Source organism: Rhinolophus hipposideros (assembly GCF_964194185.1).
Source record: "Rhinolophus hipposideros genome assembly, chromosome: 16".
Classification (NCBI taxonomy): Eukaryota; Metazoa; Chordata; class Mammalia; order Chiroptera; family Rhinolophidae; genus Rhinolophus; species Rhinolophus hipposideros.
The window spans coordinates 40,737,659-40,881,837 of NC_138062.1; the positions used below are offsets into that span (position 1 = coordinate 40,737,659).

The window sequence follows — 144,179 nt, forward strand, 5'->3', positions numbered from 1 at the left end:
CCTAAAAAATAAATTAATTAAAAAAAGAAAATGTTGATAAAGGGGACTTCAGCACACGTCTGGTAAAAGCCCCTTGTATACAGATTATAGAAATTATCTGGCTAGAAATGTGAAAACACAGACTGGGTTACCATTTTTGACTCTTTCAAATTGACAAAGATAAAACATGAGTGTGAAGATATGGGTAATCCCATATACAGTAAGTCCTTACTTAATATTGATAGGTTCTTGGAACCGCGACAAAATGACATACAACGAAACCAATTTGACCATAGGCTAATTGATAACAAGCAAAAGTTCCTATGGCATCCATCAGTGTTATTTAACGAAACAACATTCAAATGTCGTGATGAAACTTCCACTTTTGGAAGGGAAATCTGATAATACGTATCAAATCTTAAATTTTTATGTCCATACCCTTTAACACAGTAATTATACTTTTAGAAATGTATCCTAAAAACCTTACACATGACTGGTATGTATGTTCACTATTCCAATACTTCTACTTGCAAAAATGGGAACAAGAATCAGTCTTGACAACAGGGACTGGTTAAATAATGGATCATCCATAAATGTGAGGCTATGCAGACAGGGAAACCTTGCTTAAAGAGAACATTTGATATGGGAAAATGCACAAAATAACCATGCTGTGGAGAAATAGGACATTGAACTGTAATTGAACTGTATATAGTTTCATTTTCTATAAAAAAAAAATGGATGCCTTCAAGAGAGAATAAAATAAAATGTGAATAGGAGTTTTCCCTGAATGATGAGATTACTGGTGGGGTAATTTTGTGTGTGTGTACTTTCTGAACATGTATTCAGAAGTTTAGAAGGGATTGTCATTCCAGAGTTAAATTAGCATAAAAGTGCAATATGAAATCCCTGGCCTCCTGGTGAAGAAGGCAGCTAATATGGCGCCTAAGGATCTGATTTTGCAAAGGGGTGGGCAGACTGAGGAACCTATGACTGAAAAGAAAGGGCAGCAGAGAACCCTTTCAACTTCATTTTCGCTGCTTCTCCAATAAGGTGCGACCATGACAGACATCATAGCTGATATTTGGGTCCCCCTCCAATACAGGGCCCTCAAGTTCTCACTGCAGTCATGATGAATGGTGGTTTTATTTGGACATAAATACATTTTGGATTTTCCCTTTGTTTGGTCCCCAATTTGGTTTTTAATTATGAAGCTCTTCCAGTAGAAACAGAAACCCTGTTTACTCTCAATACCCATAAAGGCTTGAATGTTGCCCTCTAGTGGGAAAGTCCTCAAATAACGCACCACCGTTCTCATATTGCTAATGAAGAGCATAGAACGTTAAACAGACAACTAGCTTTCCCCCTTAGGCCAGCTTATTTTTATTTGCCAAATTCTTCCTTTGGGGGGAAACTAATCTTTGTAGTGCCTTCTGCTCGATAGGGACTGTGTTCACGGAGGGCCTTTCACGTGTTATATTCACTTTAAGCCTGCAAGTGAGGGTTTCTTATATACAGCGTAGGCTCACATACCACCACCACGAGGCGAGGTGTCAAGGAGACGAAACTCAATTTATCATTGCCTTCAAAATATCTTCAGCATTTGAGAACTTTGTAAATTTACTAAGCATCTGAATAAATACTAAATTGAATTACGACACTTTGACCTCGTGCACAATTACAAAATGAAGCAAGGTCAGTTTCCAAAGTTTTTGGGGGAGGGTATATAAAAAACTTTCTTAAACCATGTCAAAACACAAACACACAAATGGTCAACCATCTGAACAGATAAATAAGATACCTAAAATAGGAGTGCTCTCAAAGACTAAATTGATTTGATTCTTGATGACCTTGCATACACCTTTTTTGGGGGGTGGGAGCTAGATTTTGTTCTTTCAGGAGTGCACATGACTATCTCCACTTGAATTTACATGTGGTAAAAAACAAAACAAAAAACCCCCACAATGAAGCAGTGTTCCCTAAGAGGTAATGCTTTATATTGCACTAAAAATACCAGTACTGTTCTAGCTTTTGCATATAATTTTCTACATTACTTGTATAAATACTGTTACACACTAAAAGATCTTGTTTTCATAATTCTAGTTTTCTCTAGAAATAACTGTAACCAGAATAATTCTCATATTTACGGTTTAGAAAATTCCTCACTTAATTTGAAAGGAAAAAAAGTGTATTTCTTTTATTCCAAGACTAATGGCTTCACAGAAGAAAGCTTAATATCCAGTAGTTGTCACACATATTTATATACAGAGATTTATAAAATAACTATTGCCCAGCCACTAAACAAAGATCAAAGGAGATTAACAGAATGGAAGTTCTATTTCCTATTGCAATTATTTTTAAAACGACAAAAGGGATAAAGTATGTGCATGATCGTAGGTGTTGAGAATAGGAAAATACAAGCAACTTGACAAGACTAAGTTTATTCTAAGTATAATTTTTATTAATAAAAAGATTAACCATGACCATATGAGTGGCTGGGCTTAGTCTGCTACACCAGAGAAATTAAAAATTGATACTCGAGAATATTGTTACAATAATTTATAATAGCATTCCTTTATAGAGGCATTTGAACTTTAGCAATGTTTCTCTTAAATATAAAAAAACTAACCCTTAGTGTCATGGATGAGAATTATCACAGTTACCGCTCAATCAAAAAAGAATTTCCAAGAGTTGTTGGTGTTATCTCAAGGCCTACACCCAAAGTTTAGGGAAACAATCTCCCAAAAGGATCTTCTGAAAAATTGCCTGATCAGAGACAGAGTATCGGTGGTTTGATACTTGTGGCAGGGGAATAGCCCACTTCCAAGTCAAGTGTGAAGAATAAATAACACAAATTACGAATGCACCCAAGGTCCCCAAATAAATTAGTAAAAGTGCCATTATTTGAAGGATTACCAAGACATATAATCAATGTGTTTAAACACAAATTCAAATTTTTTAAGTTCAAAAGATACAGTAATTTTATTACATAAAATTTCTCCTGTGTGCTAAAAATGTTAACTTACAAGACATAATATTTATATAAGTGTAGAGGGAATTACGGATGAATTGTTTAATCATTTTTCACTGATGAGAATAGAACAACAGGTAGTGGACATATAGGAAGCACTCAGAGTCCTCTAAAATTCAAGGTTGTTATATTACTGCTCAAGCAAAGCATACTACCATTCTCTAATAATATAAATGCCTGCTCAATTTATCTTTTAAAAATAAAGTCCATTTGTTCTCCATTAAAGCTTCTGCAAGACTGACAAAGGTACATTCTACCTATATAAAATAGGGGTACTCTTCTTCTTTGGATAAGGTATCACCATTTAGGGAAAGGTACTCATATACAGATTACTAAATTTTTATTTGAGGCAGCTGTTGGAGTCCATTAAGCACTTTTCGAACACTGTACCTTTAAAGTTTGTCTTTAATATTAATAGCTTTGGAAAACCAAAAATAGAGAAAAAACATCTATGGCAAAGTACATTTTCATTCAGATTTGATAGCAATAAAATACAAAAAAAAATATTTAGTGCAGTGTCAATTTTATCTACGCAAATCACTTGAGGATACTTTTATGATTTATGATTGAATGACAAAAAAAGTTTTAACTTGTTAAAAAAGTCTTTTGTAAGTCTTTGACTCAGTATTTAGTAAGGCAAAAATGAAATTAAGTACTGTAGAAAGTCTTTAAAAATGAAGCTCTACAAATTTGGTTCCCATGTACAACAATTTCATTAACAGATAATGAGAACTGTAGATACAATGTATCCAATACCCTTATAACTATAGTAAAAAAAAAAAACACCTCTAGTAGCATTTATAGATTGTGAAATCCTTAGCAATACCAATATATATTCAAAACATGTCCATACAGAACCCTTTCCTTCTCCATGTAAAAGAACACTTGTTAAAAATAATTAACAAAAATACCAATAAAACAATGGAAACTCATTTCATTTCATTACGCCCAAAGTTATGACACAAAATATTGGCTTTAAGAGGTAGATTAAAAAGAAAAAGAAAACCAGATTCTCCATTCTTTGTCACTTTTATTCAGTAGTAGTTTTCCTTATTTTCAGTGCCAGACACGGCAAGGAGTGATTACAGCCAACTGTTATTAAAACATTTGTTCTCAACATACACCCCCTTTACCACTGACCCCAAACTGACTCATTTTGTGTGCTTTCGTTCTTTCTTTTTTTAATATACCACCACCAAGACTGGGTGGAGGGGGCAAGGGTAAGAGAGATGAAGGGAAGAGTCCAGGCCAGAAGAGGAGGAATGCTACAAGCCACAGAAAGAATGAGCTGTATTTAATTTAAAAAAGGGGGGAGGGGTGTACCCCACAAATGATACAGTAATGAGGATACACAATTAAATCCCATTAAGCATGACTGAAGGCTTTCACTGTGTTTGACGTCATCACAATGGAAGGCATAAAAAGTGGAGTAAATCAATGTTGATACAGTCCAATCTAGTCCATTAGGCAAGATGGTGCAAGAAGTCATTTAAATTAAAAGTGCCCTACCCTTACCTAAATGGCTAGCAGACATGGAGAACACACGGTGATGAATCCACAGAGCTTTCTCCATGTAGCTATAAAAAATGTGTTGTCGAATGGCACATTGTCAAACACTGGAAAGGGGCGCCACAATGGACCTCTCTCTTTTTTTAGGTACGAATGCTAGATTCAACTATCTCAACTAAGCAGGAAGTGGGCTCTTCTGCTAGGAATGCCAACCCTAATTCACTTTGTCTTGAAATATATACAGATTGTTTGTAGTAGCTACAGCAATGATATTTTCCTTGGGGTGCCAGGCTGTATGAAGTATTTTCTTGTTGAAGTCTAGGCTGTCAACGCTTATTTCATCCTTCTTTCTCTTGCCACTTGCACAGACTTTGCGTGGCTTCAGAACTGTGCGAGGTTTATTGTTTTCCCGTGATGCTTCTAGGGTTATGTCTCGCTTTGTGTTCCTGTCAAACATTCTGAAGAAATTATTGTAAGATCCAGTCATGACAACACTGTAAAGGCAGACAGAGCACTCAGTCAAATAAGTGAACAAGAGTTTGTTTTCAGTAAAATGATTCAGTGATAAACCTAGTGAGGAAGAACGAGCTGTAGCAGTGCACCACATCTTTTCATATCAGTACCTTCTCTTCAAATTTGCCAATTTCTTCTTTCTAATGTCTATCCCCTTCTTTTTTTCCTTCTTAATGCCTTAGGTTTAGTAGTGACATTCAAAGGCAAAGCTTGCTTATTCCTCATCCAGGTTCATTGTGGCTAGCTTATTACTGGGCCTCACATTATAATCAGATAAAAATAATTTTACAAGTAATTTTAAAAAGATAAATAATCCAAGTTCTATTACCCCTTATAACATGTAACACACCACAAAACCTGAATCATACCAAGCTTCAGTGATGAAAGAAAGTACTGTTGAATGAAGTACCTCAAATGATCCTGAAGGCAAGTTTAAGTTATTCCAAAGTTACATTTTCTTTTACAATTTTCTGTTCTATTGGAATAAATATTGGCAACTAAAAATTGAAAGATTAAAGCTTATTTATGCTTGGAAATAATGGTACACATCTGATGATATAATAAAAAGGAATCATACTGTGGAAAAGTTGTAGATTACAAAAAGCCTTATTACTCAGGGTAACAGGGTTAAAATAATATATAGTGACTACCACTTCTACGAGGTATTAATATAATAGCTGGAAAAGCTGGTGTGTAACATTGCAAATAAATTATATACTGTCCAAATATTTCTAAAAACAGTTGAACAGTAGAGTTAACAACTAAACTGAAATTTCACCATTTTAATTGTTGGCATGTCTAACATGACTGATCTGGTTCATAAAAGGGAAACATTTAAAGATATTTAAATCATAATTTATGATATCTGGAATTTTTTGTGTATTTTCACATTTCCTAGTGAAACACAATGTTTACTTTTTATTTGCCAATACTGCTGTAAGATTACTAAATTTATTTCAAGAAAACCCTATGGGGGAGGGGGAGTGAAGTTAGGATTTATGACTTATGTCTATCTAAAAAAAGTTCGCCTTATTTTCAGTGAATATGGTAACCATACCAGGAGGAGTGACGACACAGTAAATTTCATTCCTCTAATAAAACATTTGAATGAGAAGTGGAAATTAAAATCAATTACCTATCAGATCCATTCCAACAACATTCAAATTTGTCAAATATGCAGTCATTTTCATACAGTGAACAAAGTTTACTTCTGAGGTATTCATGCACCTGGGGGAAAACATAACTATATTACGTATGTTCTTAGTTTACACTTCAAGAAAAACCAACTAAAATCAGGGAACTGATTTAACAAGTCCATATTTTAAAAGAAAAGGCAGATACAGACATACACATATACCTCTGACTCCTATTAAAACTTGATTCCCTTGGAAATAATAAAGGCATTTTATCCTTTTACAAACATGAGCCCCTCTTCCATGAACAAAGACTTTCCTATTTATTGTACAACAGAGAAAAGTACCATTCTGGGCATGGAACGTGTACTCTTTATAAGTTTGAGTAAAATATTTAGGCCACAAATGTTTGAAAATGGCACAGATAAGAAACTAAAGAATATTGTAGCAATATTTGAATATGCTGACACTTGGCTTTCAGTCCATAAATTGCGGATAGAAAATACTGTACTTCCTTCTTCAATACCATTTTCTGAGCATAAATCACTGAAGCCTACATTATCATTAAATGCATATTTTATACATAGCATGACCATGCCCTGGTTTGGTGATAAATTATATGGTTACCCTAGGTATGCGTCATTGAAAAATTTGATCATCATGTGATACTACTTATACAATACCAAAAACTAGTGAAAATGTACCTGTCTTTTTGAAATATAATTCTGTATTTGACCACTATTATTTCACAAAGGGATAAACTAGAACATAAATAAATCTGGTATTTAGGACATATCCTGAGAAATGATACATTTCATAATATTGTTCAATTACAAAGGAAAATTTCAAAGTATTTCTTGTGATCAGATGGGGAAAAAAGGAGTCTCTATCTCACTCTCCTTTTTTACTTAGAAGAGAATCTTTCTTAAAGAGAACCTTAAATAGTGGTGATAGAAAAGAGTAGGTACCTGCTAAATGCCTAGAATTCTCTATTCTTTATGAAGCAACCTAAAGTCATATAAGAGTCCATTTCAACTATAAGTATAGTGGAATGATTCAGACCACGTCTATGTGACAGTAAGTGAAAATTTGTTAACATGGAGGAATTGCAATTCATGTAGGAGCAGCATTGAAAGTGAGCATGGCAGACAAAACGTTAGTAAGATAAAAATTACCCTTCAATCACACAGAGTTTAGCAAGATGCTTATACAAACTCAACAGGAACAGCTGCATCTGCATACACTGTCTACGAGTATGACTCTATTCTCAATCATTAACCTAATTCAGCAAAGGCAGAAAAGTTGCCAATCAGTCAGGTCAAATTAGGTAAATCACAACAATTCAGCCAAGTTTTAGAATGCATGTACAGGGCTTCTCATCAAACAAGACTATGAAGTTACGGTTCAAATCAATTATTCTCAATGGGAATGGCAGGGGTGGTGAGAATCACAAGGACACAAATCAGCGTCTTGGCAGTTATACAAATTTAATTTGAAAACAGAGCAGTATTATCTCTGCATTTGCTTCAATGTAGCATGCATGTATTTGGACATTTCAAATACCATTAAGGAGAATCTTAAGTGGTTTATGTTTGTTAAAGAGGATTAAAAATTTGAGAAATACCGTTCTAATCTTACTGAGAACACACAACATAAAGGTACCATTTTTCAATTCTGTATGTCAAGCGTGTTCTACACTGTAACCACCTAGGGTCTAACAGGTTTCTGCGCCCCGCCTGTTCCCGACCGTGTGCATCTTCCTTCTCTTCTCTAGAAGAGGTTAGGGGGTCACTGGTAGTGGTTGGCTGACAGGACAATCAGAACTGACATCCTACAACGACAGGCAACTCCGTCCTAAAGCTGTCCACTGAGCTTTCAAACCCCTCCCCTTAGCTTAAGACAATAGTTATCAGTCAAAACGCAGAATGCCAGTCCCTTTAACTTTTTATGCCAAAGTTAAGTTCTAGTTCAACTACTGCTGCACATGCTCCGACCCGGATACGTCTACTGGGACTGGCTACTTTCTTCCCTACCTCTCCACCTCCCTCCCCCCAAGACCCTAATAGAGTGTGTTCTTCCCTCCTCACTTTAAATGTAAGTAGAAGGAGGGGGGAAAGTTGTCAATATTGAACCAAACTGGTAGCAAAATCACACTTTAACTGCAAAAGTGAATAGACAACACAGCTTATAAAGTCCACATGCATTTAACATAAGGAAAAACAACACATTCATGGACCTTTGCAAGAAAAAGCTTAATGGTGAACAAACACTGTATTATTACACATACGACAAAATCCTTCTCTATAAACACTTAAACAGGGTATGTGATCATTGAAAGAAAAAACTGTAAATACCTGGTATGTTTCGACAGGCCTGTTTTCCATATTTAAGTCCCAAATTTTGACTGACAAATAGTCTCTAGTCATCATATAGCGACCACTATGGCTGAATTTTACATCAGAAATAGAGGAGATGATTTCAGAAAAAAAAGACCTGTTACTGGGATCTTCAGGTTCTTCAAACACTAAAAAACAAGCAAAACACAAAAAACAGGAACAACAATTTGTGTGATATTGCGGCTGGCACAAAGCATTTGCTGGAACCGCTCACAAACCTCCTAAGAGGGAACTACATAGGAGAGCCTAATGCAGGACTCAGAACCATCTGTCTGGCTGTAAGATGATCTCCCTGAAAGTTTCTTCAGAGAATATCGTAAACACCAAAACTGAAGATGCAGAAGGACAGAGTACGCTTCCAGAGGCCCACAGCTCACTGAGCAGACCAGACTCACCCAGGACTTCTCTGGCTCCAGGACACCGGAGAGACACGTTCTACGTATACTGCCTGCCTGCACTGTCACCACAAGAAACACACTGTCTTCACCATTCAAATTCATACCTGCATTGTATTTTTTAGTGGCCCAGCTAAAATTAGTTTGGTAACAGGCAGGTGCCAATTTTCATGAGTTTGAAAAATATTCAGAAACAGGAAGACAAGAATAATGCACCCCCTTAATTTTTTAACCCAGTGCTTTTCAAACTTTTTTTAAAGCCAAGGAAGTCTCTTCTCAGAAGAAACCTTCCCAAGAAGCTCAAACCAGAAAAGAAGAAAGGGAGTGAGGGAGGGGAAAAAAAGAAAGTAACTGCTTTACTTGAATATATATACGGTTGGAGAGCCTCACCCCAAGTTCCCAATGTGTAACATTCCAGCAAAAATATATCCACTGGGATATCGACAGGCCCCTGAGAAAGCCTTCTATATTCTTCCAAATAACCTACAATGCCTCTCCGTAGTCAGCAGCTTACCAAAGGGTACAAGCAGCCCTGGGCACAAAGGTTTAAGACTTGTAAACCTATGTACATGTGGTCACCATGTCTCTGAGGCTAACTTCAGACAAACAGAAAATACTATAATTTGAAAAAAAAGACACACTGAACTTACATTTAGAATGCCTGTCACAGAGGGCAGATGCCCTCATGTCACATAACCGAATAGTCCCTTTACTGCTGCTGTATACAAACGTGTTACAGCTGTTTGGATGGAATTCTGCTGCTGTAATCACCTCTGTCAGCTCTTCCATATTGGCAGGCTTGATATCCACAATATCTGGACAGCATCTTATTAAGGAATTTCCACTTAGAAAAAAGGGCAAACACAATCTTACATTTCTCAAATCTAAAATTAATTCATAGGCTGAAGCACAAGTATTAATTCTGAATTGCAATCTAGTCCTTATGATTATAATCCCAGAGGGATCAAAACTTTTATTTTAACGCTTAAAAGAAAAATCTTAGAAGAAAATGTGGACAAATTTTAAAATTTAGAGGTCTGTTTTTCTGAGTACAACACAAATCCCAGAAGCCATTAAGAAAAGATTGATAAATTTATCTTCCTAAATAGTAAGAGAACTTAGTGTACACAAACAATGGAGCTAATTTACTTAACATAAAAAGTGCTTTAAAAACAAAGAAAAATAAAAACATGCAAATCTAATTTAAAAATTAGAAAAGAAAAAAATAAATGGTTGATAAATATGAAAAATGTTTACCTACTCATCATGAAATAAACACAAATCAAAACAACAAAAGAGTACTTTCACTAAGTAGAGTGGGAAAAGTATAGGAAAACAGGCTCTTTCATACATTGTTAAGTATGAATTATAGTAAAGTATTAATTTTTCAAATGATATGTATGTGGAAAAACTAACAGTAGTAGTAATAGCTGCTAACATTTATCAAGAACTTTAAAAACATACTTAAGAACATATAGATTTGTATACATCTACATATATGTATATGTTTATATATCACATACTTGCATATGCACAGAAAATTTTCAGGAGGATAATATAAACAATAAAAATGGGGTTTGAAGAAATATTGCTATTGACTTTATAGAACCCAAAAATGAAACCAAATGGATACTAAAACTCCTGTCTGTAATTTCCAGATGCCAAAGATTAATCCGCAAATCATCTGCAGACAAATATGTTTCATAATCACTATTAATAGAAATTGAGTTGATGTGATATGTATGAGCATTGGCAAATATTCTCCGTGGACTGGCCTCAACCATTAGATCCATGGGCCTAAAGACTGGCACCTGTCAATAAGCACATGAAAAACAGTCAGTTCAAAACGTTCATTGTTTACAACAGCGCGGAGGGTTCAGAACACTTCATTTTTACAGTTTTTGAGGGAATATAAAACAGTATAATATTACACAGATTTAATTTTAAAAAGCAACTGATGTTGATCCTTTAAAGTGTTGAAATGAGAAAAAGAAAAATAAACAGCCTGGACAATTAATCTTCTTTTACAAATAGCAGTAGTATTAGAATTTGCAGTTCTTCCCAGCTCCACCATTTTGCTTGAAAGACTTGCAAATCTAGTAAATGTTCACAGTTTACATTAAAGTAGCTAAAAAGGAAATTAGCCCAGAGTGTCTAATTCTTGATATTTTTTAAGCTGTATTGGAAGATTTGATCCATTTCACCTTTTTTGATCTCCAAAGAAAATTAATCTAGAAACTTAATTTTGTAGTAGCTGATATTCAAACCAAGAGAACAAGAGAGTGTGGTACACTATATACCGTGTTTCCCCGAATATAAGACCTAGCTGGACAATCAGCTCTAATGCATCTTTTGGAGTAAAAATTAATATAAGACCGGGCCTTATATAACGTAACGCTGGGTATAGTATAATATGATATAACATAACATAACATAACATAACATAACATAACATAACATAACATAACATAACATAACATAACACCGGGTAGAATAGAATAGAATAGAATAGAATAGAATAGAATAGAATAGAATAGAATAGAATAGAATAGAATAGAATAGAATAGAATACCGGGTCTTATAGTAATTTTTGCTCCAAAAGACACATTAGGGCTGATGGTCTGGCGAGGTCTTATTTTTGGGGAAACATGGTGGCAGTCTTGTGTTGTCTTGGTTCTGCCCATGGCCACAGAGAGATCTCTGTGTGGGTCAGGGTCTGTTAAAAATGGAAGTTTTCAGTATTCTATCTAGTTACAGAACTGTTGGGAGGGATTGGATTGTATAGGTTGGTTCAAAAGTCATTGTGGTTTTTGCAATTATTTTTAACCTCTTAAACTGCAATTACGTTTCCACCAATGTAATTATTCCTCGTCAAGTGCTGCTCAAGATACAGACTATGTAGTACGTACTTACCCGTAGTGTAGTAACTGTAGTAGGGTCTCTAAACCTTCCATCTTCCTCTTTCAAGTTATACCCTTCTGGTCTTTTGTCCCTTTCACTGATTTTCCATAATTTTATTGTTTTATCTGGGGAACAATGAAGAAAGCCCTCAAAAGATGAGTAATACTGACAGAAGAAAAACATTTTAAGGTATATTTAAATATGCAATTCCATATTTCACCTAAAAAAATATCCCAAGAATAAAAATCCCTTATCTGACTTAACAAATTTCCTATCACCAGGTAAATAAAAATACCTAATACATGGACATACAGGGCAGAAACTGCAAATTTATGTTAATGAAACTCATAAAATTCCATTTGATATTAAAATCTAGTTACAGCCAGGCGCTTATCTTTTTAAAACTAAAGCTAAAGGGAAAAAATTTATGTGTATGCAGACAATAGTTTAGTGGTTAGGGGGGTGGGGGGAGGGAGATGAGGGTCAGGGGGATAGGGGGAGGGAGATGCGGGTAAGGGGGATCAAATATATGGTGATGGAAGGAGAACTGACTCTGGGTGGTGAACACACAATGGGATTTATAGATGATGTAATACAGAATTGTACACCTGAAATTATGTAATTTCATTAACAACTGTCACCCCAATAAATAAATTAAAAAAAAATTTATGTGTACGAAAACACATATGACTAAGTCTATATACAAACATACACATATACAGAGGGTGCCAAAAAAAGTACACACATTTTAAGAAAGGAAAAAATTATTAAAATTGTAATAATATACACCAGTAACAAAAGATGAATACAAGTCACATTTGACTTCTGCAATCACAAGAGGTGCTCAAAGTGGTTACCATCAGTTTCCAGACATTTCTGATTACGACAAACTACTGCTTGAGCAACATTGACCAAAGTGTCCACTTACAGACATTTTTTGGCACCCTGCCGATATACGCTCAATATTTAATTTTTAAAAGAGAACAAACAACAAAGTCAGTTAAGATATCCTAACTTATGGTAAAGAATATCTCACTTGGTCTCACACTTCCTAGCCTGGATGCCCGTTTAAATCTATTTTTCCCCACTGCATTAGGGATAAGCAGGTTAACAGGGCCCGAAAAAAACTGACCGATTAAAAGCATACATTTCCAAGTCCCTCAATACAAAATTCTTAGGTATTAAGAATATATAAAACAGTATTTTTTAAAAATAAATTTCATTTTGGGTTAAGTTAAAAACATAGCACTGTTTCCATAAGCCCTTCACCCAAATTTCTTCTGATGTCAACATATCATGCAACCTGGTACATTTGTAAAACTAAGAAAATGACACTGTACATTAGTATTAACTAAACTGCAGACTGCACACAGATTTCACCAGGTTTTCTACTTAACTTCCCTTTCTCTGTTTCAGGATCCCAACCAGAATCCAAATAACACTGCATTTAGTTGTCAAGTCTCAGTCTAACCTTAACAATTTCTCAGATTGCCTTACTTTTCACCATCCTGATAGTACTGTGAAGCAGTGGTGAGGCATTTTATAAAATGTCCCTCGACTGGGTACATCTGCTGTTTTCTCGACCTGACTGGGATCTTGGGATTTTAGGAAGAGCACCGGAGGTGAAGTGAGGGTATACATGTTATCAACAGGACGCTTCCTTCTGCTGGTGACATTAGCTTTGATCACGTGGCTAAGACAGCTTACGCTAGTATCTCCACTGCAGTTACTATTTCCCCACCTGCCATCCTCTATCCTTTGGAAGTAAGTAACTCAGTCCACACTTAAAGGGAGAATTAAGTTATCCTCACTGCAGGGAGTACTATCCATCCACATAGTATTTGGAATTCTCCTATAAAAAGCATCACTTCTTCCCACTTATTTTGTTCATTTATTTATATTGCTATGGATTCATGCATGTTATTTTAATACTTTGTTATAATCCTAAAATTGCACTCATAGAAATATTGTATTCTTAATGGTCTTTCACAAGCAAATGGGCACCATACAATTTAAAAAACTAATGTACGAAGTCACTTTAAAAACTGTCATACAGAGCGGTAGCAGTGACTGACTCCTCTAATCTGGCCACCCCTGTAGATGCCCTCGGCAAAGATGAAGTGTAAACAGAGAAAAATGGCTAACTCTGCTAATCTGTAATTTAGTATTTCACTTAAACCCTATGCAATCATGTTTCTAGTTATCTTGCAGTGCAGTTACATGTGTGTTCTATGCTCAATTTAATTTACATATATTTACATAAGTTAAAGTTATATATATTTAGAATATTTTACTTGTCCCTAAATCTGTAATAGAAATGAATCAAGTCTAAAATCTGTATTTTGGGAGAAATTATCATCTAAAGATTATGAGGATGACAAGCTCCCAACCCCACCCTCACCCGCCACCCAACCCCCATAACTGTCTCATGGCCTGTTCAAATTCATCAACTTTATTAAAGATCCAGATAAAGAAATCACAATATACTTACTAAACTTTCACATGAGATGAAATCAGTTTATGGTTCCTAATAGTGTTATTGAAAGAAAATTCTTTAAAAATGCATGAAAAGTTGGGTAAATATTTTTCAAAACAAATTAAACTTTAAAAATTTTAAAGTGATACTATTTGTGACTTAAAGAGGATAAAAAAATTTTATCCTGAAAAAAATTTTAATAGCATAAACACAGGACAGGACATAGAAGTACTACACAATTTCAGCACTGCTTGAGGACAAAGCAAGTTGAAAATAAAATAATTTTAATACCTATTACATCAAATTTTTTAAAAATTTAAATTCATGTGCTCTATGATAGTGACTTTTAAATCTGGAATTTTTGGCCCATCAGTGGACGGACAATGAGAATACGAGAATAATCAAACTCCCTAAGACTGCATGCACGATTATATGAGTATAATACACTTTTCTGTGAACGGGATTATCGTTACTTCTAACAGGTAAAGAACTACTGCTCTATGATGATTCCTTAAATCATCAGCACTAATAACTAAAAAAGTATCGCAGAAGCCCAGAAGTCCCTGTGTTTCTCTCGCCATAGCAGAAAGTTGGGATAGGGAAGATCATGCTACCATGTTTCCTCTGTGAGAACGCAGCCTTATGTAAGATCTCAAAAGCTTCTGTGACAAGCTGTTAAAACAACCCATTTGTGAGTGAACTTTGTATTACCCATATTCAAGACCCATGGTCAGCAGATTAGAGTTGGACGTTTTTGTAATGTGGAGGAATCAAGGAGAATTCAGAGAAAGGCAAAAAAAGACTGAAGAGAAAGAAAACAAAATCACTTGAAGAAACATTAAATGAAATAGTTATAAAAAGTGACTATAAAATTGTTTAAGTAAAAGTGATCTGGGAAACACTGAACAGTTTATGATGATCATGGAAAGCCAATGTAAGGATAAAAGTAAGATTAATTTTGCTGAATCAGATTTGGTCATCTTTTCTACCATTCTCCCACAGTAGTTTCTAATCTTTTTATGAGTATAAAGACCCATTACACATTTGGGGAGAGGAGGTATTATTATGCTATATCTCATAGAGAAAAACTATATAAAGTAATATAAAGATATTACTCAGATTTAACAGATGTTGACATTTTCCCATAATTGCTTTCTCTCTTTTAAAAAAATAAAGCTTTTCAAATATACCTGAAGTCCTATTCCTCCTATCCTTTTTCCTATCCCACCATATCCAGACACAGCGGTTTATAAAATTCCCATACCCGTTCTAGTCTTCTACATTGGACTCTATTTTTAGCACACACACAAAAATGCAACCCTCAAATACTTGTATTTTATTTAGTATTGATTGACAACAACAAATAGACCAAAACCTACAATGCACTTTGTAGTGTCCTTTAAAATAACTTTAATTATTAATCAATGATTTTTCAAATTTACATTAACCTATTTGGGAGACACTGCTGAGTCTACAGAAAAGTATTACATAGATTCACAACCCCTGACCCAATCACTGGAATCCCCAGTGTCTCTTCCTGTACGAGCCTTTGGAGAGTTTAGTGTCTAGAAAGGCTCATCTGGTTTTATGTTGCCTTGCTTATTTCAAACCAAAGGAGCACAAGAAAGCCTGCAAGGAAGACACATGGATATAAACTGGGAATTGAAAGATATTTAAGATTTAGTCCATAAATAAGTTGAAATGGAATTTGCTTTTAAATAATACTGAGAAGGAGGGTGAGAAGAAGTATTTGAGAAACAAAAATGGCTAAGAACTGAGAATTGTTGAAGCTGGGTGATGGGTATGTAGGGCTTCACACTATTCTCTTTCAGTCGGTATTTTAAATATTTCCCTTTATAACAAGTAAAATGATTCAGCCTGTAAGTAATGAAACTGCCAAATTATTAAGAACAAATACTCCAATACATGTAATGTAACAGCACACTTCCCTGGGACGTTTACTTCCAAAAGTAGAAACTATATAAATGGTATAATTACGTATTATTTGATGTCAAAGAAAAAAGCAGTATCTAAAGTGCTATTTGAAATAACTTAGCTTGTTACACAAATTAAAACTGAACCAAGATTAGAAGCCAATATATGACATGAGTAAATATAGTACTTCCATCTATAATGTTGTAAGTTATAAGCTTTAAATTGCTATTTCTATTTATTTTTCATTTACTAAGAAGAGAAGCAAATGCAGTTTATGTGAAAAAGAGGGGGTAGAGGGTACAAGTTTCAGTGGGTTGGTTCGGGAGAGCTTTGCTGATCAGGAAAATGGGCTACAGGAGGCAGACACCTACGGTGTCTGGGTGGCATCATGTGTGGAATGTATTTCCAAGAAGTCAAGACCGAGGGTGATGACGCCTAAACTGGATGAAAGGGGCACTCCACATTTCCCACCATGTCAACCCAGAAGTACACTGAGTTTCCATTTTGCAAGTGGGAAAGAATGGTTAAGGTCTAGATGCTAAAATCTGTTTTTATGAATAGTGAAGGGATGAGAAAGTATGAAAGGTTTTTCCAACCCTTGTGCCAGTCTCAAAACAGTTGTAATCTAAATTTTTACAGACTATGGCTACCCAGAACCTGGAAGTATCGTTTAATCACTCTAAGGACTCTCTTCAGACTCCTTCCCCCAAAGGATAAACCAAGTCACAATAACTCGTGAAAAAAAAATTAGAAAAACAAAAATAAGAAAGACCCACTTCTTGTCATAAAGGAGTTTAAATTACGATAGAGTCAACACACAGTTCTAACTCTCACACTTACTGACTTTTCTTGAGCAAGCAAACTAGTGTAAGAGGAATCTTCTTCCAGACACGAGGCTTGTTGGGAAGAAGCAAGTATGTCAATTCCAGTTTGTGTCCCCAGTGGACAAGGATCAAGTAGGAAGAGTGCTCTCCTCAAGAGTATCCTTACATGGAGACCATACTTTAACAGAGCATTTTGAATTTACAGTTTGAACTACTCTTTGAAGAGTTTTGGCACACTTAAAAAAGGAGGCAGAAAGGAAATTAACATTAACTGAGCACGTATTATGAATTAAAACATTAGGAATTATCACATTTATTACTCATAACAATACTACTATAGATATTACTATCTCCAGTCTGCAGATGAGGAAATTTGACTCAGTGTTAGACTAAGCCAACAAGTGGTAGAAACAGAATCTGATCTAAACCCAATGGTAAAAGCCCATTCTTTTCACTACAAACTGGTATGTGCTAGAAGAAAACTGACACCCGAGAATCTCTTTCACAGAATTTAAAAACTAAACGAAAATTTAAAAAGGGAAGACAAAAAAGGGAAGAGTATACGTTCTATGTGGGGAAGAAATATTTCCAAATGCCTATTTGCAGAGATCTTTTAACAAGTGTTCCTCTTTGAAAAGGGAAAAGTATCCAACAGAATATGTATACATAGAGGGCACGTGAAAAGAAAAAATTTACACTTACCATTGGTAGACAATAAAAACTGAGCAGCATTTTTCTGGGGTAACCACCTAATTTTGTTGATCTTTTCTTCTATTTCTAAACTTTTCAAGTAGTCAAACTCTGGTTCATGGCTCTGAAAGGTGCTGTAAACATTATATTCTCCTCTGCTATGAGACTGGATTTTGTTCTAAAATGGAAACAAAAATATTTGGACCACTGTTAAGAAATATTTCAAAATAATCAAACATAATCAATTCCAACTGATCTTGCAAATTCTGGTTAATTCATTACCTGTATCTTATATACAATTATATTGTTTTTGGTTTTGTTTTTTTGTATTTAAAGTCTTTCAAGGAATAAGGAAGCTTAAAAGAAAAAAAGGGAAAAGCTAAATAAAGTCTAATGATTTAGCCCAATTCACTAGGAAAAGTGACACTGAAACACAGATCAATTCAATTACTAATTTATCATTATATTTTAAATCGTCTAGATACAAACTGATAAGAAACAAAAAAATAAAAAACAAAACCCTGGGCATCCTTAACTAAAGGTGCTCATCTAAAAAGTAAAGATTAAATGAGAAAAGCTTGCCAGAAACAGCTGGCTGAGGCACATCTGCTTTCCCCTCCCACACTAGGGTCAATTCTCAGGTAGTTATTGAATAAGATATAGTCTTTCTCTTTTCCCCTTTTTTTGCCTGCCTTTAGGTCATTTCACTGCTGAAAATCTCTTTAAGAGATCTCAATAAAGGTAATGGCACCATCTGACCCTACCTCCCATCCCAACTCCATAGTTACAGAGCTCTATGACTCATTAAGTCCACATTCAGCATTATCCAGCAAACCTCACCCCACTGCCCCATCAACAACTGCTTACACTCCTGAAATTAGCCTTCTTATATTATGAGCTTAGTGCACAGGGATTACTTATTTCATTTAGTGCCACTGTGAGTGAATATAGTTTAATCTATTGGGTATAGAGACGACTTGTGAACTTCTTCAGGTAACACTAGTAATACCTTAGCAAAAGTGAGAATTCTAACCATGTTCAGAATTTCATCTTTTAACCTATCATCACATGATTAAAAATCTTTCCATTCAAAATATTCAAAGTCCAGTTCAAAGAAGAACATATTAGAAAAGTTTTAAGATATTGATAGTCAACTCTTCTAAACAAAAATGATCAAATGAAATGTTTAACATTACTTGTTACTAAGAATAACCCATTAGTTATTACTATTCTCCACATAAACAGAAAACCTTATTGAATCATCCTCTTGAAAGCATATGTTTTGGTTGTTTGTTCCAGTAGCTTGATTATCTGGATTGATCATTCATGGTTACAGTTATATTTGACCTTCAGATAGCACTATCAATTATTATTGAGTGGGTTTGCCAATATCAAGAATGCAGAGCATACCACAGAACATAATCTACACTGGGGATACAAAAAGGGTAAACATCAGAACTTTTGTCTCATTACTGCACTCATACCAAATTAGATAACCCAGTTAATTAAATATGTATACACTGATACCACTTTACAAGACATTCATAAATCTCCCACTAAAAATTACTCAGTCTCAAAAGGTTTATGTTACTGTGCAAGAAAACTGTAACAAATAGCAATTCAGTGTTTAATATGGATGCCGAGTTTTAAACTTAAGTAAGACTATAAGTATTATGCACAAGGGGTCCTAGAGGTACAGATTTAATGACACAGAATCTCTACCTTCAAGTAACTTAAAACGTATGTGAAACTTGAGTCAAAAGTAGAAATTAAGGTCCACATAATTCAGGGAAGCAAAACAAAGAACCAAGGATGAGATAAACTGCCGCTACACTCAGGTCAGAATGGTAAAAGCTATGGGCAGGGTATCAGGACACATGGGTTCTAGAGGAAGGGTTCACCTCTGTCAACTGTACGACTCTGGATGAGCTAACCTGTTGTCTGGGCTCCCAGTTTCTTTACTGGTAAAAGGAGACTGCATTACCAAGGGTTGTAAATTTGGGGCCCACAGACTACCCAACCCTCATGGGCCCATGGATAGAGATGGATAGAACCCAGGGACTTTGTGAACTTGGATATGGTGGAAATTTACCTATTTATTCTCACTCTTCTGTAGCAGAAATTCGGCACTTGTTTTAATTATGGATGTAGGCAACAAAGCATAGTATTATCAATACCCGTGTCTTTGTCACTATAGAAATGACATGTTTTACAAATCAGGTCCACGCACAAAAACACATCACTCAATGTTTTTTAACATACCTTGAAAAACATATTTCAATGTTATTTCTTTAATAAGCCCATGTATTTTATGCAACTAAAACATTCTGAGAAGTCCACAGAATTTACCAGGCTACTGAAGGTATCAATAGCATGAAAAAGGTTAAGAACCCTGTAAATTTTCCCTCAATTTCTACGAATGTACCATATACACATAAAGTTCAATACAAGCCAAACAAACACAGTTAGCTTTGGGAAAGGAGGGTGATAGCAACGAGAGAGGTCAGAGAAGGCTTCAGGCGTGCCAACAATATCCCATTTCCTGATCCGGGGAGAGTGAGCTACACAAGTGTGTTTATTTTGTGAAAATTCATGGAACTGTACACTTAGGATTCTGTGCATTTTTCTATATGCATAATCTACCTTGGGAAAACTGTTTAAAAGTATTTTTAGATAATATAAACCTGAAATTATATTTTGGAGTTTTTGTCATTATCCGAGTATTGGAATGCAGACAATTTTAATTTTCCATTTTCTATCAGGTGAAGCCCTCAAAGGACTCTTTTTAAAAAAGCAAGCGTCAAGATTCTTGGGCCTCCAGAAATTCTGATTTAGTGGTTTTGAGGTGCACTCTAGGAATCTGCATTTATAAAACATGCCCCAGGTGATTTTAACATTTTGTACTCTGAAAAACACAACCTTAGATCAGAGAGTGAATGTAGGATGAAGACAGTTAAGGGATGGTAGCTTAGAAAAGGAACCTTATTTTATAGATCTCTGATTTGGAAGAAACCACAGTGGTATTTTCTTAAACTTCTTGTGTGCTCTTTTTTCAGTATTCCTGACAGATGGCCATTCAACTCTTGTGTATTTATTTCCATACACAAAATAATCTCTTCTTCCACACGAATCCCTAAATATCAAGACGCTTCGTAGTCTCTTCTTCTGGCTACACAGCCTCGATCCCTTCGACCGTTCCCCACGACATGTTTAAATTGCTGTTCTGATTGGCACACAGTTAAGTATCATGTTAAGTGAATGCTGCCACATCACCCTGTTCTTCCCCTTAAATAAACATCAATCCCTTTGTATAAATGAAATTGAACACTGTTAAACTGCATCTTGTTGATTTTGAGCCCCATTCTAGTCTTTTAAAATAATTTAGAAAGAGAATGTAATCATATCAACAGTACCATCTGTCTTTTGTAGTAAGCATGTTCTCTAAGGTTTCTTCTATATCCTGTTAAGGAATTTTAGGAGTATCACATTAAGAACAAAAAAATATACAAAAGAAATCCTAGCAAGTTACCATCATCAGTCCTCAAATACAGAAAATAAAGGCAGCATAACAATCTAGAAAGAATACAGGAAGAAATGAAAAAAAGGAATACCTTCCCTTCACCCCACCTTTCTCACTGTCCATTAAAAAAAAAAAATCACATATCTACTTTGTTATCAAAACCTATTATATATAAACTATGAAAACAAGTTAGTAAGATGGGTCACCTATTTCAAGACATGGATTAGATATCAAAACTATGGACCTCTTACTGGTATGATCACTTTGGAAGGTATACAAATGTCTAATCACTATATGCTGTACACCTGAAACTAATGTAATATTGTATGCCAACTGTAATTGGGAAATAAACTAGTAAAGACAAATGGAACCCTTACTGACCACACGGTGGGTTATGATACCTCATGCAAATCACTTTACCCTTGTGCCTTCATTTCCCTACATGATCTACTTCTGTCACAGAGATTCTGCCAAACAAAAAAAAACCATTCAAATATAGTAGTTATAAAAATACTATTAAATGACAGCAAAATAATGTTACCGGATCACCAGGCTGAAATATACTCAAACTGAATAAAGACCCTCTAAATGAATACTCGATTTCTTTGGGGGATAGATGGACAAGCAGCAAGAGATACCCAAAAAAATGACGGCAAGGGGACCTGCCATGTCTGAAGGGTAAAAGTGAGACAGAAAGGTGGGCTAAAGATGTGAAAGTTGGACATGCAGGTTCACTGCTGCTACTGTATGACCTTTTTTCTTAAGTAAGGACAACAAAAAGATTGGGTGAAAATATTCTGGTCTCCAGGCAAGTGAAGTTTTGCCAGGAACGCTTGCCAAACGTGAAGCCGAAGGTGAGAGGATAAAGCTCCAACAGTGCAAATGCCACTGTGTTTTGCAAACAGCGCTAGCCTGGCATCATCAGAGACTCTGAAGTGCTCACTGCATAGGCACCAGTGGACCCTGGAATGTATTAGAATAGCTGTGGTTGTTAAAAGAAGCTGGACTGAAATTTAAAGATCCAAGTTCTAATAACAGAGCTTTGCTATGAAACCAAGTACTATAATCCTGTTATATTACATTTTCCCCCAAAATTTATCTAAAAATTAGGAAAAGACCATCTCTAAGTTCTCTTCCACTTTTCAAAATGTAACACTATTTTACAGATGTATACATACGAAAAACCTACATATGTTAGGTACTGAAATGAAGGTGCCTCTAGAAGTGTAAGGTACATACATTTATAATCAGTAACGCACACATAGATTGTCCTGAAGACAGTACTGTATTAGAAGCTCCAGTACAGAGAGGGCTTTAAAATGGAGAAAATAAGTTAGGTGTAAAATGCACCATATTAATAATAGGAAGATCAAGTTGCAGGGAGGAAAACTCAATTATTACTATCACCGTGTTTTAACCTATCACTTAAAAAACATACTGATTGTTACACTAAGTAATTCTCAAAAGACATGATACTAACCTGAGGTTCTAGATAATGAATCTTGTCTTAAATCCTTAAATACAGTTAAGAATGATAGATGAAAAAAAGGAAGTCCTTCTTTTCTATCAGTGGCCCTTCTCAAAGAATCGGTCATTTATTTGCTCATTCCTTCTTATGAGAGTATATATTTTAGATATTAGAGCTTTAGAATTTGCAGTGAAGTTTCAGAAGAGAATCACAGGAAATGATTATTGTTTCAATTTTTTGGCCTTATTTTCTGATACAAGAAAATGCTTAACAGTTTCAGTAACTCCATGTTAGACCTTAAATTCCAATTCAGTATATCACTGACAGCCTTTAGGAAGATACTAAGCTATCACTCTGACTACCTTTCTCAAACCCCTATTAAAGCACACATCTCTATTAAATTTGAGTCATTTTTCTTCACATTTAATTTCGACTTTAGTAACAAACCACTGTCTAGAGGAGGTGAAAATGACCTCATTCTCAAGCAAAATATTTCTCAGTTAGCTTTTAATTAACAACCTAGATTTTAAAGTAACATAAAGCCCTCATTAAAAACGTAGACTCTTTCAGAATCCTTCAATGTTAAGCCTGCGTATTATCCTTCAAGATGAAACTGCTTAGGAAACAAAATTAATTTAAAATGTTTTTCTCCAAACACGTTTCTTTAAAACAAAACCAAAGTGAAGAAAGCCACTGACTTTCATTAAAAATAAATGCATTCTAGGGCAGAAAATGTCTATGGGCAAGCCAGCTCCAAATTCCGATTAGCAAAATTAACACCCACATTTTGGTTATGTAACATGAAAGGCATCCAAGACACTGAAAAAATGACATGTCAGAAGTTCTGGGTTCTAGTTCTTTGTTCTGCCACTAAGTAATCAAGTGATCCCCTAACGTTTGGGCTTTCTCACTTGTACATACAGGAAAATTGTAATGATCTGTAAGGTTCCATTTCAACTTTCCAAGTATTTCAAGATTCTTATAGTCAAGTTTCTAGCTGCTTGAAAACGGGAACAGAAAACTGATTTTGCATCCCCCTTCCCAAAAGAACATTCTCTGTCAAGAAAAACTTGAGTCTTATTTTCGTATTTTCTTCCAACCAAGTATAATAATAAAAGGAGACACATTTAGTGTATGTGCATCTTCTAAGCAGACACTATGAATCATTTCTTTTAAAATTAAATTACCTACCTCACGGGGGTGTTTGAGGATTAATTCATTAGTGTTTGTAAAGCACTTTGAGGTCCTCAGGTCAGAGGCGCTATAGAAGTGCAAAGTAGTAGTATTATTACTAGAGTCTTTGCTTATTGCAGGAACTTCACAATCCTTTAAAACCTAACTCTGTGTTATGACTGAGACATCCATCTAGTTGTAAACCCTTACAATTATCCACATTACTTTGAACTCTTTCTGAATATATTATAGATAGAGAGGGGCCAGGACGTTTCAAAAATGATTTTAAAGAGTTAACTTTGATCTACAAATGGAGGGGGAGAGTAAGGGAAAACACTAGTGTGACAAATTTTCTTTAGCATAAAATTTTAGTGAGAAATCCTGTCAATCAGATTTACAAGTGTGCCTAACTCTTGCACCTAAAACAAAACAAAACCCACTTTAATGGCAGATTCTGCAATGAGAAATTCCTTTCTTCAAAAAGAAAAGGAAACAATTTTCAAATCAACGTCACCTTGAAAGGGGTACTGAACTTATACATTACGTTACATACATATATATCCAACTCATTTAAACCCTTTAAATTTAAATCAGAAAAACAGTATTACTATGAATTGACATCAAAATAATCGAGTGGCTTTTTCTTTAAGCTAGCCTCCTAGCCTCCCTCTCCCAGTTACACAAAAACACAGCAAACTCAGCATTGAGAAGAGAGCAAAGCAATTTTGCTTTATGAAGTTTTCAGAGGAAAACAATGAGGGCCAAGGCTTTAAAACCGGTTAATCGCTAGCATTATTCCATCACTTCCCATCCCTTTCTCTAACCAAATCTTTTTACAGTTAAAGCATTATGCTTTAAATTTTAAAACAACACATACACAAGTGCATACACACAGAAACACAAAACTAAGAGAAACAAGGCTATCTATACCTTGGATATTCTGCTCAATAAACAGACACTTCTTTTAAAAACTGCCAATTTATCTTCTGATGGTATTCTCCAGTGCAACACAAGCTCTAGTCCCAACAGCAAACTGAAATTTAGATATTAAACTTTAAACACTTACCTCCTGCTCCTGTTGAAAGATGACAACTCTACCACCTTTATCTCCTGTTGCTAGTAATTCTCCAGAATGATTAAATTCTACTGTCGAAATTATATCTGCTGTATAATCAAAACAAACAAAAAGATATTAGCTTTTATCCCCCAATTCACTAGGTTTGTAGAACTTAGCATGTTTTTCCTAACATATCCCAAATCTATCAACCTCTCATCAGAAATAAAGTAAATCTAAAGTTCTTTATAAATACTTTGGTTCACCTCAACAACAAAAAAAACATTTCCCCAGAATAAACCAATATGACACCAGTTTAACAAACAGGAACACAACAAAAATAAATACTAGTGGTTTATTAATATTACATTAAATTCACGAATGTAAAGAAATCAACAACTTGTGAAACATTCTATAATGTCATTAAACATTAATAATTATCTTGACAATTTTCTTTCTTATATATTTTTCATAAGCTCCTTTATGCCAACCCAAAGATGGCCTCTAAAATTAAGGCAGATATAACTAAGATGGGGGAAAACGTAAACATAAAAATACTTTTAGATGGAATTTGAAGTCATGAATTAATACATTCAAATTATGGCCTCTTAAACAAATGTTTGCAAAAGAACACACTGATACCAGAAACGCTTTGCGCTGTGCACCTTCAGGCTGCACAACTCTTCCTACGGCTCCCAAACATTGTGGGGTTTACTAGAATCAGTAACATTGCACCCAAAGTTGGTGCTAACTTCACACAAGTTCAAATAAAATTATCGGGGTTATTTTTCCTTGCTTTTGGATACCAGAGCCATTTTGCTAAGAACAAAAATATAAGTTACAGAATTGGGCATTAAAATAAAGCAATTACACTGGACAAGTCACCATTGTTGCTAATGAATTCTTCACTATAAAGCATTATGCCAAATTAGGAAAGATTATCATATGCATTTTTAAATAAATAAGTCAACTTTTTCTACAAGAGAAGGTTGTTTTCTGGTCTACAGTAGCACCCTCTAAGAATTTAACAACATGACTTTAGATAATAAAGAACACTATATACCTTAAGTTTAAAAACTTACTGACCAATATAGCTTATCAATAATCTGTCCATCACCTGTATTTTACAATTTTCTTTTTAGTGATATTTTCCAAGTCCCATTTGGTTTTGGAAACCTTTCTTTGCATCTGCCATTATCTACAACCCAGGCATTTTACCTTTTTGAAACTCTGTGAGACCCTTCTCAAAGTTACACATGCTTTCCCAAGATATTGCACACAGTTAAGTGCACACAAAAATTAGCACACAATTTCAGAGGGTGTGGACAGCATCTCACCTCCAGGTTAAAAATCTGAGCCCGAGAGCCCACCACAGTCAGTAGTATGGGGAAGAAAGAATCAACGCACTGTTCACACTGCATGCGTACATAACACAGAGGTGTAAGACAATGAACGGACTACTCTGCAGGCCGCAGCAGTAGGTACTTAAAAGCCATTGCATGAGGTGCTCTGTACCGTACTGATTTCTGTAGTGAACAAAAGGATTAAAAACATACTTCATCTCTGACTTAAAGCTCAGCAGAGTATAGCTGAAGAGAGAAAATTAGTAGAAACGACAACATTACACAAAATACAGGGAATCACATCTTATTTGAAGGTTAGGTTCTAAAAATTAGGGAATGAGGTAAAAATCATACGCAGTAAGTTATCTTTAAATTCAATCCTTCAGACACCATCACTGTGGAGACACAAATTCCTTCTCTTGTAAATCCAAGTCAGCCAATTTTCCCCACGCCATTGATAAGTTTGTGGCTTCTGTGGCTACCCATCAAATGAAGCAACTAATTTGAATATAAAAATCATGCTGCAGCAAAAATACCTATCCTTGAACTCTAGAATATGCTCCTGGCTTGGTGAAATGCTCATAGGTGACACCAACACCAGATTTATTCTCCTCTTCACCCAATGGAATGAATAATAGGGAGATTTGGCTCAGTATTTAAATTATTTCATCTTTTTCCTAGGTCCAGACTTGGCATTCACCTGAATTAAAGAAATTACAACTCCTTGTTATGTAGATGAGCTGTTATAGCTAAAACTCAATAAAGGATGTGTGAATGATCCTGGAGCGATTAGCCTCTCTGCGGAGCAGGAATGAAAAACGGGGGGGGCAGGTGTACTGCACGATGGGCTCCATTTCTAACAGGGGGTCATCCTGATCATCCTGTGAGGTGGACAGGAGCAAATCTAAAGGTGATTAAGTCAGTACGGAGATCATTATAATAAAAGGATGGAGGAGATTTGGGGTGAGGGTGGTGGTGGCGCTTCCACACTTACATTACTCCTACAAGACAGAGCAAGCATCGGGTAATAAAGCAGCAGGCACAATACCCCAAAGTACTGAAGCTAGTACTGACTTCATAGCTAGCTATAGCGCAGTCACTGAACGTGGCCAGGAGGGGAAGAAGAGGAAGAGAGAGAGAACGCACTCGTGCGTGCCTCAGGGACGAGGGGAGTGGGGACAGAGAAGGAAGAAGAAGAAAAAAGACCAGTCATTTACTGCAACTTGCCAACAGGAATAATAAGACATTTGCTCTTATATTGTGTCACCACTTATCCCCGGAATGGTTATTTTACAATGAGAATTCCAGAGTAAAGCGAGATGTGTTCAGGACTGATCCAGCTTTGTAGCAAGAATGCCTGCAATAGGCTGAGGAAGCCCAGAGACAACTGGCCTACAGTATCCAGAGAGGCTGATCAGGAAAGGACAAGAACCAAAGCTTACAGCATAAACGCCTGAGGAAGAGAAATATTGGGTGAAAGGCATCCCATTTTCTCAATTTGTAGATTTTCTTAAAACACTAGTAGTTGTTACTATTTATCTTGCCAAAAGCCAATGAACAAAAAGAAAATTTTAGAAATAGCCAACTGAGCCACTACTTAAATAGTGTAGAGACATTTTATATATGGGCGGGGTAGGTGTCAGGACTCGTGACCTTCTTGCTGTGATTTTATACTGTATGCATTTAAGATAGCCGTAGTTCAGAGAGGTGAGTTATTTTCCTGGTTTGTATGATAGAATTTACACAGGCACTATGTCATGGTGTTCCTTCATCCCTTCCCCCAGAAAAAGAAAAAAGAAAAGAAACACCGTAACTTCTGGATGTGTGAGCCACCATGCACATAAGCACCTATTAAATCTCTAAGTTTCATGGATGATGCTTTTAAAGATTATCTGAGTCGTAAAATGCCAAGACCTCACAAGATCTCACTGGGAATATGACATGTAAAATGCATGAATAAAAAGGAGAACGAAACAAAATTATGCTTATAGACCATAACAAACATCCAGGAATGACTTACGGAGAACACTGTGAAACTGAGCTTTGAGCCCTATGTGCCACTGCACAGTGGTGAGTCTAGAAGGGGTTACAGTTTGCCGGGATTCTGCAGAGCACCCAAATCGGAAACCTCCCACGGTGAGCAGCTTGTGTATCTCAGTGTGCCATACCGATGTGCAAAAGGTGAGGAATCATTGCTCTAAAAATCATGCTCCCACATCGTGCTATACCCCGACAACCAAGGCTGGCCAAATACTGGTTATCTACGTTTTTGAACACAACAATAAATCTATTCCTAGAAAATATTCTTGTAATGCTGATTCCTATGCTATTTTAAAAAATTACATAGTAATGACTGCAGAAAGTCTACAATAGTGGTGTTCAACAGCATTTTCTGTTATAATAGAAGAGCCCTGCCTATATCTGTAGTGTCCGATACAGTCATCACTTGCCATCTGGGGCTTCTGAATTTTTAATTTTAGCACTATATGCCTAGTGGCCACCATACCAGGCGGCCTAGGTCTAAAACATTTATTTCAGAGTGAACACTAACTTTTATTGCAAAGCCAAGAATGCTAGAACAAAGAGAATTTTGAACCTTTCAACGATGCACTCTGAGTAAAATAAAGCTACCTTATTTACACGATGGTTGCCCCAGGAGGATCAGGCTGAAAATACAAATGCATTTCATGAGAATTTAGAATCCTGTATACTAGAATTTTAAAACAAACTATTAATGAAAGCTATGACTACTTGAGAACACTTTACTCTTGAGATGAAAGTAACGATAACATGCTTTAAAAAGGCAAAGACATTAACCTCCGTCAGAGCCAGAATAGGGAACTCGAAGCAGGACCCAGTGTAATACATCAACAGGGTCATGTTCTCCAAACCACCAACACAAGGCACCAAAACCAAAGCACAAAAGACTCCCTCCTTTAAAGAGAAAAGTAAGACTCTTCTCTTGGCCAATGAAAATGTTATTTTAAAATGAAAAAGTGCCTGCATTAAGATTCTACAAGAACCTTTTAATATAATGAAAGGAAGGGCTCCCCTTCAGAACATGAGTCAACGGCTCTCCTGTGCATGAAGCCAACACAAGGCACACGCCAACCTCCAAGAGCGCTCCAGAAAGGCAGCATTTAACAGGCACACTCACATTTTTGGTAAGAAAACGTAATGCTTTTATCCTTTGTTGTTAAATTCTACATACTGTTAGTAAAAACCAAGGAATTTATAGTGTGTTATATAAAATGGAATTCTTTTTTCTACACCATCAGCATTTGGGTTTCGTCCTAAGAAGGTGAAATAACTTTTTCTTTTGGGGGTGGAACGGTAACTGGTGGTGGTGGTGGGAACAACGACAACAGTATGTACTGCTGGTCAGTTTTTACTTCATCGGGCACACCACACTGTTCCCTTCTTATTACCTGCCTTCTCCATTTCTTATGGGCTATAATACTACAGATAGAATAGGACACAACCAGATAGTCAAGGGTTCAAAAATGATAATCTCAGTATAAAAATCAGATGAGACAAAATTAATAAACAGTATATACAAATGGTAGTAATTAACAATAATTACTACATATTGAGTAACCAAATCATTATTAGCTCCGAAGTTCTCTCAATACTTCATCTCTTGCATGGTGAGGTACTTAAATGGGTTACTCATTGATTTTATAATTCCATTTCAGAACTATGGCCCAAATAAATCATTTGAAAGAAACCAATTAAAATTAGTACAGAAATGGTTATAACTGTATTACCCATATAATAGTCAAACACACTTCCATATATAATAAAGAGTCAAACATACTTCAAACATCCAATAATCAGCAATATAAAAGTAACCTCTACTACATGGGTTATAAATAATGTTCTATTGGAACCCAGACATGCCCATTTGTTTATATACTGTCTTTGGCTGCAGGGTCGAATAGCTGGGACAGGCTGTACACATTTACTCTCTGGCCCTTTCCAGAAAATGCCTTTCAACAGCTGCTCTTGTATGTTAATATAATTGTATATTAACATTAAAATAACAAATACGGTTTATGTAGATACAAAGACATAACCAGTGTGTCGAAGCACACGTGTGTACAAACATAATGTGCCAGGCACTGTGCTGAGTGAACACTTACCAACATTCTCATTTAATCGTTATAATACCACTATGATATACCACTTTTAATTTATACAAGAAAACAGTGGAGCACTGAAAGATCAACTTGCCTATCACACCTCTACCCAGTGTGAGAGCAGGATTCAAATTTAGCAGGTGTGAACAATCATATGGATAGGGTGGCAGCACAGAATTCCGTAAGTCACTGAATGATGAATAAAGGAATAATGTGTAAGGGTCTGCCTCTTTACTGCCTCTTTTTCACTGCGAAGATGCCTGTGTTCAATAAAACACAAACTACATTGATTTTATACTATTTACTAATGACCACATTACAACTACTGTCTCTCCCTCTAAGTATTTTCAGCACCTGCTACATCCAAGACACTTAATGATCCACATTCTAAATTCTACCCCTGAAAGAGGCTCATAAGAAAGTGGAATGTAACCACAACAGATGAACAGTTAACTAAGGAAAGAATTTAGTAAATGTTTAAGAAAACCAAAGACAGAATGTCATAAGGCAAAAGAAACAATTACAAAACGAATTCTAAGACATCAAGACTGAGTAACTATGTAAAGATGCTCCCTCCTTTTTAAAATAAAAAAGGGAGACAGCAACGGAGAGGAATTGCTTATGCTTTTTTAACCATCTTGACTGTTGATTCCTGAAAGTTCCATTTGAAACAGCAGAACATCCATTGGATGCCGACAAACCTGATTCTTTTATTTTTCTGGCTATGATTAGGTTCTACAGCTAAATAACAGAAGAAAATTTTAAAGGTTGAAACTCGTAAAATACTATCAACATTGCTGCAGCAAATAAACCGAAAATTCACATATATGTGCCTTATGTGACATAAGACAGTAAATCTTAAGATAATCATGAGGTTCACAAAAATTCTATGAATAACCATTGTTTCTTAAAATTCTGTGTTCTGAAAATTATCTCAAAGGGACTAGTCTGGTGAAAAGAGTGTCTGCAGACTTGCTATGAGTACAGTTGCCAGTGTGGTATTCTAGATATGAAATAAACCTTTCATACCTAGAAAAAATGAACTTAACAAGTTAGCTATAGTTAATATTTTTACCAATGATATTTGCTTTCCCACAACTCTGTCTTCTCTCTCTTTGTTCCACTTCAGTAAAACCAAAGATTAACAAAGAACACGAAAACTAAGTGCATGAACAAAGGTATCCAAAGAAATAGTACCCAATGAAAATGTGCAATAATTTAGCAACTTCCTCTTTCAAAAGGTTGAAGTGAAAGACAATAGTAAAAATTAAAAATCTGTAACTGGCCTTCTGCTTCTGGCCATAAGTAAGACAATCTGGACTCATCTTCTTGCTGTTAACGACTAGAAAACAAACAAAATATAGGAAACAATTGTTTTTAGACAGTGGACAACATGGAGTGTAGGACTATGAACCCCTTAGAGAAGAGAAAAAGCGAGCCCTGTATGTGCCCCAACTTGCTGTCTGGGCAGTGTGGTGAGCCAGGAAGAATCCAAACCCTGACCAGCAATCTCAATGAGTTGTGGAAACAGAAATGGGGGCTCAGGGAAAGCTGAAGCAGCTAGAATTTGTGGGCAGAGTACAGAGAAAGAGCTCAAGGGATCTAAGCAGGGATCGTTTAGAATCTTTGGTTGATGGAGCTGAGGACATGTGGCTGACACTCTGCACTGCCCAGGAAAAGAACCAGCAGAAAAGCTTATGAGGACTTAGAATAGTTAGGGTTCGCACCAGCCAGAATTGAGAAACCTCGTAATTACTGAGGCATCAGGTAGAGTCCTCAGAAGAGTATCATCTTAGTGATGGGACTAAGTCAGCAATAAAGACTGAATTTGTCCTAACAAAGCTTAACAGCAAACTTTAAAAAGACCAAATTAACCTCAAGTTACTTAATTAAGTGCTAGAACAAAAGCCAACACTCAACAACATTAATTCACAATGTCTGGTATCCAACATAGAATCACCAGAAATGTAAAGCAGACAAATATTGACTCATAACCAGGAGAAAAACATTACCAATAGAAGCAGAAAAAGAAATGACAAAAATGACAGAATTAAGGTCCTAGCAGACAACATTAAAATAGCTGTTGTAAATATGCTCTATATGCTCAAGAACATAGAATCATGAACATGACGAGAAATGGAAGACAAAAGATAAAAAAAGGAACATCTAAAAACGAAAGATACACTGGATAGGATTAATTGATCAGACACTGCAGTAAAACCTGAAGGCCTACCAATCGAATCAAGACAAAAGGAAGAGGGGAAAAAAGAACAAAACCTGATTTGCAGGTTAGTATCAAGTATTCTAACATATGAGGTCTGATAATTAAGTTCACAAACTCATCCTAGAAAAAGTGCTACATCTCATTGCTGAATGTCACTACGGTCACCTTTGAAATACTCCCCTTGGGAAGCTATGCACCGACGCCAGTGCCTAGCCCACCCTTCAAAGCAATTTTGGAACTCTTTTTCTGGAATGGCCATCAGAGCTGTCGTCACATTACCCTTCATGTCCTGAATGTCATCAAAATATCATCCTTTCAATATTTCCTGTATCTTTGGGTAAAGAAAAGTCACTGGGGGCCAGATGAGGCGAGGACGGAGGGTGTTCCAATACAGTTATTTGTTTACTGGTTAAAACCTCCCTCGCAGACAGTGCTGTGTGAGCTGGTGCATTGTCGTGATGCAAGAGCTCCTTCGGGAACAGTTTTGCACACACCTTTCTCAAGTCAAGATTTACAGTTAAGATTTTCCGGTTTCTCTATTGATGTTTACTTGGTCTGTTATGCTTCTCAGTCAGGCGATGATTTTGACACAAAGTTTGACAACTTTTTGCAATTTTTTTTGTCAGTTCTGCTCATTACTGGCCGCCCTGACCTTTCTTTATCAGTGACGTGTTCTCTCCCCTCAGAAAAAGGTTTAATCCATTTGTGCACTGACGTTTTACTTCACGACATTATCCCCACAAACTTGGACTACCATGTCCGATTTCACTTCCACTCTTGCCAAGTTTAACAAGAAATTTAATGTTTGTTCATTGCTCTAATTCAAGCTCAGACATTCTTGCGATGGCACACAAAACCACGCAACAATTATTAACACCACTGAGCAAGACACCACCACACATCAACACAAACACAGCTGTGAGACACTGATATACCAAGATCACGAAACCTTACTGAGCTGCTTGTACAGTGCTGCCAATGAAAGCGCATTGTGGCAAGTTCGCTAATTGTCAGACCTTCTACATATCACTGCAGTCTCCCAAAAAGGTGGGGATATTTGAAAAAACTGAATAGTATGTAAATGTTCAAACATGATGACACTATAAGTAGAAGAATTGAACCAAGTATATATAAGAGTAGCAATCCAAAAACCACCAACAGCCTTGCACTGGTGATGTGACTTTGCAAAATCAGGGAAATTCTTTATAAAAGCCTCTAATCACTGGCAAAATTAAGTAAAAAAGAGTTTAACAGGACAACAGTTCATTATATATACCAGGGCTGCCAAAAAAGTGTATACACATTTTAAGAGATGTTATCTATGCCCAAGCAGTAGTTCGCCATAATCAGAAGAGTCTGGACTCTGATGGTAACCACTTTGAGCACCTCTTGCAATTGCAGAAGTCAGACGTGACTTGTATTCATCTTTTGTGATCAGTATATATTGAGTATTACAATTTTAAGTTTTCCTTTATTAAAATGGGTATACATTCTTTGGGCACCGTGTGTGTGTGTGTGTGTGTGTGTGTGTGTGTGTGTAAAATAAAAGGTATGGTGAAGATATAACAGCTAAATCTTTACGTTCAAAGAAGATTTATATACTTCGCTATATATAAATCGCTGCATATACTTCAGGGTTATTAGGAATAGAGGAGCTGACAAAAATCATAATTATAGTAGAAAGTTGACATATTCTTCTCCACACCTGGCAAATTTTTTATAAAAAGTGGGGGGCAGGGATGGGGGCAATTTGGGGTGGAGAAAGGATACTTGACAAACATAACTGACAAACAGAGTTTATTACACATATAAAAATATATATTGCCTCCAAAGACCTATGCAGTTTTTAAGAAACTCATAGTGAGCCAGAGAATCCCTTAAAGAAGAATTGTCTAATTATAAGTGTAAAGACCATACTCTAACCATAATTAAATAAGCTAAAGAATAATAACCATTGGTTCTAAAACCACTTGGTAATCTTAGAATGCTAAAGGCAAAGAAAAAAATCAGTATTGCAATAAAAATACTTTAAAAAGATTTATAGGAACCTAAGTATATAAATATTTGAGAGCATTGTTTTTGTAAAAAACTATAACCAATTTATAAAAACTAGAAGACTAAGAAAACCTGAAATACCAGCACCAAGAGATAAGATAACCATAGGCAATAACTGAGTTTTAGCAAACTCACGTAAACTGCAAAATATATCAGATGTATTATTTATATATGATTTCTGTAAAATCACTTAACCCCGGATTAAAATTTCTCTTTTTTAATTTGACAAAGAAACTACTTTGTAAAAAACATACAATCATAACTCTAAAAGTGAGACCCACTTCTGAGAAAACCACTATGGTCATTTTAGTAGATACCTTTCCCAAGTTCGTCCACGTGTACTTCACATGCTCAGTACAAAACTAACAGATCTATTTAAGTTGAGAAAAAAATGTTGTCTACAATTTATTACTGAGTTTTTAAAAAATGTTACAAAGCATGTTTGAACCTTTTTGTATAACATTAATAAAACAATCAGAGCTTTATGGAATTAGAGCTTAGCTATAAGGAGACCAAGGAAGAGATGCTTGATAACTGTTAGTATAACAGTAACATGAAAACGGACAATAAATGAATGTCTACAAGGTAAATAAAGTAATGAGATACCACTACACACCATTCAAATGACTGAAATAAAAAAATAAAGAATCCTTAGTGCTGGTATCAAGCAACTGGAACTCTCACATACAGCTGGCAGGAATGCAATGAGGCATACCCACGTTGGGGAAAAAACAAACTTTGGCAGTTTCTTATAAAGTTAAACACCATGTAACCCAACAATCTCATTACTGCATATTTACCCAAGTAAAATAAAAACTTAAGTTCACACAAAAACCTGATGTACATGTTCACAGCAGCCTTATTTATAACTGCCCCAAACTGGCACAACCCAAGCGATCCTCCCCTGGGGTCTGAGTAAACACAATGTGGGACATCCATACAATGAAATACCACTCAACAATAAAAAGGACAAACTGCTGATACCAGCAATAACATAAATAAAACTCAAAATACATCATGTTAAGCAAAAGCAGCCAGATTCAAAAGGCTACGTATGATTCCATTTATATGACATTCAGGAAAAGTCACAGCTAGAGGGACGTATCGGTGGCTGTTAGGGACTAGGGGTGGGGTAGAGGTTGACCTCAAAGGGACATGGAACTTTCTGGAGTAATGGAACTACTTTTTATCTTAAGTGACTATACGAGGTCTGACAATTGAGTTCCCGAACTTCTTGCAATGATGTTGCTAACCTTTTTAGATATCAGAGAGATTATTCATTATAAGTTTGTAGCAACTGGACAATTAACCAAGTTTACTATTTGGAAGTCCTGAAACGGCCGCATGAAAAAGTTGGACGACCTGAACTTTTTGTCAACAATTCATGGCTCTTGCATCACGACAATGCACCAGCTCACACAGCACTGTCTGTGAGGGAGTTTTTAGCCAGTAAACAAATAACTGTTTTGGAACACCCTCCCTACTCACCTGACCTGGCCCCAGTGACTTCTTTCTTTACCCAAAGATAAAGGAAATACTGAAAGGAAGACATTTTGATGACACTCAGGACATCAAGGGTAATATGACGACAGCTCTGATGGCCATTCCAGAAAAAGAGTTCCAAAATTGCTTTGAAGGGTGGACTAGGCTCTGGCGTTGGTGCATAGCTTCCCAAGGGAGAACTTCGAAGGTGACCATAGTGATATTCAATGAGGTATGGAGCACTTTTTCTAGGATAAGTTCATGAACTTAACTGTCAGATCGTGTATGACTGTATGTTGTTGTTTTTTTTTTAAATCAAAGCTCGAAGAACTATGCTAAAAGAGATGACTTTCAATATATGTAAATTATACCGTAAGAAAACAACAATAAAATCCAGATACTGGAATCTCATCGAAAATACTAACCTGATGTTTTACCTACTGGTTATATAATGCTTTTCCTGCTCTATAACCATCAAGGTTCTCTAAGGAGTACCTTAAATTTTCGGGTAATCCTGACATTCAATTTACTCCATAGTATGAATACTGAAGTACGTACACCATCTTACTTTCTAGTACCATAGCATTCACAAATTCTCTAGGAAGGTTGTTTTATACCTGCAACATACGATATACTTATGCCCACCTTCATGCCTCCTTTAGCTTGGATATAGTGTCTACCTTGCCTAAAATACCTCTTTTCCTCTCCCCATTCCTTTATTCCTTCTGTATGCGGCACATAACCAAGAAACAAAAGAGAGAAAAAGGAACTGAATTCATATTGTATCTCTAGAGATGTAGCAGCACACCGGAAGGCTAATGTCTATAAGATACAATAAAAGAAAAACATGATTTTTACACAGTAACTAAATAAGACAAGTGGACTAGGAAAAAATATTTGTATTTCTAAAAACAGTTCATACAACATATGAAGACAAGTCACAGAATAATAATACTGGTAAAATATAAAGAAATATCCAGTCAAATCAAATTAAAAATTTTTTTTTATTACGATATCATCTTCTATCTCTTAAACTACAGGAAACACACAAACTGTTCAAAAGACTGATCTTTACCTACACTGGAGATAGTATATATTACTTTAGACAATTATTTCATAATTTATACCAAAAAGCCATAGAGTATTCATTCCCTTAGAACTATATGTCAGCTCCAGAAGTCATCCTACTGAAACAATCACCCCCCAAATTTTTCATGCATAAAGATGCTCACTAATGTCTTTAAATTATCTGAAGTGTTAGAGAATATAAGAGAAACATCAAATGTACTTATCCTGCCAATAACCTTTCACATTTTGCTCCAGTTTTTCCTGCAATCCTCCTCCCTTTTCACCCCTTCCTCTTCATTAACCATCAGGCAAGAACAAGATCCCTGGGGACGTAGTCTCAGCTCTATTTAAGTAATAATCTGACCATGAGTTAGTCAATTAATCTTTATGAACTTCAAATTTCTCATCTGCAAAGCAACACGGATAGATGATCTCTCTCTTCAGAGAATATCTCTTTCACAGAACACATACAACATGTACTCAGACACTTAAACTCCACACATCTTGGGGAAGAAAACAGAATAATGACTAGAGAAAAAGAACATGCTTTTTAAAGAAAACTTCCAGTATGGAATATTGAAGACCCGAAAGGACAACACATTGCAAAAGCTGTGGAACTCGACCCATGACCATGGATCTCCACTAGACATCTCACTCTTGACAAAAAATGGATCTCAGGCTTATTTCTTTTAAACCTGTAATTCATCAACAGTGATTTTAATGAAAAGTTACTTTCAGTAAATTACAAGCCAATTAATGGTGAGATCAGAATGGAAGAGGGACAAGAAAGCATGACCATCCGTGTTCTGCTCATCTCCCACAGTGCTGCCGCAGCAGACCACAGTACTGGAGAGCCTCACGTCCTGTCATTCTTCACTACATGTTTGAGATGGGATGTCCCTCACTTCTACACAGAAAGATTAGAAACGACTTAACTGCAAACGATAATGTACATACACACAACAGAAAAGTTCCCCACTTTTCAAGCATCACTGAACAAAACCTGTATAGAAGAGTTGAGCTGAATCTTTCTGTTTTCCATAAATTTATTTTAGCATAATTTTCGACTTACAGAAAAGTGCAAAGATATTACAGACTTCCTATATAACCTTCACCTAGTTTCTCCTACTGTTTACATCTTACATTACTATGGTACATTTGTCACAACTAAGGAACCAAGACTGGAATATTATTAACTAAACTCCATACTTTATTCAGATTTCACTAGTTTTCCCCTAGTGTCCTTTATAAACCGTTCCAGGATCCCTTCCAGGAACCCAAATTATTCAACAATCATGTCTCTTTAGTTTCCTCTGGTCTGTGAGAGTTTCTCAGACCTTTCTTGTTTTTCACGACTTTGACAGTTTTGAAGGGCACCGGTCAGGTACTTTGCGGTATGTCCCTCAATTTGAGATGGTCAGGTGTTTTTCTCATGACCACACTACAATTATGGGTTACTGGCAGGAAGACCAAGGTGAAATGTCATTCTTATCACATCATATCAAGGACATATCCTATCAATATAACATACTGATGATAACCTAGATTATCTGACCAAGGTAACATTTCTGCCAGGTTCCTCCACTATAAAGTGACCTGCCCACCCTCACCCCCCCATACAAAGTACTCTGGAAAGAAGACACTAAGTACAGGCCACATTCCAGGGATGAGGGGTGTTAAACTCTACCCATTTGAGGGGGAGGGAATATCTATAAATTATTTAGAGTTCTTCTGTATGGGAAATTTGTCTCTTCTGCCCCATTTATTTATTCAATCATGTATCAGTATGAACTCACGGACATTTACTTCATACAAATACTATGTAAGTTCTCGTGTTGCTCAAATTGTTCCAGATTTGGCCACTGAGAGCTCTTTCAGATTGGTTCCTGGGTCCTTTTGACATGTTCCTATCCTTCCGTTTGAGCACTTCTGGAAGTTTTTAAAAAATGCGTTAATTTTCATATATTCTTAATTAAATATGACTTCTTTTATTCCACAGTTATATACTAAGTTTTAAGAACTGAACTCTCTCAGTGAGTTCTGAATGAAAAGTATAAACATATTGAGAACAAAAGAAATAATCAGAGTAAATGTCAGCACTATCACTCTCATCCTTGCAGTGTTCTGACCATGACTAAGATTTCTGTCCTGGAATAGATTTCTCATCTGGTCAGCTGAGGTTCTAAAAGTTAAGAAACAGAACGTGTTAACTTTCTTAGAAGTTGTAACATGCCTACAAGTTGGAGTTCACAATAGTAACCTTCCGGTACTCACCATGCTTTTCTTTTCAGATGTTGGGGAGGTGGGGTGAGAAAGCAGGTATACTGACCCCCTTTATGTCTGTTAAAGGCAAGGGCCTACTGTCAAAACATTCTGGCACATAAACTGAATTCTTATTTTAACGTGGTTTGTTTCAACACTTAAGAGCTCCCATTAAGAAGCATACTATTTTCTTTGGACACATGATCCGTTTTCATGATCTTTTTTCCTTTATTAGTTCACTATATGCCCTATATGGCAAACTTTAGGATTGGCCCAACTCAGCTAATGAGAATATGACTAACTCAACTTTCTCCTCAAAGGTAAGTAATCACTCCCCAATATAAGAATATACTTTACAAGATCATGCATCTATAAAATGCTAGTTTTTTGTTAAAGGCGGCAGCAGGCTAGCTTTAGGTATAGTTATACTTTCTCTATAGACCACGATGATACTTTTATCACTTAGTCATGTTGACCTCTAGAGGGAGCTCAAAGTTCTTGTTACTTTTTCCCAAAGGTCAGGACACTCCACAAATGCAGTATATTCAAAATCCAAGAATATTTTATTATGGCACCCTAAAGAGCAAGTTAAATGTATGCCATCCCTGTAGGAATGTACTGCTCGCTCCTCAGAAGTGAATAAGGCTTCACTTGCCCCAGGGGGAGCAGGCCTCAACTATTTGTTCTCTCCCCTCCAGACTCCTGTGACTCCAAACATTCTTTCTCACTTGGCATCGACTAGGGATAGTACCTCTTGTAGCCAGAGAGGCTGAAAGGAGAGCAGCTATAGGCACTGAGGGCACATGCTTCCTCTTGCTGGCTCTTGGACTCAGTGCAGCAGGCCAGCACACTTCTGTCTTCCTCATGTCATGCCACACACACAATACAGTATTTGTGTGGCACACTAATATAAGAGTAAGATGAGGCTGCCCATGTATGCCCAGGAACTCGTCAGCTAAGCCCCCCACCCCACCTAGGCACCCACACCCAAAGATGGAGGGATCATTATCTTAGTAGACTTGTAACACATTCTTGGGGCCACACCTGTAGGGAACTTGTGCAGGAAATGACCAGAAGTCAAACTGCCAAATCCCCACTTCAACTGTCTATATACGACCTTGCTCGAGGAAGTAACTCAGTCTCTTAAAGACTGTTTCCTCATCTTTAAATTCCGACCTCATGGACTTACTTTGAGAGCTAAATAGGCCATAAATACAAAGAAATGAGCCTCATACGAGGCATGCTGGTAATCAGAAGATGTTGGCTGGGGTTTGTTGCACAAAGTAGAAACAAGCATTTAACCTTATTTGTTTCTAGGCTATGCAAGTCAATCTAGCCCAGGTAACAAGTTCTCCAAATGTCCAGCTTAGCTCCCTGAAGCCTGAGGCTAAAGCCCAAATTAGTCAAGTGTTACAGAGACCTTGTTTCGATGCTTCTTTGCATAGACACAAAAGAGGCCTCAGGTTGGAGCCTGACTGGTCAGGGATAGGATCTCTACTCCTGTGTCTCTTAGCAAACTATCGCCTCGATTACACCATGATTTTCAACACTTAAGTAAGTACTAACTTACTTTATAAGTTAGTATAAGAACTTTTCTGAACCTCTGACTCTGAACAGGAACATGTTATGTGATAAGCTCAATAAAGACCACTCACTGGCTATCGATGCTCATACAAAACCTACATTGGAATGTTGTCATGGGAGTCAAGGTCCATAGGGTAATTTCCAGAGATGTGTTCTGGAACCAGTCTCCCTTCTTTTTAACTTGTTCCTGGATAATCTGATACCATGTTTGGATAAAATGGAATGGAACCATACCCTCCTGCAACAAAGAACAAAAAGATAAACAGTTGCTAATAAATTTAGTCTACAGGAGTGATCTTAACAAACAAGCCTTGGTGTATTGTTATATATAATGTTAGAAAAGAGAGCTCTAAATGAACCATTCTAAACCTAAAGTTACCATCTTCGTTAGATGTTCACCAACTTATATCTGGCTCATAATTAATTCCACAAAGCAAATCACCTCATTAAGTTGCCTTATCAAATACAATGCAAACAGTTTCTCATGGAGACTATACAAAAAAGTAGCACTGCACAAAGCTCCTGCACATCTATCTACGCATGCGTTCAGATATTTTTATAACCAGAATGGGTATCTGGTTATTATTAGGTTGGTGCGAGAGTAACTGTGGTTTAAAAAGGTTAATAATTGCGAAAACCGCAATAACTTCTGCACCAACCTAATAACATCTGCCTAAAATCTTTACAAACTGCGACTGTTTTAGCCATGCTATAAGAACCAGAAAGCACCTCGTTTTCTATTTGTCTTGGCAGAGTCACACCCAATTCAAGTTTGTTTTGACAGGATTCCTCCAGCTTATCAATAAACTGGGCACAAAGGGACAGAATATTTAGAGAAAGAAGCTAGAGATCTCTAAGGTATACTAAAGAAAATCTTATAGACTTTATTCCAATGGCAAAATGGAGCCCACTGGGGAGTTTTAAAAGCAGTAATCCAATTAGACATGCCCTCAGATGACTGAAACTGAGGTAATCTGGGAGAACTGGAAACAGGGAGCGCAATAAGAAGGAAATCTGGAGACCAGCCTGGAGTCACTCCAGAAATCCTGGTGTATAATGATCATGATCTAATCCAGTGCAGTACAGCAACATTACCACAAGTAGCCAACATTTAAAATGCACTTACAGTGTGTTAGGTATTTAATTCTCACAAGAAACCTATAAAGTTGGTTGTATTAATATATCCATTTAACAGAGGAAGAAACTAAAGCATAAAGGCAAAAGAGGGGACAGAAGTATACAGATTTTAAATTTCATTTATGAAGTATATAAAGCAAGATTTGATAACTGATTAGGTGTGGAGAGCTAAAAATGAAAGAATAATATCCAGGTCCTCGATGCTGGCTGAATGTATCTGATACCATTAATGAACATTTACCTTACGTTAAATATTATTTAACAGCCATCTAAATGTCAGGTACAACTTCAGGTTATAGAAAAAACCTAATATCCATTGGCTAAATAATACAAAAGATTTTATCATCAATGATTTCACCAAAACTCTTAAAAGAAATACATTATGTACTATTACAAAAAAAACCCAAAAAACAGTTAAATAATTGTTTTTGTTCATCTTTTCCTTTTTTCACCCTTTTCCTCTTGGTTCTGGTAGATTAGTTTGCTCAAGGTGATAATTTCCTGATCTTGTTTTCAATTGTATTTACACTGCAATTCACGTTTCCGTTTTAAACAATTGTAATCGTATTTTTTGAAATGACTTGAAGTTATTTTCACATGATTCCATTTTCAAAGATGCAATTTCTTTCATGCATCTCACTGAAAAAGAGAATTAAACATTAAAAAGGTTTTCTCCACTTACTTGAACTAAAAGTTTATTCCTCTAATTCCAAGAACTGGTCTTATTTTTTATAAATCTTGTGGATTTTTTGTTGTTTTGTTCATTCCTTATAGAGTCATTTCCTCAACAAATATTTTGCTGAGTATTCATTATATGCTAGGTACTCTAGCTCAGCTCGTATTTCTATTAATAGGTGCTAGGGATACAAGACTAAATAAGAGACAAAAAAAAAACCCTGCCCTCCTGAATCTTGTATTCCAGTGATGGGATACACTGGATAATCCAGTAATGAGATACAGTAGAACAAATTAATAATAAATATACAATGTATCAGGTAGTGCTAAATAATACTATAAAAATACACAGACCAATAGGAGAATAGAAAGTAATGGTAGGGGAGCATTTCAGGTAGGGTCGTCAGAGAAAGCCTCTCTGGGGAGGTGATTAGGCAAAGACCAAAATAAAGAGGGATTTAATTAGTCATCTAAACTTGTAAAAGCAAGTAATCCAAACAGAGCACCTAAGTAGAAATGAGTTTGCCAAGGTTGGTAAGACTAGCGCAGAATAAAGTGGTGGAGAAGATGCAGCATTTAGCAGACACCAGATCATATACATAGCCTTGTAGGCAGACTGCGGATTGGTTGTATGACTGGCAATAAGCCACTGGAGAGTCTCGAATTTATGTTTTAAAGTGATCATCTGTTGTGCAAATATAGTGCAAAATTGGAAGAAAGAAGAATTTTCCTAAATTACTGCAATAGCCTAAGCAAAAGATGGTAATGGTCTGAATTCAGGTGGCAGCCACAGATAAATCAATGAATTCAGAATATATTCTGAAGATAGAACTACTACAACTAGCTGAAGAGAGGATGACTCCAAATTTTCAGAATCCAGCCCTATAGAGCAAAGCAGTGCCTCTTACTGGGGAGAAACATACTAGAAAGGAGCAGGTTTATGGTCAAAAAGCAGCCTAAAATTCCGTATTTACATCTTTGGTGTTGATTTCAACCAGGCATGCAAGTAGAAATGTCATGTAAGCAGCAAGACAGATTTCACAGCAGTTTAGGGAAGGAAAAGGAGGAAAAATAGGGTATCATCAGCTAATACAAGGTATTCGAAGGCTAAATGTGATTTCCTAGGGAGTACAAATTTTAAAAAAAGAGGTCTGGTCTGAGGACTGAGCCTTGATGCTCTCCCACATTTAGCACTGAAGAGGAGGAACAAGCTTTTGCAAAAAAACCCCCAGGTTTTTGCAATTATTTTTAACCTTTTAAACCACAATTATTTTTGCACCAACCTAATCGAAAAAGGGATTGTGCAGGAGCTACTGGGAAGGTAGGAAGGTTTTCTGGAAGCCAGACAAAGGCAGTGTTTCTAAAAGCATGCTGTGATGAACTGTGTCAAAAACTTGTCAGAGATCAAGGAAAGTGAGGGCTGAGAATTGATTTCAACAAAAGCGGTTTCAGTGGATTACTATCCTTAAAATAAAAGCTGTTTTCTGTGGTTTTATTTTATGGTTGTGAAAAGCAGCAGCTCTGGAGTTGAGTTATATAGGTTGAAATCAGACTGTTCCAGCAGTCTGAAATTTGGCTTACATATAGGGCATCCTCTTTAGACCTGCCATCGATGAAGACTTTCCCTTACTTTTATGTATCTTTGTTTATTCTGGAACACAAAGGGTTAAACAAAACAGGACTGTGAAGCTGACTGACTCATCATGCTTCTGAGTTGCAGGCTTTCTCAGTTGGCTGAGTGTACTAAGAGCAGTATTTTTTTCAAGAAAAGTTCTTGAGTGACATACTTTGAGTCATTGTAAGCCTGAAAAATTTTGTTGCCTTGCCTACGGGAAGGACAGTTTCAGTCAATTTAAAATTCTTAGGTTATATAAGTTTTTCCTCAGTTTTCCAGGTGCCACTCCACTATCTTTTAGCATAGCACTGTCCAACGAAACTTTCTGTGAGAACCGAAACGTTCTATCCTACACATGGTAGCCACTGGCCAGCCACATAGTAAGTAGCACTTAAACTAGCAGCAGTGAAACGGAAGAAATGCATTTAATTAATTGCAGTGAAATTTAATAACCATATGTGGAGAGTGGTTACCACTAGCTGGACAGCAGAGTTGTAGCATACAGAAGACAAAGGCAATGCCTAAGTGAGAGACCTTCCTTTGCACTAACGTGTTTCTTGTCTGGATAATTGTACTATTTATTTCTATACCCTAAAATTTAAAATTCCACTAGGCTATCCTTAGGTATGGATCTCACTCATTTTGCTTGGTATGTAGTTTAGTTATCTGTAAGAAAATAATATTAATGGGTCTTACCATGTGGGGGTTATGGAGAATTTTAAATGAGCTTCAACTTGACAAATACTTGGCACATATTAAGTGTTCAATAAATGTTAGCTACATTCCCCAAGCACTTCTGATCAGTTCTCTTGGGCTCAGGAAAAGTTTTACTGTTTCTCCGACTTTATCTTTTATCTGTTTCCTCTGACCCTTTACTCTGAAGTTTTATTACACACTGGATCTATTCTTTGTGTTGCTTATATTTTTGCCTATAATTTTTTCATCTTATTTTTCCTCTGAATTGTGGGAATATTTCTAAAGCCCTGCTGCTACCTGCCTCCAAAGAGTCAACAGTTAAGAATTACAAATTTCACTTAAGAACTCCTTTCTGCTCCGATTCTTATCCTTCAAACACTCATGAGTCTCCTTGAGAATACTAATGAGTTGTTCTTTAAATTTCAACATTTTCTCGTGTTTCTGGCAGTCAGTCTGTTTCACAGAAAATCACCCGACCACCTTCTTTCAGATTACGGAGTCCATATGTGTCTTGTCTATCTTTTTGTACATTCAGCTTTAAAGAGAAAGGTCTATGTTTATATAATATTGGAGATTGTGCTGGGTTCAAGCAGAAAACATTTAGAACCAAGTTCAAATCTGTTTTTGGGAGGAGGGATGCTTCCACTGTTACTTTTCTGTATTAGTTCTCAATTGATACCTAACAAATAACCCCAAATTTAGCACCTTTAAATAACAAACTGTATTATCTCACAGTGTCTGTGGATCAGGAATCCGAGTGTGGCTTAGCTGAGGGCATCTAGCTCAGGGTCACTCACAAGGCTGCAGTCAATTTATCAGCCAAGGCCTCTGTCATCTGAAAACCTAATGGTGAAAGAGTCTGCTTGCGATCCAAGCTCATGCACACGGCTATTGGCAGGTATCAGGTCTTCTCTGGCTGTTGGCTTCCCTTCCCTGTGGAGCTCCTTGCCATGTGGGCTCCTCAGGGAAGCTCACAAAATGGGAGATGATTTCCCTCGGAGCAAATGAGAGCTGGCAGCCCAAAAAAGAAGCCAAAGCCTTTTTGTAACCTAACCTTGAAAGTGACATCCCATCACATTTACCATACTTTGAGAAGCAAGCCACTAGATACAGCGACACATTAAGGGGAGGGAATTACACCCAAGGACATGAATACTAGGAGGCAGGGAGTATGGGAGGCCACTTTAGAGACTGCCTGCCACACTTCCTTGGTCAGCAAAGAGTCAGCAATATGTAGTCAGGTGCAGGGTTGCAGACCCAAGAAGGGCTGTAGCTTTAGAGCAGGAAAGTTTCAACTTTGTGCTCCATGATGAGTCTCTTTCCTGCAACCATGGGTAGCTAGCCTCTCTCCACTGGTCATACTCCCCTTGGTAAGACCATTCTGAGCCATTTGGTTTCGAATCTCTGCTTCAAAGTACAATATATGGACCACCCTTCAATCGTAGCTCTGGCTGCTCAAAGTTCCTTTACTCATACCCCATGAGGGATTTCCACCACACAAATGAACACCAAGTCAGCTAGTAAGGACTTCCCTCACTGTTTTTCATTTATGCCATTTCTTGCTAAAATTCCTTTCAGTTTAGTTATGGCACCCTTCCAGGGTTTCTAGGAGGAGACGGAACTCTCCCCATTATGCTAGTTGGTCATTTCAGTGTGTATTTGTCTATTTGTTTTAACACATGGGCTTATTTATTAGATCACCGTTCTATACCACAAGTCAACATATAGCTATTTAAGTAAAGCACTTTATACATTCTTTAAAAGACTCTGTTTTCACAAATGTGACAGGAAATGCTTGTTGGTTTTCCTAGCCATATAATTCAATTCTATTAGTGGATAAAACATAGATGCTTTAATCCACATCATCAATTCCCAGGATATATTCTACTATGATAATCTAAGTAACTGAATTTTGCTGATTTCTAAAAAATACCACGTCACCAAACTTTGTTCAGTTTGAGATATGACTAATTACAAAACTTAGTAAGCACAGAAACACTTTAACAATATACCTACAATCTTAAAAGGAGCTCAGAAGAACATACCACAGGGTTGTAAAGATGTCCCGACAACTATGTACCCAGCAGTGGCCACATTGTGGAATGGAAATAATATTTAATCAAAGACAAATCTTTAGTCAGAATATCAACAGCATTCTAACTCACAAACCAAAGTATCCATTTTTGGTTTAACAATGAAAAAAAAATTTCCCTGTATCATATTACTCTACCCCATCCTCATTCCACTGCAGGTAATTTATTCACCCTATTTCCTTAGAACAGTCATAAAGAGGGTAGGAGGAGAATCAATAAAAACTAAGTCAGATGTCAACAAATGTTCTGATCTGATACTCTGGTAGAGAGAACGTCTAGTCTACTGGATAGTCAGAATTCAGGCTCTTTGTCCCCTGCTGATGAATACACGGGGAACAGAAATAAGAAGGGAATTAACACAAATGTGTTACCCGTGGCCACCCCATACTGCTACATGGGACCTAACCTGCACAAGCAGTCATCCTGTACAAACAAAGAGTGCCTAAGGATTAAACCCTGCATCTCATCTAATCAGATTTCTAGGTAGTATGTTCTTAGTCAAAGACAAAGGACTTCCGAACATTTTAGCACTTCACTTAAGGAATAAAATTACTTAGTATCTCAGCAAAGTTGCAGGATACAAAATCAACATAGAAATATCAGTTGCACTTCCATACACTAGCAATGAACAATCCCCAAAGGAAATCATATAAAAAATTCCTTTTACAACAGCATCAAAAGGAATACAATATTTAGGAATAAACCTAATCAATGAGGTGAAAGACTTATACACTGAGAACTACAAAACATTGCTGAAAGAAATTAAAGACAGACATATAGTTCAAGGAAGAGTCCAGAAATAAACTCTATTCTGTACTCCACATATTGTCACATGTGACCCTTGCACATATGATCAAATGTTTTTTGACAAGGTCTTTTCAACACACAGTGCTGGGAAAACTGGATATCCACATACAAAAAAGAATGAAGTTGGACCCGTACCATACACCACTTAAAAAAAATTAACTTTAAATGGATCAAAGGCCTAAACATAAGACCTAAAACCATAACTCTTGGAAGGGCGTCCGGTTCGCTCAGTGGTTAGAGCGCCAATCCTCATAAAACGAAGGTCGCTGGTTGGATTCCCACATGGGCCAGTGAGTTGCACCCCCCCACACACTACGTGTTTCCCCAAAAATAAGATCTAGCCAGACAATCAGTTCTAACTGTGTCTTTTGGAGCAAAACTTAGCATAAGACCCGGTCTTATTTTACTGTAATATAAGACCTGGTCTTTAATATAATATATAATATAACATAATATAATACCGGGTCTTGTTTTGTTCCAAAAGACACATTAGAGCTGATTGTCCGGCTAAGTCTTATTTTCAGGGAAACAAGGTAGATTGGAAAAACAACTCTTGGAAGATCACATAAGGAAAAAGCTTCATGACACTAGGTTTGGCAATGACTTCTTGACTATGACTAAAAAAACAAGCAACAAAAGAAAAAAAATAGATAAACTTAACTTTATCAAAATAAAAAAACTTTTGCGCATCCAAGGACACAGTTAACAGTAAAAAGGCAACCCATGGAATGAAAAAAATATGTGCAAATCATGTATCTGATACCAGATTAATATCCAGAATATATGAAGAAAACTCCTACAATCATACAAAAGAATTTTAAAACAGGCAAAGAACTTGAAAAGACATTCTCTAAAGATATAAAAATGGCCGAAAAAAACCAGGAAAAGATGCTCAACCTAACTAATCATCTGGGAAAGATAAAACCACAATGAGAAACCACTTCACATCTATTAGGATTGCTAGTATCAAAAGACAAAAACAAAATAACTAGCGTCAATGAGAATGTGGAGAAATTAGAATCCTAGTACACTGCTAGTGCAAAAGTAAATGGTGTAGCCACCGTGGAAAAGGATGACAGTTCCTCAAAGAGTTAAACACAGAATTTACCTTATCATCCAACAATTGCACTTCTGGGTATACACCCAAATTAATTCAAAGCATGGACTCAAACAGAAACTCAGAAGCTAATGATTCACAATAGCGAAAAGGTGGAAGCAGCCCAAATGTGCATCAACAGATGAATGGATAAACAAAATGGTATATAGGTACATACAATGGATTACTCAGCCTTAAAAACGAGAAGTCCAACCCGTGCTCTAACACTGATGAGGTCTGTTATGGACTGACTGTTTGTATCCCCCTCGATTCACATTGGGGTTGAAATCTACCCCTCAGTGTGATGACATTAGGAGGTGGGGCCTTTGGGAAATGTCTAGGTCATGAGGATGGAGCCCTCCTGAATGGGATTAGTGTCCTTACAAAAGAGACCCTGGAGAGCTCTCACCCGTTCTGCCTTGTGAGGACACAGAGAGAAGACAGTTCTCTGTGAATCAAGGAGCAGGCCCCCACCAGACATAAAATCTGCCAGTGCCTTGATCCTGGACTTCCCAGAACTGTGAGAAATAAATTATTTAAGCCATTTCGTCTATGGTAGTTTGTTATGGAAGACTAAATGGTCTAAGACAAGAACATTATGCCAAATGAAATAAACCAGTTACAAAAGCACAAATACTATGAAATTCCATTTTTAAGAGGTACTTAGAGTAGTCAGATTCATAGAGATAGAAAGTAGAATGGGAGTTGCCAGGGACTGGGAAAGAAGAGAATGGCAGTTACTGTTTAATGGGTATGAAGTTTCAGTTTGGACTGGAGCTGGATGGTGGTAATGATTGCACGACGTGTATGTACTTAAAGCCACTAACTGTACACTGAAAAATAGTTAAAACAATCTCAGGTTATGTATATTTTATCACAATAAAAAATTATCTGTTATCTCCCATAACAAAAATTATTAAGTTAACTCCCATAGTCCCAAAAGTAGGGCAATTAAACCCAGGGTAAATTAATTCACTGGTTCATTTCATCAAAGATCCAAGATTCTTTTCATCTTCATCTGACAAAAACTAACTACAGGATTGGGAACTAAGGTTCTCATTGTGGGAGGAAAAAAATATACAAATATAAAATAGGAGAAGGTAAGGAAGAAATCTGTAGTATTCAATCCAAATTGGCGGATCAGTATAAACTGATACTTAAAATTCTTTATTACAGAGTATTTCAATCATATACAAAAATACGTAGAAGAGCACAGTACACAATGAATTCCTATGTACCCTTACCCAGTTTCAGAAATTACAAACTCATGGACAATCTTGTTTCATCTATAAAGCCATCTCATATTATTTTATGCACATCCCATATATCCAATTATTTCACCCATAAATATTTCAGAAGGAAAATCAATAGTACTTTCTTAATATCAAACACCCAGTATATGTTCAAATTTACAATTGTCTTATGTCCAAAAATTTTTTAATTGTTTGAATTACGATCCACTGTTTTCAGATTATAATTGACTGATATTATCTTTTAAGTCTTTTTTATCTATACGCCTTTTTCTTGCAATTTGTCTTTTGAAGAGATCATACATTTTTTGTAGTTCACCCTATATGAACTCGTGATTTAAAAACAAAACCAAACCCACATATCCTTATTTCCTACCTCTGTCTAGAAAAAAAGAACAGGACCTAGACATAATGACATTCCAGTAGTTAAAGAACACAGTACATAAAATGGCTTCTAAATACCCTTCCCTACTAATAGAACCCAAGGCTCCTTAGAAAACTATGATTCCAGGTCTGGGCAGAAAAAACACACAATGTGAATCATCTTGTGTCAGAAAAACAAGGAGTGATCAGACTGACTGGGACATGTAAAGGGGATTTGATGGGTCTCTCATTTGGCCAAATTTAGGATAATCTGAGCATCAGATGGAACCGTGGCATTAATAGACTCTTAATATATGGAATAAAAAAACCCCCAAACCTACGAATCCATAGTAATACTAAAAAGGAGAGGAAAGGGTGCGAGACTTAAAAAATCACCCTTCTGCATCCACCAATGCAGAATGCCTTAGGCAAAACCCATCAATGAATGCTTATTAACTACAAAGGGAAAAAAGGTTATTTTTTAAAGAGATCTGGCAGACAATACATGACCAAGTGATCAAACTAAGAATCACCAATAATCAGACAAATTTACATGATTTGATGCACTAGGAAGTACATATTATGTTCACTTATGTAATATGTCTTGCCAAAAATACTTAACTTGGATTGAATTCAAATAAAATAGATGGTGGAATCCAGAAAGCGATATTTTTATAAGGTAACAATCCTTGACTCTTCAAAATTAATCAAATGCTTTGACTGGATTCTGGATTGAAAAGAAAATTTTAAGGACAGTTTTTGAGCTAGTTGAGGAAGTTTAAATATGGACTGTGTAATAGAGAACATTTCTGAATTAATGCTACATGTCCTGGGTATTATAATGGTATTGTGGTTGTGTAAGAGAATATTCTTGTTCTTAAGAGATAAATGCTGAGCTATTTAAGGGTAAAGCACCATATGCTGTTTCCAACTTACTTTCAAAAGACCTGGGGGCAGGAGTGCAGGTCTGTGTATAGGAGGAGAGAGAAAGCAAACGTGGCAAAATGTTTACAAATGGCAAATACAAATAGCTACAGTTGTATTTATTATTTTTCAACTTCTTTATGAGTTTTAAATTTTTCAAAATAATTTGTAAAAGAGAGGAAGGAGGGAATGTAGCAGCTCCAGATACATTCTCATACACTGTAGCAAAAAAAAAAAAAGGAAAGAAAGAGATGGTTTCTTTCTTTTTTTTTTGTTTTTGAGATGGTTTCTTTTTAAAGGGCTGAGAAGCCTTTCACAGAACCACCCCCAGCTCCTGCCCCCAGCAGACACAACTCTTAGTATTTCATTGTCCAGATGTGGCCGTATTTCACATTTAGCTTAGTCCTTAACCAGGAATCCACCTATAATGAAAAAAATGCCAGAATGGCCTTTTCTCACCTAGCAAGTATGAAAACCAAGATCTAAAATGGCATGGTTTCCCGAAACCATCACCCAGCCTAATAATCTCCCCTATTCTAACTAGGCTACATACTCCTCATTGGAGGGGGACTCATGCCTCTTAAAAGGGAAATGTAGGTAGGCTCTTTGTGTGCCCCATCAAACAAGGTAACAACCAAACCAAAGTTGAACATTTTTCATTGTTACTATTCTGTTACTACTCTAGAACCTATCCCATTCTGCACTAACCAACATTTCTGACAATGAAAGTTAGTTATGGTGACATTTTTCTTTTTTAATTTCCTGAAGAAAATACCTAACGTTAGGTGCTGATGAAGGAAGTTTAAGAGCACTGAACTAAGGAGTCAATACTCCTGAGTAAAAGTTCTAAGAATCACCAGCTATAGCAGAGATTAACTTCCTACAGTAAGTGGCCATTTCTCCCTTTCACCTTTTTGTACTAGAACACCCTGGCACCCACTTCCCCGACCCCAGCAAAACTAAACAGTTTTAACAGGAAATAAGACTTTACATTTCTTAGGTTCTCCAAAGGCCAGTGACCAAGTTCTGAATAATGGAATGTGAGTGTAAAATTTCCATATCACATCCTTAAAAAAAAATTATATTACTTGCCCTACTCTCTGTGGTGGGGGGGGAGGGTGTTGGAAGGGGGTAACAGAGATATGACCATGCAGACAACAGTAATACACCACAGAAAGGTGAACAGCGAAACAGAAGAAACCTGTGATGCTGGATAGTCTCGGCCAAAAAAGCAGTTTATCCATTTCATACTCCTCTCTACCACTGCTGGGTTACATGACAGAGAAATAAGCTTCTAATTGTGGGCACCACTATATATTTGGATCTTTCACAGCAGCTTGGCCTATATAATAGCTTATGTGACTCTAGCTACTTCTCTGGGCCTCCTTTTATTGGTTCACAAAACTGGGCAGAATTAACTTCTTTAGTTTACCGTAGTTCCTATTTTTAAAAAAAGTACGCACATTTAGTAAAATAAAAAATTGAAATTTCAAATATTTTAAAATGGGATGGCGTGTGAAAACACCTCGCACAATTTATCTACCCACTGGACAAATAATTACAAAAAGCCCACGAAGTGCCAGATACTATTACATGGCAGAAACTATTAATGCTAAGAATAAAGAGGTAGGACAAAATAATCTCCCTCGTTATGAAATAATAGTTATTATGAAATAATAGTTCATGCCCTCGTGCATGAAATTTAAAATTTGGGAGAAAGCCTACAATAAACAAGCAAAAAAAATGAACAAGGTGATTTCAAATAATAATAAAGGTATTTGAAAAAGAAAAAAGGAGGTAACTGAGTATACTTTAGGATTGGGAGGTGAATCAGTTAGTTTACACAGATTAGTCAAGAGCATACAAAACTCTGGGTAAGGTATATTCCAGGTTAAGAAGGGCAAGTTCAAAGCCTTCAGCAAGATTACGATGTTGTATGTTCCCAACCACCAAGAAAGCCCTTGTGGCTTGAGCTCCTAGCGACCAAGGGAGAGAATGACAGAAAAGATCTGAGAGGTAGGAAGAGACAGCCTTGTATTAGGCGTACAAACACTGTATTACTAATATCAGGAGGTGAGTGCTTCTGGATGAAAAACAGAAAAACTATTAGTCCCTTAATTCTACATGTTGGTTTCAGGAACAAATGATATTCCCAAAAGAAAATTATGGTCTTAGCTGCCCTGAAATCAGTAACTCACTATAGTCTTACGTTTTACCTATAAATGTCTTTACTCTGGGACCAATGTTTTAATTAAAAGTGATTTTAAGAATAGAAACAAACTTGAATTCATTCTACCTAATAAAGCTAAAGCTTTCTCTGACATTTTAAATATGAACAAATTTCACATATGCATTCAGTCAACAAATACTTCATGAACGCCTACTACGTGTGTCATACGTACACGGCTGCAGGTGCTGAAGACAGCACAGTAAATAAAGACCCAGTCCCTGGAGCGTTTAATACTTCAGAGTACATTTCAAAGTTTAAAAATGGTAATAACAAATTTTGTAAAACCTCACTGCTTTTGGCTAACTCCTTAAAGCCTAAAATTTAGGTTTGAAAATACAAGTTAGTGTCTTTTATTTTAACTTGTCTCATTTTTTGCTGTAATTGAGGAAAAGAATTCCACCTTACAAGGCTTAACGTATTAAAAACATTATATAATTTAGAGCTAAGAAAACAATTAAATCTACTTTGATATAAAAAAATTACAAATATAAATTCTACAGATTCTCCTTTTCCATTGCAGAGAAAGTGATTACCAAGTGTTCTGAGATATAAAGGAAATGAAACGATAAACATTTTAATGATACACTTGTTAAACACAGAGATTTAAAACACACTCATTTATCTCTACTCTCTAGAACCCACTAAAATGACAATAAGTGAACAAAACCAGTTTAAGACAGTAAGAACAAAAGGCACATGCAGGGAAGCAGCAGAAGGAACATGATGACAAATGTGCTGGAAAATAGAAAGCAGATAGCAGCAGAATAAAGGAAACTGAAACCCTCTGAAGAGCACAAGGAAGGAGCTGCCAAGGAGAGGCAAACCGATTCATCCAACAGAAGGTCAGGAAAGGACCACCGTGAGGTCTGGGGCTCAAAACAGGACTACTGGATGAAACATCTACTTTAAGATGCAAAGAAGCCCCACTCTGAGGGAGAAAACTACTTTACTTTCTGAAGAAACTGAACCAGAAGACATTGGTGAAATACCAAACTGAAAACAATATTAAGTAAAAGGATGCATACTAAACTAAAATGAAACGTTCGCCTATCTTGCTGGCTCACAGAATGTCAACAGCCAGGCCTGAGTGTGACATTTCCCACGCTGACATCCCTCCAAGACAGGACACTGGAAGTTCCTTCTCACACAGAGACACTGGAAGTCCCTGGCTCATCACCTCACAGTGAAGCTCACAGCTAATTAGCTCGCATTTCCAATCTACTTTTTTAGCACCTCATTCTTAAATGCTCATAGACAACCAGGGGTCACCAGATACTGCAGTCTAATAACACAAATAAGAAAAAAGAAATTCAAAGGAAAACCAATGCCAAGATTAGAAAATTTTTTTATAAAATTAATCTTCTCAAATATACTCCATTTACAACACAGGTTGCTGAAAGAGGAATGGGGAGGGGGAGCTTTTAAAAATGTAATAATTGCAATTGTAAAAATCAATGAAAAGAATTGGAAACAAAATGGAGGAACTCTCCCAGAAAGTAGAACAAAACGTACAGATGATGGAAACTAGAAGGAAAACAGAAACAAAAATCTAGAGGATCAGAAAGTCCAAACACGTAACAGGAGTTCCAGCAAGAATAAAACAGAAAAAAAACTGAAGGAAATGACTCTACAAGTCGAAAGGGCCCAAAGAGTACTGATCCAGTTAACGAAAAAGACCCCACACCAAGGCCCGTCATCTAGAGAGGAAAAAAGAAGAGCGGACAGAATGGCATCATCAGGCTTCTCAAATGCAACACTGGACACCAGCAGACAAAAAGAAATGCTTCCCACATTCTGAGGAAAGATGGTCTCCAATATCCAGCCAAACATGGAAGTGTGAAAACAAAGACATCTTTTCCAGACAAGCAAGATCTCAAAAACTGTACTACCCATGCACTCTTATGAAATACTGGAAGCTGTGCACCAATAAAATGAGGGAGTAAACCAAGTAAGGAAAAGACATGGGATCCCAGAACAGAGATCCAACAGAGGAGAGGCAAAAGGAATCCTCACAATAGCAACATGAAAGGGGTAAGAACAAAGGAAAATCCAAGGACAACAGCTATGCTGCAACAAAACGCAGGCCAGACCGAGGGAGTATGGGAGGGATAGAGCTCAAGGCAGAAGTAAAACTGATGGAATATCTGATATACTTCAATATTCTGACAGATTTGAGGATGATCGATAGATTGACAGAAAATGAAGCAAATCACTCCAGACTGAAACAACACATGGAGAACTTGGGTGGGAGTAAAGGGAAATAATAAACTGGTAAGGATTATCTGATTCTTCTAACCATGGAGAAAATTATATTGAAAGTTGAAGAAAGAAAACAGTGAAGGTAGGTCAAACAAACAAACAAATGGAAAAACAAGGTAATTATTAACTCTCGAGAAAACAATGTTACAGCAGAAAGGATATAATCATAATTCACTATCTGACAGCAGTGACCAGTATTTATATGGACATAATGTATCTACTACTGTATTAGTTTCCTATGGCTACTGTAACAATTTACCACAGATTTGGTGGTTTAACACAAGGCAAATTTATTCTCCTACAGTTCTAGAAGCCAGAAATCCAAAATTTGTTTTATTGGTGTCAGCTAGGCTAGCTCCTTCTAGAAGCTCTATGGGAGAATCTGTTTCCTCGCCTTTTTTGGCTTCTGGAGGCCACCTGCATTCCTTGACTTGTGTGAAGACCCTTTCCTTACATCACTCCAACCTCTTGCTTCTGGTGTCACACCTCTTATCTCCCCCTTAGACCTTCTTATCTCCCCCTTTTCCTTATTAGGACCCTTGTGATTCCATTTAGGGCCTAGGAGGATAATCCACAATAATCTTCCTATCTCAAAATCCTTCATTTACTCACATCTCAAATCCCTTTGCCATATTAGGTAATATTCACTAGTTCCCAGGATTACAGGATGTAGCATTATTCAGCTTGCTACAACTGTGAACATTGGTTTAAACAATAATAAAGGTATACAAATATTGAGAAAACAGGGGAGTGGTAGGAGGGGCAGAATAAAACTGAACATCTGAAGATGTTTAAAATTGATAAGGAAACAGATGTATAAGTATAATGTTTAGAAATAGGAGAATAAATACCAGAAGAAACAGCTAAAAAGAGTTTGGGGAGGGGAGTCAAGATGAGGATAGGTAAGAGGGACAGAAAACTGTTAAATTTTAAAACTACTGACTTGTTAAACTATGTGCAATGAGCTTACAGATAAAATCAAAACCAACCTAAAGCAAAACTAAGATTAGGTAGCTGGGGAGGGAAGAGAAATCCTGATTGGAGACTGAAAAGGTACCTCAAGGCTAATGAAGCAAAGAAAATCACAAACATAAAAATTAAAAGGTTACTCATTTATACATATTAAAAATCTGTGTTAGAGGTTATAAACAATCAATTAAAAAGTTAAGATTTTATTTCCTAAATTCATCCTTTCACAGCACTGGGGGACAATCTACTAACAGGCAGATTACTAGCAAGAGAAAACCTTTTGGTAAAATCTGACCTAAACTTGGAATACAAACACAAATTTAATCCAACAACCAGGGAAGTACTCCGATGCAAGCTGCTCTTTTAACAGCTAGTACAAAGCTCCGCAGGAGGTGTTTATTCATTTACTGAACAAATGTTAACTGATGTGAGAATAGCACAATGGATCTATCCAGTCTGCCAGAAATGCTGAGTAAAAGAATTAAGATACTGCCTTACCTGTTCTCCCTTCCCCTAAAAACAGGCTATACACTGCCTGGTCACTCCGAGTGTGGACCGCAGACCACCAGAGCAGCCGCAGAGACATGGCCATCACTGAGCTAGTTAGAAATGCAAAATCATAGGCTCCACCCCAGATCTACACACAGAATAATAATCTGCATTTTAACAAGATCCCCAGGAAATTCGTAAGCTTGAGAAGTACTTGTATTGGGCTAATACAATTCTTCTTAACAAAACAAAACTGCACATATCTGAATAAGGAATCAAGGGGAGAAATAAAGGTATTCATTGGTACAATAAAATTGCCTTTCTCTTCAGACTCCTGTAGAAATGTTTACAGGCTCTACATAATATTCTTCAGCCTATTCAAGATCTGGTAAAGGATTCAGATCATCATAAAAGCAGCTGAGGAGCGGAGGAAAGAGTAATGAGAAAATATTTATAATATAAAAGAATATCGCACTTACAATGTTGCCTTAGGCAACAAACGGGAGGGGGAGGAGACATAGCAGTTTAAGGGTCAATACTTCTAAAAGGATTTTCTTCAGATCACACCTTCAGGTTCTCTCAAACTCCACTCCTACCTTCTAAGGGAAAATGAAACTAATAGCGAAGGATGCTTTGGGCTCTAGTGCATGTTCAAAGTCCCCCCTCGCTCCCCAATTACATTATTCTTGAGAGCAGATGTAGAGTATACAATCACAGGAAAAAACATAACACTGGAGGAACTTGAGAAAAATGGGAAAACGAGACCAAAAAAATTAAAAAGGAACAAGCTTGAACTTTTGCTGCCACACATTAAAATTAGTCAAATAAGTAGTCAGCATGCGAGACCCCAGCCTAATACCAATTCTGATGAAACTAAACGTCCTACTTCTCTTTGGATTCCCAAACTCCTAACCCAACCGAGCTCAAGTTGTTTTCATTAATGCAACATATACTTATTGCAAGTGCCTATAACCATCCCCAGATCTCAAAAACAAATAGTGGATCTTGATTTGTGGACTTGAAAAAGGTTTTATTCTTCTGTTAATCTGTTATTTCTGTTAATCATGCATTAAAAAACGAAATATCTGCACCAGTTAAATTTCCTGAGTGATTAGTATGTGCCAAAACTAAACTCATGTACATTTAATCCCCAATAACAGTACTATTAATTATCCTCATTTACAGGCAAGGTATCAAGTAGTTTTCAAATGTTTTTCCTTATCTTCTGCTTTCCTTAGCCTAACAAAAACAAACGAAAACCAAAAAAACCCCACTTCATTAGAAAGTCTTTCCCATCTACTTTAGCTTCCAACTCATTTCTTTGAGTTTCCATGCAACTTTCTTCAGCTATATATGACTCAAAGAAGGAAAAGGTCTATGCTATTACAAATGAATAATGAAGATGAGCATCCCCAAAGCACACAAAACATGAACAGAATCTACACACTTAAACACACTCAAACAAGTAAGTGGGAAACATTTTTCTGAATGGTAATATCGTGCCAGACATTGTCAACAAGTCAGGAAATGGGCACTCCCAATCACTGCTGGAGGAAGTGAAAGCCAACACCAGCTTTCTAAGGGAATGTGGTAATACACACTATAAGCCATTAAAAAAGATCACACCTCTGACTAGCAATTCCATCTCCAGAAATATACCCTAGAGTAATAAGATTCTCACAAGGATGTTCATCATAAATTTGTAACAGCAAAAATCAAACCTAAATGTTCAAATTACACTAGAAATCCAATTAAATATCATACAACCATTTATCTTCTTAGATGTTACTGGGGGGAAAGCACAATACAAAACGATTCATGTAATTACAGCTTTGAAAATATATATTCACAGAAGAAAAATAAATGTAAACTAAAAAGATCTATGCCAAAATTTTAACAGATATTACCTAAAAAATGCTGAGATTATATGTGATTTTATTTTTTTCATTTACTTATGGTGGTTTTGAAGTCAGAGGAACAAAGGTCCAGCCCCTGGCTTCCTCCATTTACCAACTGTGTGCCCTTAGTCAAGTTCCTTTACTTAATCCTTGATTTTTTCATCTTTAAAATGAAAATAATAGTAACACCTATCCTGAGGAGCTGGTTAAGATTAAATGAGATAATCCATGGAAAGCACTTACACTGATAAGCAGTTAGCTAAGTTTTTTGAACACTTATTTTTAAAATACATCAGACGTCTTTTGTTTATATTCAGAAAATTATTTTTTCTTTAAATAAAAATTCTTAATGTTAACGAACTATTGCAGAGCAGGAATTTAATTAAGCTGTATTCATCAATTTGAGTAGACAAATCACAACATTTTGGCATTTTAGACAATGTTAACAAAATTCCCAAAAAATTCAGTTGAGAATTAGAGCTGGTGGATATGTGAACAAAAGGACCTATACATGTTTACTGAACAGTCAAAAAGATACATTAGAAGGAAAAAAACAGACGCATCAGGTCTTTAAGATCTATCCTACTCTATAATGGCTATTACAGTCCCAACTAAATAATTATCAGAAAGACCTGGTCATCTCAGGCACTATCAGGAACAGTAATATCCAACAGGAGAAAGCTCAAGGTTGAATTTAATAAAGGGTAAGACAGATTTCAGACATCAATGAACCCAAATTGTTCTTTTTACAGACTTGGATATCTTACAAATTATAAAATTTACTTAGTTGTGTTTCGAGTCCACTAATTGGATGCACATCCCAAACCTGTACAATCTTCCCAGCAACTATCGGACTGAAAATACAGAAATCACAGACCAGTTCAAAGAAAATGGCAGCTACTTGGGCAATTCATCGCCTCACGTATACGACAAGCCTACAGGCCCGATCACGTTTCTCAGCTTTCAAACGTGAAATGATGAGCACGCTCGGGTTCAGTAAAAACATGCAAATGTGAAAAAGCTCTGCAATAAGGAGCACGGGACTGGAACCCGCGGGACTGGGTAACAGGGAGATGTATTGTCACTGTACAGAGCTTATATTGTTTCGATTTACCCTTTTGTATGTATTTAATCCTAGTTAGTAAAACATGAAAATAATGGCCATATATTTGGTTTGTAGCAAAGATGTGCAAACTAGATTTGGTTAATTAATACAGTGGAGAAAGTCAGATGGAAATGCAGTCTACGCATGAGATGGAAGTACTGAAAAATGGAAGCTTATTCTTTTGTAAATGCATGTTTTTTAATTGGCTCTAACATGTTTGAGAAGTCTACCTTACCTCTCGCCTGTTTTTTAATTTATGATTTTTTTCAAATTCAGTATATAATTCAATGATTTTTACTACATTCACAGAATTGTGGAACCATCATCCCTATCTAATTCCGTAACATTTTCACCACCACTCAAGAGAAATGCTTACCCACTGGCCGTCACTCCCCTTCCTCCTGACCCCCACCAGCCTTAGCAACCACTAATCTACTTTCTGTCTCCATTGATTTACCTGTTTTGGACATTTCAAAAAAAAATGGAATCATGTAACACGCAGTGTTTTGTGACTGGCTTCTTCACCTAGCGTAATGTTTTCAAAGTTTGCCCATGCTGCCTGTACCAGTAGTTCGTTCATTCCTTTCTATGGCTGCATAATATTCCACTGTATGGATACATCAGCTTTCCTTTATAACATCATCAGTTGACAAACATTTGCTTTGTTTCCACTTTTTGGCTATTAAGAATAATATTGCTATAAACATTCGTGTACACTCATGTATAACCCACGAACTGATGGCTTATACGGTAAATTTATGTTTCACTTTGTAAGAAAGTGCCAAACTATTAAAAGGTTTTGAAACATAGCCTACAGAGGAAAGAAAGGAAAGGCTTGTCAACTACCACATTTTACCTGGAGAAATCTCCAGTAATATTCATCAGTAAATTCAACTTACAATCATTTGAAACCACAGAAAGACATTTGCATCTCAGAAGGATTTGAGCTATATCTGATTCTTTCATTTAACCCCAGGAACAACGAAGTATTTGTACGACACCATCTCAATATCAACCAGCAGAATGTCAACTAGGAAAAGAGAAAATCATTAACTACTCACATTCTGGCATCACTTGTAAAATTTCTGCATGGTAAGATTAACTACAGATCTCCTAGTAACACGAACAGATTAATACCAAAAGCTACAAAGTTAAAGAAAATGCTTATTGCAATAAAAATTGACCTTCTTAAGAACATCTAAAGTGAAGGAACCATGTCTTCTATTTCTTTCTCCACAGTGAGGGGCACTCAACATACACTTGTTAACATGGGGATGAGTAACTGAGCCCTCACCTTATCTCCACCCTCTCCCTATGAGAAACAGAGATTTATATTTAATGAAATAGTATTTTTAAATATTGAACCACATAGAAGCAACATGGGAACCTAAAGAGCAAACTAAAGAGCAGACAAAATAGTTTTACTGACTCAGAATCTTAGGTTAACATTGTCCAACTTCTTTGAGCCTCCGTATCCTCATTTACAAAACGACAATAATGCCTGCCTCAAAGGCTACTGTAAAAAACGCAACCTTGATCACTCCTTATCTACAATTTCATTACAAAGAAATGTGATGCAGTTATCAAATTTTCCCATTATGCTGAAGACTGCTTCACTAAAACATACCTGAAACAACGTACTGCTTGTCTTTATTGTTAACATAGTTTTACAGTAAGGAAAAGTGATTTATAAAATCTATGGGATTTTCTATTTTTAAATCAGAAACTGCAAAACAAATGAGGTGAAACTTTGATCAAAAATTTGGATTTTGCCTTATCCTATCCTGAAATAGTCTATAAAATAAAGTAATCCAGTTCTAGTTTTCAAATTATTACCCTAGGATAATAGATGTGTCTCTTCGCAGTACCAATCCGTACTCTCTCGCCTCCTCCACTGTGATACTTCCAGGTTCCACATTGGATGTGGTCTTTCCGTCCACCTCCAATCACCGATAGGAAGTACAATGTTCCTTCCCACAGAGCCCCAGCTATATATAAAAACACCAGGAGTGCACAATAGCTAAGAGGTGGAAGCAACCCAAATGTCCACCAACAGATGAATGGATAGATAAAATGCAGTATATACATAATATTATTCAATCTTAAAAAGGAAGTTCTGTCACATGCTGCAACAGGGATGAACCTTGAGGACAGGAAATCCAGTCACAAAAAGACAAATACTGTAAGATTCCACTTGCACGCGGTATCTAAATTAGTCAAATTCAGAGAAAAAGAAAGCAGGAGCTGAGGGGAGGGTAGAATGGGGAATTGTTTAATGGGCTCAGTTTCAGTTTTACAAGATGAGAAAGTTCTACTAGAGATGTTTTACAATAGTGTGAATAGTTAACACTATTGAGCCGTACATTTAAAAATGGTTAAGATGGTAAATTTTATATCAAGGTTTTTTTTACAATAAAAGTGCATTAAAATATTAGGGAGCTAAAAATTCTTCACTTGAAGAACTGGTTCTGCTGCTAGAAAAAAATAAATCTCTTTTTATGTCAAGGAAAAAAACAACCTACGTACAATCTCATCTCTACAACCAATTTCTATAATAACCATTTTCGCATGTTGCAGCCCTAAATAGGAATTTGACAAGAATCATTTATTGCCTACAACAGGCTGTTTGTCTTGACATAGAGCCTTCCCAATCTATAAGCCAACAGAAAATATTAAAAATTCCTCTTATGCTATTTTAGAAACATGTCTACTCCAAGCCCATAAAACTTACCTCATGGTAAGCTGGAAAAAAGAGAGATACGGGGTTAATAGAACTACAAAGGTTCCACTTCTACTTTCACGAAGAGTAGACTTGAAACTGTACAATGGCAGTTCCAAGTCTTTAGGAAAATTTTTAAAATTTCCCACCAATCCACCACTTTATCTACTTTGGTTTCTCTCTTAATACAGACAACTGAAGAATTTAGAGTCCTTCCAAATGAAATATAAAACAAGCAATTGGTTCAAAATCAAATATATTCCAATATTTTTACCTATGGTTAAAGTGATAGCTTTTAATTTTAAAAAAAATTAAAGGAATACACTAAAGCTGTCAAGTCTAACATCTTAGAGAAGATTCATCCCTCTGTATTACATCAGGAACAATAAGTACTAAGAGCATTCCTAAGAGAGAATGCCTTCTTAATAGGCTAAAAATTATCACTTCCATGTAAAATATCCTTGACTCCTCCAAATTTCAGTAAGCGTATCACCATAGGCAAAACTTGAGATTAAAGCAGAGATTCCTACACAGGGTCACTGGTCCATGAACCCCCGGAACTGGATAACAGAGATCACTCAAAAAGTTCCAAAGAGAAAAAACATCATTTGACATTTGAACATTCAAGGAAGTCAACAAACAGAAACTAAAATTACAAAATATATAACCCTTGGTATAGTGGCATATAGAAGCACTCAATAATGATTTGCCAAAGTTTCCACATATGCCATGGGCAAAGATCTAGATGACAGCTTAATCAACTACTGTTAATACTAACTAAAAAATTCATATTAATAAAAAATTAGCTTTCTTTTTAAATGAAAAATCCAATGTTTAAACATGGATGGAAAATTGGTACAGCTAGTTTTAAATGCCCCACATACTTTGACAGTGTTTTTTTAAAGGGTAGAAAAACAGCCACGAAAATACTGAAAATGCTAAGCAATGTAGTTGATACTGCATTCATAGGATGGAAAATTCAGCAACTATTTTTAAGTAGAATTTAAAGAAAAATACTGTTCCTTCTCCTTTCCCTCTCTTTAAATAAAAGAGTTGGGAAATAAAAAGTTACCATGCCAATTTTATGCCTTTCTTTCAGGAAAAACATGAAAATTGTACATGTTGGGCTCAAAATAAAATACACTGTCAAGGGCATCAACTAATTTCTAATGACTACGCAGCCAACCCAGAAATGCCACTAGACTAGGCTCTGAGGATGTCAGTAATCCTACATTAAAGTATTAATGATAGCTGGACCTGAGCAGAGTGGGAAATGCCATAAAAAACTTTTAGAGGCAAAGGATTTTGGCAAATACATACTGGTATTTAATCTAAGGAACAGCTAAGTTTAAAAATACATATTTTAAAGTCGTAAAGGTATCCTTTCTTCATCAAGATCATCAGATGAAAAAGTTGAAGGCAGATCATAATTTGATATCTAAAGAACAAAAAGGAAATAGGCTAAAGTCATAGGAAAGCTTTAAGACACTCATGCACAAAAGCAGCACGCTATTCTGATCCCTTATCTTGTGGTTCATGAGACTCTCTTAATGCATTAGGACAATGAAATCTATTAACAGGCCAAAGTGACGGTTGTCGGATATTTCTGGATAGGATTTCCCTTACAAGGACCTCAAAAACCTTTCAATTTTAAAGTATTTATTCATTTAAAAATAATAAGAATAAGCTTTATTAACAAAAATTTATGAAAATAACTATTGCCCCTCCCAAAAAAATTAGTGAAAAGAATGGCATTGTTTCACATTGCTGCAAGTCTGTCTAATGTCTGATTTAACAGAAGACGCCTAGATTCTCTTAGGTTCTGCATTCAACTACCCTAGTTGTGTTGGTTAAATATATGAAGAAAATTCAGCCTCACTCGGGGATATAGTTGGAAAGACAGGAGTATTTTAATAAGCTTTGCAGACAGTTATGAGTATCTCTGACACTACACAAAAAGTTGGCAAGTGGTAGTTTCTTCAAGGTTTGTGGAATCTGAAACCCTATCGGTTATCTGTTACATTAAAATCCAATGTTCTATCTTGCACTTTTACTTATGCATGATTCTTAACATCACAAGCACTGGTCATTTGTAAAATACTGTTATGCAGATCTTCCAAATGCTGACACATTTCATTACACAGCTAGCAAAAACCGGTCACTAATAAGCTAATATTACTATTGATCTGGTATGAAAAATCTTTTTTTAAGTATTGGAAAGTTATCAAGTTCAGGACGGCAGATATGCATTTTCCAAAATTCTAATTTTTGCTTGAAAGCTCAAAATTTATCATGGGCAACAAATATTATCCATTGAGGCAACAGATTCACTGTTCATTTGAGAATGACTGCCAAACATCCAAGTCTGAATAACCATAGTTTCTCAGTAGTTCTATTAGGTTGGTGCAAAAGTAACTGCAGTTTAGAAGGTTAAAAACAATCGCAAAAACCACAATTACTTTTGCACCAATCTAACAGTAAAAATGCTCCCTGAAAAGAGCAGCTAGTTCAGCCTGAAACAAATCATTACACTAACGTTTTTCCTCCAGACAATCACTGTACTCTGGTCTGTAGCAGAAGTGCTTTAGGAGTACTTCTCATTTTGTCACACAGAAAGACATGTACCCAAATGTCAAGATTTAACAAAACTAGTATTAATTTTATGAAGTCCTGCTTCATGAAGAACATCCTTAAGCAAAGTGGGCCTTTTTTCACTGCTGGTACATGGTGATGGAAGACGACCATGACTACTTCCTGGGACTGCCTGGTGCCAAGGCCGTGACTCATGTTAAGGCGCCAGATGTACCCACTTTGCTTTGGTACCACTGGGGCAATTCGTCTTAGTGTTATTGTGAAAATAGGTTCAACTTCATAAGCCTTTTGAAAGAGTTGAAGGGTCGTCCACACTACACTTTGAAATGCAATAAATGATGGCTGTTTTAATAATGGTTATGGACCCTCTCTGACCAGAAAAATGCAAGTGTACAAGCACACACAATACAACTTTACAAACAACTCCAGAACGTTCACAAAACCCTCACAGCCCATTTATAATATATTCTAACTTAAGAATTTCATTATCAGAAAATTCAGTAAGTCTCCAAATTGTATTTAATTACTTCAAAACAGTAATCTACTAGGCATTACAAATAAACTGTTATAAACAAGTCACATCCCAAGAACTTTAAACACCTTCACATGAACTAAAAGAAGTAGCTCAAGTTTTGAAAAAAAAAAAAAAAAGAATTAAAGATCTAAGAAAGTAAAAGGGAAAGCAAAAGATCTGAAGTAAGAATCCAGGTTCCACCACCTGCTCAAGGGTCAAGTTCATAAATTAACCTTCCCAGCCTAGTTTCTCATCTGTAACGTAGAAAAACAACAGTGTCCACGTATTTCATGGAGTTTTTTGAAGATTAATTAATATATACAAAACACCTAAAACAATACCTGGCACATAGTAAGTACTCAATAAATGTTGGCTGCTGTGATTATTGAAGATGGCCATGCCATCTCTTCCTTATATACTGACTATATAGTGTAATAATTAAATTCAATTATCTATAAGAAGTCTAATTTATATATTACAAGGCTGTTACTTGTCTTTCCTTCTACTAAGAAAGCAACTTGAATACCCTTGATTACTCAATTATAATTTCCATTACCACCTAAGAGAAGGGAAAAGAGATTACAGTTGAGAATATTAGTCAAAACATCTATTTCCTACCTTTCAATTTTCCTATTTAATAGCATAAGAAACTTAAAACATAGTTTACCTTCCTGCAACTTTCTTCCTGCAACTAAACTAGGCAATATATGTGTACAAATACGTAATACATGGGAATCTTTTTACTAATAAAATTATTTGCTTCAAACAACCTCTCATCATTCTGTTTATTCCACAATTTTCAAGGATTTTATGATTTAGTTCACTAAAAGATAGTATTAAGAAATACCTGAGCCGGCCCGGTGGCTCAGGTGGTTGGAGCTCCATGCTCCTAACTCCGAAGGCTGCCGGTTCGATTCTCACATGGGCCAGTGGGCTCTCAACCACAAGGTTGCCAATTCAATTCCTCGAGTCTCACCAGGGATGGGAGGCTCTGCCCCCTGCAACTAAGATTGAACACGGCACCTTGAGCTGAGCTACCGTCGAGCTCCCAGATGGCTCAGTTGCCAGTTTGACTCCCGCAAAGGATGGTGGGCTGCGCCCCCTGCAACTAGCAACGGCAACTGGACCTGGAGCTGAGCTGCAGCCTCCACAACTAAGACTGAAAGGACAACAACTTGAAGCTAAATGGCACCCTCCACAACTAAAATTGAAAGGACAACAACTTGACTTGGAAAAAAAAGTCCTGTTCCCCTTCCCCAATAAAATCTTTAAAAAAAAAAAAAGAAAAGAAAAAGAAATACCTAAGTTTAATTTTGGATTTTTGTTTATTTTAATAACCTGAGACAAAATGTCAACTAATACTCTTCCAATTACCTCTTATAATTTTTTTATCAATAAGAAAAAAATTGATATGTTAAATAAAAACGAGGATACTGCCTAATACCAGATAATCATAGTCATTCATGATATTTAATGGGCAAACTTTCACTACGTAAGTGATTGTACTGCCTAAGTACTAGACTTTCATCAGTAGTAATGCTAGTGTTAACGGAAAGGAGCAATTTCACATGGGATACAAGGTAAAAATGTTAAATAAGACCTTTGTTATGGGTCATTAGGTTTTGGAATATAGCTAATGTGCTAATATTTGAAATCTGCAAACACGATTCTTCCATTTTTTCTACTAATTGACCCTCGTGCCTAAATCTAACATGCATACTACTCTAAGAAACACAGAACACAAATGATCTTAAATTGTTTGTATTGTAGCATTACATATGGATTTAAAAGCATTAGATATGTGATACCCCAAAGATTATGTTTCTCAAAGTTTTATTTATTCCCTTATTTGGGGAGTATTTAGATTCTACCATTAAAAGTTTTTTCCCCAAGTACCAGTCCACAAGTCTAAATCCTACCAAAAATAAACAGGAAGTGAAGTGTTGAAAAGCTGTAATGCATTTAGATCCAAGTTTCATAAAAACAGCCTTCATGTAATAAAATCATAATCCAAAATAATTTCCTATGAAAGTTTAAGATTATCAAATATAAAGATAAGGAAAATTATACTTACATTAAAATAATGAAAATCATAAAAAATTACTTAACATTAAATGAAAAGTCTTACCTTTGAGTAACAGTGAAGACTTATTTTTTAACTAAGGCTCCCAGAGTGTCCAACATCTCAAACAGTTTAATTTAATATAGAAATAATGTTGGGCTGTTTCTTTCTAAAATATCTTTAAGAATTAACAAGATTAGAACAATAGAAACCACCCAATCCAATCCTGTCATCTTAAGGCTAAACATACTGGAACCCAGAGGAGTACTTAGCCAAAGTGATTATACATGAGTTTGTCATTAGGATAAAAACTCAAGGTCTCCTCATTTTTTTCTATTACACAGCTGTAATCTCATTAATCCAGTTATAAAGCTTGTCAAGTAAATAAATTCATGATTGCCAGAAGTATATCTCCATCAGCCTTTCTTTGGCCTGTTCTCTTTCCCATTCATAACATTGTAATAGTAACATTTACATTCCTTTATTCAACAAATACTGAATGCCTACTGTGTGCCAGGCATTGTTCTAACACAGCATTTTATACAGAATGTTGGCATAGAGCTTCCAGTATCACAGTAGAGGTTTGGGATACTAAATATAGATACAAAGTGCTATGAAGGAATATTTTTAAAATATTTCCCCAAAATGGGAGATAAGTAAAAGGGTTACAAGCATGAGTTCAAGGATAAATAGGACTCTGATAAGAAAAGATCTGTGGGAGGAGTGTCAGGCATTCCAAGGTGGGAACAGCAAAACATAAAAACCCAAGAGTACGAGTGTGCAGGACTTGTTTGAAGAAGAACAATATCCATTTAGCTGGATCTTAAGCCATACTAGTAAATAAACATAAAGAAGTAGGGGCCATAGTGGGGAAAGGTCTCATATTCTAGGCTGAGATAGATGAAAGCAATTCATAATCGTGTGGATACAGTGACCACTGAAGATTTACGAGAAAAATAGCACTGGGACTGCATTTAAGGTTAACTTAGAAGAAAATATAAGACAAGAAGCAGGGAACCATTTTGGAAGTTACTGCAATCCTGATGAGAGATACTGAGAACCTGAACTAAGGTAAAAGTGGATATGTGGAAAGATTAAAACACTACAGAAATAAAAATGGCATGCCATGACAGCCAACTACATGTAGGAGGGGAAAGACAATTTGAAGCCTTTAATGGGAAAGGACTTGGGATGTATCATTTACAGAAAACAGACAAGCTAAGCTAAAGGTTGAGCTAGATGCCACCTGCTTAGAGTTAGTCTAAACCAAGGGGGAAAACTATTAATCTTATTTTATTTCAGAAAAGCAAATTTTCCCTTAGTAAAATAAAGATGATAGACTCTGATAGGCAAAGTATAATATGCAAAAATACCCAAATCAAACCAGTGTAAGTTGAAAATTGGGTGCTTTTCATACTCAATACATTTGTATAAACATAGGTACTATAAGTCATATTTTTATTAAAATATACATACCACGCTTCAGCATGTTAAGATGCTAAAAATGCACTGTATGTTAAAAATATTTATCAACTTCAAAAGAAAACTAATGAAATCAGCAGCAAATGCAGCTACTAAATATTAGCAGAAGAGAACTACCAATTGATCCATGATACGTGTCACAGTCATTTGGGTTCAGTTCGGTAAATTTGGAATCATCAATGTCTTCTGATGAAATCAAATCCAGGTACCTAATTTGGGAGCTCATCTGCACCATGGTTTCACTGAAATGACTATTCTCAGGACTGAATGGTTGACTCAATGAAAAAGGAGCAACCTACCAACTTAGCTTCTGGAACGTGCAACTTTTTAGTCCAACTTTCAAAGGCAGGACTGAAGGGGACCAAAGTTTTGCCACTCCAAAATCCGCCTTTCGGGATATTGACTTTGGGTTGGTTGTTAGAAAACACTCAGAGAGAACCTTTGATCCTCTCCCTCTTGACTTGCCTAAGGGAAGTCAGCTTCCAGGAAGGGAGCAAGCATCACCTTCACATCCTAATATTAACATAAACTAAATGCAGCAGACAGAGAAATCTAGCAAAGCCTGTTTGTTGAACTTGACTGTATACCATTGCTTCTGAGAGGCTCAGCAAGAATTGTTTACCACATGTTCACTCTCTCTCATCTACCTGTAAATTACCTACTTTCTCTTTGAAATCCCAGACCCCGTCTTCTTTGTCCAAAATGGCATGCAAATCTCAACTGCCCAATGCATCTCATTTTCTTATGGCACCCCCTCATAAACATCTGTAATAAATTTTGGACATTTTCTCCCATTAAAACAAAACAAAACAAAACAATAAAAACACCCATGTGGTCTTTCCGCCGACTGTTTAACAAGTAAACTATGAACTCCTTCAAAGCACCGTTTATGTTCTAGACACCTCACAGCCTGTGCTCAAAGTTTAGGAGGCCCCCAACAGATCTCTGATAAAAAGGAGTAAATGGAAATCAACCAACGAATGTTTTTCAAGTATATAGCACTTTCATAACGTGGTATTACACGACAGCAGAGCTAAGGATCCAATATTTGAGCGCCTACTATTCAATAGGTAAAGGAGTCAGAAAGTGAACAACGTATGACTCCTCCCTTGAACTTAGGATTTATTTCTCTAAACAAATCAAACACCATAGTCTTCACCAGAAAACCTTGATTTGCTATTTCTGTGACCATCACTGAGTCTCTTAACTTCTTTCAAGCTTCCAGTTTCTCATCTGAAAAAACAGATGAGGATTCAAAAGAAAAGAAACATGAGTGCTCTGTAAAGTATGATGCATGCCAGTTGGCTGGCTCCCTGCAGGACTCACGAAAGTCCGATCAGACATTTCATTAAAAATGACACTGACACAAGCAAATTCAAGCATTTGACTGGCTTATTAACACAAGGCCATCATCCCATCATCACCTGGACAAATTCTCAAAAAAAAAACACCAAACAAACAAAAAAAACACAAAACCTACTTACAAGGTCAGAAATAGGGCCTTAATATGAAGATAATACAATTTAGAGAAAGATGATTTATCAACTTGCACACTAGACAATTTTAAAAGATTAAAAGGACATGTTTTGATTTATCTGAGTTTTGCTGGAAAATTCCTACTGTAATTCAAGACACAGAATACTGAAGTTCAAACCTTAAGTAATATTTCTGAATGATGAAATAGTGCAACTACTTTTTGGGAAATAATACCTCTTCCATCTAAGACCATTTCAGATGAGTGCAAAACCCTAAAGTTTCAAAACTTTAAACTTCTAAAATACACTAATAAACAATTTTGGGGGAAAATTAAGAATTAAGTATTTCAACTGATCGAATCCAGCTTCTAAATGCACAAGAATAAGCAAGCCCCTCAGAAGACGTGCAATATATCCACAGTACTGTTTTCTTACCCACGTAAATTAATCCTTACAAGACGATAAAATGCATCACTTGAACCAGCATTTCTTCACAGAATATGCCAATCAACACCACAATCTCAAAATAGCAAGTTCAAAAAAAACTAAAAATCTTCCTTCAAAAATAAAAGATGCTGTCAAGATGCTTCTGAGCTCAATGCTGATGCACCTATTTCAGCTTAATTATCTAAAATTATACGCAAACGTCAAAATGCATCACCATTTATTTGTGAGTGAAATTTATATAGCAAGGAAACCTTTATCATACAGACCTCAGACTTTTCTTTTCATGGGTTTTATATTTATAATCTACTGTTCCTTTCATTTAATTCAGGAAAAAAAAATAATAAAATGAGGCATAAAGAATGAAGAATTTAAGACTATTTTCCAGAAAGGTTAACTTTTAAAATTGTTCTTCCGTTGCTTGGACAATACAAAATGTTCTTAAACTATTAACAGACTCATCTGCGAGGAAAATTTTCAGTAATCAAGATTTTGAACATTCTATACTCAAATTTTGCATTATTAAATGCTTTCTTACCTTCTGCTACATCATCATCTACTGCTCCTTTCACCTGAGAAAAACACCACTGAATATCATTCCCTCCTCCAGCTCCTAGAAAAAAGAAAACATACCAATTAAAACTGAGCTCTGTTCATGTTTACTCCGGTCAACACTGAGATGATATCCATAGTTGGCATGATACTAATAGCCTCATACTGCCCACATACATCACCACCACCCCAGAGCACTAATTTGGAAAAAGGCTAGTCCCCAATAGTTGGTATTGCTTTAGAAAAAAAGAGATTTGGGATATAAAATATTTAAAGGCCATGTACTGGCATTAACACTATACATGCGTTTAAAACATCCTTTTCCCTCAAATACAGTAAAAGCCTTACATTCAAGCACGACCTACCAGGAAAAAGCAAATACCAAAAGTTAGAGAGTTTTCCTTTAAAGAGTGTTTTCCTTTAAAAAGCCTGCAGAAAAGTCAATAAGGTTCAACTACCATAAAACATGGCACGAGGAGAAAACTTCAGGAACATTACTGCCTGCCTGAGGAGCAATGATTCATAGGAACCCTATCACCAAAGCGCACATACAGCAAACACAACACTCACCACCCATTTCTTGCATTTCATTCCCAGCAAATCACTAGCTCCAGAGAGGAAAAGCAGAAACAAATACTGGTGGAGAGACTGTCAAAAGGAAGCTTGTTTTGCCTCCCTTCACCTTATCCGTCAGATTCCAGAGGACCTTGCAGAGAATTAATTTTGCTAATTTGTCCTCTTGTGTGAAACAATATTAATTTCACTTAATTATTCAACAAGGCCAAAGAGCAAAACTTGTTTATAGCAAACCACAAGTCAACCCAACATGTTAACTTTTCAAAGATTTAATCATCTATCTAAATATTGAAAGAAGCCCGGAAAATTGGTTTAGTCGCTGAATGTTTCTATTTCACTTCTAAGCACTTGAGGAGGAAATGTCCTGAATCAATGGATAAAGAAACTGAATCCAGACCTAGAATTGATTCTACTACATGAAGGATACTCAGCAACAGCAAAATGTACAAAAGTAATCCTCAAAGCAATTATCTTGCTCTTCCTCCACTTCCGTTCCTTGCTAAATATTCCAACCTGGTTTTCTCTACGTATCCCCTCTCCATCCCAAGCTTTTCCCTAAATCTCTCTCCCCATGGCTATTTATATCACTGAACTCAACTATTTTAACGAACTCGACTGAATGCCTTTTGGGAAAAGGACATCTGCACAAAAGCTAACATGCACAACGGAAAGTTGAAATCACATTTTTCATGCAACTTGCTGTATTCAAGACCTTGTACTCTTTGGACGTAAAGGGTAAGCAACGAAAGGGAGACGGTTTGAGACAAAACGAATCAGGTTTATAGTCTCAAAAATACACGTACCCACAGTGGGGGGAAAAAAAATACACATAGGTACCGATTGCATTTTAAACTTGTAAAGCACTCTTGCTTCTCAGTGCAAAATATATTTGTATAAACACTCAAGGAGGCTTGCAGCAGGGGAAAAAAATAGTAATTAAATGAAGGAAGATCCGCCAAAAAGCCCGGGGCGGGGGAAGTGGGGGGAGCAGAGGTTACACCAGGCTCCCCAGCTGCGGGGACAAATCTGCACTCGCCCCCACCCCGCCCCACCCACGCCTTCACCCCCCGGCTCGCCGGCACACACCCCACCCCCATCCATGCCAAGGTTCCAGCCCTCATTTGAAAAGCCCTTTCGGTATCACAGCGACCACTCGCCTCACCGGAACCCTCCCCACCCGCACCCACCCCACCCGACCAATTCCCCGAAATCCAAGGGGCGCCCCGTGGCTCTATGCGAGGCAGAGGCGGTCGCTAGGGGGTGATGGAGGGAGGAGGAAGGAAGCGGTGCCTTGTCAGTGGCCGAGGGTGATTTCTCCTTTACCTGCCATGTTGCGCTGCAAATGGTGACCCTGCTGGGTTCCTCGGGGTCTCTGCTTCCTGAACTCACCCCCCTCACCTGGGGATGGGGGGGTAGAGAGGGCGGATGGCGGCGGATGGCACCTGTGGGGGGAGGGGGCGGGGGTCGGGGAAGAAGGAAGGAGGGGCGGGCAGACCAGCCAGCAGGATGGTGGATTTCACTCTTGTGCTTCCCCGCTCTTGCTCTTTCTTTAGCAGCGGCGGCGGCAGCTACGACAGCGACGGCGGCGGCGGCGGCAGGGGCTCCACTTTCAAAATGGCGCCGGCTGGCCTGGCCGGTGACGTCATCGGGGGCGGAGCCGCCGGGCTGGGCCAGAAGGGCGGGGCGGGGCAAGAGCTGGGACGGAGAGCCGAGGGGAAGGGGCGGGGGAGCTGCCGGGCAGGCTTCTGGCTCCGCCCCTTCCTCCCCCTCCCGGCTGCTGGGTCCTAGGTGGCTAGCCCGTGCCGCGCCCGGGAACGCACGCTGCTGATCTGGTCCCTGTACCGGCTCTCCCCGTCTAAGCCGCGGCCCTGCTGCACATCACGCTGTCCCAAGCCTTCGTGACAGTGTCCTTACCCTGGGACGCGCTCAGCTGTGCAGTTCAAGTGCTCACTGAGGGAGTCGTGCAGACCTGTGTCTTTTTAGAGAATACCAGTATTGCTACTTACAATAGTGACCCTGTGGGTTAGCCTTAGGCCACTGAAGAAAAGGGACAGTGGTGCAAACTCGCTGCTTAGCCAAGGTGAAAGGTCACAGAACTTAAAAGGACGTAGCTGGAATGGTTCCATCTGGGTGACCCGGGAACCGAGGCGAGAGTCCTTGACGACTGAAAGCAGTTAAGAGTGGTTACTGAACAGAACACTGAGTTTGCTAGTAGCAGAATATGGCTGGAAAACTGGCCCAGTTCTGTCCAGCTGAAAGTGTAGAAACGGTGTTTAAGAGCTGGGCTCTGAAACCTGGCTGCCAAATGCTGAGTCCACACATGAGCTAATGGTAACAATTCTACCTTCTAGGGTTGTTTCGAAGATTAAATGACTTAATGTGAGTGCATGATAACTGTTAGCTGTGGTTATCATTAAATTGGTATTGAAAGCATCTTCAATAGATTGAAGAGGTATAAGGAAAAAAATAAACAGAAAACACTAGTTGTCAGTCAAGAGGGCATGTGCACTTCATTGAAAGGTGAATTAATGATGCAGTCACAGTATACTACTGTACACTCTACATGTCACTTAATCTCCACAATAATCCCATGAGATAGATATCCAAATTTTCGGCATAAAAAACACTGCAAAGGATTTAGAATTTGACCTTAAGGCTGAAAAGAGTGATAAGGCATTTGGAGACCAAGGGGAAGTTTACAATATTTACCTCCTGTCCATCATTTCCACTTTCTACCTTAGTCTTGCTCTCCAGAAGAGTTCAATTACAACACAAGATACAGAATTCTTCCACATGGAACAACTGCACCACTGTGTTATTACTCCTCCATTTCTACATTAATATTTCTCACTTTGCCAATAAACAAATCTAAACTAAATATCCACCCTGTATCTGCCATCTTTCAGCTACCTGTACAAACAGGTACAACACTTCACTTCTCTATTTGCTGTATTTACTTCTATTTTGGTTGATTCCATAAATTTATTTCTCTGCATGTGCCTTTACTATTCATTTTCCTTTTCACTAGTGATGGCTCTCCACCTTAACCAGAACTCAGAGGGAGGGAGGGAGGGAAGGAAGGAGGGAGGGAGAGCAAGAGGGAGGGAGGAAGAGAGAGAGAGAGAGAGAGACAACACAGATCGTTCAGCTGAAAACTGGCATCCCTATATGCAAATCATTTTTCTTTTTTATGCTTCAATTTTGCCACGTGTAAGATTTGAATCTTCACACATCCTGAAAAATGATTTGGTCTATATAAATGATGTGTTCTTAGAAGACAAGAAAGCTTGCCTAGAAACTGGGATAATTATAACAAAAGTTCATAGAGCACTGACAATGTCCTGGGCGCTGTTCTAAGAGCATTGTATACAGTCTAGAGGGCACTACATGTCATGAAGTGAGCTAAGGTGTAATAATCGAAGATCTGTGCATCCTGGTGCCCAGGTACACGCGACCTGGCACGTTTTGACCCTGAGCAGTCATATCAGTGGACCACAAGCCACCTCCCTTTCTTCTGAATGGCTCTTAAGAAGAGAGGCCAGAATACCCCCCCAGCATAAAGGCAAGGGTTGCTCTTGTCTATCTCCCCTTCCTTATCTTGCATTCTAGCCTCCATCCTCTGTACTAGGGCTTCTGTCCCTACCACTTCACTGAAATGGTTTCTGTCAAGGTCTTCGATGATCTTCATGTTACCAAATCCAGCAGTCATTTCTTTGGTTTTGTCTGCTTCCCAAAAGCATTTGAAATGACTAATCAGTCCATCCTTACTGAGACCTTTTTTCCTTGACACACGATTGGTTTCCTTCCAACCTTTCTAGCCACCCCTTTCAGTTTTCTTTGCTGACTCCTTCTCCCAGACTATCCTCTAAATATTAGGGTGATCTGTCTCCCTGGCCTCTGTCCTGGGTCCCCTTCTCTGATCACATACTCTTTTGGGCAACCTCTTATAGTATTTCCAGATATTTACAGATGTAAATACCATGAATTTATTAGTGAAAATTCTAGATCTCTAGCTCTGTCCTTACCCCCAAATTGCAGACACACACACACCTCTACCTGCCTACTTGACATTTTTACAAATGTCCAATAAGCTTGTTTGAACAAGCACTGCCAGAACACGAGTCTCCATTGTGTGTTCCCTCCACTTGGGTTGATGCTTTCTCTCTGCCTGGAAAATCACTATCCAGTTACCACTCCGCTCCAACATTCCCACATGCCCATCCCTCTTTCCTTCCTCAGCCAGTAAAAGGTTCTTTAAAAAACAATTCAGATGTAACTTCCTCCAGGAAGGCTTTGCTCATTCCGCCCCCCCCCCATTCCTTACTCACCTTAAAATGGACTGGGTGCCCTTCCTAAATAGTCTCGTACAATCTGATGCACTTCTCTCTTACTAGGTTATGTTTAAATTATTTAAATATGTGTCTGTTATTAGACTGAATTCTTTGAGAGTAGGAAATATTCTTATTCATCCCTGTATCACCAGCCCATAATTTTTTGGATTAATGGATGAATGAATAAATCTCTGGCGTGGGAAGAAAACCAGTGGAATGTTGGCTTCTTAAAGCTTGCCATATCATAAATGTTTTCACTCACCCTTCTTATGCCTAGAAGAAGGAGACGTTTTGCAAATTATCTAGGTCATCCTGATGTACATTTGTTAGACAATAGTTGGTTAAAGATGTAAGTTGCTTATAGATAGATTCATCTCAACTACTTGCATCCAACTGGTCCTTTATTCCTGAATACATATTATCCAAGGGAATTCCATGGGACACCATTCCCTCATCCACATTCTACCATGAAAGCATTTTTTCAAGGGAGCCCCTAGTCAGCACTTCAACACCTGACCACTTGTGAGATGAACAAATAGCTCCCTGCAGAACTGAGATCAGCTTAGACACCCAAGAGGAAACTCACTGTGGGTTTTCCTGGTGAACTCCTGCAGAGCCTATAAGTCCTGCAGGTGTTCTACTTACAAGCTGAGCTGCGAAGTACCAAGAACACCCACAATCTTACCAGCAGAATGGAGCTAATGGGACTCACCCTTGGGTTTTTTGCAAGACAGCTTTTTAAAGTATATTATACAATGAGAGAAGAATTACTTGCAAGTTGTTCTTTTCCTTGGAGTTAAGATGAAAACAACCCTCTTCTACACTAAATGAGAAATGGCACTCTTTAGATGCTTCTTTCCTCTAGACAAATTAGAACTAGGGGTGTCTAAGAAAGACTGTGAACTCCAGGTTAAAAGGAGAAGTTCCTAATTAGAAACCGATACAGTTTACAATATTGGTAAACCCACCACAGCCATGCCTTCTGATATGGAGCAGATTCAAGGGCTTTACAGGGGAAAATTTCAAGTATATTTTTATATACTTCCTTCATATCTACAAATTTAGCCTGAAGGCAGCTTCCCAAAACTCTGTAAAATCTAGACTATAATGACAATTCACACAACAACATTCAAAGTGTAGAACTCATCAAATCACCAAAAATCCTACATTACCAGGTGTTTAAGAAAAACGACAGTGAATCCACCAGGTGGATTATTAGTCAAACTTTTGTAAAAACAGAGGAAATTGCTTGTGCTTCAGGAGCAGGATACAAAAATGCAGATGCAATATGATCACAAGTACATACAAAAACAAACACAATATATGTAGAGTCAAAAAAGACAGGAAGGAAATGTACCAAGGTGTTCCCAGAAATGTCCCTGAGCAGTGACACAACAGCTAATTTTTTCTCCTTTGACATTTGAGCTTCTCCAAATATTCTATAATCAACATATATGAAGGGAAAGAATAAGCTTAATATTAATATTCCATCCTTATACTTGTATTACAGCATGATGATAAAATCTATGTTATAGATTTTCCACATTGAAGTAAAAGTTGTAGCCAATTATAACTGTATACACAGATGTGATTTAATCCATGGTTTGACCATAAAACAGAGAAACATTTTGTTTTGGCCTTTTAACAGTGTGTATATTTAAAGAAGAAGGAAAGATTAATAAATTCGTGCCCTTACCTTCTGTTTGTAAATTGCAACAAAAAATCACGTTTTATGCTTTCATGGGAGGGATAGTCAGTCTATAAATATATAATCTAAATAACTCTTTGATATAAAATGCAAACTTTATGAAATTAAACATTATCTCTGAATTCTGTTTTCAGTATTCTTAGTAAGTGACCATAAATGACCTGTAAGGTAGACAAACTATTATCCAAATAGCCTATTTGTTTAAAGCATGAGTCTACTTCCACACTGCATATTTTTTAGGTGGCATTTGAGTTTAGCTATGACACAGGTTTGTGTCTTATGCCTAAATAACAGAAATATATAGGTTCTAGGTTGCAAGGAACTTGAGACACTAACTAGACCAATTCTCACAAAGAATACTTAAATTCCCTATTCAACATGCCCTCCAGTGTTCAAACTTCCATTCTATATTGAAGTATTAACTTAAATGAAGAAAGATCTAAACCCACATTTCTCCATATCATATTCACAAATAAAAACATATTTCACTGCTATTACTTTCTCATTTTATCTTTCCCTAAAGATGCTCTGTTTTCATTCATAGGCAGTGGAGTGCTGGAGCCAGCTCATATTGGCTCTCAAGAGCCAATTGTGAGGTTTTCAGGAATTTTGTCAGCTGGTTGTTAAAAAATAACCATTATTAAAAATTAAATATCTAAATTTATAACTAAATTATTTCTGTTACGAACAAAGCTAATAAATACTCAAATATCAATTGCAAATTGATGCAGCCACAATGGAAAACAGTATGGAAGGTCCTCAAAAAAATTAAAAATAGAACTATCTTATGACCCAGCAATTCCACTCCTGGATTTTTATCCAAAGAAATCCAAAACACTAATTCAAAAAAGTATGTGCACCCCTATGTTCACTGCAGAGCTATTCACAATAGCCGAGGTACGGAAACAACTGAAATGCCCATTAATAGACGATTGGATAATGAAATTGTGGTATAATACATTTTCACAATGGAGTATAACATAAAAAATATTTATAAAAATAATATGAAATATTTATAAAAATATATAATAATAAAAAATATAAAATACTTATTTAAAAATAATATAAAAAAGAATGAAATCTTACCATTTGCAACAATATGGATGGACCTAGAGAATATTATGCTAAGTGAAATAAGTAAGACTGAGAAAGACAAATACCATGTGACCTCACTTAAATGTGGAATCTAAAGAACAGAATAAATGAGCAAATAAAACAGAAAGACTCAGAGATACAGACAAAAAAACTAATGGTTGCCAGATGGAGGGGGGTTGGGGATGGGTGAGAAGGTGGAGGGATTAGAAAGTACAAATTTGTAGTCACAAAATAGTCACGGAGATGTGAAATACAGTATGGGGATTATAATCAATAATGTTGCAAAGATTATATAAGGTGTCCAATGGGTACTGGACTTATCAGGGGGATGGATCACTTCATAGATTGTGTAGATGCCTGATTACTGCTGTACACTTGAAGCTGATGTAGAATAATATTAAATGTCAACTATAATCATGTATAATTGTATCTATATATATATATATATATATATACACAGAAACATACTATACATAATATATAGTACTGAACATACTATGTTTAGTATACATACTAAACATACTATATATAATATATATATACTATATATGTATGTATATATATATATATATAATCATGGGATGTAAAGTACAGCATAGGGAATATAGTCAATGGTATTGTAATAATTATGTACGATGTCAGATGGGTAGTAGACTTGGGGGGCCTTATCACTTTGTGAGGGGTGTAAATGTCTAATTATTATGTTGCTTTGTATACCTGAAACTAATACAAAAACAAAAAGGAAAAAAAATACTCAAATCTCATCACTCATAACTATTTTACTACATTTTCCTATTTTCTATGTTCTTGGGGTTCTTTACATGTGTTGCATCTGTGTGGTGGAAATTGGTCATGATGGGAATATTTACACCTTAGTAATCATCAAATGTTAGAAATCAGGGCTCCCCACCACCCCGCTAAAAAGCTGGTTGTTAAACATTTGCCAGCACGTCACTGCCCATGAATTCATTGACGTCCACTAAGTAAACCTCCGTCCTATGGTTACACTCTGCTTCCTTTCCTAATCAATATATTTTTACCCTAAAGTATGTTTTCCCATTGACACATTCCAGTTGTGATGACCCTCATTTCCATGAGTCTGAACTTTTCATTTTAAAATTCCAATTTCAGAATGCTTGCGAACATATGCCTGCACATTGGATGTGAACCTTTTTTTCTACTGAGATGACAAAATAGTGATATTAGAATACGTGTAGTCATGAATGAAGACCAACCAACCAACATCAAAAGAAATCTATACTTGCAAAGTAAGGTTGTTTTTGAGTTGCAATAAAGATTGACCTGGACGTGCTTAAAGCTGTTACTTATTCATTTCTGACCATACTGCCAGCTAGTATTGCTCCCATATTTCCCCCAGCAGTTGGTCCACAACTCTGCCCCAATATTTGATAATGGAGGTTAGGACTTACTTAAGCTTTTGTGCTTTTACCTCCTTTTGGACGTCCATTACATTGGGCTTATTGTATCTTGCCATTATCCACTCCCTGTCCATATCTAGCTTAGGACATTCTGTAGCAAGTCATGAGAAACTCTTTAGTGCTAATGGTCCTTCCAAGCCCCTTGGCTGGAGATTCTGCACTGTCCTACACTATTTCAATGAACTCTTTGACAACTCGTTGACAACACTGATAAAACAGTACTTCCATGAGCCCTTACTTACACACATTTCCCTCCCTACACACAATCTTAGCCATGGACCCCCAACCCTAACACTAGGTCTTTTGACGTGCCTCCACCGGACCTTCTATTTATCAGTTTTGCACTAGCTATCGGGTCGGATACATTCAAGAACCTAGGGGTCCTCTAATATTACAGTAGTTACTGAATCCTATTGTATTAGGTTGGTGCAAAGGTGATTGTGGTTTTTACAATGATTTTCAACCTTTTAAACTGCAATGACTTTTGCACCAACCTAATACTATATCCAAGTCCAGTCCATGTTGCTTTTAAGCTCCTCAGAGCAACAGTTTGTCACTTAATGACCTGAAAATAACTTTTCATATTGACACACACTTCATTCACAATGTCCTATCTCAACCGTAGCACTTCTGAATTCGAACCCCGATCCAACATTGAGTTTGCCTTAAGCACTGAGACCCTCTGAAGTGTATGGGGCAAAGGGGTGCCAATGCAGTTCTTTTTGTGTTTCACCCTCCAAATTTTTGAGTGAGTCATTGACTTGTTCACTTTAGTTTTTACCATATTTCAGGTTTCAAATCTCAAATGGCAAAATATTGTTATTCATGACAACAAAATAAACAATAATATTCCGCATTGGGACAGTACATTAGCTTTGTGTATCGTGTATATTATCTCAAAGATGTTCATAAGATAAGTGAAAACACTGGGGTTCTAAGAGGTTAAGGCATTTGTTATTAAATGCTGGTAGCTTGCTTGAGGTCACCCAGTTAGTTAGTGGAGAAACTGGGAGCTAGTGCTGGGAGCCACTTTTTTTGGCTCTCAATTTAATGTTCTTTCCATTATGCCACCAAGCTGATTATTTCTCTACTGTTTATCTTTACTGTACTGTGATCCAGAGTATTTGCAGAAGAGATGTCCTCAAACACACACACTTTAAAAATAATCAAACTATAACTGTCCGAGTAAAAATTCCTTGGGTATAAAATATGTACACTCACCTACAAGGTCCTGGTATAACTGAACCCCTCATCTTTAGAAAAGATTCCCCATTCCCCCCCCTAAAAAAAAAGGTTATGGAAGCTTCCACAAACACTTGAAGATGGCTTCAGAGAAAATTGAAAACAATGAATCAAATGTGGCTTACACTTAATAGACATGCAAAAACCTCTCTGACATGGTATGTTAGTAGCTTTGCAATACAAATTTAAATTTAATAACTTAATCTGGAAGGCAATAAGGCTACAACAAAAGTTTAACTTCAAAATTGCTTTCAGGAAGGGAAATTAGACGAGACACCACTCTGCAAATGCTATTTGAAGCACCTACCTCCACCATCCAACCTCCACCCCAGCAAAGTTCACAACCCCCACCAAGTGGCAAAATGAAAAAAATGTGTGATTCTTTTGAAAGTCACATGAGCATGCTATTGACTGTCCCACCTGTGTTACCTGCAGAGTCATTTCCAACCTAAGGATTTCCGTCCAGCACTGGTACCCACCTCCGCAATCTAACCTCTTTATTCACTCTGGGCTCCATGGCCCTGAGTAACTCATCCACGAGAAAATACTGCTTTGTGCCTGGAGAGAGAGGCTAATAAAAACCAATGCAACATGATAAGGCAGTGCGAGCTCCAACAAAGTTTGAAGACTGTGCCACAGCTAAAGTCTTGCCACATCCAAGAATACATGGGCTGAAGTGTCTTCCATACAGCAAAAGTCTACATAACAGCAGACTGACTGAAGGGTACCTATTGTTGGTAAGCCACTAAATTAAGATAATTGAACTAACCAGCTGCTATGTTAGGTGAAACTGATGCAGCAACAGTTGGGTGGACACTGAAGTACTGATAACTGAAATCTGCAGATTTTAGAGGGATTGTGTAACGTCGACTGATTCTAGCTCCTGATGGGTCCCAATCTTGATTAAAAAGGAGTCCAAGAAAGCCAATCTCAAGAGTTTTTAACAGGAATTCATTGCATATCAGTGCAGAGAGATCATAAAGAGCTTACCAAGAATCTCCTAGTCTGGTAACTACCTTAGACTTCTTTGGGAAAAAAACCTGCAGGAGAGACATGTAATTAGTCCATTTGGAGGCAGCGTTCCACTCCTGTAAGGAAATGACACTCTGTTCTTGGAAGATTCCAAAAGAATACATTTTGAACATAGGAACATGAGAGCAGCACCTGCAGTAGACTGACGAAAGGTGCCATTGTCGTCGCTGAGCAATATTTGGCAGATATTTAAATCCAGCCCTAAGAGGACCTAATCTGGAAAGAGGGAAGATCTGTCTTTTAACAAGCAAGAAAGTCACAGAAAAATCAAAGCATTGCCTTCTCAAAAAGGAAACCTACTGAAAGGAGAAATAGTGCACTGGCCTGGAAAGCAACACTACATCTCTGGGAAAGAAAGAAGTCAGAGAGGCTCCCTACAGAGTGTAGGTTTCATACACAGTAACTCCATAAGAAAGGAAGTGGAGAGCGACGTGTAGGACACACATCTGAGGCCTTACTACCATGGCAGGCGTGTTTGTGAAATGTTCTCTCAAGAGCCCGTGTTACCCTGGGGGAACGGTAGGATCCAGATGACAGATAGGAAAAAGAGAAGTGACAGAGTTAGAATGGACAACTTTTCTTTTGATTGACAACTCGGCATTTTCAACTGGAAGGGCTGGCAGATGAGTTGAAAAGCTTCTAAAAACCACGGACCACATAGAACTATTATTGATGGTAGAATTATTGATAACGTGATACAAAGAAGATAGCAAATGGGTTTTAGAGGGAAATAAGTCCAGGTTTGCCTGTTGTCCCCTTGTACTCTGAGAAGTGTCTAAGTTTAAACGAGCAAGTATGTGGTCACTTTATCAATGAGTTACATTAGCTTCCTCTGCTCACCTGGTTTCTCTTGGCCAGAGTTGCCCCAGTCAGCCTGGCATGACGAAGGATGAGGGAACAGGGACTTGGGCCCATTCCTGACCTTGCCACTACCAGCTGAGACGTCAGGGTGGGACATCATCAACCTGGTTGTTTTCTCCTCTATAAAATGAAAGAAATAGGTGGCTGAGACATGGAAACCACTGAAGTGTCCTTTGATAGATGATTGGATAAAGAAGATGTGATATATATATACATACACAATGGAATACTCCTCAGCCGTAAGAAAAGATGAAATGCTGTCATTTGCGACAACATGGATAGATCTTGAGAATGTCATGCTAAGTAAAATAAGTTAGAAAGAAAAAATCAAGAACCATATGATTTCACTCATATATGGGATATAAAACTGAAAGCAACAAAGGAACAAGACAAAGAAACAAACAAAAACTCATAGACACAGACAACAGTATGGTGGTTACCAGAGGGGGAGGGAGTGGGAAGAAGACGAAGAGGGTAAAGAGGGTCAAATATATGGTGACAGAAGGAGATATGACTTCAGGTGGTAAACACACAAGGCAATATGCAGCTGATATATTATAGAGTTGTCCACTTGAAACCTATATAATTTTATTAACTAATGTCACCCCAATAAATTTAATACAACTAAAAATATATATCATATACATATATATAATATATATATATATATACACATATATATATATATACATAAAATGTATATTAAAGTGGGTGACACTGGAGAGAGAAAATAGAAGTAAAGACCAGGGCAAAAGGAAAACTAATGCAAGACAACAATATACCACAGTACAATACAAAGAGAAATACAACAGGAAAGATTCTTTAGATAACCTGCAAAAAAAAAGAGAAAGAACTAGCACTCACGTCCCTCAGTGGTCTCTTCTAGCTCTAAAATTATACTCTATAGAAAAATAACGTTTTTTTTTCTCTCTCTCTACTCAATCTCACCTACTCAGTCTTCACCTTACCCTTCACTTCCTACAATGAAAGAAACGTCGCTCTTCATATATTTCTGCCTCATCTGTGGACTTCTTCACTCATGCAGATTTCACTGAGTCATCTACCTCTTTAAAATCAGCTTTTAAAAAAAATTTTTTGGTCATCACCTCCTCTTTGTCTTCTGCATTTTCGGTAAAGCATACTCAGGAGATTAGATGGCATTTAATAATCCAGAGAAGCTTTGTTTTTACTTTTGCTTCTTTTCCTCCCCATCAGAACCTCTGAGTTAAATGAAGTCTTTAAGTGGTAATTGAACAATACATTTCTTAGTGACATACTGCATGACATGAGGTGAAAGCCAACTATCAGCTTAAAGGGGAAAATGTTATACCCCACACAGAAAAGACAGAGAAGGGAAAATACAAGGTTTGTAAGGGGCTGGAATGCCCAGATTAACTGAATTATTCTCTTGATTATGGAGAGCCAGTAGAGAGAGCAGTGCTGCTCAACCTTGAACCTCTGAATCATCTGGGAACTTTAAACAGAATTGATGCCTTGCTCCCACACTCCAGAAATTCTGATTTAATTGATCTGGGGTATGGCTTGGGCACACAATGGGATTTTTAAAAGCTCCACATGTGTCTCTTACATATGGCCAAAGCTGAGAACCATGGCAAGAGGAGAAGTTAAAAATATAATGGCAAAAATAATTGGATTCCTGAAGTTCATCTTATGAACGTGTGGCCCTGGAACTTGGCATTTGAAACAGTCACCATGGAGACGAGCCTCAAAGAATTTTGGCAAAAAGATCCATTCCAGAATCTTCTTTTTCTAATTCTCCCATGTCCATAGCAGGGGAATCATTCCTCACTTGAGATCAGCAAACCCCATGATAGTGCATACAAACTATTCTATGCATATATGAATGTGCACTGTCCCAGGCATAGGGTCCATAGTTTTCATCAGATTTTTAAAGGAGTCCATGACCCAAAATGTTAAGAACCACTAATTTATTGGAAAGTAAAAGATCCTATGAGAAAATTTATTTGGGATAGCAAATATCCTCATACTAGCAGAATACTGGCCCTTTAAGATTAGTCCCTGGGAATCAGTACCCCTGGTTAAAACAGTATCACTCACAACAGAGTATTGTATTTTCATTATGCCCCAGCTCTGATGAAATGGGATTAATACTACCCATTTTGTCCTGCAGGTGTGTCATGTGAAGCATCCGAATGGCCAGTTTTGCTCTTGGTACTAAGTGAATAGGGTGTTTTCAGAAGGGAATGACAACAGCAACAGAATAAACAAGTATTTACCTTGCACTCACTAGCAATGCCATAAGCCGTGGACATATATTAACTCATTTGTGCCTCACAACAACACTAGGAGGTAGGTACTATCACTGTCATTTTATATGCAAGAAAACAGAAGCACGGAGAGCGTAAAGAACTCGATCAGGTCTCTCAGGTAATAAGCGGCAGAATTGAGATTTGAACCCAGGCAGTCTGACTCCAGGGTTCATCCTTCATTAAGTGTCGCACAAATAAGAGGACTGATTGGACAATTAGTAATAAATGTTTGGGAAAACTTCCACTGCCGCAAAAGCAGGTGCTGCTTTTCATCTTGAGTAACATTATTACTGGCCTAGGAATTTAGGGTGACAATAATACAATTGGATGTATTAGAATGACAATACTACAGTTAAGGGAACTGGAGTATGATGCAATGAAATGTGCTCTAGTTCTGTTTATTTACCAAGAGTTTCTACTCCCTTAAAAGTAGCTGCTGAGAACGAGACCTCTCTCCTCAATGCTCATGGGAGACAAGTTTCTGAAGGCAGAGCAGTTACTCCCCTTGAAGATGGCAAGCAGGCTGCTTTGGTTTTATGTGGAGGAGTCATCCCCAGTCTTCTTTGTCATTGGGCTGAATCTCTCTGCAGAAAGTCTAAAAACAGTCGTGAATACGTGCCATTTTATACCACCCCCCGTCAGCTGACACTCCATGAATGATTCCATGCTAAATACAAGTTTTGCTGGTTACCATAGGAACTACCTCCTTCAGGTCATGCTTAGAGATGTGCTTTGCAGCTTTGGATCTCAGAAGAGGAAGAACTCGGATGTCCTCAGAGTAGGCTTCTGGTCCTTTCAGAGAAATCAACTCTATGGCCAAATCCAAAATGTCTGTGACCTCCATCATGTCACTCCAGATCCTAAACATTGATGGAAAGTGTTAGGGTATTTGTGCATGTCTCTTTCACTTTGCTTGGTCAGCCAACGCTTTGCAGTTCAGAATATCACTGTTAAATCTCGAGCTTTCTTCTGCAAACCAATGGCATGCACTTGCTTTGCCAGCGACTCACCAGGAGGCCTCTCCCCAGAACCCCTGTAGGCAGCAGTGTTGAAGGATATGCTTTCTTCTGTCACCAACCAGAACGTCTTGGGGGAACATGCAACCATATTTCTGATCTTGTCTGCCTGTGTTGGCACCAGAAGTCACATAGTGACATAGACAAAGCCTGTGGGAATGGAAAGGCAGACATGTGACACCCTCACCATCCCAGAGGAGTTGAGTGTTTCTGAGTCAGAAACATGAGAGAACAGTCAAAAGTTGACACAGAATGGCCTCTGTGTTGAGCAACGGCATAAGCTTTTTGTTCTTCATGGACAATGTAAAAACAGCAACATTTTTCATCAACATAGACAAGAGAAATAAAGAATAACTACAAACACACTGGTAGAATTCAACGGGTGATCACAGCACCTTCATTGTCCCATCCGCACTTGACTGTCACTATCGTGTGTGACACGGTATCTGCTCACAGGCTCTGTGTCTGTTTGTGCACATGCTTCTGACTCCTCCTCTTGACTGCCCTGCTAAGAGATACTGAATTTCCAGGACTCCTCTGGACTCTTCCTCCCAGTTACTTGGCTTCTTAACAGATGCCTTGACTACTGAGTGGGAGGGAATTTGATCCAGTTCAAAATAGACCCGCTTTCCTCCTCTGCCTCCGACCTCATCCAGTTATATAACAGATGAAGTCCAAAACATTGACTGGGGAGAGGGAGAAAAAAATATTTGTGAGGCCTAGAAGTGATCTTTTGTCATCTGATTAACATGTCTCAAATGTGAAGAGGACTAACGAGCCAGCTGAGTGGCTGGCTACCTGGGACATCAAACTAAAAGGTGTAGTATTCAATCACCACTGAAGTAAAGTTGAACAATCTCAGCAGCTTAATGCAGGTTTTCTTAACCTGATTGGTGAAATGCAAATTGCTCGTGCTACCACCAAAGTAGAGAGTGCCCGTGAAGAAATACAAAATGCTTCCTGGTGCTTGTATCCCTGGTACCTTTAGCATTTTGTGGTACATGCACATAAGGTTGAGGTGTAACTTTATTCAGGTCCTATCCTACCCTTGAAGGCAGCCAGCTGACAGTTGCCTGAATAATGGATGACATCGAGTTGTTAACCTGGAACAGTTTATTTTTACTTAAATTTGAAACTATGCTATCTGCATCCTAAGAAGTTGTCTGGTTCAGAAATTTAGGGGGGAAAAAGTCATAACTCTCTTATTTGAACATAAAGACATATGCAATATGTATTTATTTCTTTAAAAAATGTTCCCCTCTAACTCTACTAAATACATGATTTAAAAAAAAATAAATCAGGCCGGCCAGGTGGCTCAGGCAGTTAGAGTTCCATGCTCCGAAACCCCAAAGGCTGCCGGTTCAATTCCCAGTGGGCTCTCAACCACAAGGTTGCCAGTTCGATTCCTCGAGTCCCGCAAGGGATGGTGGGCTGCGCCCCCTGCAACTAGAAAACGGCATCTGGACCTGGAGCTGAGCTGTGCCCTCCACAACTAAGACTGAAAGGACAACAACTTGACTTGGAAAAAAGGCCTGGAAGTACACACTGTTCCCCAATAAAGTCCTGTTCCCCTTCCCCAATAAAATTTTTTTAAAAAAAGATGTAATAAACTTTCTTCTATATTAAAAAAAAATTATAACAATAAAAAATAAATCATTTTAAATGGTGCATGATTACTGATCCTCCTGAGGTACTGTTTGTTTAAATAAAGCTCTGAATATTCACATTATGTCAGCCTAGTAAACCACTTTGATGGTCTGCCATCTTTTGAAAACAGTCAAAATGATACATCAAATTATGGTATTTGAGTACTGTTAGAAATGTCTGGGATAGTGAGTTCTACATTTTGTCCAATACCAGAACCAACTGGAAAGCTTCTCTCTCTTTCTCTTGTACAAATTTATAGGTCCTAGCTCAGACTGACTGAATGGAGTCCAGCAATCTTTATCTTTTAAAATCCTGGCATAATTCTGCTGTGGCCATTGGAAAACCACGATTTGAGAACCACTAATTCAGTCCACTGACCCCAATGAACCAATCTCATACAGATGAGTAATGGACACCCAGGGAGGTCCCAAGGCATTCATTCAACACTTGTCTATTGAGTACCTACTATGTGCCAGACACTATTCCATGTACAGAAGAACATCAGTCAACAGAATAGGCCAACATCTACTGGTTCAATGGCTTCTCCAAAGTAATTCATTAAACAATCGTTATGTACCTACAATGTATTTTGTTAGGCTAACTTCTGGACATACAAAAAGAGGCATTGTCCTGCCTTCCAGGAGCTGATAGTGTGGTGAGAAATACATAGGGAAACATAATAACAAGACAATGAGTTAAGTCCGATGTAGTAGAAGTATACACACAGCAAGACAAAAACTGTAGTGGGAACAGGAAGGACTAGAGGCCATTTTTGCCTATGATGTTTTTAACCTCACTCTTCCTCCATTTTATTATCCCGTTAGTACAACATTTAGTTAGTCATTTGAGAACTATTAATGAGATGTTAGGCTGGAATGCTGATTTACATTTTTGTTGTCACTGAGGGAATGAAGCCCGTATGATTAAACTACAACAACCACATGAAATTAAGTGCTAAGCTGATGAGGTAATGACAAAAAGTGCCATTAAGGGGTAGGCAAATAGTAGTGGGTTGGACAGGTTGGGGTGGAGGTGGTCCAAGATGGAAGGGACTTCTTTACATATCTACAATACTCCAGGCACTTCATATCTACTACCTTATTAAATCCATGTGGGAACCTTCAAGGCAGTTATTACCAATACCTCTTCCTTTTATAGCAGAAGATACAGAGGCTCAGAGAGGCTGGGTAACTTGCCAAGGTCACACAGCTAGTAAGTGAGAGAGCTGGCATGCAAACTCAGGACTCAAGAACTGCCAATCTTGGGATTCTCCTACTGCACCTCCCAAGGGTCCTACACTTCACGAGGTGCAGAGGTTGTATTCAGCCCCCTTTCGCTGATCTAACAGAGCTCTAAGTGCTACCCTTTGCGTTTCTTTATTGACTGGAAGTTGCATTCGAAAGGATCTTGAACAATGCACGGGAGCCCTGAACCTCTGAGTAGGGAGCTTTCCTAGGCATTCTAGTCATCACCCAGGGTTCAGCCAGAGGAAAGCATTGTTTGAGGAACCAGGCGCCTGCGACGGCCGGGGTGAGATAAGATTGCTGACGAATGCGAGAGGCTGCTGCAGGGGCCTGCTCCATTCAGGCAGGAAAATGTGTCACTTCCTCCCGGCTCCTATATCATTTCTCTGCGTGGGAGGAGGGGAAGGGATCTGAGCCTTGAAAGAATTTAGAATGGGTCCGGGTGGGGTGAGGGGGAAGGCCAGTCGGAGTGGAAGAGTAGGATTTAACTGGCTCTGGCTACACCCTTTTTAAAAGCCCCAGCATATTTTTATTTCTTGGCTCACTCTCAGCCTACCCTTCTAACTGCGTCTTCATCCTTATTTTAATTCAGTGCTGGAATCTCAGCACATTTACTCCTCCCCCACCTCCTTCTCATATGCAAAATTTCACTCCTCAGTCTTTGCTGCGTCTATTTTTCTGCAAAGCTGAAACATTTAGAGCTGGCTAAATGCTTTTTCCCCTTACACAGCCCCGCCCAACAGAAATGTGTACACACACACACACACACACACACACACACACACACAAACACCCAGTGCCTGATTCCCACAGCATAGTTATTTTTTTAAGAGTCCTGGTTTCGCTCACAGCCATACTCAGCTATTTCTCCCTCATTGTCTCATTGGAAAAGAAATGGAAGGACAAAGTGGAGTTCATGCCAAACCCGTTGGAGTTTGTAATGGGGCTACAGTATTTAGAAACTGAAGAGCTTATCGTGTTTAACTTGTCTTTCTGCAGATGAGAAAACTGGGGCCCACAGAGATAAAATGACTTATTCCAAGTCTCGCAGCTGGTTAGGAGGGGAACCCAGATGAGAACTTGAGTGCCCTCAGCGCACTTTGCAACGTAGTCAGAGATTGGGCCAGAGGTGGTTTCCTCATGCAGACATGTCCAAAGCCCACCGTTCTTCGTTCTGTAATTCACTGCATGTGCATAATTGCACCACTAGGGCTTTTGTGGCATTGAAGTGCCTTCCTTGAACCCCGCCTTAAATCACTTCTTTCCTCAAACAGCCCTGAGAACTCGGTTTGCCGCACAGGTGCACCTTGAGTTTCACAGCCTCTCGCATTCTGAAGTCCTCACTTTTGGCAACAATGAGTTTCCTTATTTGCCCTGTTCCTTATTTGGAAGCAGCTGAGCTTTCCCCAAAACATGTTGGGACGATTCTAATTGGCAAGGTGTGTGTCAACACTTCTAAATTCACCAGCCAAATTGCATTGTTCACCTTTCAAAGTGGTTCCAGGAGAGAAGCCGGTTCCCTTCCCAGCCCGCCCTCGATACCACACACACCCAACCCACGAGATCAGAAGGGCTTGTGCAAGGAGAACTTCCTGTTCTGCTGACTCATCTCCTGCAATGAGATGGAAGACACGTTTATATTTTCTTTTCTAATTTTTCAAGGGAGATGGGGAGTCTTATGAGTTCAGATCTCTTTGAGATGAAATCAAGTATAGACAATGCCTAGCACATAGTAGGACTAAATCAATGAACATTGACTGTAGTTATGACCGCCCAAATAGCCGACTCAGAATGGTGAGCGCCCAGGTGGGGTGCAGGGCTGGCTGGGGGGTGGAGCATGGCTCAGGGGCTCTGTGCTTCCATTTTGGAAGCAGACTCTTGACTATTGGCCAAGAGGACAGTTTGAAGGGGGCATGCCTGGGTTTCACTTGTGAGTGGATCACAATGCAGCAACCAGACTTGATATCCCAGATGCTTTCCGACTGAGAACAAAGACATTCCTCTTCTTCTAGCCAAACCTAAATTGGGGGAAGGATGATTCAACTTGGTATAGGAAACAGCAGGAAATCCGTCAATAGCATTTACATTTGGGAGGCAATAGAGCCAGATTTTTGCCAAACAAGATAGGAATTAAGGGAGGAAAGGGATCCTGATAAGATTTGTGCATTTCAATGTACGTAAATTTTACCTTAAAAATATATACATGTATATACATATATGTGTGTATATATATATATATATATATATATATATATATATATAAAATGGAGTAGGGGTGAGGAGTGATGGGTACATGAGGGTCCATTATAATATGTTTGCTTTGTAAATGTTTGAAATTTTTCATAATAAAGACATTTCAAATACTTGGGTCCTATTTCCTATTTTTGGCTCTAATTTTCAGTGTTTCTTTATAATCTTTGTTACTATACTTCAACCTCTTCATCTGTAAGATAGGGACATCTGAATGTATCACTTCTTGGTAAGAATGTTTAGAGTATTTGTGAAATCATGTATATGAAAGTACTTTGCAAATTATAATGTTCTATTGAAATGTGATAGTTAGAAATGGCTTATGATTACTTTACCATGGTGAAGATCATCTGGGCACATAATAAGAAAAAATTCAAGCCATACAAAGAATAGGACATGAAAGTTTCCCTTTCCCAGAACTCTCTTCCAGAAGCAATTACTGCTATCACAGGAATTCTATGGATATGAAATTTCACATTTTTATATGAACATTTTAAAGTAACTTAAAACTTCTAGGCCAGGGGGTACTTTAGAGAAGATTCACGGAGGTGGAACCCAGAACCCCACATTTCTAACCAGCTTTTCAGAAATCCCCTGGAGTCTTGGTGAAATGCAGGGGTGGGGCCTAAGATTCTGCATGTTTAAGCAGCTCCCACAAGCGACTGGTCTGGGACCACACTTTGAGTGGCAAGTCCTCCAGGATTACTAAATCTTCCTTTGACTTATTCCAAATACTTGCCGTAAGGTAGTAAAGCACATAGAACTCTAAGAATCAGCTTTGTTACTTCTGTGCATATGTGTGTATATGCATGCGGGCATGTTCATGCCTTGGGCCTGTCTGTGCAGTTTGTTTCATTTTCCTTGTCAAACCTGGTACCTCACCATCTAAAAGACCTTAAGTGATTCATGTCATTTTACCTCACACGATTCCTGTTAAGTCATGAAGCCAAAATAAATAGACATTTCAGAAGCAAGTAAGTCGTTGGTCAAAAGTCAGATTGCAGGACTGTTTTGTTTGTGGCTGAATTGGCTCCAGCACTGTTTTGGGAAAGATAAAGACTTGGTTGCAATCCTGAGTGGGTCAGTTTTCTCATGCATGTGCTATGGCCATTTCTAGACCCCCTCTCTTGATTCACAAGGGGGTGCGTGACCACGAAAGGGCTATCTATAAAATCATGTGAAGCCCATGTCTTATGTGCTCTGGGACAATATAGCATCATCCCTATGAATAAGGACACATTGATGTCCCTGGCTTCCTCCCAAATGTCCTTCAATTGCTGCCAGAGGGAACTGAGAAAAATGAGGCTCCATCTTCCTGGAAATTGTTTATTTTTATCTCTCTGAATGCTGATCCTCTGAGGCAAGGCCAGAGGTCCCCCAGAGAGAACTGTGATGGAGGTTGGTGGGAGAGAGCAGAACTTGAGGTCTAGCCCTGGCACAGTCACTCACGCCCCAGACAGAAACCCACTTGCTGCTATAGGTCCATGCTTGGGATGTGCTAGATACCTGGTAGACCCCCAATAACTATTTATTGAGAAAAATGAGTGAATTTTCTCATGTAATCTTGGAAAACCAGTTAACTTCCCTAGTCTTCAATTTTCCTTCTCTGTAAAATGAAATAACGGGCTAGGGCTTTGTTTTCCCTCTCAGTTGGAGTATTCCTTGATTTGAGAAAGAACTTTCTAAATTTAACTGTTATCACTTCTGTGTCAGCATGTTCTGGGTAGGGATAAATACCAAGAGAAGAGTTTCAAAACTTTATCTTTCCAGAGAAATAAAATTGTTTTTCTCCTTAGGGTAACACTTTGGAGTTAGGGGGTGGGCAGAGAGAGGAGGAGCAGAATTTTGGAGATTAGTCATCAACCTAGAATAAGAGACTATAGCTGATTGTCTGTCACTGCCTCAGGTCACTGTGGAACATCAGTAATATCCTGGTAAGGAAGACAGAAAGAGGCTCTACTTATAAATCTCATTACAAAATAGAGGAGTCAGTAATCAAACTTTCCAAATTGTCCAACAAGGACAATATATGCTTATGTGCATTTGAAAGACCACCATGACTTTTACAGTTCACTAGAATACATCAGTTACACAGGATTTTGATCAATTTGTGCTTAAAACAATTTGCTTTTAAAGCAAAAAAAAAAAAAAAAAAAAAGGAAATCTGCGATAGGCAAGTTTTCCTTTTCTGATAAGTCGATTGTTCTGTGAAGTGCTGGGTAACTTACCACTACTACTGCCTTATAAAAAAACAATGAGACAGGCCGTCATGGTCCTATTTTATAGCTGGGACATTTCCGATACAGGCAGGTTCGGTAGAAAATGAAAGTATAATCGCAGTGTTGTTCAAAATGTTGAGCTTTTCACTCCTGAAGAAGGGTGTGTACTTGTTACCAAACCCTAAGAAAGGTACAATGGAGTAAGAAGTAAAGACACTTAGCCCTGATTTGAGCATTATCCTTTTCTGCTTAATTATTAAGCACTTTCATTATTTAAAAGCTGTAGAAGGAGGCACAGAATTTTGTTGGATGTACACTCAAGACACTTGGCACAGAGCCTGCATCTGGGGAACAGGGTTGGTGACTGGGAGACTGGAGTGAGGGTTGAGAAATAGAAACTTAGTTTTCATAACACGTTTTTTCCATTTGAATTTTTCAAAACTACTATGTGCATACAGTACGTTTTCAACTTTTACAAAGATTTATAAACCATTACTCAAGCTGTCAGGATCAAGTTTGGCTTAAAAACATGGCCCAAATTGCATTGTAAAGTGTAATAAAACTGTATAAAATAAAAGTTTAAAAAGACATCATGCATGGTGTAAACAACATTGAAATAGCAATCGTGAGGGACTCTATTTCTGTCTAATTTGGTCGTCTCTGTTTTTGGTTCTCAACGGCCCCATAGAATAACGGGTTGGTCTAGGCCAGTGGTTCTCAATCCTGGATATGAGGTAGAAAAATAATTTAAAAAATAGTGTCGCATGGATCCCATTTGTCATAGATTCTGATTTAATTGGTCTGAAGACACTGGTCTATCAGTGTTTCTCAAAAATTTTTTTTTCATTATTTCTCCCCTAAGGAGCCTTTATAAAGAATATTTTTCTTAATTGTTCTCTCCCATAAAATTTTAATGCCACCAAGATATACTGTCTATCTCTTTATGCACTGTATGCACACCTGTGCTTTTTACCTAAAAAGAGTAAGTTATTTTTGTGTTCTTGGGGTTTTTTTGCCTGTGTTGAGAATTCATGGTCTAGATTAACATTGAGGTCCCCTATAAATTTAACAATTATATAACTCTCTAAGTTTAACTTATCTGAAATAACAGAAGAAAGAAATGAAAAAGAAGATATGCTACAGTGCAAATTCTAACAGTCTCCACTGGGTTTTGATAGTCAGGAGTACAATCCCCACACGTGTGTCATGTGCCCTGTTAGGTTGGACCTGCCATGGTAGTTTAAGATACTACACTCAATGAGGGAAGCAGATGAGGGGAATTCCAGACAAATATCAAGAAGGTCCACCTCACCCACGGGAGGTTTCCGGACCACCAGAACCACGCAGCAGTGGGCGGGACTCCCTCACAGGAGTATTCTGCCAACAGTGGGAGTGGTCATACAGAAGCCAGATATAAAGAGAATCCCGGAGTCTGTTGGGAGCTTGTGCTAAATAACCTCTACGGGCCCCTTTAAACACAATTCTATACCCAAAGCAAGAGCGAGTAATCTGAATAAAAGATAAAACACAATCTCCCCTCTCCAAGACTTCCATGGCAGGTAGATGACTAACCACCTCCACTTGTACTGGGGTTATTTATAAACATATCTACGGTCCTTCAACTAATAAAAGGGGTGTGAGAAAAATTCAGCTGCTGCCCATTTAGTGGTCCAGAGTGTGGAATGAGTTCCAGTAAAATGTTTTAAACGAAGTCCTCCACATTCTGAAAGAACCTTTTATGCATAGGCTGGACCCCTCCAAATAGTATGTGTTTGCTTTCACAATAACAAAAACAGAAAGCTCAGAAAAGCTGAAAATTCTAGATATGCATTTGTAGATACACAGAGTCCAAATTTTAAAAGTCAGGTTTGATCTGAGACAGTTACAGTGCCATCATTTGTAGACATTGATCCCAAGTGCTGAGGCTTCCTTTCCCTCAGACTGCACAGTAGCGCTATGTTCCTTACCTTATTTTCATCCGAACGCACCTCTGAAAATGTTTCTGGTCTAAAGTTGGAGATTCGGGGTCAAAGGAGAGAGTGGGAGGTAGAAGGGAGATGTCAGCATACAAGATAAAAACAGCAAATGAACAACAATAATAATAGATCTGGGAACTCAGGTTGGCCTGTGTGCCCTCAAGGGTCTTACAATACAGTTGGTAAATAAGTTCACTTTTATGAAAAGTTCAGTCATGATAGAAGATATCATTAAATAGGAGGTACAGGTTAATAAGGAATTTAGAGGTGGGAGTTCTCCCTGAAAGCTGGTGTCAGAGACATGCTGGAATGCTGGGGGTGGAAATACCTGCATATATATATATATATATATATATATATATATATATATATATATATATATAAAAGCCAACTGGAGACAGAAAAGGAACAAAGCAAATTGGGTTAAACTGTTCAAGAGAAGTTTAACACGAAGTATTTTCTTTTAATTCTGGTTCTTCAAGTTGCTGCTTCTGGAGCGATTCCTCTACCGAATAGTCCAGAGAAAAATTATATGGTGTTTGCACAAAGATGCCAGGCACCTTTTATGGCCTCCAGATGGAAAGAATTCAAATGCTCAAAATGCGAGTCATTAGCGACGTTATGGTAGGCAAAATCCAGAGAATGCATCGGTTCTGGGGGCTAAATGTGTCTGGGCAATTGGATACATCTCCTCTGGCAGTGATGAGCACACCTTGATGTGAATGCCCAATGTTCACCAGTTCAGCAAAATAATGGGGGAAGCCCGTATGGTTGGAATACCACGTCACCGGCCACGTTACACTCTTGACATGGTGAGGAGGATGTTAACTATGCTATCCAGAGGCTTTGCAAATGTGGAGTGATGTCACCCCCTGAAATTCTGACAGATTAACCCCAGTGAAGCTGACAGTGCGATATATTTCACACAAGAGGCTCACAGGGACTCCAACCGTTTTGATGGCAGAGATGGAACCACTGCCCGTCCGTATGGACCTGCAACTGGCAGTTATGCTGACCCCAACAGATTCTGCCTCTCTACTGATGACAACTGTGACATTCAGTTTCTCTAAGGAGACTCACAAAAGTACCAACCTACGCCACATCCTTACACTACTGAACCTCAATTTAAATATTGATGCTATCGCTGAAATCCTTTCCTTTAAAGATGAGTTCTTCTGGTGGAAGCTTCCTGTGCCATCAAGCCATTTATGCCACTGGAGTCAGGAGTCAAGGTTGTCTTTTTCAAGATGACAAGTACTGGTTAATCCTGATTTAAAACCACAGCCAAATTATCTCAAGATTACACATTGTGTGGGCTTCCCTGACTCTGTGAAAAGATTGATGCTGCTGTTTTTAATCCACTTATCTACAAGAGCTACCTCTTTGTGGATAACAATATTGGAGATGAGATGAGAGAAGACAATTCATGGATCTTGGTTATCCCATATTGGTTATAGAGAAATTTCCAGGCATTGGACCTGAAATTGACGTACTCTTCTACATCAAATCGATGGAGTTTTCTACTCTAGGGTAGAATAGAGTCTTCTACTCTAGTTGTATTTGAACGATACAACTGTATCTTCCAAGGATGTAATCAAGTTGACTGACAAGCTCTCTACTCATCTCACCAAAAGCTAGAAAGCAATAGTGGGTTTGATTGTAGAAATGGCATGCGTCAATTTACTTCAGCTTATTATGTATTTATTGCATGAGGGCTTTGTGCCTAACACGCCTTTATATAGTGATATCTTAAAAGAAGAAGGCAAAGGTTTATATATAGATCACAGATTAATGATTATGACAAATATAAACTTAATTTTTATAACATTTTTTAATTTTGAAACTCCTCAAGATATAATCTCTTCATTTTCAATTTTTACTGTTACGTTTAACAATAGAAACCCTCAAAGACCAAGAGCATACCTTTTGGAGGATGCTTACTATGTGGATTCCTAAAATCGTCAGACAGAGAAATTATAATTTTCCTCTCTCTGGCTTGCCTAAAATTAAGAAATGAGGTTTCCAACTAAAACTAATAATAAAAAAATAAATGAAAAGGAAATGAGATTTTGGTGACCATTCACATTTTTCAACAAGTGTATCATTTTAATTAGGAGTAAAAATAGACTACACCTTAGAACTTAAAGAAAAATGACAATTTATGTAAGTAAACTATCTAAACGGTGATAATATAATTTTATTGTTTTAAGACTGACTTTATTAATATTACATATAAAGTATATACAGTATATATATATATATATATGAAAACCTCGAGAGAAAAAAAGGCCAACTGGGTCAGTGTTGTGTTTGGATCCCGAATCCTGTGACAATAGCAACATGCCTGTGGCTTTGACATATTTGGGACTTCCGGTCTCCACTATTGTGCTCATCCCTGGGCCTGTTACCGCCACAGCCTCCCGATGGCCAGCTTTGGCTGGTGGACAGCTCCCCATGAGGAATGCCCAGAACACCTCTCCACGACCATCTCACCTGGGGGGCAGTGATAGGAAGCTACCAGACCTCGGCCTGCGGGCAGCTTAGGACTTAGGCAAGTGTGGGGATCAGAAGAGGGCATTCGTGCTGGAAGAATGGCCTAAAGAAAGATGCAGAATAAAAAATCTGAAAGGTATTTGGGGGGCTGTGTGTTGGCCAGTTTGCCTGGAACGGATGGTTTGTAGCAGGGAACGTTGAAGTAAGGCTGGAAAGGGAGCTCAGAGTTCTATGGATAAAGCTTCTGGAGGCCAAGCCAAGGATTAAACTCAAGGCCCTTAAGACCCAAAGATACAACAGACCTGATCCTCAGCCTCTACGGACTGCAAAGATATAAAACGCTGGGAGCATTAACGGCTGACGGCGCGTTCCCCCTCCTGCTTGCTGGATCTTTCTGCAGTTTTGTAGTCAGGTTCTTTGGGAAGGAAAAGAGCAAACGCATGTATGTAAACTCAGTTCTCCTTATGTATGGGGCAAACCCACATTTCACCAAGTTGATATAACCCTGAATTCTTAGGGTGAGCAAGGGTCTTCAAGTCCTTATACTCCATGCCCTCATCCATGGTTTAAAAAGCTGCAACAACAAACAAAACAACAACAAAAAAACCCCTGCAACATCCAATAACAAGGCATCCATCCTAGGCTTGAAGCCTTCCAGTGTCAGGTGGCTCCCTGCTTCTCAGAGCAATCTGTCACCTTCATCCATTTTAGCGAGTTCAGCCTCCTGGGGGTTAAACAATGCACCTCTGATCCCTTTCCCACAGACAGGTCTCCCCAGGTTCTCTCTCTCTCCTCTTTTCTGCTCACCTTTGCAATGAACATTCCCGACACTTGAAACCTCTCTCATGTGACATGATTTTGAGTGTCCTCCCATTCTCATTTCTGTCTTTGGGGTATCTTTCTTTATAAAGAATAATGTTTAATGGGTAAGGACTGGAGGAAGCATTTATATAATACTAAAAAAAAATTTTTATGAGCTGTAATAAAATTAATCATAACATTAACCCATTGTAAGGTGACTTTCAAACACTTCCATCCTCTGAAAGGTAACCTTGTGCCTATTTAGTCACTCACCATCCCCACCCCCAGATCTAGGCAACGACCGATCTACTTTCTGCCTTTATAGTTTTGTGGTGTTTTCAGGGTTGCTTTTTATATAAAACACTTTTTTTCCTATCAACCATCTGAAAGCCCATGGAAACAGCTTTGTATTACAGAACATTTCTTTAAGATGGTCTTTTCTTGGGATTTTTGCTTCTAGATGTGGCCAGGGTTAAAAATTCATGAATGATTGTTGCATAATGGGATATTATATAATTTATCTTCCTAATTGCTAAAGAATTATCCAAACAGTAGGACCAGAGGCTCTCCCAAAATATCCCCTGGAGCTACTGTACGAATATAGAGGCCTGAATGGGCTATTGATCCAGCCCAGAGTGGGACTTCATAAGATTTTGATGCCTTGCCTGGAGTCATGAAATAAGGACAAGGGAGCACACAGGGCCCTCTCTGCTCTCCTCATTCCTCTCCCAGAACCTCCAAGCTCAATCCTGCCTTTGTTTACATCCTCCTCCCTGGAAAGGCCTTTCCTCCTCTCCTGTACCCTGAATCCAACCCACCCTTCAAGATCCAGCCCTGGTTGCTGATGTCCTCCCTGAACACACACTGGAAAAGCTCTGTGTTCAAATACCACATAGTTCATGACACTGTAGAAATGGCTTGAGAGTGGGGACCTTGTCATTAAACCTCCCGCAGAGCTCCTACAGCTTTAGAGGAAAGGGTTGTCCTGGACCCCTGGCCCCGGATCTCTCCCTCCTTTGAATCCCCTCTAGGTCTTTGAACTTTCATTATTTTCTGCCGTATTTCATAGTCTTTTGAGTGTCTCATTATGTTGCGGGTGTACTGTGGGCAGTAGCTTACTCACCACCTGTTCCTCCATGAGGCCTGACACAGTGCTTTGTGAATCATAATAACAACAAAATAATGACCACCCACATTTGCATATTACTTCGCAATTTCCCAAGTGCTTGCATATCCATTCTGTGATTGACCCCCATGGCAATCTTGCGATAAAGGTATGATTATTGTACTCCTTTTACAGACAAGAAATGTGTGCCCAGGGTCCTCACTTCTACGTAATTCTGATGTGAAGTGTCCACACTCTGCTGCACCATCCCACAGTTCAATAAATCTTTGTTGAATTGATTTAATGCTAGTTGATTGGTCGGGTTGATATGGATAAGGGTACAAGAAGCAAGGAGCAAGATTGGATTGTTCTTTGTGGTGATTTTTGTTGCTATTCACGTAGTCATTACATATGAATCCATTTATTTATTCAACAGACAAATACTGAGGACCAACACCATCCCAGTGCCAGGCACTGGTTAAGTGCTGGGAAGGTACAAAAACTTTCAGATGCTGCCCTCACGTTGTGGGGACACACACAAGTAAACCAACAACTGAAATATAAAAATATGCAGTGTTAGGGCTGTGGGAACCTAGAGAGGGCCGTGAAGACAGCTTGGTGATGTCAGCGCGTCTTTCTCAGCAAAGGAATCTCCTGAACTGAGTGTTGAAGGGCAGGCAGGAGTTAGCTAGGGTTTTCGAGAGAGAAAAGGATGTCCCCAGGCTCGATGAAAGACAGCTCTGCATATTGTGGGAACGTATGGTGGGGGTTGGGGGTCCGATTTGCTCCAGGACATATAAAAGTTTTAGCAGGCTAGGAGGCAGAGTAGTCCAGTCGCTAATGGTTTCCATGTCAGATGCACCTGAATTTGAGTCCCACCTCTGTCATTAATTAGCTGTGTGACTTTGACAAGTCACTTAAGATCTCACTTAGACTCTTAGTTTCCAGATCTGTGAAATAGATAAAAAGTCTTCTTTCATAGACTGTTGTGAGCATCGTAAGCAAGACTGAAGCTAATGCACTTAGCACAGTGTCTCGCACACTGGAAGGCTCAATACATGAGAGAAGGCGAGATTTCTTAGAAAATTGTGCTGCCCTCTGTAGTATCATTAAGAGATGGAATTAGCCAGAGAGGCTAGAAGGACCAGCCACTACCTTCCCCCTCTGCTTCCTCTGAGAAATACAGCTCCCCCCTTACAGGGCAGAAGCAAAATGTCTACCTGTGGCCAGGAAAGGTCCATGGTAGCAAAGAGAAGAGGAAGAAATGCTTAAAACACAGAAACAGGCTGAAGCACTGACCCAAAATAGAAAGCGTAAAATTGAGACTAAGGACAAAAACAGTGGGAGGAGGTCGGGGGAAAAGAAATCTGTGAAGTTCAAAAGCAAAATGCTCCCTTTCCTCTGAATTTTGAGAAAGTTTTCATTAAGTCTCTCCTTAGCCAAGAGAATTGATCCTGCAGTTCTAGCGTTGGGGACATCAGCTCCCCTTGCGTGTTTTCTTCTGGATGGTTTACTTTTCCCAGTTTGCAAACACTGTCACACAGAGTGTCTCATTTAAATCAGTAAGCCATGATGTTATGCCATTGTGAGAACGAGGCTGCATCATGTCGCAGATGAAGAAACAGACTTAGAAAGCCAACTGCTCTGATTCAAAGTGGACAAAGATCATCCTGATTTAGAGCTTCCTGTATAAACATCCCTCAACTACTACACAGGGCACACAGGCCAAATTCCTACAAAGGGAAAATTCTTTGAATCAGAACAACGAATGTTGGAGGAGAGCAAGCATGTTCCCATCTATCGTTGCTGAGTTTATGGCTCTTTAAACACATCTGCTACCAAAGGCTGCAGTAGAATAAACACAGACTGTCCAGGAAGCACCAGATCACCCAGGCCAGCAGTTAACCACAAGTACGCGGGCTTGAAAAGCCTGTCTTGATCGGAAAGATCGAAAGGTCGATCCACTTTGGCTGGTTTTCAACGTGCTTTCTTGGCTTTCTTTCTGTTAAAATGTTTTTTCCAGCTTTATTGAGATATAACTGACATGTAACATTGTGTAAGTTTACGGTGTAAAATGTGGTTGCTTGGTATGCATACATATTACGAAATATTTATCACAATAAGGTGGGTTAACATTTCTTTTAGCTCACATAATTACCACTTTTTGTTGTTATGGTGAGAATATTGAAGCTCAATAGTTATAGCAATTTTCAAGTATATGATACAAAATATTTTTAAAAGAACAATTTATGGTTTCAATAGTTTAGGAGATCCCCGGTTATATGGGCCCATGGACAACCTATGAAACAATCCACCTTCTGGAAACAGGTAAAATAGGAGTTTCCTAGGTGCGCATGGTGTTTTTATTTCTGTGACCCACACTGTATGTGATATTCAGGACCTGCTAAAGCATCTTACATGTTTGTCTCATGGAATCCTCACAGTAAATCTATGAGGTGAGAATTTTTTATCTTCATTTGCAGAGAAGAAGACTGAGGCCCAGAGAGGCTGTGACTTCTCCAGGGTCACAGAATGGGTACGTGGCAGCAATCAGATTCAAAACCAGGCCTGTTTTTCAAAGCCAGGGCCCGTACCCTTTCTTTTCCATTCATTGTCTCCCCAGGAATTTAGCTCTTGATTAGACGTGCTGTGTTATTCTCTTACCGTTCTTTCATTCTCTGACTCACAGTCTACCTCTTTTTCACCACAGAGCATAATGATTAATTTTAAAATACAAAATAATTTTATCGAGAAGGTGGGATTTGGCAATCACTGTGCTAGGTATTTTCTAAATGGTAATTTATGAGATTGCTCTTATTTTTATCCTTTATTGGTTTGCCTAGGTCAGGGGTGTCAAAACTGCTGCCGGGGATCCATTGTTAATTGGCCTACAGCAAATTCTAAAAATATATTTAGTTTACTTAAATAAACCAGGTGAGGCAATGCGCACTTCACCTCGCGTGAGTGGCCCGGCTGTTTGTGTATTTTACCGCATATGACCCTTGGTGAAAAACGTTGAAAAAAGTTTGGACACCCCTGGCCTAGGTCATTGTCAGTAAGCAATTCTAAACGAAACAGAAGTACATCGATTACGAAGATATAGATGCTGATCAGGTCCACTCTCCTTTCCCAGAAGTAACCACTTTTAATGGATGTGTGAGTAGATGGATACAAATATATCAATGTTCTTTCCATTTTACAGATGAAGAAACTGAAGTTCAAAGAGGTTGAGCAATTGCCCAAGATTAACCTGTAGGCGAGTGACAGAGTTGAGTTCTGAAATCAGAGCTCATGTCTCAAAATACCTGGCCCTGTTTCAATCCACCACCTTCCTAATTAGCCTTCAGAGCCAACATAAGAGCCAAAGAGAATGTTGCTTTTGAGTCAATGGTCAGCTTAACTCTGTCACGTACACTTGCTATCTGATGGACTGCTTCGGATACCCTGTGGACTTTAGTTTGGCTGTTTGAGGAAAGAATGTAAATATGCCTTTCCCCTGCTTCAGCCACAGTGGTGCTGAGAGAACGAATTAGATAATGTCTTGGGGCATGCTGAGCTCCCAGGAAAAAGACACCGCGGGAATGCAAAGGGTCTTGGTGGCAACACAGTGTCCCCTCACGCAGACAGGCCCGTGCAGGCTCCTTTGGAGAGGTGCAGTCAGTTGTTCTAGGGTTTCTTTCCAGCTGACTCATCTTGTGACCTTGAGAAAGTTCCCGGTCTCTCTGCACCTTTGTTTCACACGGGGCTGTAAAGCAGGGCTAATAATACTTTCTACCTCGCTCATAAAAGAGAGGACATTAACAGACCAGTCTTGATAGTATATTCCTACACAGCTGGGGCCTGAGTTCTAACACCTGCATGAGCCAGATGGGATGACTGAAGCACCATCTCTGTCACGTTAGATAGAATGACTGGAAAAAGCGACTGTGGGAAAAGATGAACACATTTTTAGCAGCAATGTTTCTCTAAGGAAACAGAGTGTTTCTTCGATCCTCACTTTTGTGAAGGTTTTCACCTCATGCCTTTGTTAAAATGTTCCGCCTCTCCTGAAATGTCCTCCCCCATCTCTTCTTCTGAAATTATACCTGTCATTCAAGGCCCTACTGAAATGCCACATTTCCATGAAGTTTGTCTCTATTCTTTCAACTGAACATCAATCCTCTCTCCTCTGGACTCTCTGAATACTGTTTATATTCTCTTAATGTCAGATTCTGCCAGGAATGATAGTGATTTTTTTTTAATACAAATCTCATTCTCCTAGTAGATTATAAGTTTATTAAAGGTAAGAACAATATGTTTTTTCTCTAATGCCTTAAGCTGCTCACATAGCATAGTACACATAGTGGTTGCCTAATAATAATTGCGGAATGAAGGAAGAAATGAGTGGATAAACTATTTGTTAGAGGAAAAATCTGAAGTAGTAGTGAAGGTCTGATGAAGATTGACATCACAGAGCGTACCAAAGAATTTTGGCTGGTCGGTATTGACCTGTTTAATTCCCACCCCCATCCATTGATTCTTTGAACAAATACCACCTGAGTAGCTCTGGATGTACCTATGTAAGGTGTTTAGGAAAGAGCTTGACAGATCCTGAGGGCTTGAAGTGAGCCCTTGTTGCACTCTCGTTCTTGCTCAGGTTTCTGGGCCAAGTTATGGAGCTGTGTTTGTGTGGAGACACCTGGGTTCTGGCCTTGGTTCTGATCCTTCCCAGCTATGTGACCTTAAAAGCAAGTCACCTCATAAATCTCAGCTTCAGCTTGTGTATAAAGTTAAATTGATAAAGAGGGGATGATATGAGAGTGCTTGTTCTGTCTGAGTCCCTGGAGTACTGTAGGCCAGGTACCAAAGCAAAGTGAAACATGTGGCAGGACTCCTCTCAGAGCGCCATATCATAGATGTATCCGTGTGTGTACAGACGGATATGTATACATACATACACATATTTTTTAAATGTAGGGATGCAAAGCATCATATATACCAACAAATTATAAACAGTGCCTTTAGTTAATTTGGAAAAGTTCAGTGGGTTCAATGTTACAAAATTCACACTTTGGAAACAGTACACGGCAATTATTTGTTATAGATTTTTACAGCAACAGCTAGAAAACATTGAAAAAACAACGCTCTAAATTTCACTGTCAAGCACCCACTATTATTATGGTTCTAGGACATGACCTTTTCTGGCCATTGTCATTGCAAATTCATCGTGTCACCTACTTGTAATCAATGTGTTATTCTAGTTGGTGTTCTAGTTTTATTTTTAGAATTATTTTGAACAGACTTTTCCATATATGTAATTTCAACACCAGTATTATTTCTCTAGTACCTGTCTATCTATCCGATATAAGAATTTATTTAACTATTTCCCAATTGTTGGTCATTTGAGTAATTTTCAATTCTGCATTATTACACATGGCCTATTTTTAATTGCTTACAGATTCCTACCCGCCACCTAACACATTCTTGGCTTGGCTCCCTCTACTGTCAGTTGATATATACCCAAGAAATGCCAACTCATTTTATTATTAGCCTGAGCAAAACAGATTTAGGAAGGAACTACAAATGTTTTATTTTTAAAATCAGGTTGTGCATTTCCAAGATGGTTTGTGAACGATTTCCTTTGGGAGAAAGAGTTCCGGACCATTGCACCACAGCTCTAATCGAGCAGGGAAGAGGATTGACGACCCACTATATGCCAGAGGCTTTATACATTTAGCAAACATTTATTGGGAACCTCCAAGACACCAGAAACTGCTCTAGGTCGAGGAAAACGTATAATCCTTACCCTTAGGGAGCTTATCATTTAGTAAAGGATAATGACTAACAAACAGGCAAGGACAATGCAGTGTGACAAGTGCTGCTAGAGCAGTAAATTCAGGGCACAGATGAAGGAGGAGCAGAGCTCCTAGTCTTGTGGGGAGTCCTGGGGAGAAGTGTCACAGAAACCAAAGCCTGAGGACCAGGGGGCATGAGCCTGATATGGAATAGTCCAAGCATGGGAAGCAGTGTTTACAGAGGCCCAAGTGAGACAGCGGATTTTTTTTCCCCTAGACTGCTAAGTAGGGCATAATGAAAATACATAGTTTGAGTTGGAGTATGGACGGAGATGAAGGTGGAAAGGTAGGCTGTAACCAGATCAGGAAAGATTTGTGAACCATGTTAAACAACTTGGATTGAAAATATCTGGGGGTGGTGCAGCTACTATAGAAACCAATTTGGCAGTTTCTTAAAAAGTTAAAAAAAAAAATTAAACCCAGCAATTCCACTCACTTCTAGCCAAGAGAAACAAAAAAGCTATATTCGTATAAAGACTTGTATATGAATGTTTATAGCAGCATTAGTTATGATAGTCAAAAAGTGGAAATGGCCATCAGCTGTAGAATAGATAAACAAAATGTGGTGTATCCATGCAATGGAATATTATTCAGCCATGAGAAAGGAATGAAGTACTGACACATGCTACATGGCTGAGCCTTGAAAAGATTATGCTAAGGGAAAGAAGTCAGTCATAAAAGACCACATATTGTGTGATTCCACTTATATAATATGTCAGAATAGGGAAATTCGTAGACACAGAAAGTAGATTAGTGATTGCTGGGGGCTGAAGTGGGTTGAGGAGAAATGGGAAGTGATTGCTAATGGATATGGATTTCTTGTTTGGTGGTGAAGATGTTCTAGAACTGATTGTGGTAATGGTTGTACAACTCTCTTAATACACTAAAACCAGGGGACTACATACTTTAAATGAATGAATTGTATGATATGTAAATTATATCTAATGAAGCTGTTAAAAAAAAATATGGGAGCAACAGGAAAGCCATTCAGTTTTAAGCAGAAAAGTGCCATCATTTGATTTGCTCTTTAGAACACATTCTCTGGTATCAATATAGAGGTTGGGTGGGACAGGGCAAGGCTGAAAAGGGGAGGTTGGTTAGGAGGACGTTGCCGTAGTGGGAGAGGCACCCTGAATTAAGGCTGTAGTCATACAGACAGAGAGGGGTGGACACAGCTGAGATACGAAGGAGCAAAATGGTCATGACTTGGTGAATGTCAAATGTGGGTAGTGCGAATTTAGGGCTCTCACCCCAGTTACTGCCTGGGGCCCTTGGGAGTTTGGAGGGGCTATTCATTCAGATGGAACACCAGGAGTGAGTTTGGGGGAAATGGCTGTGTTCAGTTCTAACGTGACGAACTGGAGGTGCCTGTGGGGCATCCAAATGGCTCTGGTTGTGTGATTCTGGAGCCCAGAGGAGAGAGCTAATGCAAAGAGGGTGCACAATATGTTGTTTTATTCTGAGAACCTTAGGAAGTGGCTATTTATCCACCGGACAAGAATCCGGCTATAGACACTACAGCCTATAAGCTACACACAATGGACTCTCAGCCCCCGCCATCAAACTCTAACATGAAATACAGCAATATTTCTTGACTCAGGAGCGCAAAGTCAGTTTCTTCTATTGGCTTCAAGGACCACATTTTGTTTTAAAAGCTTAAATTAGGACCTCTGTTCTGTCAAGGGTTGAATAAGGACGCAATGAAAAGAAATATTTGAGGGTGGCCAGATGGCTCAGTTGGTTGGAGCACGTCCTCTCAACCACAAGGTTGCCGGTTCGACTCCCACAAGGGATGGTGGGCTGCGCCCCCTGCAACTAACAAAGGCAACTGGACCTGGAGCTGAGCTGCGCCCTCCACATCTAAGATTGAAAGGACAACAACTTAACTTGGATGGAGCTGATGAGTCCTGGGAAAAACACACTACTGTTCCCCAATAAAAAGTCCTAGAAATACACACTGTTTCCCAATAAAGTCCTGTTTCCCTGCCCCAATAATAATAATAATAATAATAATAATAATAATAATAATAAGAAGAAGAAGAAGAAGAAGAAGAAGAAGAAGAAGAAGAAATATTTGAATCCAAGGCTAATTTAAAATGTAGATTGTTTAGCCATGACATGTATCTCTCTTGTTAGTATATGCCAGGAAGCTGCCTGGTCCAGTGTATAGACAGACAGACAGAGAGACAAAGTGGTATTCACATACTTTCACTGTGTTTTTAGTAAGTTCTCTGATTCTCAGATTTCTCATCGGATAAAGGAGAATGACTATATTTACCATGCAGTAGGATTACAGATAAAAACTTTGTAAAGTGCCTGGCCTGGCACAGCGTAGGATCGCAGGGAATACTAGTTATTATTATTAATATGATGATCTTACTTAAGTGTTTGAAAAGAAGTTTGATATAGTGCCATAAAGTAAATGGTCTGATTATCTGTCTTTTGTACTCTCTTCTAGTTCCTAGATCTGTTCTAGCTACATAAATCAATCCTGCCTCTTGGAAAATGTTATTTTGGACTAAGTATATTTTAAGTTTCTCCCCTTAATGAATTGCATGATTTTAAAAACTGACAGCTCTTTGATCTAATTTACTGGCAGATTATGCAAGAAATAAATATTTTATTGAAATGCAAAAGCTAGTTCATTTTTTGTGGCTCCCTCTTCTCTCTCTCCCTCTCTTTTCTCCCTCCCTTTCCTCCCTCCCTCCATCTCTCTTTCTGCCTGTGTATAGTGGGGAGTGAGGATTGGTGGTAGGCATGGAAATGAGTAAAGTAGAGGAACAGTTTTTTGTTTCTGACTCAGACCCAGATGGCATGAGACTTAAAAATCTCTGTGTACGGATTCATCTTGGCCTCACGTTCTTCTCCACCTGTTTCTGCACTACTGTCCATGACTTCTTTTCTCTGCAGTGAATCTTGACCTTTTCTATCCTTTTCTCCTCTGAGGTGTCCACTACTATCTGGGGTTTCCAAATGGCCCAGGAGGACAAACCAGAATCCATCTGGACAACCGTAAGGGCAGAGGGGCAAAGTTAGGGCTTCCTCCAGCCTGGGGCAGGGAGGCAGGCTGGTGTGTGAGAGAGCGGCTGACGCTTCCGATGAGGGACCCAGGGGGACCTGGCTGGCTTGGCAACCTTCCTTTTGTCCTTTCTCCAAAAGATGCTCGTGGGAGCCAGCCAGAAAGCTTTCTGTGTTCATTTTGTATCCTGGGAGCAAACACACAGCTTTGGCAAGGGAACATCAGACCTGTAATAATAATAATACAGTTCTCTGACATTAAAGTGCAAAAACATTTTCCATGACAGCTTAAAATTAATCACCACCACTTGCTGCTATAGGTCCCTCTCCTGTATGCAGTGCCAGCTTTGGGACAACTGTTAAGGCAGCCACATGACTTCCAGGGAAAGAGCGTGAAGTCTGCAGAGACAATCTGCAAAGCTGATTTTCTCCATTTTCCCTTTTGTCCTCAGGAGGCTGTGCTTTCCACTAACAGAGTATAAGACGGGGCTAGTAATTGATCGTGGGGAACAAGCCACAATCGACCCTTAGAGGGGTATTATAAATGCATCTGAAGCTCTTAGTGACATTGATAAACCACCAGAGATGCCTGCTGTGCAACCAAATGTCCCGGAAATTGTTCCTATGGTCTTTGAACTCACATCAAGGAAAAAGAAAGGAGCCTCACATATCTTTATCTTGTTGATGGGAATTAATAATCAAATTCTACCCAGACAAACTCAAAATAAAATTGTTCCACAGATACTTACTTTGTTGTGTAAAAAAAATTAAAACCAATTGCTGCTCATGGTAAAAAGTTCAAATTGCATTGGAGGGTAAACAGTGAGCATGAACATTCTCCCTCGTTCTCTTTAGGCCCAGTCTGTAGAGGTTGCCACTATGAACGGTTTCCTGTATATCATTCAAGAAGTTGTTCTTGCACATAGAAGCCTGCGTGTGTGTGTGTGTGTGTGTGTGTTGTGTATATATATTTGCACTATACAGCTGGCTCTTTTAGTTTAACGATAGGCACTGTGTATTGGACACATTTCAATACCAGTGCCCAGAAATCTGCTTCATAGCTTTTTTTTTTTTTTTTTAGAAATATGTTTGTGTTTTTTTTTAATTTAAATATTGTGAAATATTGGGGAACAGTGTGTTTTTCCAGGACCCATCAGCTCCATGTCAAGTCGTTTTTTTCAATCTAGTTGTGGAGGGCGCAGAGCTCTAACCACTGAGCCAGCCGGCTGCTCACCAGGGGCTCAGCTTCAAGCTCAAGCAGTTGTTTCTCACTGGCCCATGTGGGAATGGACCTGTTGACCCTGGGGTTATGAGCACTGCGCTCTAACGACTGTGCCAAGTGGCCTCCCTTCTTCATAGTTTCTAATGTTACATAGTGTACTTTAGTGTACATGTATTTATTTATTTAACTGGACCTCTAATTCTGGACATCCGAGGGTTTTTTGTTGTTGTTTTCTTGGTTTGCTACTATGAACAATAGCATACATTTCATTTTTTTGGACTTATCTGTTTGCACACTTGTGCAAGCTTATCTGTAAAATAAATTCCTAGACATGTAATATTTAGGTCAAAGGCTATGTGCAATTTAATTCGTGAAAGATTATGAAATTGCTTTCTATATTTTATTCATGCCAAGCATTGTGTTGGGTGCTAGGGATAAAAGGTCACAGCCTTTTCCTTTGAGCAGTTCGTAGGAGAGACACAGCCAAAAAATGATTATAATATAATGTGGCAAGCACTATAATAAGGGCTTTATAACACTTATCACTTTACTGTGTTAGCCACTGGTTTTATTCCCTCTCTGCAAATTTTTAAAGATTTTTGAAGTGTTTTTCATTCCAAAGTAATTTTTTTGGACTGTGACATGTTTCCAGGTTAAAAAACAATAAAATCAAGGTTGGCTTGGCACAGACAGCATGATAAGGTCCAATCAATATTTGAGAGGCAACTAGGTCCAAACACTCTTGTGCCTGTTATGTCATTTAAACTTTGTAAAGTTACGATTAGTCTAGTTTTACTGGTGAGGAAACTGAGGTCAGAAGTAGCAAGGAATTTTTCCAAAGGCTTACCACTAATGATGTAGTTTAGTTTGGCATCTGGGTCCCTTTGATGGCAAACCCAAGGCCTTATCTACGGAGCAGTTTGGCCACACCACAGTGAGTCACACTGTCCCCAAGGATTCTAAACCACAACCTCCACAACAACCATGAGTTTACCAAGAAGAGGCACAGTGCCAAGAATGGAGAAAAACGGGTAGGAGGAAGACCCACTACTTGCTTTTAGAAACCTCACCGTTTAATGGAGGAAGAGAGGGCTCCATCTAAACATATGTTAACCATATAGCAGTCATCCAAACTGACATCATTTCAAACCAGTGCTGTGGTACTGAGGATGTTTCTCTCAAATTAAGAAGACTGATTGGTTTGAGGGATGAGAGGTTTGGGAGGAGAGGAGGAGCATGGAGCTGATGGAACAGCATGGGTAAGGCATGGGAGGGCCAGTGTGGTTTGGTGCCTGGGGCTTAGGTGGGAAATAAGGCAGGGACGTTAAGTTGGGGACATATTATATAGATGTTCAAGGTGGCATCCAGGAGATTGAACTTTCTTTGTTACGGATGAAAGTTGTTTTGAACAGGAAAGTGACATGTGCTAATCTGTACTACAGAAAAATGAATGTCAACATTATGAAGGAAAAAATAGACTGAGGAACACTTGGGGACATGTAAATCAATGAAGAGACCGCTGAGGAAGGAACTGATGGTTGGACTGCAGCGATGGCCACGGAAACTGACTGGACGAGGATTTGAGAGACGTGGTAGCACTAGACTCAACGTGATTTGAACTGACAAGTTTATTGAAGGGGAAAAAATTAAAGATTTCCAGCCCAGGGTGAATGGTTAGGCTATGAATGGAGATAGGGGGCACAAGAAGAAGAGCTTCTGATGGGTGAGGAGGAGAAGTTCGTCATTGGCATATGGAGTTTGAAGCCAGACAGGACATGCATGTGAGATATCTAAAAAGCAGTTAGAAAATACAGTCTGGAGATTGGGAGAAACACCAGAGCCACAGATGTAAATTTAGGAGACATTTCCAAAGGTTGTAGCTAAAGCTAAGGGAGATTGTTTTCAAGAATAAGAAGACCAAGAAGCAGATCAATGGGAAGGCCTAAATTTAAACGATAATTAGGGAAAGAAACTAGGGAAGAAAATTGAGAAATAGAGAGGGAGGTAAGAATGCAGGTGGTATGGAAACCAAGGGAAAGAATTGTAAGAAAAAGGGATAGTTAATAATTTATGTATTGCAGAAAAATTGAGAAGGTACAAACTGAATGTAATTAATCATTATGTTGGATGTCATATTTAGGAAGCCTTTGAGAGAATGGGTCTACTGGAGTGAAACAGTGAAGTATGTTGAAAGCAAAGCTGCAAGTGTGTTGAAAAGGGTGAGAAAGATGACTTAATGCCCTCTCTTTCCTAAGGGAGGGTGAGAAGTGGAGTAGAGCTGAGGTTACCTAAACCATTTCTGTCTCAGCAGTTGTGACTGGCTCAGAAATTAAGCCAGGACACAATTTATGGTTAGGGACATCTGAGGACGCAGCTATAAGGACCTGAGTCCAAGGTAGAGAGCCCAAAAGGTATAGGCACACTCCATTTTGATTCAAACAATAGTTCGAAGCATTTCTAAGAGGAAGTAAGTGGGTCATAATCTAGCAAGCCAAGTACAACTAAGGGGAGAGTCTGGGGCAGCTGGCCCTCAGATTCTAGCTGGTGGGCCGTGATCATCCTGGACTAACAGGACTTTCCGTAAGAAAGTGGACCCATCATCATGTTAGGATTAAAGATGAGAATTCCAGGCTCTAGAAAAGAGCACTGTCAAGAGTGAGGTAGAGAGCAGGGACAAAGCAGGAGCTCCCTTTGCAGAAACCGGTCCAGGGATGTGGAAAAGATGAAATCTGTGGAGAAATCAACTGTGGGTCCAGTTGGTAGCAAAGAGTCTCTAAGGGCACAAAGACACAGAAGAGCATGTAGACCTGGGGAAAGAGTTGGAGCTTAACAGCACCACAGAGGAAGCTTTACAGTCAAGCTAATAAAACTTAAGCCTCAGGGCCTTTTACTTGCACTGTCCCCTTCCAAGACCCAGTAGGAGTGCCTAGTAATGTATTCACGTGGTTGTATACTTTAGTAAAACTTCCTATATTAAGACATTTTAGCCTTAGTTGAATAGAATTGCTGTCCATTCCATTGGTCTTGCTCTCTGTCACATTTCCCCCTGAGTTGGTGGCGTCGGGATGGCCATGGGCATTTTGGGGGATCCAGTTAAGGGGAAGTTGATCTGTGGATACATTTAATCTGGGTTTAAAGGGATATATTTATGTGGTTTACAGTCACTTCCATGTCTACTTAAGTTATTGCTGGCCATCCAGGTGTGGTGATGTGAAGGTGTGGGGAAGTCTGGACAATAATATTGTAGTAACTATGTATGGTGTCAGATGGGTACTAGATTTACCAGGGGGATCACTTTGTGAGTTATATATAAATGTCTAATCACTATGTTGCATGCCTGGAACTAATGTTGTATGTCAACTGTAATTGAAAAATAAAATTAAAAAATTAAAAAAAATGAAGTCTGTGGAAAATTCTTCCAAATTCTACAGCTCATATAAAAGAAATTTGATAAAGGGCTTTCTAAATTGAGTAACAGCTCTAGAAATTGGAATTATTAATAACAAAAAAAACACAAATTTCAAAGAACCATGTTAGAAAAAAAGAGGAATTTATCTGTCTATTTTCTTTATAAATTATATTACAAAATCATTGTCAGATAAAGAGGGATCAAAGACCATGTAGCACAAAAATGTAGGAAAGGGCCAGCCTGTGGCTCAGGTGGCTGGAGTGCTGTGCTCCTAATGCCGAAGTCGCCGGTTCAATTCCCATATGGGCCAGTGAGCTGTGCCCTTTACAGTTAAGATTCTGAACAATGGCTCTCCCTGGAGCTGGGCTACTGTGTATTGTTAGGAGCCACCAGTGGCCAGCATGAGTGGCCGGCAGCCAGCGTGAGCGGCCGGTGGCCCTGAACTGCTGACCGACTGCCTCAGCTGGGGGGAGCGCGAGGCTCATAATACCAGCATGGGCCAGGGAGCTGTGTCCTACACAACTAGACTGAGAAACAGCAGCTTGGACTGGGGGAGGTGGAAGAAGGGGGAAAATAAATAAATAAATAAATAAAATTATTTAAAAAAATGTAAGAAAAATGTACTACAGAGGGATATTAGGCAGTAAATTGATAAAAACATTATAGTACTTTTTCTGGATTGTTAGGTCAGCTTTTCTAGATGTATCAGCTTTTAAAAATTGCTATTTGTTGTGATATATTTTCTCATTTTGATTAAATATTCATTTTCACATCTAATTTTAATTCTGTTCTTTTTCTTTGAAAGTAGGCCCTTTGAATTGTGTAAGCTTAAGACTCCATAAAACTTGGATCAGTCCCTCTTAGAGCCTTACATATTCATGGTACCAGAAATATTATTGGTTGTAAAAGGACCTCTGTGTATCTAAATAAGGAAAGAAATCTGGATATTCAAAGACAGGAACTCTATCCTAATGACTTTTTTCCTTGATACCACTGAGAGAGGCAGCTCTGATTCATCTTGCATAGTAATGAAGCATGACTGAGAATGAATTTTAAAATACTTCAATAGACAAATTTTGGGGAGCAAAGGTGTGCTTTGCACAATAAGTATCTCCTGATCTAAGGAAAGATGGTATGTAAATATATAGTTTCGCCTGAAAAAGATAGGGACATTTCACCTAAAGGAAGCTGATGTGTATAATCAGCATAGTTCCAAGTGACCTTCTCATCATCTAGCCCCTTCTCTAATTCCCCAGTATCCTAGGGTAGAAGGTGGACCCAGGCAACAGGGCAGAAGAGATTACAACATGCATTCATTCATTCATCAAGCTTTTATCAAATATCTACTGAAGCCAGGGTGTGCAAATGTGATCACATCTCTTCTATTTTACCAATTAATCATTCAGGATCCCAAATGCCCAATTTAGCAGGAAGTACACCTCCCTCTCGAGCCACCTCTGATTTGTCTAAGAGCATCAGACACCTGTGCAACTGAAAGTGCCAAGCTAGTCCTGGATCTGCCAGGTAGAGAGATCAGTAGTTGAATCAGTGTACCACTGCCAGTGTTTTTTTCAAAGCCTCACTATTGCTGTTAAAACTGGTCCCATTCATACCTGTGGCTGATTATCCATTATGTTGATGAAAAGATGAAAGCTTCTCTCCCCTTTCAGGGACTTGATCATTTTGCTTGTCCAGACCCGCATTAGTGGTCGTGGTGCCTCAACTTTGGACTCCAAGTTTAGCTCTCTTTTAATCCACACTTATCTACTTAGGCATTATTCCAAAATATGACCCTGTTGCCCACGAGGTTGGATCCGGATGTGTTTCACAGCATTAGCTACTCTTTAGACACCATCCCTCCCCTAGGAATGTAGGTCCAGGCCACCAATTTAGATTCTTTTCCCTGTGGCTGTGTATCCCTGGGGATTTTCCTGCCAGCATCAAATTCATCCGAGAGTTTCCATTAATGCTGAACTTCAAAAAGAAAAGAATTGAGGTCTCAATCCATTTGCTCGCTACCAAAAAAGACCTTTGAATGCTTTGCAGATTTATTCATTTTATCTCCCCTGACCCCTCTTCAAACAAGAACAACCGCAGATCTGTAACTAAGGGCCTTCCAATGGAGTGGAGTCCATTCAACCCACTAGTTGGCAGCCTATCTCGTGTATAAAAATGTTAGGTTCTGAAGTCCCGGGCATTCCATTACATCTACTATAGCTCAGGTTTTAGAGTTATGGATAAAAGATGCAATCTGGCCTTCCAAGAACACACAGCCTATAAATAAATAGACAGTTTCAATGAAGTGTAATACATGAATATGCAGCTTGCAAAGTGTACATAGGGTGCAGGGGAGCCACAAAGGTGGGGTGCTTAAATCAACCAGGCAAACCAACAATCTGAATGACAGACACTGTGCTCAGCTCAGAACTGCCTCTCCTTTCCAAGTTTAGCCCATTATCTTCAAACAAACAAGCGTGCCTCTACTTATTTCCTGGAGGCTCCTTAGCAGATCCTCATGATAGTGGTAGAGGGGGTCCTCCCAAAGCTGGGACTAGAGTGAAAAAAATTTAAAGGGACACAAAAAGCTTCAGTAATCGAGGTACATATATATATATATATATTATATATTAATATAGTAGTATATATATAATATATACTAATTAGTATATATAGTATATATTAATATATTAGTATATATATATAATAGTATATAATATTTATTATATATTAATATAAATAACATATTTATTTATGTTAATATATATATTACATATATATAAAAATATATATATTTTTTCCCCTTCTTCTGCCTCCCCCCCACACTTCGGTTCAAGCCCTTGTTTCTCAGTCTAGCTGTGTAGGACACGTATGTGACCGGCTGCTCATTGCTGGACTGCTCACGGCCGCCCAGCTCCAGGAGAGCTGTTGTTCACAATCTTAGCTCTAGAGGGCGCAGCTCACTGGCCCATGTGGGAATTGAACCCATGACCTCCATCTTAGGAGCATGTTGCTTCAACCACCTGAGCCACCAGGCTGGCTCAATATTTTTTTTTAATAGCAGCAAATTATGGCCCATAAGCTAACTGCCTGGTTTTATAAATAAAGTTTTAGTGGAACCAACATTAGAATCAGGGTAAGGTGAGGGAGACAGGGTTATGCAAGTACAGATTTAGATCTTGTCTTTATTTAAATGGTGGTGCTTTGTTTATCCTAGGGTTTTTGCATTAGTTTTGACTTTTTAAATATTATATTAAAACATTATTTGTCGATTCCTGAGTTTTTGGTGCACCTGTAAATTCTGTGCCCAGGGTGAGTACCTCACTTGCCTCACCCTCGCCCTGGCCCTGCATCCACTCTCATCAGCCTTTCAGGAACATTTAATCACGTCTGCATCATGGATTAAACACAGCTAAGATGGCTGCTATATGTATAGAATTACAAGATATGGTAAGTGCTAGAAATAAAAAGGACAGTTTACTAGGAGCGAAAATAATATTGAGTAACTACTCTAAAGTAGATAATTTGCGAAGACCTCCCTGAGGAAGTGGCATTTAAAATAATCTCAAACTTTGGAAAACATTATAAGAATGGCCCAAAGACTCCAATATACCCTTTAGCCAGATTCAACAATTTCTTTTTTTGTTTTTTGTACTTTAAAAATGATTTTATTACCTGGTTTGTCAGCTGTGAGGGATGTTTTCTGACTCCCACTTATAACAGTTGTAGCAATCACTAAACTTATTCTACCTCTCGCTTACTTTCTCACTTCTTTTGCCAATATTTGTTAATGATATAGTCTATGTATTGTCAGGACACGTAATTTTTACATCCCTTTCAATTACTCCAACATGTAGAATTATTTTAGTTTTAATCTAAAGTAAATATATTCAAAACTTGCTGCCAATCTTTTTCCCATAATTTCCCAATTTATCTCTTAGTTGGCTGACATTCAACCTTTGATAGTTTCCTCAATGAAAGGTTCATAAAATGAATATTCCCTTAATTCTTTCATGTTCAAGATTATTGTTGCAGTTGAAAGATAATTCAGCTAGATATAAAATCCTTGAGTAACACTTTCTTTTTCTTGAAGATCTTTAAGTATTGCACCACAATCTTCTGGCGTTGACAGTTGCTATGGAGAACTCTGAGGTCAGCCTGATTTCTCTCCCCTATAAGTGACTGGATCATTTTATTTGACAGGTTCAACAACGTTTAACATTTTGCCATATGTGCTTTCTCTCTCTTTCTGTTCTTTCCTCCCTCCCTTCATACATGTACATGCACACACTTACACACACACACTATTTTCAAAATAAAAAGTTAAAATTGAAATACAGTAGTTATTAGCACATCTTAGGATCTTTGCAGGAATAATCAAGTCAGGAGAAGAGATTGAAGATGAAGGAAAGGGAGGTGATAATCAATGGTCTGGGATCCTTGAAAAAAAATGGGAGGAGTAGGATTGAAGGTTTACCTGGAGGAACTGGGTTCTGGGAGGAGAAGGGACTTTTATTTGCAAGAAGAGTTAAAAGAAATGGATGTAATAAAAGGTAGGTCTGTGGATTTAGTGCTGGGAAAGTTTTGTCTGGTGACTTCTATACTATAAATTAGGAAATAACACAAGGCTAATGTGTCTCCTGGAAATTCATAAGGTGAAGCTTAACCCCCACTGGGATGGTACTAAGAGACGGAGGTGATTAATTCATGAAGATGGAGCCCTCATGATGGGATTAACACCTTTACAAGAAGAGATAAGACAGAGCTTGCTTCCTTGGTCTTTCTCCACTACGTGAGGACACTGTCAGAAGGCAGCCACCTACAAACCAGGAAGAGTCTCTCACCAAACACAGAATCTGAAGGGATTAAGAAGTACAAATTGACAGTTATAAAATAGTCACTGGGATGTAAAGTACAACATGGGGAAAATAGTCAATAATATTGTAATAACTATGTATGGTGTCAGGTGGGTACTAGACTTATCGGCAGGATTACTTCGTAAATTATATGAATGTCTAACCACTATGCTATACACCTGAAACTAATATAATACTGAATGACAACTGTAATTAAAAAATTGAAAAATAAAAAACAAAACAAAAAAATAAAAGTCTGCTAACACCTCAAACTTGGACTCCCCAGCCTCCAAAACTATAAGAAATAAATATTTGTTGTGTAAGTCACACAGTCTATGGTATTTTTGCTATAGCAGCCCAAACTGACTAAGATAATTATTAGCTGAGGGTGAAGGGAAAAGATATGAACTAGTTTTTGTGGTGAGGAGGTTAAAAATCACATTAGAAAAGCACGGTAACCTTGTTGAGTGGGTCTTGAATGCTCATTTGATGTTGGTGATCAGAATTTAAAGGGCCATTGATCTGCCAGGTCGTGGGATTTTTCTCCCACCATGCCTAAGGCACCAGTGTAAGTTGAAACAAATTGCTGGACTTATCCAAGGTTGGAATGTCACAGAAGAAGAATGGTGTTGGGGAGGTGAGAGGATTTGAGAGAGTGAATGTCATGCTGAACATGGCACCTGGCCAGGACATCCCCTTCACTCCCTATACTTCTACTGGATTGCCTAATATTCTGAATCTGTGATTGGAGGCCAGGTTAACCACAGCCTTTGTGGGAATTCCTCTTGTAAATTTATGATCTGCAGGAGGAGTAAGTACTTTGAGAGAAAAAGGCTTCCCTGACAACAGAAACATTTAATAGGCATTTCTCTCCCTTTTGAGCTTTTCAAGGATGTTCACATTTATTTTTGGAAGAAAAATAATATGATTCCATTTCTCATAAGCATATCGTTGTTTATGTCTTTCTTAAAAGAGCTGGGGCTATTTCCCAAAGATGATATTGCTCATCTTTATCTCCCTATGAGTGAAGAATGTGAATCGATCATTTTAAAGTGGGGAAATGGAGCATTGAGATAACTTGCCCGATACTACCAAGCAAAGCAGTTACAGAAATGTGAAAAGAACCAAGCATTCAGCTTCCTAGTTTCTATTTACCAGCTCATGTTTCCATGGAGAAAAATTCAGAGAACTCCAATCAAACAGATGCTGAGCCCACATTTTATTCCTAAAGATACCCATGGACCATGTTCATCAAGGTTTACAAAGCTTTCAAAGAGCTAGGAATAACTTTGGTGGGGGCGTGAAAGACAAGGTAATTTTAGTTCAACTTTGGAAAGCATCCCATCCCACCTTGTGCGACACTGAAATCAATGTCAGTTTGATGTTTGCTTGTTGGAGGTTTTCTATAACACCATGTCAGCCCAATCTCCATCTCTTGTCTATCAGTCATCCTTTTTACTCACTCTGTCCTCTCTGTCCTCTGTATTACATAAATACCACGTAGCTCCTCCCTCAAGGGACTCTTCCAAAAAACTTTTTCCTGAAACTTTGCCATGGCGATCTCTCCCTGTAAGTATTACACTTAGTTGACCTCTATGCTTACGCATATTAGTAAAGGGCAAACATCTGCATTCCTCCTGTGGTGTGGTTGGAGGTGGGGTCCACTCAGTGGCATGCTAAGCAATGCTTAACAACCAGCTCTTATTAAAAAAAAAAAGAAAGAAACAAAGCCCCGATTTGTAGGGTTTGCTGACTTCCATGGTGTAAATACTCATCATGACCAATTGCAAGCTACCAACACGACAACACTGCACACCACACTGGAAGGAATGTGCATACTCAGCTCCAGCGAGCTGCTACAAGGTGGCTCCAGAGTGTCGATGGTGTATTAGAAATACATTGTATGGCTCTTCGGGTATTCTTGGCGTCCTTCATCTCTTAGACCCACAATTGCTCTCTCCACCTGAGCTGCCACCACTGACTCATTGTGGGCTGTGTGGTTTTATCAATTGAGGCTGACAAGATACCGGCCCTGAGTAACCTATTTAGAATTGGTAGTCATAGTCCACTCGACATTCCTAATCTCCATACTCCATTCTAGTCTTTCCAGAGCACTGAAAACTTTCTTATATATTATACAATTTACGGATTCATGAGATTTTTTTTTTTTCATCTGTCTTCCCCAAATAAAATGTCCCCAGGAGGGCAGGGATTTCTTTTTTCTTTTGAGTGTTTTGTTTAATTATATACCCCAAATCCTTTGAACAGACGTGATGCTCAATAAATATTTGTTGAATGAATGGATGAAAGAGTATGGTTTCTATTCTCTCACTTCCCACCTAGCACCTAGGATGGTGTAAATAACTCAGAATAAATACATCCTGTTGACTGATCACTTCTGAGAACTTGGAGAGCTAGTCCCTGACAACTAAAAGGGAAACAGTTTCCATTAGACCCTGAAACTGTTCTCACTGAACAAGCCCAGAGTTCCTCAACAGGGGAAATCCAGTGCCTTCTCAGTATCAGAGAGCTTGGCAAACAGTTCTTACTCACAGTGTGCTTAAAGCATTATCTGAGCCCCCCCGCCCCCCCTCAGGAATGGGAGAAAGAATTCATTAAGGTCTCATCAATTTAAATTTGTTTTCAGGAAGCAAAAATCAATCTGTCATCCTTAAAACTCACTTGGGCTTGCACACTGAACAGTTCAATCCTGCAGAATCCGTCTCCGGCTAAACTGATTAGATCTAGTAATTGGGAATGCTGAATTTGGTTCACACACAACTGCAGCAGAACATCTGAGGACACGCCTGGCTTGAAAGCAGGAGGGCTGTGTTTTCTTAGATGAGAGGCTAGATGCGGGATGCTGTCAGGATGGATGAATGATTTTTGTTTTTAGGTTTTTGTATTTATTCTGATGCAACATTTATTGATAATCTTTTATTTGCTTAGTGGCTCGATGTGCTTGTGGGAAAAAATATGATCGCAGTTTTACAGATGAGGGAACCAAGACTGAAACTGCAGCTCGAAAGTGCTTCTATCTACATAATAACCACGTTGAAAGCCAGAGGCTTAAAACAACAACCACTTATTTACTTTCTAATTTGCTTATCAGCAATTTATGCTGGGCCAGATAATTGGCTCTTCTGTTCTCACCTGGATTCCTTATGCATCTTTGTTCAGAGGCAGGGTATTCTGGCCACTGGCTGGGTGAATGGCTGCAACTGGGCTATGTGTCCTGATTGACCAGTTCCATGCTCTTCCACGCTTGTCCTCAACGGTTGCTAACCCCCTGACCCTGGATGTTCTGAGAACCACTGTCAACCAAGTCTTGGGTGTCTCTAGCAGGAATGAGAAGGAGAGGAGGGAAAAGAGAAAGAAGCTGAGGGAGGAAAAGGAGCAAGAACCCCAAAATGGAAAGAGTTGGAATTGGTACCATGTGATGCCTTGCAGTTTATACAGCACCTTCATATACATTATTTGAGCTTCCCAGCAATCTAGGAGAAAGGTATTTTTTGTCCCCAGCTTTTAGATGAAGAAACTGCTATGCAAAATGCTTCAGCAGCTTTAACAAGATCATGTAACTAGTAAATGACAGACAAGCCTTAAATTCAGCTCTCCCAGTTTCCCACCTATACTCCCGAGGGTATCGTACATATGTCATTAGGGAGAGGTTGGAAAGGGCCCACCCACATTGTGGTGAGAGAGATCAACAGTGTCACTGTCCACACAGGATAAAGGACAGCTCTTCATTTGTCACCCATATATGCATTCAACCATTATTTGGTGACCTTTATGATCTAAAGGTGGGGGAGGGGGTAAAATAAACAGGCAATTATAACAGTATGATAATTATACTTTGGAGAGTCTACATGATTCTAGGAGAGTATATGGGGGCAAACACCCATTCTAGTTTGGGGACAGTCAGGTAAACTTCTTAGAGGCGATGTCGTCCAAGTTAAGAACTAAAGGACAAGCACGAGATGGTTGGCCAAGTAAGGAGGTTTTAGAAGAATGTGCAGGACACAGAGAGGCTAGAGAAAACGGAGAAACTGAAAGGAATGTGAACTTGAGAGTTGATTCTGGAGAAGAGAGCAAAGTTCATACCCTAATTGGTTTTGTAATCCAATTAAGAGCACTGGACTTCAGCCTGAGGGCAATGCAAAGCCCTCAGGGAAATTACCCGATTTGATGCACATCTTAGACTGGTCACTCTGAGTGCCACTTAGACTGCCATCTCAGAGTGCCACTGTCACTCTGGCTGCCGGTGTGAAGAATGGATTGGCCAGGGGCAGAGTTACAGGCAGAGACCAGGTGGGAGGCTTTGCAGTAACCCAAGGAGAGACACAGAGGGGATGGAACCAGGATGGAAGAAGTGGACTGACTAGAAAGAGAGTGATATGGTGGAACAGCTAGAACTTGGTGATTGCTTGGATATGAGGAGTAGGGAAATGGGAGCTAAAGGACCCATTTGCTGAGAGAGAAAACGCTGGAGGAAGAGGTGACTTGTCAGAGTGAGAGAGGGTTGGGGAGATAAATTCAGGTTAGAATGAATAATGCCAGATAATATTTAGTCCACACTTAACTGTGGCCATGTGCTGTATGTGTATTGTCTCATTGAATCCTCACAATAATAGCTCACATTTCTGAGCCCTCTTACCACATACCAGGATCTTGCCAAGAACTTTACATGAATTGACTTATTCACAGTTACCTTATAACTGTGATAACTGTGAAATAGTTGGGCTATTAATATCCCCCATTTTACAGATGAGGAGACTGAGGTTCAGAGAGATTAAATGACTTATCCAAGTCCTGCAGCTACTAAGTGGTATAGTTAACACTAGAATGAGTTTATGCTGGAGCCCTTGCTTCTCTAATCACTTCTCATATTGACTCCATAGTAAGTTTTCAGGGCCTATGGGATACCCAAGAAAATATATCTAGTGGGTAGTTGGAGTTCTAAGACTGAAGCTCAGAAGAGAAATACTAGCTGGAAATATAGACTGCCATTACTTTATCAGCTTAGAGATGGTATATAAAGCCATGGAAGTGAATAAACTGCAGGTTAAGAAGAAAAAAGGGGTATGGACAAAACTCTGAGGAACCGCAACTTTCACAGGCTCATGGAGGAAGAGCCTGCCAACAGCAGTGGTTAGAAATGTAAAGACATGGAAACCTGTGGAGGGGAACCTTTTTGAGGGGGTGTGGCCACATGTATCAATGCTTCAAGGACCTTAAGAAAGACGAGGTGAGCAGATGATGTCAGCCCCACGGAGGTGACCTTGGCAAGGGCCATTTTGGTGGAGTGCTGAGTGGGTTCTAGAAAGGAAAGAAAGTAAAGAATGGAGAGGGTGAGTGTAGATCACTTTGTTATGCTTTCAAAAATTTTCAGTATGACAAGAAACAGTGTCCACCTGAGGAGAATGTGGGCTAGAAGGGGAGGCTTTTTCTGTAGGATGGAGGAGATCTGAGCATTTATGAATGCTGGAGGAAATGAGTCAGTGGAGGGAAGGTGAAGACACAGGAAAGAGAGGAAATTAGAGATGTAGTGAGGTTTCGGAGGTGTGGGAAAGTTCTGATCCAGAGTTCATGTCATGTTTTTCCCAAAAAAGGACACACTCCTTGAGTGTTTACTCCATGTAAGGTTGGATCTTAGATAAGATACCTCCTCACCTCTTCCACTGTGACTGAAAGGGAGGAGCAAGGCCAGGGGCCACGTGTGGAGGTTTAGATGGAAGAGGAGGGGCATTGCAAGGTCTGCAATGGAAGAAACTGAGAAGGACCCTGATTCATGGTGTTGAGGAAGGTTTGAGGGCAGTGGGTGAGGCTCAACATAGCCACTCTGGGAAACAGAAGGAACTCTGATGTGCCGACTGCCCGGGGAATGTGAGAGGCTGTGTCGTACCACCAGTGGGCTCATGACCCAAGCAGCACTCGACCGTCTGGGTGATGGAGTCAGGTGGATGGTTGGTTTGAACTAAAATGCTTTTCCCCCTTTAGGTGGAAGCAAGACAAGAACGATAAGACAAAGAAATCAGGACATTGGCAAAACACTAGATGAAGTGATGGACCAGATGGGATAAGGAAATGGCAGGAAGTGAAAACGGAATGGGGCTGACAGAGAGAAATGAGAACTGACATGGGATAAAAAAGCTCAGTGAATCAAAGAGCAGGTGTAGCAGGAATAACGAAGTAAGAACCCTATGGTAGTTTAAAATATATAGCCCTTTTTTTTGCTACTCCCTTTAAAAAGGGGAACCCGATTCTCCCCTCCTTGAACATGCGCTGGCCCTAATGTTGTCCTTCTAACATACAGAAAAAAAGCAGAAGGTCCTAGGTTATAAAAGGCACCTCTCTCTTGGATTGCTTGCTCTGGGCAGCCGAGTTACTACGTCTTGAGGACATGTCAAGAATCCCTATGGAGGGCATAGAGTCAATGTAATTGTAATAGCTGTATGTGATGGCAGAGAGGTAGTAGATTGGGGGACGAGGGTTATCACTTTGTGAGGGGTGTAAATGTCTAACTATTACATTGTTTTGTACACCTGAAACTAAAAAAAAAAAAGAATCCCTATGGAGAGGACCACGTGGTGAGGGACTGCTAACAACACACATAAACTTGCTGGCACGTAAGCGAGCTACCTAAGGAGGAAGGAGGTGCCTCCAGCAGACTGGACATCGGGGCTGCAACCTCCTGAGAGACCTTGAGCCAGAACCACCCAGCTACGCCGCTCCTGGATTCCTGACATCAGAAACTGTGTGAATTAATACATTTTCTTTGTTTTAGGCTGCTAAGTTTGGGGGTGATTAGTTTTGCTGCATTACATAACAATACAGGCACTGAAAAATAGAATGAGAAAGGAGAGTAGACTGTTTGAATTCCAGATGCCAAAGATTGTGGGTTCACGGCATTGGATGTCTGAAGTGGGCTTGAAGGGAGGGACACTGAAGCTGAGAAGTTCAAGAAACTGAGATGTTGGCCAGGATATCTGCATATATCATGAAGTTATCTAAATAAAGGCAGAATTCAGCTTAAAGAAAGACTATGAGTCACAGGCTGGGCCTCAAACAAGCAGGAATAACTGAGATGTGGGTAGATGACGTCAGTGAGTGGGGGCAGATGACAGGAGCAGAAATCTTTACACTAAAGTGAGGGAATAATGATTTGAAAACCACACAAGCTGGTGAGGAGGACCCCAGTCTCTCCCAGGGTGGCAGGTCCTCATGATGTGGCAGGTGGAGCAGTGCACGTAGGAGAGACTTGGAGACAGCTAGGTTTTACTGAAAGCCAAGAGCTGGGAATCCACTCAAGCAAGAGGCTAAGAGTAAAAATGTAGGCAAGTATGTTAACTATGGAGGGGGGTGCCGGAAGGTACAGTAAGTGATTTGAGAAGAAAGGGAGCATACGGTTGTGAATGTGTGTGTAGGTATGTGTGTGTGTGTGTGTGTGTGTGTGTGTGTGTGTGTAGGACGGGGGTGGGGGGGAGAACTGTGGTGGTAAATAAAAGTTGAAGCACATTGGAGAGGATTCAGGCGAGGTTAATGGACTGGCTTGTGAGTTTCCCGTGATATCCCTGCATCGCTGGGGTCACAGCTCTAATTCAATTTATCAGTAGTTCATGCCTATAATGTGTGCATTACTGGAGTCTCACAAACACTGAGGCCTTGCATGTTAAACATGGCATTTGGGTCACACTCATTCCAGACACTGAGATTATTTTCTCTATTAAGATTAAACTTGAAGTTTATTTTTCTCATGTAAAATATTGCTCTTGCCAAAGTGCAATTTATTCTTCAGTGTTTGAAAAACTACAGCTAGAAAACAGACCTCTAATGGCAATTTTCCAATTTTATACAGGTAAATAATAAATATTTGTTGCTATATAATCGGTGTCTTTGTTTTCTTTTTTCTTTTTTGGTTGGAAAGGTTATTCTTCTTATTTTATTTTTTATGAAAAATAAAAAAAAAATCCACTTTTTTTTTTATTCTTGAAGTATCCTGTGGAAAATAATTCAGTGTCTGTGACTTTTTCAGGTTTTTTAGAACAAGTAAATATTACTTAAATATACAAATACATGCTTATGTAACAAGAATATTCTGAGTTGGAATTACAAAGATGGAAATTTGAAGTCCTATGAAGGCAGGTGATGGTTATATGCGTATACAATGTATGAAAAGATACGTTACTTGAAGGGTAGGAAATAATATAAACTTAACAGAAGTTGATATAGAAGTACCCTTGGTGTCTAACAACAGTTCTGGAAATGAATAAAAGAAGATATGAGATAAGGAGGGGAGGTTACTTAGTGTTCACTTGACATGTAGAAACAGCTAGAACTAAAGAATCCATTTAGTGTTTTCTGAAACCAGAACAATGTAGCATTCTAGACGCTGTGACATCACTTTTTAAAAATAGCTGCTTTCACCAACAGATAGCAGTTTATAATGAAAACGTTTTCTCATTTCTTTTGGGAAAAGGGAGGGGAGGGTTGGGGGAAAGGGCGACTAGTGACTAAGTGAGATAAATGTTCTAATTGTCCCCAGTCTCCATGTAAATAGAAATGTAACTGGCACCAAGCTGCAAGGTCACGTGCACATTCTCTCATGAAAATATTAAGCAAAGAGTCCAGTTCAATTGTTTGGTTTTATGACTGGAAAGTCATTAACATAATGAATTTTATTGTTAGCCTACTTTTAACAGATTAGAAGCAGTCAACAGTACCAAGACACAAATCTCCATGGATGCTTGCATGATGACTTTGATGAGAATCATAAAGGTGTGGCCCCCAGAGACGTGACTGGGGCCAGGGCTGTGATGTCACAGGTGGAGAGGCCTGGCACCCACCCAGGACCAGCCTCAGCCTGATTGCTCTGCTTTAAGAGTCCCTCTGTGCCCCACACAGTTTTCTGTCACTCAGCATGTAAAAATGTCATGGCTTTCAGAATCACAGAGAACCTTGTTGCCAGTGGTGTGCGGGAAAAGTTGGCTCTTGGGAAAGTTTTGATGGTCAAAATACCAATTTCAAGCTCCCTAATTCAAAATGAACTGGGGAGAGTCATGCATAATTGGCTCTTGGGAGCCTGCTCGCCCTGGCCGGAAGTTAGATTCTCGGCTGCTTGTAGCCTAAATGTACTTCTAAATACTTTATTTACACACTCAGAAGATGAAACTGAAAACCACTGACTTTGAGGGTAACATACAAGCACCAGGGTCAGAGAAGGCATTCCAAAAAAACAAATGAACCATGCTCTAGACGTCCACAAATCATCTTAGCCAAGTGTCAGACCTCAGTTTTCAAGGATTGGGAAAACCACAAAAACTAAAAACTTTTAACTCAAGGATGAGATCCTCCAGCACACCTCGGCTGCTGTACTTGCTTCACCCTCAGACTGTCCCTTCCTGCCAGATGCAGTTACTGGTCCACGATCAGTGTCTTACTTGTAAGGTTAGGATTCTCTTCAAAATATGAATCTCTCTGGAAAGGCTGGGAACCTAGGAGTTCTTCATCTTTCTTCTTCCCCTCCTCCTCCTCTAGCACCCCCTCTTCTAACCTTTCCTGCATCCCCTCCTCCCTCCTCTTCCTATTCTCTCTTTCAGAATTTACCAGGACAATTCTGCTAGATAGTGTGCCAGACACTGGGTTACAAAGGCTGGTCAGGATTTGTCTGACAATAGGAACCTATGGTCCAGTTGGTGGAGACCAATGTAGGAAGGCAATAAACCTTTACGTGCTCAGTGATAGAAGACTGCAAGATTAGTTTCAGAGAAGAGTGGTTAATCCATCCCAATAGAGCAGTGGATATATAAGGAAAGGCTTCAGGAAGATGCTGGTGCTTGAGTGCACATTTGAATTTGTGTTTAAGATTGAATTCATATCAAGTGAAGGCCAAACAGTGATAACAAAAGAAACAGAGCCCATCCTCTGTCCTAGGCACTCTTCTAAACCCATATATTGTCTCATGAATCCTGTCAGTACCTTTATGAAGATTATACTCTTAGTATTTTACATGAGAAGATTGAGGCACAGGGAAGTCAAGTGACTTGCCAAAGATCACACAGCTGGTAAAATGTAGAGCCAAGATTTGCATTTAGGCACTCTGACTCTAGAGTACAATCTCAACTATTTACAATACACTGCCTCAAATACTGTCACAGCACACGATGTAACTGAAAGTTTTGCAGGAGTTCAAATAGGGAAAGTAGGGAAGGGCTCAAACCATCACATGTATCCTCAAAAATCCCTGGGCCAGGACATCAGTCTTTTATTGGCAGAGCAATCAGATGTTTTGTGTGGAGCCCATCACAGAACATGCCTACTTGGCAACAGTTCATTAGTTATAAATATGGTAGTAAATGTGCCATGAAGAAATTTTCTGTAACCAATTTCAATAATAATTGGATTAGATACGTATTAAATGCAGGTTTCAATAAAGCTGCAATGTTAACTTCACATTCAAATGAACAAAACTACTTTGCAGAGATCAAATGACACTGCATGACATTGAAGGCCAACCCCTAGCAGAGTTTTGGTTAAGCATAGGTTCGGATTATCTTGAACTAGCAAACAAAGCTTTGACATTATTAATGCCATTTTGTACAACATACTATGCAAACAGAGGTTCTCTGCCTTACTATTATGGAAGTCAAAATATAGAAAAGTATAACTAAAGAGCCGGACCTGAGGCTACAGGGTCTTATTTTTAAATAAGAGTATTAACTTATTTAATAACAGCGCCAACTTATTTAACAACATGTGTGAATTGATTTAGCAAAACATGATCGAGTATGTTTTCCTTGGTTTTATAGTTGTATAAGAGACATAAGGAATTTATCTCCTTTAAATATATATTGCAAATTCCAACTACTGTCTCTTCCTTTATTTAAAAGTTTTTGGGTTTTATAGTTTTCCTAATTCATGAAAACTGAGATTTGACACTCGGCTAAGATGATTTGTGGACATGCAGAGCATGGTTCATTTTTTGGTTTTTGAATACCTTCTCTGACCCTAGTACTTATATATTACCCCCGAAGTCAGTGGTTTTTTGTTTCAAGTTCTGAGTGTGTGGATAAGGCACTTAGAAATGCATTTAAGCTGTAAGCAGCTGAGAATCTAACTCCCAGCTAACCAGGGAGTTTGGGAAGGCAAGTATTTTTAGTTGAGGGTGATACTCTCCTAAACAAAGTCCTAAACAAAGTCTGGTAAAAAGAAATAGAGATGGTCATTAGAGAGAAAACTAGCAGAGTTTGCTGAAGTGAATGAGTAAAGGAAAGAAAAAGTCAAAACCATTCTCACATTTCTATTATATTCAGTCTCTTTTTCCCACTGTTCTTTCCTTGGTACCTTAAAAGCGGTGTGTGCAGGTAAGTGCGTCACACGAGGCTCATTGGGGAGGAAAAGCTCTGGTTTGCCCATTTCTATGGTGGCAGTATTTCCACCATGGTGGATTTGGAGCTGCCCACATGATGTCATCAAGAATGGTGTTGGGAAGAGAGGAACAATAGCACACCATCCCATAGGCATCTCACCAGAAGACACAGTAGGTGTCAATAACCTCAAGATGATAGAAAATAGTGCAGTGTATTAGTTTGCTTAGGCTGCCACGATACCACAGACTGGAAGGCTTAAACAACAGACATTTATTTCCTCACATTTCTCGAGGCTGCAAGTCCAAGATCCTGGTGTCAGCAGGGTTGATGTCCTCTGTGGCCTCTCTCCTTAGCTTTCAGACGGCCTTCCTCTTGTACCTCTTCACATGGTTGTCCAGTCGCTCTGTGGATATGCATTCCTGGTGTCTCTGTGGGTCCAAATTTCCTCTTCTTACAAGGACACCTGTCAGATTGGAACAGGGCCCACCCTACAGTCTCGTTTTAACTTAATCACTCCTTTAAAGGTTCCATCTCCAAACACAGTCACATTCTGAGGTGGTGGACTTAAAATATGAGTTTTGTGGGGGGATAATTCAGCCCATAACAAATGGAGTAAAATAATTAAGAAATAATGAATTTGAGTATTTCCTTTCTTTTTTATTTTAATTTTTATTGGGGAATATTGTAGAACAGTGTGCCTTTCCAGGACCCATCAGCTCCAAGTCAAGTCGTTGTCCTACAATCTAGTTGTGGGGGGTGCAGCCCACCATCCCATGGACCAGCAACCTTGTTGTTCAGAGCTTGCACGCTAACCAACTGAGCCATCGGGCCACCCTTCTTTTGTTTTTAATAGCATTTACTGAATTAGAAGTTTATAGAATTTAAGTTTTAATAATGGTTATGTTTAACAGCTGACTTGAACAATTCCTGAAGATTTAAAAATCAGCTCTCTAGCCTGCCGAGATCCAAGATGGCAGAGAAGATAAACAGTGTGCCTGCATCCTTCCATGAAGACATTAAAATTGCAACTAAATTATAGAACAATCAATCTGGAGAACCATCTGAAGTCTCACTGAACAGAAGTTTTATAGCTAAGGATATAAAGAAGGAACCATGTTGAGACTGATAGAAGAGACGGAGACATGAAATGGCCTGGCCCCAAACCTCCGCATGGCAGCTGAGAACTGGGAAGGAAATCTCAGCTGCAGAGGTTCCCCGAAGGAGCAAAAAGACCCCAGCTGCAAACCAGTCTCCCCAGCTCGACTGGTGCTGGGAAGAGGAGCCTCCACAACATGTGGCTGTGTAAAACAGGGGATTCTGACCATCTGGGTAGGACGGGAGGCGGCAGGAAACCCAGGTGTCCTCTTCAATGGCCCAAGCACAGACTCTCTCACTCACAGGCATGCACCTTGGGCTCCAGTGGAGGGACAGTGGCTCGGGAGGTGTCAGTAAGTGGGGGTGCAGACTGAGGTGTGTCTTCATTGCGAGGGCTGGAGGATGTTTGCCGTTTTCCCTGTGTGATTCTGTTAAGCGGCGGCAGGTGGCTGCCACCTTTCCTGTGTTGAGCCCTCCTGCACAGACCAAATCTGAATCTGATTGGCTTGGGGAAGTTTGCTCACTCCACCCTGCTGACTCCTTGAGATCCTGCCCCACTCAACTTGCCCAACACCAGAGGCACTTTCTCTGGGAGCAGACAGACCCACCCGAATTGCACTTTTTCTTGGAAAACTATCACAGTCCATGGGCCCTGGGAGGGGGAGGAGGAGTGCAACTGGTCTCCGTGTGCTCTGAGACTTTTGCTGAGTTGCTCCAGCCTCAGACCAAACCAGAGTCTACATTAAACTGGTGACCACAACTCTTCCCACTTTAGTGACTTCCTGAGACTCTACCTCACCCAACTTGCATACCCACATGAGGTTTTATCAGTGGTTGAACCTTAAGGGAGCTGGCAGGCGACAGAAGGCCTCTGGGTGTCCTGGCCTTTTGTGGAGTTATCCAAGGCCTGGTACTGGTGGCAGCCCTCCTCAATTCTCAGTGTGGCCTCTTCCATGCACCTTCAGGTTTGGCATAGGCAGTGAAACAACAGTGGGTCGCTTTGTAGCTCCTACCAGGTAGCCCTTGGTCAGTCATAGGCAGTGGCTGACCTGGGCCTGCATCAGAGCCCCTCCCAGGAGGCCCAGAACCAACATACTTGGAAGTTGGTTTCAGATCACAGCAGAGCACTACCCAATTAGCCCCACAAGTGGCACATAGAAAGAGGGGACTTAACAGGCACCAGAGCATGCTGGGACAAATCCTACTCAGTGTGGTAAGCCCTCCCCTCTACTTCCCCACACAGCAGCTCTAATCTCACAATGTGACTGCTTTAGGAGATAAGGCCTTTAAAGAGGTGATTAAGTTAAAATGAGTCTTTAGGATGGGCCCTAATTCTATCTGAGTAGTGTCCTTATAAGAGGAAATTTGACCACATAGAGACATCATGGAAGCATGCGCAGAGGAAAGGTCGTGTGAGGACACAGAGGGAAGGTGGCTCTCTGGAAGCCAAGGAGAGAGGTCTCAGAAGAAACTGAACCTGCCAACACTTTGATCTTGCACTTCTAGCCTCCAAAACTATGAGAACATAAATTTCTGTTGTTTAATCAACACAGTCTGGTATTTTGTTACAGCAGCCCAAGCTGACTAATGCAACCTGAGGCCCAGGAATAAGTAGGGGCAGGTTAGACTAAGAGGTGACGGGAGGGCATTCTAAACAAAGGAAGACATCTGCTGGGATCCTCAAAGCAATAGATAAAAGACTCAAAATCTAATCTAGAATAGTGGTTAGAGGTGTGAGCCTTGGAGTTTAAAGGGCTGGACTCAACTTAACCTTGGGAAAGTTACATGACTCATGGTGCCTCTGTTTTCTCATCTGTAAAATTCAGCTGATACTAGAGTCTATTGCAGGATTGCTAGAGGGGAGATTAAATGCTTAGCTGTAAAGTATTTAGCTCAGAGCTTGGCACATATTCCTGGAAGAGCTCAAAAAATGTTAGCGCTGATTATCTGAGAATAACTCTGTCATCCTGAACGTTTAGTTGGAATGTTACCTACAGCGAGAAGTCTTTACTGGTATCACTCCAATCTGAGTAAAATCATTTTCTCTCCCTTATTGGGAAGGAAGACCATCTGTTTCTAAAATCTGGATCCTCTATTCCGTGTTACTAAGGGTTTGGATTTTGTCCTAATATCTTTTGCTATAGGCCAGAAAAACCTATCATTTGAAAAAAAAGAAGTAAAATTAGGCCTTAATTAGGAGTGAGGACTGACTAGGCTGCGGGTAGAAACCGTGAAGGTTTGGGGAGACAGTACCAGGAGAGGAGGGTCTAGCTCTGACAGGAAGTGCCAGGGGGCCAGGAGAAGAGCCCCACTGGGGGCAGCATAAAGTAAATGCCAAGAGCATTATGGTGCTTCAGAAGACACCACCCTGCAACACCAGGAGATTCATAACCCTAGACAACTGGAAATCTAGAGGATGGTGACGCCAGGGCGTGGGGATAGGATGGAGAGAAGTGCTTGCTCCCCTCTTCTGAGCTGGCTGGAGTACTTTCATGTACCCCAAATTAGGGACTTCAGGAAACAGGACAGCATGTCTTGTTAACCACATCATTATTTTGTGTTTATCTGCAAATTCCCTCACATGACTCAGGTCCTTAAGGACAAGTATTACATCTTTTCTCTCTACATCCTCCATATTTCCCATAGTGCCACGCCCCAGTATTTGTTGAATAAAACCTTCATTGATGGATTAGGCACTTGAGGCCCAGTGATTGAGTGACTTGCTTAAGGTCACATATCTCCTAGTGAAAGTGTGGCAAGAATACATTGATTGAGGCTTTGTTCTTGCCAGCAAACCCTTTAGGGCAAAAGGGGTGTGTCTTACAGTTTCTCCTGATGCCTGTACCATGGTTTGCCAACCGTCAAGCAGACAGAACCTAACAAACAGTAGTGTGATCTAGAAGGTTGGTCAGTGGATTGATTGATAAATGTGTAGAGTCTAGAGCAGATACAACTTCTCATCCAATTTTGGCTCCAGAGAAGCACCCACATCCATTCTCACTCATTCATTCCAAAGATATTTAGGAATGGGAATGATTTGTGTGATCTTTTTTTCTTTAACATCTGTCTTTTACATTTATGTTGGACAAAGAAGCGAACAGACCATGCACTTTGATTCATTCATTCAACATATATTTCCTGAGCAGTATCTCAAGCATGGACTGGATGGATGCCTAAGGGCCAATTGGCCCATCTCTTTGCATTTCAGTTTACACATGTACAAATTGAAGACAATAATACTTATTGCCAGTTTGGCTTAAAGTTTAAAAGAGGGTGAGGACATGAAACCTTGGCATGTGTTCATGACACTTAATCCTCTGATCAGGGCCGGTGACCACTGATTATTTCATTTCTCTCTTGCAGGGGTAGGGAGGCAATGGAGGGACTTTTAAAATGTTGATAGTCTACTTAGTTCATTAAATTATTGTGAAACAAACAGGACTTCCCTGGGCAGAGTCTGTCCTGTTCCTGGCACATCAATAATGCATAGTAAATTCAGTCAAATTCAGTACATTCAGTCCATCGATTGCTCTGTCCTCTGGCATGAATGTGGCATTTAAAAAATGTAGGGAAGGTGAGATTCTTTACACAACTTTTCTCCTTCTGGCCATGGTCTCTTCCTACACATCGAGAAAAGAAAGTTCCTGGTAGAAAGGGTAGAAAGGACTGTTGTTTCAACATAAATTCTGTATCAGTTAAGGTTAGGTTTATTTGCATAAAGTAGAAACACTCCCACACACATTCCCCCTCTCTCAATTTAGTCTTAGATAAGATAAAATTCCATTTCTTTTTCATGTAAAAGAGTAGAGTTACGCATTCCAGGACTTCTGTGATTAGCTCCACAAATTTACCAAAGTCCCATGCCAGTTTCCAGCTCTACCCCTCGGTAGCCTCCTGGTCCATAATGACTGCTAATGCTCCAGTCATCACATCCACGTTCACTCAGCAAGATGGAGGAATGGGGAGAAGAAAAGAGCATTCTTTGTCTTTAAAAAAGACTTTCCTAAAATGAATAAATAAAAACAACAAAAAAACACACACAGTACTTCTTATACCTCTTCGGTGAGGAATTAGGCACCTGGCTTCTGTAAGAAAGGCTGGAAAATGAAGTCTGGGATTCTAACAGGAAGGAGGAAAGGGAGACTCGAATTTTAAGGTCAGCCAGTTGCAACCCCTCTCACTTCTTCCATTCTGGAGAAGATAAATAGCTGTTTTTGTCCCTTCTATGTTTCTCCCACTCTACATAAAAATTGTCATGAATATCTTGACATCTTAAAGGGAAGGAAACAGAAGTGATGCCGCTAATATTTTTCCTCTTAGGCCAAAACAAAAGAAGAAATGATGTCATTCTCGCACCTACACACTCATGGTCTTCTTCTCTACATATGTACACAGAGCTCATGTGAAAACTGCCCTCTGAACTGTGACTAAACGATAGTCATCCTGACATTGATCACTGGGCATTGTGTACTTGGTCCCTGGATATTCACTGCGGTCAGCAGAATCCGAGCATTTCATCTTATTCAGGAGGAGCAGCTCTAAGGGAAGGGTAACCACTCTGTTACGGGAGAGACCCCTCACTATAGAAAAGTTAAATCTCCTTTCTCCTAGTTTCTTAGCTTCTTAGCCCCTGGTTCTGATTACTCTTCTAATCAGTTTTTGAATCCTAGACTAAAGATTGCTCCTAGCCTGAATCACAGAACATGTCTCTCACCCCTGCTTCAGATATCTACTACTTAAAAGCCTGTGACTTCCCAATGTTCCCCAAGCTATTCCGGACCCCCAAAGCCAGTATATACTTGTTGATTATAATCATTGAAGCCTAATTTTCTTTCCAACCCATTCTGGGCCCAGCTCCGGGACAACTGATGCCACCGAAATAACTGATTGAACGGCCAAGGGCTCTAGAGAGCTCACGAAGTTATTAATTAAAATCTATTTATCCTCATTTAGGGGCCTCATTTAGGGAACAGAGGATACCCCAGCAAGATTACCAGTCCCAACCAAAGAAGCCAATGTGGTCTTCCAGGCAGATCTCGAGACCCCTTCCTCTCATCTGAGATCAGATAGGGTGAGAGTTCCGTGAATCCCCCAATAGGTAGGGACAGCTCTACGCCCCTGTCCAGCAAGAAGCAGATACAGAAGATGTGGGGACAGAGCCCCAGAAAGCAGTTTCCAGGCTCTCGGCCTCATGTGGAGAGGTGCTGGCTCAGATAGTGGATGGCCATCAGCTGTGGCTGGTTGGCCATCAGCTGTAGCCGTTAAGCCATTGGCCACTGATATAACGGCCGCGGCTACGGAGGGGAGCCAAAGAGAGTGAAGGAGGAGACTGAAGGAGAGTAAGGAGAGTCGAGGACAGTTGGTCGGTTGGCAGCAAAGCGGACAGCAGGTCGCACGTCGTGTAAACCCAGCCTCCAGTGAGACCATAGTGGTATGACTTCCCTACCTATGGCTCCGTGGGTGTTCCTTTTTGGCCTCACCATGTCCTGCGTTCTTATGTGGGGAGCGGGAGCAGAGACCTCGCAGGCCCCCCCGCCGGACACCCCGCACGACAGAAAAACAGATGTCCTGCCCCTCAACTTCTCACAGAAATTTTATGGGGATCACATCTCTCAAGGGAAAAACAAGGCAGGCAGTTAGAGATAGACATTGGGTCTCTGCATTACTGCCGAAAAGACCTCCCCTCTCTGTCCAGAACTTCCCCTTTTTATTGTAAGTATCTACCCTTATGAGGAACAAATGGGTACAAAATACCCAACTAGATTAGACTAGTCACTCACTCCTGCACAGTAAAGGTCACAACCACCTTCATTTCACCTGGGTCTCACTATACCATCATCATAATATCACACATATGGCTGGAAGTTCATTATAACAGACTGAATTCTGGGAAGGAACATCCGCAGTCTAAAAAGATGAGGTAATAACCTCTTGTCAATCACAGGTGTCAATCAAGTGATTACAGGCCCAGAAAGGAACAGCCCATTCTAGAGGAAAAAGGATAAAAACTCCAAGTCCTGGCCAGTCAGGCCCCTTTTTTGAGCCTCTTCTTTTGCTCAGCCTGCTCCAAACTCTTTGGAGCGTACTGTCTCTTTTAATAATGGCCCTTAAGCCACTGCTTTCTGCTTGGGCCTGCTTTGATTTCTTTGAAGTGTACCTTTTCTTCTAATAAACTGCTTTTTCACTACTTGACCTCGGTATCTCGTTCAATTCTTTGCTCAAGACGCCAAGAACCTGGATACCATGCCGAGGAGGGCCCACTGACCAGTAGCAACTCCACACACTAGGGTCTCCTGGGTGAAGAAGAATGGCATTCTGTTGGGACCTGGACCTGTATTCATTCATTTAATGATTACAGTGAGTACTCTTATATCAGGATCTGTTCTTTCTTTTTGAACATAGAGAATGTCCACCTCTTACCTTTCATACAATAAAATGAAGATTAATAAAATAATAAACACTTGGGTGTGGCAAATTCAAGGTCACAACATTTTGCAGGACACCCATTATCTACTAATCTAGTTATGGGCTCTGACAGAATTGAAGTCAGAATTTAAGATGGTGGTTAGGGTGAGAGGCTGGAGAGAAGTGTTAAGAGTCAGAAGGCCTGGCTAAGGCCCGGGGTAGCCATTAGATTCGGGGTGATACAGAACTCCTGTCTTCATCCTTAAAATGATGATAGGATGTCTACTTCCCAGTATCTTTTAGCATTACATTAGATAACACACGGAAACCCCTAACACAGGACCTGACACAGCAAAGACTCAGTAATTCATTTCTTCCCCCCAGAGGGGAGCCATAGAGTATAAAGAAGCAAGAATGGAAGGAGGAGCTGCTATAAGCAGTTGAAGTGGAAGCTGTTTTAAATACGTCCTTACCAACCCAATAGCTGAATTCAATGATAACTCTTGGAAGGAAGCAAGCACACCATCCATTCTACTTGCTTTCATGCTAGTCTAAGACCAATTCTGTTCGGTAGACATAGCTTATTTATAAGACATATCAAAAAGTTGTTTTCCTTAAACCACTGAACTCTAAATTTTTTTTTCAAGGTTAGGAATAATACTGGAGTCATTGCTTAAAAAGCCGAACCTTAATAATAGTATTTTATTTTCTAAAAAAAGGAAACAATTGTAAAGAACTTCAGTGAGTACATTACACGGCTGATCAGCCCCCCTTCCCCCAACGCCCCAAAGACAGCAGGTAACCAAGTTTTGAAAGTATTTGGATCACGAAGGTGCCAATGCAGGTCCTGAAATGAGTTCCTGTGAATGCCCCTCCCCCCACTGCCAGATGCCTAGGTTCTCTGGCTGCCTCAGAGTGCCCCCCCTTAACGAACACACTGTGCCACCTGCCCCACTGCCATCACTGCACTGCCAGGCTGGCGTGCTGTCTCACATATTAGTGGGTGTGCAGGAAAGAGGCAGCTAGAGGAAGAATTCAAATGACTCAGAGCAGAGCACCATTGCTACGGGGCCTGCAAACTGGAGACTTCAGGGGACCAAAAGTATCACTTTCTTACAAACACTTTACTATGGACTTCTGGGTTTTCATCTGAAGATAGGGAAATTAACACTGAGCTCCAAGTTGTTGTGGAATTTAGATACTATATGAAAGGTCCAATGCTGTGTTCACGTGGCCCCCAGCTCTCAAACCCAGCCCCAAATTCTCTGCATTTGTTTGGCAAGTATTAGGGCAAGTCTACAAGGTTCTTGGTGTGTTTACATACATTACTTTAACTCTCAGGGTCTTTGACAAGGATGAGGTGTGTGAAGCGCTAGCCTCTTCTGCCAAATTTAGGGGGGTAAGGGTGCTAAAAAAACCATTGCGATCCAGTAATCAAGATAAATACTATTTCAATGCAATTTTTATTTGTTATTAAAAATCAATGCAAAATAATCAACTATGAGAAAAATATCAAGATTTTAAATAAAGACAGGATATCCATGTTAGTGATTTATTTTTCTTTGGCCCCCAGCTCCTAAATGGCTGGGCATGGCACAACTCTTTCATTATACATACCCTTGAGGTCGGGCCATTTTGTAGACTGGAATTCAAGAGCTGAGTAACTTACTCTAGTAAATGGTAAGGAGGGAACTTGAACCCAGGACTCCGTTGTCTGTGCTGGTTTCATAAGACTGTAGCCACCTGCCTGGTTTTGTGGGGCTAATGTCTTTAAAACTTCAACACTCTGTCTTCTTCTAAGCATTTGTTCATATATGTTCCAGACAACTGGTATCCTTAGCCTCTGAAACAGCTGCTTTTCAGGGGTGCCAGAAGGAGAGAATTTGTGGAGTGCCCTGAGGGTATAGATTACACATAAGCCTCAAATCATCTTGTTGGGGTGGGGGGCTGGAGTGAGCAAAACATTTACTTCTGTGCAAATGACAAACACGCTGAGAATGAGCCTGGCTTTGAGTCCTTATAGCCATATATCCTTTCCTTTAAACTGCTCACAGGCTGAATGCTTTTCTCAGGACTGAGAAGGAATGACTGACCAAGGAATCAGTTACTTAAAAGAAAAACAAATTTAAGAACCCATTCCGAGAGCAAGGGGTAAGTAACCATGTTTACAAAGTCAGCTGAGGCTTTTTCACGCGGTATTTTTATTGCACATGAGCCTGTAGAAATCCGAGTTTTGTTTCCAGCGCAGAACGCTGGCTGAAGTAGAAGGGGAGGCCAATGGATGGGCGCCTGGAAGGCCATCTGGATCACTGCGGGAACCGTTTTCCGGGGTGTGGAATTGATCTTGGGTCTGGGCCAGACTCCGGGATGGCCACGCCCGCCTGCCGCCCTCATCTCTGCACACACACTGCCACCTACGGAGCTCGAGACGCAAGTCAGCCCCGTGGCCCTGCCCTTTTCTCTGCGGAGACTGACCTGGCGATGGAGCAAATCCAGCTCCAGCTCCCGGACAAGATTCCTGCTGAGGACTCCCGATTCAGTACCATCACAAAGGCTTCATCTTTCCTCTGGCAATTGAAGACAGCCTGAAAACCAGGTCTTACTTTACTAGTAACTGTAGCTAACCTTATCTCCTAGCCAGCTCAGCAGAGGCCCTGCACTTTGGTAAGATTCCCTCCCTAAATGCATCTTTAGGGCACAGTGTATTCCCAATTAGTATGTCTGGATGCGAAAGTCGGACAGTGAAGAAAGCTGATAGGTAAGCTGACGACTGGAAGACCTTTTTGTTTGTTTGTTTGTTTTGTTTTGCTAGCAATGGCCTAATAAACCTTTTCTTTTAGAAAGACTTTCAGCCGTGGAAGTTATCATTTTTGTTTAATAGGCTGCTTCCTGACTCCCCAGGGATATAAGACACAAACGAATGATAGGAATAAAGATTGAGTACTAAAATGGAATTGTCAAGCCAATGGATGTCTTCGAAAGTCTCAGAAAGAGTTGAAATTAAATAACTGTGGTTAATGGATATTCTGCAAAAGTAAAAGATTCAGATAAAACAAAAAGAATGGCCCATCCTTATTAATAGGAACTTCTTCGTTCCAAACACTATGTGAGTGTTCATTCCACCTTATATCCAGTCCCATCTAGAGTCCTGTGAAATGAGCAGTGTCGTTCTGTAGCATACAGCGGTAAGTGGACCACTACCTGCCGTGACTGGGGAAGAGTGTATTCAGGTTTATATAGTAACCATACTATTTAATAATACCTTGTTACCAATTCTCAAAGCAGTAAGATTCAATATAGTGTACTTCACAGTCAGATCATACAGAACAGAGTAATCTTTCTTTGATGACTGAGCAGGATTTCTCCCAAAGAATGGTGCAGAGTCACAGGTCGGCTGTGATCATCATTGCAGGGAAATTGGAAAATAATGATTTCAGGTTGATGGAGTGCTAAATATGCCAGCTTTGACCTAATCCTAGTTGCTGGGAACACATTTTAATAGCTTGGGCTAATAAGCCTGTAAATATTACCTGTGTGGGCCTCTAAGTAAGTGACTTTGACAGCCTTGCTTCGAGGGAATGAAGGTCCGGTAAATTGGTGGGCGGGTTGTGTTCTGGTACACAGACAGGTGGTCGAGAGCCATATTTCATGACAAGCTCCTGTCTTTTAGATAACTCGTATTGCTGCCTTGTGCCTGCCTTCACTTATCTGTTTCTAGAATGGGTGTTCTGTTTCCTTGCTTCCCAGAAAGTTGTAGAGGGTAACTGTCTGTAAAGTAGTTTGAGATATAGGCATTGTGTAACTATATGAGGCCAGTCTGAAATAAATGGCTTCAGTTTCTAACCCCACAATTGAGTGGCAAACAGAGCCAGGTCAGTATCTCACAAAAGTGTGGTTTCCAGGTTGGTCGTCTTTAGAGGCACTTGGAGGGTCTACGTTATTTAAAATACAGATGTCTGGGGCCCACTCAAACCTACTGAACCAGAATGTGTGGGGTCAGGGCCTGGGAGTCTGTCTTTAACAAGCACCTCTGATGAATCTTGTGTTTGCTAATGTTTGAGAGCACTGCTTTAGTCTTTGGAAAACAAAACAACACACCACCTGAAGGGCAATTTGTGTATCACAGGACATCATCACAGGATATTGTATGGAAGGCTCCTTTATCTACTTCTGTACATGGTTCTTAAACCGAGGGAAGCAGCTCCTGAAAGAGCCCAGGGCTCTGTGCAATTTGATGACCTCAGCAGTGGGGAAGAACAAATGCACCCAATGACCCTGACAGCCCTTGCTCATCCTTCAAAACTCACCTTGTTCATCACTTCCTCTAGGTAGCCTTGACTTTCCTTTGTTGCTCTTATCTCTGGTGTATTTTGTTTCTTATTTTTAAAATTATTTTAAATTGTGCTAAAATACATATAACACAAAGTTTACCATCTTACCCAGTTTTAAGTGTACAGTTAAGTGGCAGTAAGTGGATTCATATTGCGGTGCCACCATCACCATTATTCATCTTCAGAACTCGTTTCATCTTGCAAAATGGAAACTCTGTCCGCATTAAACACTCACTGCCTATTTCCCCTCCTCCCAGCTCCTGGCAACTACCATTCTACTTTCTGTTGCTATGGATTTTACCACAATAGGTACCTCATATAAGTGGAATTGCACAGTAGTTGCCCTTTTGTGACTGGCTTATTCCACTTAGCATAATGTCCTGAACATTCATCCATGTTGTGGCATGTGTCACAATTTCCTTCCTTTTTAAGGCTGAATAATATTCCATTATATGCATACTGCTTATCAGACTTTGTTTATCCATTCCTGTGTTGAACTCCTGGATTGCATCCACCTTTTGGCTATTGTGAACAATGCTGCTATGAACTTGGGTATACAGATATCTTTTTGAGACCCCACTTTCAGTTCTTCTGAATATACATGTATGTATGTATGTACGTATCTATATATATATATATATATATATATATATATATATATATATATATATATATATACGTATCCACAATGGAATATTATTGCTCTTCCAAAAGGGCAAT

General features: G+C 38.9%; 1 protein-coding gene across 2 annotated transcripts; it reads right to left on the reverse strand.

The window, feature by feature from the left end:
* Window positions 1-2,149: 2,149 nt before the first annotated feature.
* PPP2R2A (protein phosphatase 2 regulatory subunit Balpha) lies at window positions 2,150-75,030 on the reverse strand. Of its 2 annotated transcripts, XM_081077668.1 has the most exons (10): window positions 74,497-75,030; window positions 72,584-72,658; window positions 25,007-25,104; window positions 17,792-17,957; window positions 11,867-11,979; window positions 10,587-10,764; window positions 9,604-9,768; window positions 8,517-8,686; window positions 6,165-6,256; window positions 2,150-5,010 (listed from the first exon to the last, which is right to left on the reverse strand). In XM_081077668.1, the coding sequence occupies exons 1-10, from the start codon at window positions 74,501-74,503 to the stop codon at window positions 4,731-4,733; spliced, it is 1,344 nt and encodes a 447-aa protein (XP_080933794.1). In that variant the 5' UTR covers window positions 74,504-75,030; the 3' UTR covers window positions 2,150-4,730. The 2 variants fall into 2 exon arrangements, with proteins under 2 accessions (XP_080933794.1, XP_080933793.1); XM_081077667.1 differs by lacking the exons at window positions 72,584-72,658; window positions 74,497-75,030 and adding an exon at window positions 41,251-41,389.
* Between the last annotated feature and the right edge of the window lie 69,149 nt (window positions 75,031-144,179).

Excerpts from the sequence above, each read along its gene's own strand:
- PPP2R2A (XM_081077667.1), bottom strand. The coding sequence starts at position 41,383 with ATGGTTCCATTCCATTTTATCCAAACATGGTATCAGATTATCCAGGAA. Across the intron at positions 11,980-17,791 it reads GTTTTTATTGTCTACCAATG|ATAAAACAATAAAATTATGG; the intron begins GTAAGTGTAAAT and ends ATTGTTCCCCAG. Across the intron at positions 6,257-8,516 it reads GGCCTGTCGAAACATACCAG|GTGCATGAATACCTCAGAAG; the intron begins GTATTTACAGTT and ends GTTTTCCCCCAG.